Source organism: Podarcis raffonei, chromosome 6 (assembly GCF_027172205.1).
Source record: "Podarcis raffonei isolate rPodRaf1 chromosome 6, rPodRaf1.pri, whole genome shotgun sequence".
Classification (NCBI taxonomy): Eukaryota; Metazoa; Chordata; class Lepidosauria; order Squamata; family Lacertidae; genus Podarcis; species Podarcis raffonei.
In genome coordinates, this window is record NC_070607.1 from 95,290,036 (window position 1) to 95,415,271 (window position 125,236).

Sequence of the window (125,236 nt, forward strand, 5' to 3'; positions counted from 1 at the left end):
CAGAATGTGGTTCAATCACTGTTTGCTGCGCTACAGTCACATGGCAGTGGTGGAGAGCAGCCAGCTCACGGACAGCGCACTGCGATTAATGTAGACAAAGGGTTGGTTTTCCATGGTAGACAAAGGACATAGGAGGCACTGGGACAATATTCAGAAAGTGTTTTGATTTGGGGATCATTTAATTGAGTTTCCCCACTGAAATCTGCTGGAAGATTGAAACTAATGAAGCTTCGGCTTCAAGGCCCTTAATTTTTTTTTTGGGGGGGGGGCGGTTGATATATTTCAACAATCCCAAAGTTTGAGAATCACTAGCACATAAATGAGGTGAGTCATGTTAAGTTGGCTGCTCTGCTGTGACCAATGTAACCCCCCCCCTTTTAACAGACGTCAAGACCCTAGAAGAATAACACTGAGTTCACAAAAATACTTGCGGATACCAAAACTGCAAATTCATGGAAGATTTGTGGCAAACTGTCGTAAAACAAGCCCATTGAAGAAAATAACAGTGGTTACCCAGACCTTTCTGGGGTTGTGGCGCTCATCTCATTCTACAGGCCAAGGGAGCCGGTGTTTGTCCTTAGACAGTTTTTCTGGGTCATGTGGCCAGCATGACTAAGCCGCTTCTGGCGCAACGCAACACTGAAACCAGAGCAGCGCACAGAAACGCCGTTTACCTTCCTGCCGGAGCGGTACCTATTTATCTACTTGCACTTTTGGGGTATGCTTTTGAACTGCTAGGTTGGCAGGAGCAATAGGAGCTCACCCTATCGCTGAGATACGAACTGCTGAACTTCTGATTGGCTGTGGTCTAAACCCCTGAGCCTCTTGAGCTGCCGATCAGAAGGTCAGTGGTTCGAATCCCCGCAACAGGGTGAGCTCCCATCGCTCGGCCCCAGCCCCTACCAACTTAGCAGTTCGAAAGCACACCAGTGCAAGTAGATAAATAGGTACCGCTCTGGCGGGAAGGTAAATGGTGTTTCCGTGCACTGGTCTGGTTTCGGTATTCCGTTGCGCCAGAAGCGGCTTAGTCATGCTGGCTACATGACCCGGAAAACTGTCTGGAGACAAACGCCGGCTCCCTCGGCCTGTAAAGTGAGATGAGCGCCGCAACTCCAGAGCCGTCTGCTACTGGACTTACGGTAACTGTCAGGGGTCCTTTACCTTTACCTTTACTTTACCCAGATCTTGTTTCTGGTTGTCAAGGGGCCCCCATGAAGGTCCAAGCTTCAGGCCATCTTGATTCTGTCTTCTGCGGCATTAGCTACCCCTCCCTGTTTGCTGTCACCTGCAAATTTGATAAGCATCCCCCCAATTCCTTCATCCATGTTATTTATAACACCCCACTTGTTGCTTTTTCCCAGGACAATGAGGAACCATTACTGAGCCCTCTTTGGGTTTGGTCAGTCAATGTCCTGAAACCCAGTGTACACTGTCAACCTAAAGCACGCTGAGTCGCAACTTCCATTCCCTGTCCAACTTTCAGTGCTATTTGAATATCTATACTGGGTTCTGTCAATAAGCATCACATGAGCATATATCAGCAATATCTGGACCACAAGTTCCCCATCCCTGGAGGATAGGAGCCCAAAGGAAAGTTCATTTGCTAAGATTTAGGAGGAGGAACTAACAGCTTTGCCCTTACTTCTACAGAGGCAACATCTGACGGGAAAGGAGATGATGCCAGACACAGCACTGAAAGGGTTCTTTTCTGCCCTCCTGATGACTGCCTCAAGATCGTTCTCTGGGCCTCCTCGTTCATTTCTGCTGCTCCTTCTCCTGCAAATGCTGGGTGAGTGTTTAAAGGTAGATATTGAACTTGCAGGCTTGCTCAGGTTTTTAGCTACAGTAAAGTCCAGTATAACCCATAGCTTTCCAGAATCTGCCACTCTGGTGCCCCGAAGATATATGGGAATTGGCTATGGACGGCACCAGTTTGGTGAGCCTCAGTGTAGCAAGAAAATATAGGGAACCTGCGGCAGTCATCCAAGGTCCTTCACTGGAGTGCCAGTGACAGAATCGGCCTTTTCAGTGGTGGCTCCCCATTTGTGGAATGCTCTTCAATGTGACCTGGGCTTTTGGCCTTGAAGTTGTAAGGTTTCAAGTACTTGCAGACTTTTTTTTAGTGGAACAGGATCTGTAAGACCAACCTTGTATTTGTAGATATTTTTGATAGTTGTGCTTCTTGTAATTGATCTGAGTGTTTAGAGAATGTTTCTATGTAGCTTTGGGTCACATTTGTGACTTAATAATAATAATAAAGAATTTGTTGTTGTTAGTTGTTTAGTGGTGTCCAACTCTTCGTGACCCCGTGGACCAGAGCACGCCAGGCACTCCTGTCTTCCACTGCCTCCCGCAGTTTGGTCAGACTCATGCTGGTAGCTTCGAGAACACTGTCCCACCATCTCGTCCTCTGTCGTCCCCTTCTCCTTGTGCCCTCCATCTTTCCCAACATCAGGGTCTTTTCCAGGGAGTCTTCTCTTCTCATGAGGTGGCCAAAGTCTTGGAGCCTCAGCTTCAGGATCTGTCCTTCCAGTGAGCACTCAGGGCTGATTTCCTTCAGAATGGAGAAGTTTGATCTTCTTGCAGTCCATGGGACTCTCAAGAGTCTCCTCCAGCACCATAATTCAAAAGAATCCATTATTTGGTGATCAGCCTTCTTTATGGTCCAGCTCTCACTTCCATACATCACTACTGGGAAAACCATAGCTTTAGCTAGACGGACCTTTGTTGGCAAGGTGATGTCTCTGCTTTTTAAGATAATAAAGAATAGTGCGAGGCAAAGTAAGGGAAGCTGTTCAATCTCCTCACTCTTGCCCCTCCTTTCTTGATCTGAGAGGGCAAGAGGCCAAGCAAGGACAAAGCGCACAAGGATAAGGCTGATCTGGAGGCCGACAGCAGGTTCCTAACACTGCTGAGCCTGATGTGGGAGCCAGCATAAATAGACCTTGCATCCTTTAAAAGCCATGGTCCTTTATTATATGCTTGATCTAAATTCTCTTAGAGACATTAGAAACTGGCTTGTCCCAGATGAACAGCACCATCTCAGGCAGGGTGACTTTCCCGTGACCACCTACTCAATCTTCTGACATGGGTTCTGTCTTGCTTTGCACGAATGTGTTCCTCATATCCACAGTGCTATTTGTTTCTTCCTTGTTAAAGGGCCCTGCAGGCTACTGTTTTATTGTGTGTGGGAGGGTGTTTCTGCAACATGTTCTCGAAACATACTCCATCTATGTGCTGGAGAGAGGGGGCAGCTAAAGGCACTTGTGGTGGACACGCCCAAAGGTGGCAAATTTGGGGAAACCAGTGTTTAATGACGTAAGGGACGCGGGTGGCGCTGTGGGTTAAACCACAGAGCCTAGGACTTGCCGATCAGAAGGTCGGAGGTTCGAATCCCCGTGACAGGGTGAGCTCCCATTGCTCGGTCCCTGCTCCTGCCCACCTAGCAGTTCGAAAGCACGTCAAAGTGCAAGTAGATAAATAGGTACCACTTCGGCGGGAAGGTCAACAGCGTTTCCGTGTGCTGCCCTGGTTTGCCAGAAGCGGCTTAGTCATGCTGGCCACATGACCTGGAAGCTGTACGCCGGCTCCCTTGGCCAATAAAGCGAGATGAGCGCCGCAACCCCAGAGTCGGCCGCGACTGGACCTAATGGTCAGGGGTCCCTTTACCTTTACCTAAAGTTACTTTGCTTATTACAAAGTCTCCAGAGTTTGCATTATTGAATTTGCATTTCCATGAAAATCAGAACTTGGGGGCTCACAGGACATTGATTCTCTCTTCTGCCTCTTTTTGAAGAAGAATTGTAACACTTCCTGCATTTTGCAAGTCAGAATTTTTTATCTCCTACTGTGCCTGAAAAGCTCATTTAATTGGTTTGAATGCCCCATTTCCAAATGTTCCCCCCAGGTTCCCCATTACTGCTTTAAATGTAACAAATAATAAAACACAAGGCAGTATTGGGGAGAATTTATATCTTTGTCTTTGTTCTGTTGTTTTTTTATCACTGACTTCCAGCTTTTCAAACAAAATATCCACGCTAGAGGACTGTGATTAGAGCTGAAACCATTCCCTACCCCCCGATTCTCCCCAAAAATCAATTATCCTCTATGAACAGGTTTCATGTTGATTTATTATCTGAATATTCAATTATTTCCTGAACATTTCACATCAATATATTTGCAGTATTTATCACCTCACTCAATATAAGGAACACTATTTGGGAGAAAGAAGGGATGCAGTAGCAAGTAGTATTTGGCAGGACTTGGTAACAGCTGCTAAAATGAGAGAGATTTTAAAAAACAGAAAAAGGGGAGTAAAAAATTATTGTTACCAGCTAATCTGAAACAGGAGTGCCATGTGTATTGGAGATGAAATAATTGCATAAATCATGCATCTCTAGTGAAATGCTTTTGAGAAGAACTGAGGTGAGCAGAGCTGTGTTGTCCTTCATCTTGCCTCTGTTTCCCCATTTTCATTCCCTGGATTAAATGCATCATTGTGGGCTTCCGGTCCTGCCTGCCTTAATGCAGGCAGCCCCCACGATAGTGGGGGATCATCAGCAAACAAAAAACAAGGATAGCTGAGGATAAATCATCATTGCAAATTCTCCCCCAGGGAATTTGCTTCACTCACAGTTCTTCTTGGTACTTGGCTCCTGCTCCAGCATGGAATACGAGAGGCATTGAGTGCAAAAGCACTTCGCCTGGCGAAAACCCTCCTACGTCACCATTAAGAAGCAGAGGTTCTCCATTTAATTTGCCCTTCAATTGGCTTTAAAGTATCAATGCATGATGGGAAAGGGTTGCAACAACATACTGCAGAATATACCAGCTACATGGATCAAAGGTTTGAACTGAGATAAGATTTTCTTCGGCGTGAGAGTCGATTGGAGAGAGGGAAGCCCGTGATTTACTTATTTTATATATTTATGATTCGGCAACCCTCTCCAGAATATAAGATATAAGATAAAAAGATATTTACAAGTGAGGAAGGGGCGTTGGAGTAATATTGATATTGACAGGCAAAAATGGAAACTGCGCATGATCTGAAATGAAGAAAGAAGGGGGAAGGGAAGTTTAAGACTGTGTTGGAAAGACAGATTAATTCCTGCCTCACCTCCGTTCAAAAACAACTAACACTGTAAATGGACAGAAGGTATCTCCATGGACCTAACAGTTTCACATGCAGGGCAGAATAACGATAATAGTTTGAGTTCCGTGTATATTGCAACATCACGAACAGAAATAATTAATTATGTAGCTGTTGACTAAGGGATTATTATTATAACTGAAATGTAACTGAAATTAATTAAGATTATGGAACGCAGTGATATAAGATTGGAAATGCGCCCAAACCAACATGCAGGGGGCCACTTTAACTAAAATGTATTAATAGGAAGTTGATTGGAATTTGGATAATTGTATAGTTGGGAATTAATTGTTATTGTTTTGATTTGTCTGTTATTGGGGGTATATTGGAAAACAAACAAACAAATGTGAGAGGACGTCTGCTCATGCAGTGGCATTTTGCTTTCCTCTTCTTCCACTGCAGCCCCTCGTGGACCCTTAAATCCTGCTCTAACCCCCCAGAACAGATTTTGAGGGCACTCAGGGGCGGCAAGGAGAAGAGGAGAAAATGAACCACTGCTACATGGGTGGAAGTCAGTTCCACTCGCTCACAGTGTTGGATACAAGCCATTCATTTTGTTGCAGGTGCCCAAGGCCAAGATTTTGAAGTTCTTCAGGCCCCAGGACCCTTGTGTGTGTCAGTAGGAGAGACCCTCACTCTGACATGTACAGTAAGTGGAAATGGTCCACCAGGAGGTGTGAAATGGCACAAGGGCTTGGGCAGAAACCAGCCCACCATTTACAGTGGAAGAGGACAGTATCCTTCCCGCGTGACCAGGGTTGTTCCTGGATCAGAAACAGACTTCAGCATCCGCATCAGCAACATCCGACCTGAGGATGGCGGGACCTATTACTGTGTCAAGTACAGGGCAGGAGCCCAAGAAACAGAATTTAAATTGGGAGTGGGCACTGAGGTTTCCGTGATTGGTAAGTATCCCTCAAATTCTCTTTGCCCCGAAGGAGGGAAAAAATTCCCCCTCAGTACAAAAGTTCCATATTGTGAGCAAAGGTCTCTAATGAAGGGCAGACTTTAAAAAGGAAGAACAGTGGGTGGAGCCACAAAACATTCCTCTGGTTAATATTCTAACCCTTTTAAATTTTTATTTTGGCAGGGGGATGGTTATTATTTTGTCGCTTCTGATTTAACTATTTATTTGTCCTTTTATCTTGTATTTTAAACTTGGGATCCAACCTGAGATCTTTTGATGACGGGCGGTATATAAATCTAATAACTTAAAAAATGCAAATAAATAAAGTAATAATAAAAATAATAGAAATGTGAAATATACCAGGCCAGATTGTCACCCTGGATCAAGCTGGTTAGAGCTTGGGTAGGCAACCTAAGGCCTGGGGGCCGGATCCAGCCCAATCGCCTTCTAAATCCGGCCCACGGACGGTCTAGGAATCAGCATGTTTTTACATGAGTAGAATGTGTGCTTTTATTTAAAATGCATCTCTGGGTTATTTGTGGGGCATAGGAATTCATTCAGTATTATTTTTTTCCAAAGTATAGCCCAGCCCCCCACAAGGTCTGAGGGACAATGAACCGGCCCCCTGCTGAAAAAGTTTTCTGACCCCTGATCTAGGCCAACCCCAACCTCTCTCACCACCAAAGGAACACAAGTGAACAGCAGAGAACCTGCACAAGCAACGCTGACACCAAACCCTACATATATTAAGTAAAATAGAAACATCACCACCCAACCCCCCCATCTCCCCCCCACCTCTTTCCCCTTTTCTTCCAAATGTCTCAACAAATGAAACTGATTTGTAAAAATGTTACATGGGGGGAAAATACGAGAGAGAGACATTGCACACACTTTTGTAAATCAAGAAAACCTTTAATAAAAAAAATAAAAAATGCATCTCTGTGTTATTTGTGGGGCATAGGTATCCGTTCACCCCCCCAAAAAAAATATATAGTCGGGGCCCCCACCAAGGTCTGAGGGACAGTGGCTCCCTGCTGAAAATGTTTGCTGACCCCTGGTTAGAACATGGTGCTGATAATGCCAAGGTTGCAGGTTCAAGGTAGTTTTGGATTGGTCTGAAGCAGCGGGATCAATTCAAAGAAGTTCAGGCTAACCTCGGGCTCACAAAAAGCCAGCCTCCAAAGTGTTGCAGAAAAACACCATATAAGGAGGACACCAGGAAGGGAGGAGCTTCCAGTCACCCAACACTCTCCAATCACAGTGCACAATTTGTTGAGCTTTTTTTAAACGCTAAGATTTTCAGCTATTTTTAAGGAAATTCGCCAAAGAAATCTTCCCTTTTGACATGGGTTGCCCACTTCCCAGTTTTCCCAGACATTTTTCCAGAAATTCCTACCCCACTCAGCGCTATTTTAAAAGAATGAATCCCAGATATGACCAGGAAAACTCAGATGTATAGCAGCCCTATGAACGAGCAGCTTGCTCTTACTGCCTTTAACATTTTGTAAGTTCTCTGAATATTACATTTAAAAAAATGCACTGTTAATAGGAATAATGACACGCGGAGTATTTTTGAATTTTGAAATGAACAAGGCAGCTATGAATTTCTATGTGTAAACTCTTACAAGTTGATCTGTATATTCTCTGAATATTACCTTGCCAGAGTCTTCGGACAGAGGCTCCACTTGCTGTTGGGCCAAAGCTTTTCTTGGTGGTTAATCTCCTGTCTTTTCCCTTGCAGATCATTCTCTGCTGTCCTTCGATCTTTTTATCGGACTTATTCTGGCCAACAAGCTTATTGTTCTTGTCCCTTTCCTCTTATACCGTTTCCTCAAAAAATAACGTGGCAAGAGAAACCTGAGAAACAGAGGGACAGGAGCTGGTGGAGACCTTCCTAGAACTTGTCTACAAAGACCTATGCAGCTGGGGCCAGGATACCTTGGAATACACTCTGCACAATGTGGGAATGGTGCCGGCTACCTTTTGAAACTTCCTTCCATCATGTATCATAAAGATACCCTCCCTAGTGCCATTTCTGCGCCCGCTGAAGTCCTTTTCTCAACAAGTCTTTTCCCTGGAGATGTTCATCCTGTTGTGTATCTGCATTGGATTAGAAACTGTTTTCAGGGATATTTTTCATTCCCCACCCCATGTTCTTTATTGTGATTTCCCACCATTTCAGAAGCTGATGCCCCTTATACTGGAGCAACAGAAATTATTAACACCTAATCAACTCCTTCAGGGGGTTTTTCCTGGAGACACCACCATGCAAACCTTGTTATTCACTTGCAGTAGAAGCAAGTTGTATTATAAAGGTAAAGGTAAAGGTAAAGGAACCCCTGCCCGTACAGGCCAGTCGTGACCAACTCTGGGGTTGCGTGCTCATCTCGCTTAAGAGGCCGGGAGCCAGCGCTGTCCGAAGACACTTCCGGGTCATGTGGCCAGCGTGACAAAGCTGCTCTGGCGAGCCAGCACCAGCGCAGCACACGGAAATGCCGTTTACCTTCCCGCTATAAAGCGGTACCTATTTATCTACTTGCACTTTTGACGTGCTTTCGAACTGCTAGGTGGGCAGGAGCTGGGACCGAACGACGAGAGCTCACCCCGCCGCGGGGATTCGAACCGCTGATCATACGATCGGCAAGTCCTAGGCACTGAGGTTTTACCCACAGTGCCACCCGCGTCCCTAAGTTGTATTATAGCAAGAAGCAAATAAATATAGTTGTTTGTTACACTATCCCACAAACGGGCGTACGCCTTTCATCTTCCAGTGTGTTTGTGAATACAATGAAGTTCCACCATTCTCTGGTGAATGCTCCCTTTTGTTTTATTCCTCTGGATAGTTTATTTCTCCACGAGGGTTATTTGCCACGCTCTCTCGGAGCAGGGTGCTACGGGAGCTCCCTTGAGGTCTTTCCAGAACTTGGCCTTAGCCACACATGCTCCCAGCAACACAATTCCAGTTAAATGTTTGTTCACCAGCTCTTGGCTTTCATTTGTATGAAAATTCAATAAGGCTACCTCCAGAGTTTGCATCAGAAATGTTATCTATTTGACTCATCGCCTGGTCCCAAAATGTCACCATGCAGAAATTCGACAAATCTCATGATCATTAAGGCTATGCTTGTGTATGTTATGATTGCGGCCTGACCACTAAACCGGGGGGGTGGGGAGGGGGCCAGTTTAGAGGGAGCCTAACTGACTGCTTGGGTTGAATAAGTGTTTGAAAGGACTATGTTTGGGTGAAGTGATGGTGAGGTGTTGGGGTGGCAGAAAGGGCAGGAGATAGCTGGCTAGAGGATGAAACAGCCAAGATGATGGAATGCTCTCACAGACTCTTTTGAACTCTGTCCTGTAATACATTACTCAATAAAAGTCTGATAATCTGGTTTGAGCCTCTGTATTGATCCCTCAGAAATGAATTTTCTCCCACAGTTGCCACCTTTGGGCGGGTTGACCACATGTGCCTGTAGCTATCCCTGTTGCCTCTGTCGCGCCAGCACAACTGTATTATTATTACAGTGGTACCTCAGGTTACATACGCTTCAGGTTACATACGCTTCAGGTTACAGACTCCGCTAACCCAGAAATATTACCTCGGTTAAGAACTTTGCTTCAGGATGAGAACAGAAATCGCATGGCGGTGGCGTGGCGGCAGCAGCAGGAGGCCCCATTAGCTAAAGTGGTGCTTCAGGTTAAGAACAGTTTCAGGTTAAGAACAGACCTCCAGAACGAATTAAGTTCTTAACCCAAGGTACCACTGTATTTTCCATTTCCCTTATCAGTGCTTCAAACCCCCTATTGTTTATTCATTTATTTTAATTGTTAATTCTTTAAAATGTTTCATGCTAACAGTTCATAATGGATGGTTAGTGCTGACCTGGGAAAGGGCCTTTTCGGACTTGGTATCCATGTGCAGAAAGAACTCCTGGTAAGGTAAATCTCTCTTATTCAGGAGAAATTTAATAACGTTCCATTTTACCTGAACATTTGATGGCCAATAGATATGAGTCATGGCAAAAGCGATATTAATAATGTGAAGGTGTGTGGTTGCTTTTAGATGTTCTCAATTTCCCTCCAATGTTTTAAAGTTGATTTTACTTTTTTTTTAAAAAAAAATCTACTGTTTGCCACTCTGGGCTTAGTTGGGAAGAAGTGCAGGATAGAAATTTTAAATACAGTGGTACCTCAGGTTACATACGCTTCAGGTTACAGACTCCGCTAACCCAGAAATAGTACCTTGGGTTAAGAACTTTGCTTCAGGATGAGAACAGAAACTGTGCTCTGGTGGCGCGGTGGGAACAAGAGGCCCCATTAGCTAAAGTGGTGCTTCAGGTTAAGAACAGTTTCAGGTTAAGAATGGACCTCAGGAACGAATTAAGTACTTAACACGAGGTACCGCTGTACAAACAAACAATAAATGCCCTGCTGTCTTCGAGACCATGACTTGATTATGCCATCATAGATTTGTACAACGGCATGACAATATTGGCAGTTTTATTTTCCATCCCTAGCACAATGTCACCATAGATTTCCTGCAACGTCATTAAGATATTGGTACTGTTGTTTTCTATCCCTTTCCTAATGATCCCTAGCATGGCATTCACCTCTTTCGTTGAAGATCACCATCTTCACTGAGCTCTCAGATAGAGATGCTCAGCGGCTCTTAAATCCAAAGGTGCACAACACAATGACCAAGGGAAACCAAGCCTTATGAGGAACGGTTGAAGGAGTTGGGTATGTTTAACCTGTTGTCTTTGTCCATGGAGTTTTCTGGGCAAGGATACTGGAGTGGCTTGCCGGTTCCTCCTCCTCACTGGGCTGGTAAGATACTATCTAAGTCAAATCCCTTATGAATACACAGTGGAAGTGACGAACAGGTTTAAGGATTTAGATTTGGTGGACAGAGTGCCTGAAGAACTATGGATGGAGGCTCGTAACATTGTACAGGAGGCAGCAACGAAAACCATCCCAATGAAAAGGAAATGCAAGAAAGCAAAGTGGCTGTCCAACGAGGCCTTACAAATAGCGGAGGAGAGAAGGCAAGCAAAATGCGAGGGAGATAGTGAAAGATACAGGAAATTGAATGCAGATTTCCAAAGAATAGCAAGGAGAGACAAGAAGGCCTTCTTAAACGAGCAATGCAAACAAATAGAGGAAAACAACAGAATGGGAAGAACCAGAGATCTGTTGAAGAAAATTGGAGATATGAAAGGAACATTTCGTACAAAGATTACCATAATAAAGGACAAAAGTGGTAAGGACCTAACAGAAGCAGAAGACATCAAGAAGAGGTGGCAAGAATACACAGAGGAATTATACCAGAAAGATATGGATGTCTCATACACCCCAGGTAGTGTGGTTGCTGACCTTGAGCCAGACATCCTGGAAAGTGAAGTCAAATGGGCCTTAGAAAGCACTGCACATAACAAGGCCAGTGGAAGTGATGGTATTCCAGCTGAACTATTTAAAATTTTAAAAGATGATGCTGTTAAGGTGCTACACTCAATATGCCAGCAAATTTGGAAAACTCAGCAGTGGCCAGAAGATTGGAGAAGCTCAGTCTACATCCCAATCCCAAAGAAGGGCAGTGCCAAAGAATGTTCCAACTACCGCACAATTGCACTCATTTCACACGCTAGCAAGGTTATGCTTAAAATTCTACAAGGAAGGCTCAAGCAGTATGTGGATCGAGAACTCCCAGAAGTGCAAGCTGGATTTAGAAGAGGCAGAGGAACCAGAGACCAAATTGCAAACATGCGCTGGATTATGGAGAAAGCTAGAGAGTTCCAGAAAGACATCTACTTCTGCTTCATTGACTATGCAAAAGCCTTTGACTGTGTCGACCACAGCAAACTATGGCAAGTTCTTAAAGAAATGGGAGTGCCTGATCACCTCATCTGTCTCCTGAGAAATCTCTATGTGGGACAAGAAGCTACAGTTAGAACTGGATATGGAACAACTGATTGGTTCAAAATTGGGAAAGGAGTACGACAAGGCTGTATAATGTCTCCCTGCTTATTTAATTTATATGCAGAATACATCATGCGAAAGGCTGGGCTGGATGAATCCCAAGCTGGAATTAAGATTGCCGGAAGAAATATCAACAACCTCAGATATGCAGATGACACAACCTTGATGGCAGAAAGTGAGGAGGGATTAAAGAACCTTTTAATGAGGGTGAAAGAGGAGAGTGCAAAATATGGTCTGAAGCTCAACATCAAAAAAACGAAGATCATGGCCACTGGTCCCATCACCTCCTGGCAAATAGAAGGGGAAGAAATGGAGGCAGTGAGAGATTTTACTTTCTTGGGCTCCATGATCACTGCAGATGGTGACAGCAGCCACGAAATTAAAAGACGCCTGCTTCTTGGGAGAAGGGCAATGACAGGCCTAGACAGCATCTTGAGAAGTAGAGACGTCACCTTGCCAACAAAGGTCTGTATAGTTAAAGCCATGGTTTTCCCAGTAGTGATGTATGGAAGTGAGAGCTGGACCATCAAGAAGGCTGATCGCCGAAGAATTGATGCTTTTGAATTATGGTGCTGGAGAAGACTCTTGAGAGTCCCATGGACTGCAAGAAGATCAAACGCATCCATTCTTAAAGAAATCAGCCCTGAGCGCTCACTGGAAGGACAGATCGTGAAGCTGAGGCTCCAGTACTTTGGCCACCTCATGAGAAGAGAAGACTCCCTGGAGAAGACACTGATGCTGGGAAAGATGGAGGGCACAAGGAGAAGGGGGCGACAGAGGACGAGATGGTTGGATAGTGTTTTCGAGGTTACCAGCATGAGTTTGACCAAACTGCGGGAGGTAGTGGAGGACAGAGGTGCCTGGCGTGCTCTGGTCCAGGGGGTCATGAAGAGTCGGACACGACTAAACGACTAAACAACAACAACTTTTAGCCTGGAAAAGAGGAGACTGAGAGGAGATACGATTGAAGATAGCTATCATCTAAAGGGCTGTCACATGGAAGATGGCGCAAGCGGGTTTTGTCATTGAAATTCTACTCAATATTGATCAAGCGTAGATTCCAATGTATAGTTAGCAGAGTAACAACTTAAACACGTTGCAGGATTCCCCCCAAAATAAACCAGAAGCAATTAATATTTCGTCCTTTGCTGCTACAGAAGGCAAATGAGCATAATGGTCACAAATCCAATACATTCAGAACTGGCACTGTCCATAAGAAATCCACTTGCAGAAGACTTAACTTAAACTTATACAGTGGTACCTCGGATTGCATATGCTTCAGGTTACAGACGCTTCAGGTTACAGACTCCACTAACCCAGAAATATTACCTCGGGTTAAGAACTTTGCTTCAGGATGAGAACAGAAATTGTGCTCCAGCAGCACAGCAGCAGTGGGAGGCCCCATTAGCTAAAGTGGTGCTTCAGGTTAAGAATAGTTTCAGGTTAAGAACGGACCTCAAGAACGAATTAAGTTCTTAACCCGAGGTACCACTGTAATAAATTATAATAATACTAAAACTTAACACTATACAGTCATACTTCGGGTTGAAGTTGCTTCAGGTTGAGCGCTTTCGGGTTGCGCTCCGCAGTGACGGAATGCGTTACTTCCGGGTTTCACAGCTTGCACATGTGCAGACGGACAAAATGACGTTACGCGCATGCACGGAAGCGGCAAAACACGACCCACACACGCGCAGATGCGAGTTGCGTTCACTTCAGGATGCGAATGGGGCTCTGGAACAGATCCGGTTTGTATCCAGAGGTACCACTGTATACAGAATACCACACCAGGAGTAAAAGAGATAGAAAGAGAAAGTGAAACCTAGGCTCCTTCTGGCCTCTTATTATAGTCAGCATGACCTTGACAGAACAGATAACAGAATCAGTTTACACCAGCTATACTCAGCTTCTCCGAAGGAACAACCCAAACATCAGGAACCTTCTGCTTGTTCCTTTCACACAGAGAAGCTTCCAGAAGCTTCCAGAACCCTCTTGAATCAATTAGAATAGGAAAGATCTCTACACATCAGATCAATACTTTCTGCACTAAGAAATGCAAACTGACAGTTTTTTCTCCTGCTCTGGAGGGTAGGACTCGAACCAGTGGCTTCAATTTACAAAAGGAGATTCTGACTAAACACCAGGAAGACCTTACTGACAGCAAGAGTTATTTAACAGTGGATCAGTTTCCCTCGAGAAGTTGTGGACTCTCATTCTTTGGAGGTTTTTAAGCAGAGGTTGGATGGCCATCTGTCATGGATGCTTTAGCTGAGATTCCTGCATTGCTGGCAGTTGGACTAGATCAGGGTAGACAACCTAAGGCCCGGGGGCCGGATGCAGCCAAATCCAGCCCACAGACAGTCTGGGAATCAGCATGTTTTTGTTGGGATACTGCCGGGGAGACAGGGGCATCAGGCAGGCCCCCAGCTGGCTTCAGCCACCGGCCGGCAGCCAGACAATCACCGGTCTCCCTTGGAACAGCATCAATCAGTGACACGAGCCTCAGATACGTTTAGAGACCCGTTTACGCTCTATCAGCAGAGTGAATAAATCTTCTCACAGCAGACGTGGCGGACAGAGAAATGTGTAAGCATATTTACAGCATTTATTCAGCATAGTTCAGGAACAAAGGAAAAAATATGTCTGCTTCCCTTCGTGTCCAGCAAAACAGCAGCTAAAAGCAAAAGCAATATACAAGCGGAAGTTCCCAGCAAGTGCTGGAAGTAAACAAGCATGTGACACACAACAGTCATGCCTGTACCCTTTTAAGGTGGAACGGAACTATATCCTAACAGTTTTTACATGAGTAGAATGCATAGCTGTCAAGCGTCCCTTATTTGGAGGGACAGTCCCTTATCCCAGCACCATGTCCTGCTGCTGTCCCTTATTGATGGATGTCCCTTAAATTTCCCGGGTTTCAAAGGAAGCAGCTCCTCTCCCTCCCTCCCTGCCAATCAGGGAGGAGGGAGGCTCCAATTGTGTTGCTTGGCTGCCCGGCCTGCCCTCCTCTGGCCTCCTCTCACCAGCCTCGGCCCCCGGGAACCCCTCCCCGCCAGGACTGGCGGGAGCCTCGGGCCCTTCCGCCGCCTTCCTCCTCGTGGCCGCCGAACTGAATGTCTCTGCCTGGGGCCTCCCCTCTGCCCTACGCCGCCGCGCTCGCTAGGCTGTACTGCAGCTGCACCACCGAAGGACCTAAATGAGATGGGCAGCCTGGCATGGTCTATGAATTGATGAGGAGCCTTGAGAGGAGAGCGAGGGCAACCATAGAGAAAGCAGTTCAGAGAGAGGAGGAAGAGGAGGAGGCGGAGGCGCGGGCAGGTGTTCCAAGGGCTACCAGGGAAGGACCGCAAGCGCTTCTCCCATAGATTTGTAGTGGTAGACTAGCATAGATGGTCTGATCTGCTGGTTTACTTTGGGCGCTATTCCCCCCCCCCCCGCCCCACCTGATGGAATTGAGAGCTGCAGATGGAGCACGAGAGAAAAGATACAGAACTGCAGCAGCATCTTCGTAGCTTGGACTTTGTTTTGCGTGAAAAGTGGTTGCTGCTTGTAGTTATTTAATTGCAGTGTTTCATCGGCTGGTGTCTTGAGCAGCAACCTCTGGAAACGAAGGGCTAAAAACCGGCGCCGCTCTCCCAAATTATCTGGTCCCTTTTAACTGGTTGACTGAAATCCCTTATTTTAGCTGCTGGTTCCTTATTTTCAAGGCTGCTGGTCCCTTATTTTCAAATCTGTAATTGACAGCTATGGTAGAATGTGTCCTTTCATTTAAAATGCATCTCTGGGTTATTTATGGGGCCTGCCTGGTGTTTTTACATGAGTAGAATGGGTGATTTTATTTAAAATGCATCTCTGGGTTATTTGTGGGGCATAGTAATTCATTCATTCCCCCCCAAAAAAATATAGTCTGGCCCACCACATGGTCTGAGGGACAGTGGACCAGCCCCCTGCAGAAAAAGGTTGCTGTCCCCTGGACTAGATGAACCGCGGGGTCCCTTTCAACTCCGCAGTTCTGTGATTCTGTGACCTGCAACTTCCTCTCTTGTGCAATTTTGGGGGCTTTTAAATAATCTAAACAGGATTGCTGGGAACTAGATGAAGCAACCGTTTCCTCTTCCTTTCTGTGGAGGCAACATCTGATGTAAAAGGGTTGAGCTCAGACACAGCACAGAAGGGTTTCCTTTCTGTCACCCCGATGGCTGCTTTGCGCTCCTTCTCTGCATCTCCTCACTCATTTCTGCTGCTCCTCCTTCTCCTGCAAATGCTGGGTGAGTGTTGAAAGGTAGACATTGAACTTGCAGGCTTGCACAGATTTCTAGGTATGGTGAAGTCCAGTATGAGCTACAACTTTCCAGAAATTGCCACTCTGGTGCCCCCAATATATTTGGGAATTGGAGGGCACCAGGTTGGTGAGCCTCAGTGTAGCAAGAAAATATAGGGAACCTGCAGCAGTCATCCAAGGTCCTTCTCTGTGTGCCTCTATTACGGGAGTGCCTGTATTATAAGGGGCCTTTTCAGTGGTGGCTCCCCATTTGTAGAATGCTCTCCCTTTTTACCTGAGCTTTTTAGCCCTGAAGTAGAAGGTTTCAAGTACTTGTGGTCTTTTTTTTGGTGCTGCAGGATCTGTTAGACCCAACTTGCATTTGTAGAGATGTGTTTTCTAGATTTTTAATGCTTGTGTTTCTCACAATTGGTGTTAGTGTTTAGATAGTGCTTGTAAGTAGCTTTGGGTAACTTTTGTGAAGTAATAATAATATAGAATAATGCTATAGGCACTTGTGGTGGACATGACCAAAGGTGGCAAATTTGGAGGAACAAGTCCTTTCAGTTTTCATAAGCATATCTCAAAGTCTCCAGAGTTTGCATTATATTGAACTTGTATATTTCATTGAAAAGTCAGGTCTTAGCAAGTTCTCTCATAGGACATTGATTCTGTTGTTTCTGAAGATGAATTGCAATGCTTCCCCAATTTTGCAACAGTGAACGCCCCATTTGCAGATCTTCCCCATAGGTTCCCCATTCCTGCTTTCAATCTAATAAAGTAATAAAACACGAGGCAAGATTTGTCTTTGTTCTTCTTTTTTAAATCACGGCTTTGTAGCTTTTCAAACAAAATATTCAGGTTAGAGGACTGTGGTTAGAGTGGAAACCATTCCCCACCCTGATTATCCATCAATTATTCTCTGTGAACAGATTTCATGTTGACATAAGAAAAAACTGCTCCTTTCCCCTTATGGGGTATCCAAGAGCCTGTATAGAGTCCTTAAGTGGGACCCCTATCAGTAGGAGAAAATAACAGAGGCCAACTGAAGTATATTGAGAAGCAAGGCAGCTAGTAAGCCTGATCTTTATTAACTGTTGCAACAGGGTGCTCACTCACCACAAACAGGGGGGACCCAGAACAATGGTGCACAAGCCCTTATATAGACTTTTGAAATTGCCCTCTCTGTAGCTCAAGACCACCCCTCAAAACATCTTGCATACATCACTGAAAGAGGCGGTCTCCAACAGAAATCCTGTTTGTCAGGTTACCTGGCGCTGACAACATAATCTTGATGGGGGACATGAATGGAGTGGTATCAACTAATATGGACAAGGCCCAAAAACAGGTAGTTACCAAAGATGGTAGACTACCAAAAACTTTTTTTGAAATGACTGATAACATGGACTTGATCGATATTTGGAGAACTAAGAACCCCTTGGAGAGAGAAGGAACATTCTTCTCTGAAGCCAAGATGACATGGACCAGAATTGACCAAATTTGGATTACTAGAGGAATGGCTCCAAAGATAAAAAAAGTGGAAATCTGCCCCAAAACATGCTCCGACCATAACGCTGTAAAGATGGAGATGAAGTCAACAACAACCGGCACCTTTAGATGGAGGATGAATGACACCCTATTTAGAGATGAAGAAGTATACAACAAGGCCCAAAAGACTTTAAAAGACTATTTTGAATTAAACTTGCCAACAAATGTGGAGAAAAGAGTAATCTGGGATGCAAGTAAAGCCGTGATGAGAGGGTTTTTGATACAACAGAATGCATTAAAAAAGAGAAGGCAAAATGAGAAAAAAGATAAAATTTTGGAGAAAATTAAAGAAGGTGAGAAAAAATTGAGAGCCAAGCCGAAGTCACAAGAGATTTTGAGAGAAATAAAGATCTACCAAACACAATATATGGAACTGATGAACCAGGAAATAGAATGGAAAATTAAACAAATGAGACAGAAGACATTTGAATCGGCGGATAAATGTGGGAAATTACTGGCATGGCAACTGAAAAAAAGACAAAAACTAAATACAATCACAAATCTGGAAGTAGAGGGAAAAGACATAAACAACCCAAATGAGATAAGAAATTGTTTTCAGAAGTATTTTAAGCAATTATACGCACAAGGGCCACAGAATGAAAGGGTCATTGATGGATTTTTGAAAACAAATGGATTACAAAAAATCTCACAGGAAAGTAAAGCATTGTTGAACTGTAAAATAACAGATCAGGAGATAGAAGGTGCCATCTTAAATATGCAATTGGGCAAATCTCCGGGACCGGATGGACTGACTTCCAGATATTATAGATCCTTGAAGGATTGGATAGTACAACCTTTGAAGGAAGTCTGCAACGAGATTTTGGAAGGGAAAAAGGCACCAGAATCGTGGAAAGAGGCTTACATTACACTTATACCGAAAACAGAGACTGAAAAGACCCAACTTAAAAACTACCGTCCCATATCCTTATTAAATGTGGATTACAAAATTTTTGCTGACATTTTGGCTAAGAGATTGAAAAGAGTATTGATTGAAGAGATACATAAGGACCAGGCGGGCTTTCTGCCGGGAAGACACATATCTGACAATTTGAGGAACGTAATTGACATCTTGGAAAAGCTAGATGTGGATATAAATACTAAAGCTGTTCTGATATTTGTGGATGCGGAGAAAGCCTTTGATAACATTTCTTGGAGTTTTATGAAAAAGAACCTACAGGGTATGGGGGTAGGCCAAGGGTTTGAAAATGGTATAGGTGCAATATATTCTGAACAAAAGGCCAAATTAATTGTAAATAATGTGGTTACGGAACAATTTAAGATTGAAAAAGGGACACGACAAGGATGCCCAATTTCCCCTTTACTTTTCATATCGATCCTGGAGGTTTTGCTGAACATGATCAGAAGGGACCGGTTGGTTAAAGGTATACAGGTCGGAGCCAAACAATATAAATTGAGAGCATTTGCAGATGATCTAGTTTTGACATTACAGGAGCCAGAATCTAGTACAAAAAGAGTTTTAGAATTAATCCAAGAATTTGGTCAGGTGGCAGGATTTAAATTGAATAAGACCAAAACCAAGGTTTTAGAGAAAAATATGACTTTGTTTGAAAAAGAGAAATTCCAGAATGAAACAGGTCTGTCTGTGGTGAGGAAGGTGAAATATCTGGGGATTAACATGACATCTAAAAATGGGAACTTATTTAAAAACAATTATGAGAAATGCTGGTCAGAAGTGAGAAAAGATCTTGAAATATGGTCAAACTTGAAGCTTTCCTTGATGGGTCGAATAGCAGCTATAAAGATGAATGTATTGCCTAAAATATTGTTTTTGTTTCAAACATTACAAATTGTGGACAAGATGGAATGTTTTAAGAAGTGGCAGAAAGATATTTCCAAATTTGTCTGGCAGGGCAAGAAGCCTAGGATAAAATATAAGATTTTAACTGATGCAAAAGAAAGGGGTGGCTTCGCCCTGCCAGACTTTAGACTGTATTATGAGTCAGCAGCATTCTGCTGGTTGAAAGACTGGCTGCTTCTTGAAAACACAGACATTCTGGATTTAGAAGGTTTTAACAATGTCTTTGGATGGCATGCATATTTGTGGTATGACAAGGTTAAAGCTCACAAAGCGTTTAAAAATCATATCGTTAGGAGATCTTTGTTTAACGTTTGGATTAGATACAAGGATTTATTGGAAAATAAAACCCCAAGGTGGTTGTCACCAATGGAAGCGAAAGCTCAGAAAAAACTCAATATGGAGGCCAGTTGGCCAAAATATTGGGAAATTTTGGAGCAAGAAGGAGATAGACTGAAATTGCAGAGTTTTGAGAAATTAAAAAATAAAGTCCGAGACTGGCTACATTATTTTCAGATAAGGGAGGCATACAATTTGGACAGGAAAATTGGCTTCCAGGTGGATAAATCTAAACTAGAAACAGAAGTGTTAGAACCTAAAACTAAAATCATGGCAAAAATGTATAACTTGCTGCTGAAATGGAATACACAGGATGAAACGGTTAAGTCAGCTATGATTAAATGGGCACAAGATCTTGGACATAACATTATGTTTGCTGATTGGGAACAGTTATGGACCACAGGTATGAAATTCACGGCATGTAATGCCTTAAGAGAAAATATTATGAAAATGATATACAGGTGGTACATGACCCCAGTCAAGCTTGCAAAAATATATCACTTGCCCGATAATAAATGCTGGAAGTGTAAGGAGGTTGAAGGTACATTCTTTCACCTTTGGTGGACATGCCCAAAGATTAAGGCCTTCTGGGAAATGATTTATAATGAAATGAAAAAGATATTTAAGTATACTTTCCTGAAAAAACCAGAGGCTTTTCTCTTGGGCATAGTCGGCCATTTGGTGCCAAAGAAGGACAGAACGTTTTTTATGTATGCTACAACGGCAGCAAGAATACTCATAGCAAAGTACTGGAAGACTCAAGATTTACCCACTCTGGAAGAATGGCAGATGAAGCTGATTGACTATATGGGACTGGCAGAAATGACCGGCAGAATCCGCGACCAGGGAGAAAAGTCAGCGGAAGAAGATTGGAAGAAATTTAAGGAATATCTACAGAAATATTATAAAATTAATGAATTTTGAAAAGATGTTGGATTGAACTTTGATGGTCTCTAGCTGTTATGATAAAGATAATGGGGATTATAATTGTTTTTGTTATGAAACCTAAAAAAAGAAAAAGGTGAGCGGAAAATAAGGTGATATTCTAAAAGGAATGTTAAGAGAATAGGATTTGCTGAATAAACAAATTGAATTAGAGAACAAGAAGGGGAGGTATGAGGAAGTCAAAGAAACATGTGATTGAAAAAATGTTATTGAAACTGAATTGTTTTTAATATTTTTCTTTTTCTTTTTCTTTATGTGTTTATATAAAATTGGAAAATCTAATAAATATTCATTAAAAAAAAAAAAGATAATGGTCACTGGTTGCTTTACCTGGGCAGCCTGGCCATTCCTTCTGAGATGCTAAATACTTAGTTCCTGAATCCAGGTCGCAGGCTCACCCTATTCATACACAAATACGCCCTTAAGACAAGATTTGTAGGCAAAGAGGCAATGGGAAGGTTTTCCCCATTTCCTTCTTCCTTGCAGAGAAATATTTGAGGTCACTGGGAAAGTCAAAATGGCTTCAGGATTGCTCTCCTGTACTATTTCAGACACATGGTTTATATACTTATGTATGTGTTTGCCTTGTACATTTATGAACATTTAATTTATATATTTGAGACCGTAAATTCTTATAACATATACAACACTATTTCATAACAGAAATACAGTGAGAGATAGGAGGCATGCGGTAGCAGTTAGTATTTGGCAGTACTTGGTAACAGCTTTTGCGGTCCATTAATTTTTGCCTGCTAAAATGAGAGAGAATTAAGAAAAACAGAAAAAGCGAAGAAAAAATAAACATTGCCAGCTAGTCTGAAGTAGGAGTGCCATGACTATTGGAACTGGAATACTTGCATAAATTATGCACCTCTGGAGAAATGCTTTGGAGAAGAATTGAGGTGAGCAGGGCTTTGTTGTCCTTCATCTTATCTCTCCAGTAGCACCTTAAAGACCAACTAAGTTAGTTCTTGGTATGAGCTTTCGTGTGCATGCACACTTCTTCAGAAAGTGTGCATGCACACGAAAGCTCATACCAAGAACTAACTTAGTTGGTCTTTAAGGTGCTACTGGAAGGAAAAAAAAATTTTGTTTTGACTATGGCAGACCAACACGGCTACCTATCTGTAACTTCATCTTATCTCTGTTTCCCCATTTTCATTCCCTAGATTAAATGCATCCTTATATGTCTGAATGTCTGCACATGCAGTGAGATTTCACCTTCCTTTCCTTCTGCTGCCGCCCCTTTGTTGTTGTTGTTGTTTAGTCGTTTAGTCGTGTTCGCCTCTTCGTGACCCCCTGGACCAGAGCACGCCAGGCACTCCTGTCTTCCACTGCCTCTCGCAGTTTGGTCAAACTCATGCTGGTAGCTTCAAGAACACTGTCCAACCATCTCGTCCTCTGTCGTCCCCTTCTCCTTTTGCCCTCCATCTTTCCCAACATCAGGGTCTTTTCCAGGGAGTCTTCTCTTCTCATGAGGTGGCCAAAGTCTTGGAGCCTCAGCTTCAAGATCTGTCCTTCCACTGAGCACTCAGGGCTGATTTCCTTCAGAATGGATAGGTTTGATCTTCTCGCAGTCCATGGGACTCTCAAGAGTCTCCTCCAGCACCAGAATTCAAAAGCATCCATTCTTTGGCGATCAGCCTTCTTTATGGTCCAGCTCTCACTTCCATACATCACTACTGGGAAAACCATAGCTTTAACTATACGGACCTTTGTTGGCAAGGTGATGTCTCTGCTTTTTAAGATGCTGTCTAAGTTTGTCATTGCGTTTCTCCCAAGTAGCAGGCGTCTTTTAATTTCCTGGCTGCTGTCACCATCTGCAGTGATCATGGAGCCCAAGAAAGTAAAACTCTCACTGCCTCCATTTCTGCCGCCCCTTATGGACTCCCAAATTCTGCTCTAACCCTCTGAAGCAGATTTCAAGGTGCACTCAGGGGGGTACTAGGGGGAGAAGCAGAAAATGAATCTCTGCCCCATGGGTGAAAGACAGTTCAACTCCAAATAGCCAGGAACTGACCTATGGGCCCCACATCTTTTAGGGGCCCCATGACAAGGGATCAAACAATATTGATTTGATCTTGAAAGAAAATTACAATCAAGTATTATTAGGAGATAATTTCTGAGCCCCCCCCCCAAAAAAAATTTTTTTGACTGCCTAGGGGCCTCCACAGGGTTCAATCCGGTACTGTTTCACTCACACACAAACAATGTTTAATACAACCCAAAGTCTGGAGAAAAAGAAGAAGATGCTGTTATCAGACCCTCCAAGTGTCCCTGTTTCCCAAGGACAGTCCCGCATTTACAGAAGCCATCTTGGTTTCTAATTTGATCACAGAATGTCCCGCTTTTCCTTAAAGGTAAAGGGACCCCTGACCATTAGGTCCAGTCATGACCGACTCTGGGGTTGTGGCACTCATCTTGCTTTACTGGCCGAGGGAGCTGGCGTACAGCTCCCGGGTCATGTGGCCAGCATGACTAAGCCGCTTCTGGTGAACCAGAGCAGCACACGGAAACGCCGTTTACCTTCCTGCTGGAGCGGTACCTATTTATCTACTTGCACTTTGAAGTGCTTTCAAACTGCTAGGTTGGCAGGAGCTGGGACTGAGCAACAGGAGCTCACCCCGTCGCGGGGATTCGAACCACCAACCTTCTGATCTGCAAGTCCTAGGCTCTGTGGTTTAACCCACAGAGCCATCCGCTTCCCATCCGCTTTCCCTTAGGACGTCCCTATTTCCATTGGATAAATGTTGGAGGGGATGGAGTTCTCCAACCCCCGAGCTGTCTGAAGGCAGGCCTGTATGGGGAAGGTATTTTTTTATGTTTAATGTTTTATTATATTTTTATATATGTTGGAAGCTGCCCAGAGTGTCTGGGGCAACCCAGTCAGTTGGGCGGGGTATAAATAGTAAAATCATTACTAAGGAATAGGAAGTCCCTGTTTTCATCAGAGAAATGTTGGAGGTTACGTGCTACTCATTTTGCTGCAGGTGCCAAAGGCCAAGATTTGGAAGTTCTGCAGCCCCCAGGACCCTTGTCTGTGTCAGCAGGAGAGACCCTCACTCTGACGTGTACAGTGGGAGGAACTGGTCCACCAGGAGGCGTGAAATGGCACAAGGGCTTGGGCAGAAACCAGCCCACCATTTACAGTGGAAGAGGAGAGTATCCTTCCCGCGTGACCAGGGTTGTTCCTGTATCAGAAACAGACTTCAGCATCCGCATCAGCAACATCCAACCTAAGGATGCTGGGACCTATTACTGTGTCAAGTACAGGGCAGGATCCCAAGAAACAGAATTGAAATCGGGAGTGGGCACTGAGGTTTCCGTGATTGGTAAGTATCCCTCAATTTCTCTTTGTTTCCAAGGAGGACTATCTGCCCCCCTCGCCCCAGAAGCTCCACGTTATGTAGAAAAGCAAAGGCATCTAATGAGGCTCAGACCTTTTTAAAAAGTGAAAAATAGCCTTGGTGGGCAGCATGTTTGAGTGAAGCACTGATGAGAGGAGAAAGGGCACATCACTCCTTCCCTGCTGGGGGGTTTTCTGCACAAAAATCTATTTCCTTCCCCTTCCCCAAGGGTCCCAAAGCTGCTTTTCATTCTTTGAAAATCTACACTTATAACCATCTGCGTGCAATGTAAATTTAACCGGTACAGAACCGCAGCCCAATGGAGAGCCTGTTGTGGGGCGAGTGGGGGGGCGGGGAGATGACAACCTTTTTCATCCTAAGGACTCTATTCCCTACTGGTCAATTTCAAAGGGGCACATAATAATAATAATAATAATAATAATAATAATAATAATATATTTATACCCCGCCCTTCCCGGTTCAAAAACCGGGCTTGGGGCAGCTAACAACAAATTTAAAACAGTTTAAAACACTTAATTATAAAAGCAGCATAAAATACAGTATAAAAACATGAATAACAATAAAGTTCAAAAATCAATTAGATAATCCCCAGGGCTAGCTGGCTGAATTGGTCATGCCAGTGGATGGGATAGAGTCAAAAAGTGGGAGAGTTACCAATGTGAAATTTTACCAGGCCAGCAAATCAGGACCAATGAGGGCATGGCCTGGGAAGAAGGGGTGTGGCCTGAGGGAGTCCCAGGGGCCAGGTGGTCATGTTTCCCCTCTAGCAAGTCCTGCTCTCAGGACTCCTGCTCTCTGTGGGAATAAAGACTCCACCCCCCAGCCTGGTCTGATTTCCTAATTGATCCGTTAATAATTTGGGCATTTGAGGGAAGAGGGAGAGGGGCAAAGAGCATCTCTCTCTGATGAAGCACAGTGGTGGCCGATGAAAGGACCTTTTTTACTATTGATAGAACCATTGTCACCCTGGACAGCTCACTTGGTTAGAGCATGGTGCTGCTAATGTCAAGGTTGCAGGTTCACTTCCTATAGGGGACAGCTCATATTCCTGCATTGCAGGGGGTTGGATTAGATGACCCTCGGGGTCCCTTCCAACTCTATGCCCACATCATTTTGTGGTCTTCCCTCTTCTGCTTTTAGATGTGGCAGACATTCTGTGTTGTGCCTCCTTCCCTCCCCGCACCCAGGCAGCCATTTTGTGACTGGCACCCGCAGCACACTCTCAAAATTCCAAATGTGCCCACTGGCCCAGAAAAGGATTTCCCTTGGGATTGGTGATGGGTCCTATCCTGCAAGGGTCACCAGGTGATGTGTCGATGCTTCATCCCGCAGCCACGCCATCCCAGCCATCTATCGAGGGTCCCAAGAGCAGAGTGTTATCTGGGACCTTGGCGATTTTCATCTGCACGTCGGATGGATTCTCCCCCCGAGCCATCAAAGTCACTTGGCTGAAGGACAACACCAGGATCGTGTCCCCAGAGCCCACCGTTCTGCCAGAAGGAGACAGCATCTCCTACCAAGTGTTGAGCGTCACATGGGTGCCACTCACAAGAGACGATGTGAAGTCCCAGCTCATCTGCCAGATTGAACACGAGACCTTGCGGAGTCCCCTGCGGGAGTTTTTCAAACTTGGAGACATCCTACGAGGTACAGAGACTGGTGGGGGTCTGGCTGTGGGGTGGCGGATCATTGCAAGGAAGGGCAAGAAGCTGTGGGTCTTGGGTGCCAGGGAGAAAGAGAGATGAGCAGGTTGGTGCTCCAGGGTCCATTGGGAGGACAATATGCAATTCCATCTGGCTTGTCCAGATTGAAATGTGTTCTGATATTTTCCTGGTAAGACCCCTTGAATCTCTCCTAAAAGAATAAAGACACCACAGTCTTATTGATAAGCAATAAAAAGAAAGTTTACTCACAATCAGGCAGAGCACAGTGTGATCCCTGAAGGCAGGCTTAAGGCTTAAAGTTACAAACTTATACTAACAGGTTTACCCCATAAGGGAGATTTACCTAGTGACTGCAAACTAGCAGTCCAGCAGTTCATTCCAGGAAGTTCGCAGGACGAAAAGAAGATGGAAAAGAAGGAGAGTGGCAGCACGCCTTGGCCTTTTACCAGGTCTGGAAAGGTCACGCCCACCCACTAGTCACATGCAAGAGGAAGGATGCACCAGGCCAGGAGGAACAGGAAGTTTCAACTGGCTGGACCAAACATTCCCTTGCATGTCCACTCTAGGAAAACAAGGAATGTTGTACTTGACTGCTCCCAGTGGATTACATCCCACAAAGTCAAGTGGCAGGGCGAGGGGTCAGGTGCCCCTTCTGCTTCTACCATGCTGCTTCTTCACTCTCAATCGCTCCTCACAAAGGACTAAGAAAAAAGAGCCACTGTTATGTATGCAGCATCCACTTTGGTCCTTAGATATGTTCACTGAAGGGAAATGCAATTCCTGCTACTAAGACAGAGGCCAAGGCTCAGCCAAACACCAAATCTGAAGGAGATTGATGTTCGATTGATGCCTGCCCAGACTCCACTGTAGACATGGACAGTAGCATCCAACCAAGACCACCTGATATTGATATCTTAATGGGGCTCCATAGATCACCCATTTGCCAACCTGGTATCTTCCAGACATTTTGAACTATAATTCCCATCTGTCCCGGCCAGCACAGCTGTTGATGTTCGTTATGTACTGAGTTGAATAGGATCCAAAATGCAGCAGTCTGATTGGTCCTAGAAGAACAGGATTCAGAATGCAGCAGTCTGATTGGTCCTAGAACAATAGGGTCCAGAATGCAGCAGTCTGATTGGTCCACAGGAGCCACCCAATCCAGCTCCAGGTGGAAGTGAATCTGCAACCTGATTGGCCTACAGGAGAATCCCGGAATTAGCCAATCACGTGGGGCCCATTGTGTAAATAATGTCTATAAAGCAGACATTCTGGGGGAACTTCCATTCCTCCTCACCACTATGAGCTGAATAAAGAGCATGAAATCCACTCTTGACTCTGAGTATATTTCAATGTCCAAGACCTTTAGAGGCATGGGCATAGCCAAGGGGGGCAGGGAAGGACAGCTGCCCCCTAAATAAAAATCAATAAAAATATATACCGGTAGCTAACTGAGGTTCTGCCCCCCCCAACAAAAATCCTGGCTACACCCATGTCTAAGGGTCTTGATCTCAAGGAGGGGTGAGGCCACATTTGCTTAAGCTGTGTAGCAGGCATGAGAAGCCCAATCCTACATTTTCTCCACCCTGTGCATAATCTTATATACCTCTGTCAGGAGGAATGCAATTCCAGCACACTTGAGATTCCAGGAGCTATTCCCTCTCAGGAACAGCATGGCCCTGATGCAGATTTCTTTGCCTTTGTCCACACAGTTCCACCCAGAGTGAAGCTGGAAGCCAACCCAGCCAACCCCGTCCTGCTGAACGAATCGGTGACCTTCAGCTGCAGCGCGGAAGGGTTTTACCCAGAAGACATAACCTTGGCCTTGACTCAGCCGTTCCTGAGGGAAACAGGAACGGCTGAGCCCATGGCCCAGAACAGGGATGGGACATTCACCCTCAGGAGCTCCCTGAAGCTGAATGCCACGGAAGAAAGGAACCAGTCTGCATTTATTTGCCTGGTTACGCAAAACTCTCAGCCTGTAGCGAATGAAATGTCAGTGCTGAATATCAGGGTGCCGACTGAAGGAAGTGAAAGCGTCAGTATGGAGCCAGGTAAATGTGGGTCCTGACACCATATTTTCGTGGTTTTTGGCCCCCATCCCTCAATCCATGTTTGCTTTTTTGTCAACACGTATGTCTGTCTGTGTGCTGGTCTTCTTATCTTCAGACCACTAAAGGTGAGGATCTACAGCTCATCGGAAGAGCAGCCATGTTCCATGCAGTAAGGTAAAGGGACCCCTGACCATTAGGTCCAGTTGTGACCGACTCTGGGGTTGCGGCGCTCATCTCGCTTTATTGGCCGAGGGAGCCAGTGTACAGCTTCCGGGTCACGTGGCCAGCATGACTAAGCCGCTTCTGGCAAACCAGAGCAGCACACAGAAACGCTGTTTACCTTCCCGCTGGAGTGGTACCTATTTATCTACTTGCACTTTGACGCGCTTTCGAACTGCTAGGTTGGCAGGAGCAGGGACCGAGCAACGGGAGCTCACCCCGTCGCCAGTATTCGAACCACCAACCTTCTGATCGACAAGTCCTAGGCTCTGTGGTTTAAACCGCAGCGCCACCCATGTCCCTTTGTTCCATGCAGTAGTTCCCAGGAAAAAGGCTTCTGCCCGAGACCCTGGAGAGGCCCTGCTAGTTAGTGTAGACCAGATATGGGCGCTGGTTGGTCCTCCAGAGCTTCCTGAACTACAGCTCCCATCAGCCCCTGCGAACATGACTAATGGTGGGGGGTGATGGGAGTTGAAATTCAGCCATGTTTGGAGGGCCAAAGGTGCTTCCTGCTTGGTATAGATCAAAGGATCCCTACATAGTGCTTCATGGTATGCCCACCTTGATGCCCAATAAGACTCGCTTGCCTCTTCTCATTTTGGAGGGCAGTCCTGAGCACCACCAGTTTTTCTTTTGTGAAATGCGTTGAGGTTCTTTTGTTGCCTGCAGCACACATTCTTAGCTTTCCAAATCTGGCCTCGGATCCAAACATGTTTGGGGTGCCCTTGGTGGAATCGGTTTCCAGGAAACTTTATGAGGGCCACATGCCAGTGGAGGGAAGGGGCCTGAGGCAAATGTTTGTGGAGCAACAAATTAGCCTTTGTAAAATATAATACTTTCTCTACACATTCACATACCCAACTCTAACCCCCATCCAGGAAAGCAGGAGCCATTATCACAGTTCAAGGCGACATTTTGATGCTGGTCCCAGTTCAGTGCATTTCTGGATTGATCTGAAGCAGATGGGTCAATCCAGGGCAGTTCAGACCAATCTGGGGCTCAAAACACTCTCTAAGAAAGCCAGATAGCCTGCCACCAAAGTCTTGCAGAATGACACCATATAAGGAGAACACCAGGAAGCGGGGAGTGGATTGATAGCTCGGGCGTCCAATTCAGGACTAGCATCTCACCCAACACTCTCCAATCACAGTGAAGTGTTAAGATCAGCAGCTTGCTTTTTACTGCCTTTCTATTGTAAGTTCTCTGAAGATTACCTTGCCAGCGTCTTCGGACAGACTCTTGTGCTTGGTGTTAAATCTCCTGTCTTCTCCCTTGCAGGTCCTTTTCAGCTGTCCCCCTTCGGTCTCTGTATTGGACTTATTCTGGCCAGCAAACTCCTTGTTGTTGCTCCTTTCCTCTTATACCTCTTCCTCAAAAAAGAACATGGCAAGGGGAACCTGAGAAACACACCTGTGAACACCTAGGGACAGGAGCCGGTGGACAGACCAGCCTAGAAATTGTCTACCTTTCAAGTTGGTGGCCCTAAGCCAGGCTTCCTCAAAGTTGGCCCTCCAGATGTTTTGAGACTACAGTTCCCATCATCCCTGACCACTGGTCCTTCTAGCTAGGGATCATGGGAGTTGTAGGCCAAAAACATCTGGAAGGCCAACTTTGAGGAAGCCTGCCCTAAGCCCTAAGTGGCTGAGATACGTAGGAGATCATCTCACTGCTTATATCTCTTATATCCCAGTCTGTCATTTTCCTCTGCCAGAGAGCAATTCCTGCAGATACCATCTCATGAGGTCCATTTTGTACAACGTGGGAACAGTGGCATCTTCCTTTTGAAACTCCCTTCCTAGTGCCTTTCCCAGTCCTGTTGAATACATTCTTTTTTCAACAACCCTGGAGAGTTTTACCCTGCTCTGTATGTCCTTTGGGTTAGAAATCGTTTTCAAGTATATTTTTCATTATTATTATTTTTTAAACGTTCTTAACTGTTCTTTCCCAGCATTTCAGAACCTGGTGTCAGAGCAACAGAATTTCAGAACCTGTTGCTAGAGCAACATAAATTATTCATGCCTAATCAACTGTATTAACTTTGTTCCTGGAGAAACTACCATGTGAACCTAGCTATTCTCTTACAGCATTATACGATAGCAAGAAGCAAATAAAAAGAATTGTTTGTTATACAAATTGGCGTGAACGTTTGGGACAGATCTTTCATTTACTGGTGTGTTTGCAAACATCATGAAGTTCCACCATGTGAGTTCTTTGTCACACTCTCTTTGATCAGGATACTAGGCGAGAAACCAAGAGGATCAAGGGTCTGGAAACCAAGCCTGATGAGGAGCGGTTGAAGGAGTGGAGTATGTTCAGCCAGGAAAAGAAAAGACTGAGAGGAGATGGGATAGCCATCTTCAAATATCTGACTCCCAGCAGCTGGCTGGGGCTGATGGATGTCATACTTGGAGGGCACCAGGTTAGTGAGCCATGGCCTGGTGAGAGACTATAGGGACCCTGTGACTGCCATCTAAAGCCCTTCTCTGTGTGCTCCCCTCTGTGGGAGTGCCAGGAGGGGTAACAGGAGAACAGTCCTTTTCAGTGGTGCCTCAGAGATGCAAGGAGGCTCAGCTGGCACCCTCTTTATCTTTAGGCATCAGGAAGAGGAGGAAATGTCTGCATGTCTGCAGTGTTGCAGCTATTGGGACAGTAAGGTTAGAAAGGCAGCATGTGGGCAGACAAGGGCATCTTCTGCGTGGAGGCGAGCTGCTGATCCCAGCAGGCAAAAGAGACCACAGTTGTGTTGCTCTTCCCAGTTTCAAAAGTTGGCATGAAGTGTTAGGAACTGGCAGGCTTTCTTTTTTCTTTTCTTTTTCTTTTTCTTTTATTTTTATTAACACATAAAACACATACATATACATTAGCACAATACACGTACACAACACACTACCTAATTTTCATAACATAAAACATACCTACATTGTGTTGTTGTTGTTGTTTAGTCATAGAATCATAGAGTTGGAATAGACCACAAGGGCCATCGAGTCCAACCCCCTGCCAAGCAGGAAACACCATCAGAGCACTCCTGACATATGGTTGTCAAGCCTCTGCTTAAAGACCTCCAAAGAAGAAGACTCCACCACACTCCTTGGCAGCAAATTCCACTGTCGAACAGCTCTCGTGTCCGACTCTTCGTGACCCCCTGGACCAGAGCACGCCAGGCCCTCCTGTCTTCCACTGCCTCCCGCAGTTTGGTCAAACTCATGCTGGTAGCTTCGGGAACACTGTCCAACCATCTCATCCACTGTCGTCCCCTTCTCCTTGTGCCCTCCATCTTTCCCAACATCAGGGTCTTCTCCAGGGAGTCTTCTCTTCTCATGAGGTGGCCAAAGTCTTGGAGCCTCAGCTTCAGGATCTGTCCTTCCAGTGAGCACTCAGGGCTGATTTCCTTCAGAATGGAGAGGTTTGATCTTCTTGCAGTTCATGGGACTCTCAAGAGTCTCCTCCAGCACCAGAATTCAAAAGCATCAATTCTTCGGCGATCAGCCTTCTTTATGGTCCAGCTCTCACTTCCATACATCACTACTGGGAAAACCATAGCTTTTACTATACGGACCTTTGTTGGCAAGGTGATGTCTCTACAAGGTGATACCTACATTACTCTATATAATATCTACCTGTACTATACATATCAACATACCTACACACCTACCCCACACAGACACCCACCAAGTGACTTGACTTCCAGCTTGTTACGCTACTTTATTTTTCCAACTAGCTTAAACGCATTTCATTATTTCTTTAATCTCTTCTTTTCTCTTTACTCTCCTTTCACTCTAATCATTTTCTGGATTCACGCAGTATCTGTCATTAATTCTACTTTTTCCACATAAATTTTGATGTATTCCTTAAAAATAGCCCACTCCTTATTCACTTTTTGAATAAGGGGCTATGGTACAAAATGGTACAGGAACTGACAGGCTTTCTTATCCAATTTCTCCTCTGATTATCCTCTATCCACAGATTCTACTTACATGTGTTATTCTTAATTGCCATGCTAGCGCAGGGGTTGCCAGAGCGATATCTGTGGGTGCCAATGTGCCCACCAGTAAAATCACACAATTGTACAGTTGGAAGGGACCCCAAAGGTCATCTTGCACAACTCCCTGCAATACAGGAATCTCAGCTAAAGCATCCCTGACAGATGGCCACCCAACCTCTGCTTAGAAACCTCCAAGGAAGGAGAGTCCAACCACCTCCCAAGGGAGACTGCTCCACTGTCAATCATCTCTTACAATCAGAAAGAATATTCCTATTGTTTAGTCGGAATCGCCTTTCTTGTAACTTGAACCCTTTGGCTTGGTTTCCACGCTCTGGAGCAGCAGGAAAGAAGCTACCGGTATGTGACAACTCTTCAGATATTTGAAGATGGCTCACAGTCTCCTCTTCTCCAATTTGTTCCTTCAAATCACGACCCATATTTAGCCAAGATATCGAAGCTGTGACAATGTCAGTCACAGATATGAGTGTCTATATGCAGCGTGGAGAAACGAGCTTCATCAGCCCCAACCCCTCGGCGTGCTGGGTGCACACTGCTCATGCAATGCCCCTGAGCATAATAATAATACTATAATAATTCATTATTTATACCCCACCCATCTGGCTGGGTTTCCCCAGCCACTCTGGGTGGCTTCCAACAAAATATTAAAATACAGTAATGCATCAAACATTAAAAGCTTCCCTAAACAGGGCTGCCTTCAGATGTCTTCTAAAAGTCTGGTAGTTGTTGTTCTCTTTGACATCTGGTGGGAGGGCATTCCACAGGGTGGGCGCCACCACCGAGAAGGCCCTCTGCCTGGTTCCCTGTAACTTGGCTTCTCACAGTGAGGGAACCACCAGAAGGCACTCAGTGCTGGACCTCAGTGTCCAGGCAGAATGATGGGGGTGGAGACGCTCCTTCAGGTATACTGGACCGAGGCCGTATATACATTGTGTGTGTGTGTGTGTGTGTGTGTGTGTGTGTGTGTGTGTGTGTGAAATAAACTTGTGGATTATGGGTTGAATCAAATGCACTGCTGTGTAAATTGTGTTAGCGCAAGGATTCATGACTTGCATAATAATAATAATAATAATAATAATAATAATAATTTATTTATATTCCACCCTCCCCAGCCAAAGCCGAGCTCAGAGCAGCTAAGAACAAGTAAAAATAGCACAGTATACATAAAATCACACAGTCAATTAATTAAAATACATTCTAAAATCAATTCAGAATCAAATTAATGGCAACCGTTGGGTTAGAGTGCTATGAGGATTACTGAAGGAGAGAGGGGATCAGACTGTGCCTTGGCCAAAGGCCTGGTAGAACAGCTCCGTCTTGCAGGCCCTGTGGAAAGATGTCAAGTCCCGCAGGGCCCTAGTCTCTTGTGACAGAGCGTTCCACCAGATCGGGGCCACGGCTGAAAAGGCCCTGGCTCTGGTTGAGGCCAGCCGAACCTCCCTGTGGCCCGGGACCTCCAAGATGTTTTTGTTTGAAGACCGTAAGGTCCTCCCTGGGACATACCAGGAGAGGCGGTCCCGTAGGTACGAGGGTCCTCGCCATATAGGGCTTTAAACGTCAAAACCAGCACCTTAAACCTGATCCTGTACTCCACCGGGAGCCAGTGCAGCTGGTATAGCACCGGGTGAACGTGATCCTGCAGCGAAGACCCCGTAAGGAGTCTTGCCGGGGCATTCTGCAACCACTGGATGAAACACCCTTTTTGCTGCTGTGCACCATCTAGAGAAGATTTGGAGAGGGTGTGGGACACACATGGGGGGAGGAAGGAGAGAGGGGAGAAATCTGCTGCACAAGCATAAACCCTACTGCTAATGGAACGGGTGCATTTCATGAAATTCCTAAGCAGCCTACATCTCAACAAAAATCAACATTTATTACATAAAGACACCACACTGAATACAACCGCAGCTGCTAATAATAAGAGTCCATATTTTAAGTTGGATAATTAAGCAATACATCTCTCTGCACAAATGCACCCGAGTACTTAAGTAAAATAAACAAGAGAGAATGATATTAGAAAAATAAATACATCAAGTTAAGCATTGGAGTACAACGTTTTCTATATATACCTCATAAATATTGCAAAACAGCCTCACATGTAAAGATACAGTTCAGGAGCCCTGCTGTCTTCCCCAAACACACTTTGCACCAACCATATTGCTTTATCAACTTGAATAAAACACTTGAACACTCAGCAACTCAACTTTCTTCTTTGGTCTTCCATAAACACGATTTTAAAAGTGAGTCTGTAAGTGACTGTGGAGGCCAATTCTGGACCCACACGTCCTTCCACAGTGGGGACATTGGTTTCCGGGTGGGAGTTGAACACAGTGTGGATTTGCCAAGCATGCCTTCCTCTTAGCACGTTTCTCCCTTGCGTCCTGAGTTTGAGCATCTTCAAAACCCATGACACCTTTCGTAAAGGCTGTTCTCCAATTGGAGCACTCCCAGACCAGTGTTTCCCAGTTGTCGCTGTTTATACTACTTTTTTTCGATTTGCCTTGCGAGTGACAGCGCCCTTTGCATGGTCATGTGAAGCCCTTGAACCCTATGCGGCAACATTAGCACAGGCTTGGCTTCGCCTTCCCCCAGGTGGCATACTCTAAAACCAGCTCTGGGAGGGGCATACTCTAAAACCAGCTCTGGGAGGGGCAAAGGGAGGAGTTCGTTGGGAGTTGGGTGGTTGGTTGGAGTGAGAGTAAATTGGGATAGAGTCTGTGGGTAGGTTGAGTTAGTGTAGTGAAATAAGCTGAGTCAGGAACAGTTAGGAGCTAGGAAGATGAGTAAATATCTGAGAGGTGGTTTAGTGAGTGAGAGCAGGTAGCGGAAGTTATAGGTCTGGATAGGCACCCCATGATTGTAATTGACTGATACCGTTTATGAAACCACACGCTTGTTAAACTGCAATAAATAAACAGAAGTTTATGTTCCAATTTTACCCTGGCTGGATTCAGTATTTTACCAGGTAGGGCCTGGGTGGTGGCAGCGAGAAATAAATTGGTGGCACAGGGATCAATAGACGGTGAAACATCCGGGGACCCTGTGTGACCACCACAACGTCTTCCTCGCTTTGTGGTACCTCAGGTTACAGATGCTTCAGGTTACAGACCCGCTAACCCAGAACTCAGAACCCAGAACTTGTGGTCCTCCAGATATTGCTGATATATGCTCATGTGATGCTTATTGACAGAACCCAGTATAGATATTCAAAAAGTACTGAAAGTTGGATAGGGAATGGAAGTTGCGACTCAGCGTGCTTTAGGTTGACACTGGGTTTCAGGACATTGACTGACCAAACCCAAAGAGGTCTCACTAATGGTTCCTCATCATCCTGGGAAAAAGTGACAAGTGGGGTGTTGCAGGATTCTGTCCTGGGCCCATTGTTGTCCAGTGTCTTTATAAATACAGTGGTACCTCGGGTTACAGACATTTCAGGTTACAGACTCTTCAGGTTACAGACTCCACTAATAGTACCTCGGGTTAAGAACTTTGCTTCAAGATGAGAACAGAAATCGCGTGACGGCGGCGCGGCAGCAGCAGGAGGCCCCATTAGCTAAAGTGGTGCTTCAGGTTAAGAACGGACCTCCGGAACGAATTATGTTCTTAACCCGACGTACCACTGTAAAGTTTTACCGCTCTTATTGCTTTCAAAGTTATTTTCTTTGCTCACTCTTGTTTGTACAGTGGGACCTCAGTTTTTGAGTGTCTCAGAAGCCAAACAATTCGGTTTTCAAATGCCAAAAACCCAGAAGTATTGCTTCCATTTTTGAACGCGTCTTGGAAGTCGAACGCGTTTTGGAAGTCGAAACGGTTTCTCCATTTTCTCAATGGACTTTGCCAACCATCCATTGAGCCTTGGTTGTCAAACGTTTCGGAAGTCGAAGAGTCTTCTGGAACGGATTACGTTTGACAACTGAGGTTCCACTGTACTTATGGAAATCACAAGATCTCCAGTTACTGGTAATAGCTGGAAGCCCTGGATCAAGTTCATCCATGTTGTTGAATTAATGCAACTAAATAGTTTTAATTGGATTTTGAACAAATAGTTGCTGTTTTGAATTTTACTGTGTTATTATCTTCTTTTGTTGTTGTTTAGTCATTTAGTCATGTCTGACTCTTCGTGACCCCATGGACCAGAGCATGCCAGGCACTCCTGTCTTCCACTGCCTCCCGCAGTTTGGTCAAACTCATGCTGGTAGCTTCAAGAACACTGTCCAACCATCTTGTCCTCTGTCGTCCCCTTCTCCTTGTGCCCTCCATCTTTCCCAACATCAGGGTCTTTTCCAGGGAGTCTTCTCTTCTCATGAGGTGGCCAAAGTATTGTAGCCTCAGCTTCAGGATCTGTCCTTCCAGTGAGCACTCAGGGCTGATTTCTTTCAGAATGGATAGGTTTGATCTTCTTGCAGTCCATGGGACTCTCAAGAATCTCCTCCAGCACCAGAATTCAAAAGCATCCATTCTTTGGCGATCAGCCTTCTTTTGATCCAGCTCTCACTTCCATACATCACTACTGGGAAAACCATAGCGTTAACTATATGGACCTTTGTCGGCAAGGTGATGTCTCTGCTTTTTAAGAGGCTGTCTAGGTTTGTCATTGCTTTTCTCCCAAGAAGCAGGCGTCTTTTAATTTTGTAATTTCCAGTATCCCTGCCAAGAAAACTCCATTGTCTTCTTTAGTGGCTCATAGAATAATAGAATCGTAGAGTTGGGATGGACCCTGAGGATCATCTAGTCCAACCCCCTGCAATGCAGGAATATGCAACTGCCCCATACGGGGATCGAACCTACGACCTTGGCATTATCAGCACCAAGCTCTGACCAACTGAGCTATCCAGGTTGTGCAAACCACTCTTCTGAATAATGTTGTCTATAGGGTAGAGGGCACTGGGCATGAGGTTATGGAACCAAAGGGGTGTTGGCTTGAAAAGGTTTGGGAAACGCTGATATAAAAGGCCATCAATGCAACCTGTTGATATAACTGTACAGTATATTACAGCAATAGCTCATGAGAACACACCCAAAAGGAAATCATCACGTAACCTGTGTGAAACAGACTCACCCTGTAGCAAAACAACACTCAATGTTCAGCGGGCCTGTGCCACTTTCTAAATCTGGGTAATTGCTTTCTGCGTTGCAGCTTCCATTGAACAATAAACCCCACTTGGGGAAGTTCTCCTGGTTAAATAACTGCTTCTTAAGCAACTGTGCATGATTCACATCAGATAATACCCTTCTGGAAAAGGGCACAGCAGAGACCGCTGGTCATGTAATTTTTAGCAGCCGGTCACAACAAATTGCTCATTTTAAAACTCAGCTTTGACGAAGCAGCAATGCAAAATGTATGGTAATCTGGAGATTTTGGGGTCTTTCTAAAGAAAGCTCAACAACATTTGGGGTGTCCTGGTTTGTACTTTTAAAAAGATGACAACCCTAGCTGCTGGTTCCTTGGCTACTATGTTATGAGGCCATTTCAGGTGTGTCCTTAAGAGCTTTTGCCATAATGTTTATTTATTGATCTAACCAACTTGCATCCTGCTTTACATTTCAGCAGAACTCTCAAAGTGGTTTGCACATCTCAACAAAAACATACATTCCACATTCAATGTGACTGCTAATAACACTAATGTTTAAAAGGCCACATTTTAAGCAACATAACAAAACAAGGATATGTCAGAACATACATTAGCATATAAGACAAATAAATATCTGTAAACAAAATAAATGCAAAATGCAAATCATATAGAAAATGTCAAAACAGCAAGATACAACATCAGGAAACAACACAACGAAAATATATAGCTTTAAAAATTTCATAAATATTATTCCCCCCCCCCGAAAAGGGAGGGGAGGATAATTATTTGTACAATAACATTGTACAAAAAAATGTATATGTAGGGGACAATAGGGATCAAAATGCATTATTATTAGTAGTAGTGGTAGTGGTAGTATTTAATTTAAATACTGCTTGCTTTCCAGAATGGCTCCTAAGCACTTTACAAGTAAAAAAAAAACAGTTATGAAAATATAATTATAAAAATATAATGTTGGTGGAAAATGACAGAATAAAATGGATTACAGTGGTACCTCGGGTTAAGTGCTTAATTCGTTCCGTTCTTAACCTGAAACTGTTCTTAACCTGAAGCACCACTTTAGCTAATGGGGCCTCCTGCTGCTGCCTCACCGCTGGAGCACGATTTCTGTTCTTATCCTGAAGCAAAGTTCTTAACCCAAGGTACTATTTCTGGGTTAGTGGAGTCTGTAACCTGAAGCGTATGTAACCTGAAGCATATGTAACCCGAGGTACCACTGTATATTAAGGAAATTAGCAAAAATGTGCCTATTAGGCAAAACATGCCTACAAGGGGGTAACTGTTGGGGAAAATGTGCCCTAAGCAGCTGATTAATTGTCATCAATACAGTGGTAGCTCGGGTTAAGAACTTAGCTTGTTCTGGAGGTCCGTTCTTAACCTAAAACTGTTCTTAACCTGAAGCACCACTTTAGCCAATGATGCCTCCTGCTGCTGCTGTGCCGCCGATGAACGATTTCTGTTCTCCTCCTGAAGCAAAGTTCTTAACCTGAGGTACTATTTCTGGGTTAGCGGAGTCTGTAACCTGAAGCGTCTGTAACCTGAGGTACCACTGTACTTAAAAAAAAAAGAAACAAATCTGCTCGTGGACGAAGGAATTTGGTGGACTTTATTTAAGATTAGAAAAATGAGAAACCAAGAGAAATGGAGAGAAATACTATGAATGAACGCAGCGGTGGAGCAAGCCGATTGGGTGCCTGGGGAGGTGCGTGTGCCCACCAGCTGCTGGTGGGGGCATTGCCAGGATTGTGGTTGAATCCTGACAAGACAGAAGTACTGTTTTGGGGGGACAGGGGGTGGGCAGGTGTGGAGGACTCCCTTGTCCTGAATGGGGTAACTGTGCCCCTGAAGGAGCAGGTGCGCAGCCTGGGAGTCATTTTGGACTCACAGCTGTCCATGGAGGCGCAGGTCAATTTTGTGTCCAGTGCAGCTGTTTACCAGGTCCATCTGGTATGCAGGATGAGACCCTCCCTGCCCGCAGACTATCTCACCAGAGTGGTGCATGCTCTGGTTATCTCCCGCTTGGACTACTGCAATGCGCTCTACGTGGGGCTACCTTTGAAGGTGACCCAGAAACTGCAACTAATCCAGAATGTGGCAGCTAGACTAGTGACTGGGAGTGGGCACTGAGACCACATAACACCAGTCTTGAAAGACCGACATTGGCTCCCAGTACGTTTCCGAGCACAATTCAAAGTGCTGGTGCTGACCTTTAAAGTCCGAAACGGCCTTGGTCCATTATACCTGAAGGAGCATCTCCACCCCCATCGTTCAGCCCGGACACTGAGGTCCAGCTCCGAGGGCCTTCGGGCGGTTCCCTCCCTGTGGAATGCCCTCCCATCAGATATCAAAGAGATAAACAACTATCTGACGTTTAGAAGACAACTGATGGCAGCCCTGTTTAGGGAAGTTTTTAATGTCTGACATTTTAATATATTTTTAATCTTTTGTTGGAATGTGCCCAGAGTGGCTGGGAAAACCCAGCCAGATGGGCGGGGTACAAATAAATTATGATGATGATAATGATGATGATGTCTGCAGTGAGGATGAACGGAGGGGGAAGGCCGTTCGCTCAGCAGTTTAGCTGGGTGAAGCCCCTCCTCCCTTTTAAAATAGGTGGGATGGAGTGAGAGAGGGGAGGGGCTTTAGTTAAGAGGGAGGGGCTTGGGGCAAACTTTGGGGAGATAGGCGAGCGGGTGGGTGCAAAGGGAGAGGGGTTGGTCAAGTGTTGAGGCATCTGATCAAGACTTGCATTTTAAAATGAGCTTAAAAAATATATTTGCAAATGTTTGTATGCCAGGCAGAAGATATACTTTGGCAGATGTTATCCTCCTGGACAAAGGCCCCCTTGATTTATTTATAGCAGGAGCCAAAATTCTCAAAGTTGTAAAAAGGGAATTACAGGCTGAGAGCAAAGGTTACTAGGTTACTGACCCTACAGAATACAATCAAGCTGCAAAAGCACTAATTAAGAGTTGGTAAATAGTAGCATTCATTGTTTAACAAAATATAATACCATGTGTCTCCCATTAGAAACTTGAGCCACATTTTCATAAGGTTAAAGGGCAAGAGCTAATGGGAAAAGCAGCTGGCCAGGAAAGGGGGTTGTAAACTGAAGAAGTTTTTACTTTGAAAAGGCCTTTGCTTCTAAAAATCTATATATGTTATGTATTAAATATATTGGCTTAAATGTAATTATGCAAAGGATTTAGAAAGTAAGAAATGTTAGATTCTTATGTTAGATTCTTATTTCATAGAATCATAGAGTTGGAAGAGACCACAAGGGCCATCGAGTCCAAACCCCTGCCAAGCAGGAAACACCATCAGAGCACTCCTGACATATGGTTGTCAAGCCTCTGCTTAAAGACCTCCAAAGAAGGAGATCTTTCATTGATGGTGTGTGAGAATGTGAACCCAAGATCTCTGACCTCTGTTTAAGATAAAAATTTATAACCATTAGCCATCTGTTTTGGAGGGCAAAAGGGCAAGAAGGGCAAGAAGTGATCTGGTAATTAAGGTGCCTTGTCGAGGCAAATGTAAGATATATGGCTACTTGTCTGCCATTTATAGATAGAAGGAAATATAGCTCTTTGTCTCCCATAAAAGGTAATAGGAAATGGGTGTATCTTTTATGATTGGTTCTAGCAAACAGCCAATAGGAATTTCAACCAGGCTGATTGGACAGAGGCAGCCAAAGGGAGGAGAAAGGGGGCTGGGCTGAGGAAATATAAGTGCTGGTCATCAGGGCTGGAGGGGGCAGAGCTTTGGTAACCATATACCACTGTGTCTATCATTTATTTGTCTGACAAATAAATTATTATTTTAATTTCTCTATTGCTGCGTTGAATATTTCATTCCAGCTAAGCGTTAACCACAAGCAGGGTGCTACAGTGTGAGGACGGGCAAGGGGTTGTGATGGGAATATTATGGTCTTAGATATATGGTAATGTTCATAACCGCACGTACATAGATCAGCACAGGAAGACCGACCTGAAGCCATTTTGATTCCTAAACTGAGCAAATGTTTTCTCTGCAAGGTCAAAATGGAAAAGGCTCCCCATTGTCTTTTCCTTCACAAATCCTGTCTTAAGGGTATGTCTGTGTTTGAATAGGGTGTGAGCCTGTGACATGGCCCAGGAACTAAGTATTTATCATTTCAAAAGACTGGCCAGGCTCCCCAGGCAATCCAATCAAGTAACCTGCCAGACAGGAGATAAACAAGGACAAGAGAAAAACAACATGCAAATTTCTGTTTTAGACCGCCTTTTTCTGTGATGTAGGTGTGATGTATCTGAGGGGTGGTCTTAGGTTACACCCCTTCTGTGATGTATGTATGATGTTTCTGGGGGTGGTCTTGATCTACAGGGTGGCAATTTCAAAAGTCTTTATAAGGCCTTGCATGCCATTTTTCTGGGTTCCTCCTCCTCTCCTGCGCGTGGTGAAGGGAGCACCCTGTTGCAACAGATCAATAAAGATCAAGCTTACTAGCTGCTTTGCTTCTCAATATTCTCTGGTTGGCCTCTGTTATTTTCTCCTACCAATAGGGAACCTATGTAAGGACTCTATATGGGCTCTTGGATACCCCATAAGGGAAAGGGGCAATTTTTTATTTACAACAGGGTAAATTAATTATTATTGAGACTTTTTTTTTTTGTAAAATGACTTCATGTTGGTTGTTTTTGTTGTTTACAGTCAAACAGTGGAGTTGGCAAGTGAGGCAAGCAGGCGTTGCTGCCCCTAGTATGTGGGTGTGTGGATATCATTTTGTGCAGGGGAGCCTGAAAGCAAAATAGGCTTTCCAAATTCGGGGAAGTGAAACTGGCTTCTATTAATTGCAGAAGGAAGTGTCACAGCCAAAAGAAAAGAAAAGCCTTTCTCCTGCAACTGAAACAAGAGTTCCCAAGACACAACGCAGACAGGAATGTGGGTTTTCTGCCACTTTGATGGCTGCTTTCAACTCTTCGCTGTGGCTGATCCGTCTCTTCCTACAGCTCCACCTCTTCCTGCAAACCCCTGGTGAGTCTGGAACAAACAAACTCGTAAATGCCGTTAAATCGACTAAGACCTGCTTTCTGAGCTTAGTGAATCCCGGTGAAACATGCTCTCCAGGGAGGGAAGTGATTTGTGGCTTCACGCTACTTGCGTGCAGTAGAAACCCAGATGAAGAGGACCTTTCAAGTCTCTTCATTGCGGTCCATTTCAGATCCTTCCAGAGTTGGGTTCAACAGTTTATTCATAGGGTTGCCACCAGAAGATTAGGACCTGAGACTTAGAGGGTGGAAATTAGGTCCTCCATCGGGGTAGATGCCAGAAGGAGCAATTTCTCACGGGCTACTGGACATGTTGACTACATTAACACATAAGTGCATTGAGGTTAAATCCTGACAAGACAGAAGTACTGTTTTTGGGGGACAGGGAGCGGACAGGTGTGGGGGACTCCCTGGTCCTGGATGGGGCAACTGTGCCCCTGAAGGACCAGGTGCGCAGCCTAGGAGTCATTTTGGACGCACAGCTGTCCATGGAGGTGAAGGTCAATTCTGTGTCCAGGGCAGCTGTTTATCAGCTCCATCTGGTACACAGGATGAGACCCTACCTGCCTGCAGACTGTCTTGCCAGAGTGGTGCATGCTCTGGTTATCTCCCGCTTGGACTACTGCAATGCACTCTATGTGGGGCTACCTTTGAAGGTGACCCGTAAACTACAACTAATCCAGAATGCGGCAGTTAGACTGGTGACTGGGAGTGGCCACTGGGACCACATAACACTGGTCCTGAGAGATCTGCATTGGCTCCCAGTACGTTTCCGAGCACAATTCAAAGTGTAGGTGCTGACCTTTAAATCCCTAAATGGCCTTGGTCCAGTATATGTGAAGGAGCGTCTCCACCCCCATTGTTCAGCCCAGACACTGAGGTCCAGCTCTGAGGGCCTTCTGGCAGTTCCCTCCCTGCGAGAAGTGAGGTTACAGGGAACCAGGCAGGGGGTCTTCTCAGTGGTGGCGCCTGCCCTGTGGAACGCCCTCCCATCAGATGTCAAGGCAATAAACAACTATTTTACTTTTAAAAGACAACTGAAGGCGGCCCTGTTTAGGGAAGTTTTTAATGCCTGATGCTGTATTGTTTTTAACACTCGATTGGGAGCCGCCCAGAGTGGCTGGGGAAACTCAGCCAGATGGGCGGGGTATAAATAATAAATTATTATTATATTATTATTATAAAACAGCCTGTTGGATCAGACCAGTGACCCATCTAGTCCAGCACTGTGTTCTCACAGCAGCCGGCCAGATGCTTAGGGGAAAAGAGCCTGCAAGCAGAATTCGAACACAAGACCTTCTCCCCTCCTGCAGATTCCAGCAACTGGCATTCAGACACATGCTGCCTCCAAGAATGGAGAAAAGGACATCAGGGCTAGTAGCCATTGGTCATTCTTATCCTGCAAGAACGTGTCTAACCCTCTTTAAAAGCCTGCAAAGTTGGCGGCTGTCAACAAATAATTCTTTCAATACATTAGTTGCTGGTGACCGGTTAGGGACCTTCCCCCTGAATATCACTGGCATCTGTCTGTCTCGGGAGACAGTGGAGGAGTGTGCCTTTAAGGGCGAAGCCAAACTGTTGGAAGTTTGCAGCACCTGCTGTGGCCATAGAGACCGATAGGGGAGAGACATGTTTTGTTGCAGCTGGGGCAGATGAAGGCGCCCGGTTGTACTGACGCAGGTGCACCAGGGCATTTCTTCTCTGCGCTCCTCCCAGTGGTCATTTGTCCTCTGGTGATTGCTATGGATGTATCCCCACAGTTATATCTGCTGCATTAGCAGCACCCAAGTGACCTCCCCGGGGTGCAAGCCTGGGCAGTGTGTATAGAGGTCCTAGGCTGCCCAGACGACAAGACCCTCCCTCTTGGCCTCACTGATGTGGTCCAAAGGCAAGCAGAGCAAGGCGTTTGGCCCCAGCTTGGCTGCAGGAGTTGCTGGAAGGAGGCGGACAAGGTGCCATCCAGCCACCTTAGGGACTCAACTCTGGATTTTTGTAGGGTTTACTCCTTTTCTTCTCCCAAAAAGAGTGGGGTTGGGGGTTGTTCTTCCACGGTTTTGAACTGGAGGCCAAAGGCTGCCTCCAGAGTGATTAAAATGTTTTCAATCAAACAGGGGTGGTAGAAGCAGAATCTGGAGAGGAACCAGAACTCTATGATGTTCTTTCAGATGCCACCCTTGTGAAGGTCAAGCAGGAGCCCAAATTTCTATCTGCATCCCCTGGAGAGAGCATCACCCTGCACTGCCAACTGACCCGGGCAATTGTCCGCCCTACAGTGACATGGTACAAGGAGTCCCAAGCTCTTGACACAGGAACTGATTCCCGGGTGAGAAGACTCCATCCTGACTCGCAAACAGACTTCTCCATCCTCATCCCCAACATAGAACTCCAGGATGCTGGGACCTATTACTGTACGAAGGAAATCTTTGGAATGAAGCGCAAGGGGAAAGGCAGTGTGGTTTCTGTGGTTGGTAAGTGACTGACAAATTGTTCTTAACATGGGTGGGGAAGAACATTATCTCCAAGCAGTGAGAGCCTCAAGGGCTGCCTTCCTGCGTTTTTCCAGAATTTCATTTCCTTCGAATGAAGATCAGCAGGGACTGTTGGGTCTTTATTTACATATATAAAGGTAAAGGGACCCCTGACCATTAGGTCCAGTCGTGACCGACTCTGGGGTTGCGGTGCTCATCTCGCTTTATTGCCCGAGGGAGCCGGCGTACAGCTTCCGGGTCATGTGGCCAGCATGACTAAGCCGCTTCTGGCGAACCAGAGCAGCGCACGGAAATGCCGTTTACCTTCTCGCTGGAATGGTACCTATTTATCTACTTGCACTTTGATGTGCTTTCGAACTGCTAGGTGGGCAGGAGCTGGGACCGAGCAGCGGGAGCTCACCTCATCACGGAGATTCGAACCGCCGACCTTCTGATCGGCAAGCCCTAGGCTCTCTGGTTTAACCCACAGTGAATACATAAAATCATAGAATTGTAGTTTGGAAGGGACCGATTCTGCAATTCTCCCCCAGGAGGATACCTTAGGAAAGGTGGGGTCACCAGGCTATTTCTCAAGGGATCAGCAAGGCTTATTTTTACGACTATAAGCTGTCTGTTTCCATCCCCGTCAACACCCTGTCAGTCAAAAGGAGACCCTGGTGACGCAACTTTGGTTGATTTCTTCTTCCCTTCCCTTTTTCCATTTGTGTTGTAACATTTTAGATTGAAGTCATTGCTAGTTACTGCATTTTTTAAAAAAATTATATGAACATCGCTTTGGGAGTCTTTCTGGCTGAAGAGTAGGATATAAGTCCTATGAATTAATTAATTAATTAATATTGATCTTTCCTTAAAAGCTCAGAGCACAAAAAGTCCACATTTTAACAATTGGCTTTGTCTGCTCAGTTCCGCCCAAAGTGTGGCTGAAAATGGACCCTCCCTCACCTGTCCAGGTGAATGACACTGTGACAGTCACCTGCTACGTGGAAGGCTTTTATCCCAGATACATCATTTTTAACTGGCTGAAGGACCGGGAGGAAACCCCACTGGAGGCGCCAGTTTTCGAAATCCTGAATCAGGATGGGACCTTCTCCCTTCGGAGTTCCCTGGAAGTGACAGCAACTAAGCAGAACAGCTCTTCTGTGTTCACTTGCCGGGTTGTGCACACCTCCCAGCCCCCCATTAGCAAATCTGCAGTGCTAAAAGTCTTAAGCAGCACAGGTAAGCCTGAACCCCATTTCCCCCAGAAGTATCTGGATATATGTGAAGGCTGCTTTCTACTGAATCAAACCAATAGCTTGCTCAGCATTGCCTAGTGACGCTGAAGATCTCCATGGCTTCCCAGTTCTGCTACTGGACCTCCCACTAGCCAGAAATAAGGACATTAGTAAGAAGAGCCCTGCTTGTATTGTATCAAATGTTCATCTCCTCCATCCTTCACCTTCAAGGAAGGTGCTCTGGAGTGCAACTCCCATCAGCCACAGGCAGCCAAATTGTGCTGGCCAGGGCTGATGGGAGTTGTAGTCCAAAACATCTGGAGGGCACCACGTTGGCAAAGGCTGATTTAGTCCCATTCCCTTTTCCCCACAGTGCAGAACAGATGCTATTGAGACACATACTGGCAGAGCAAAGTGGCCAATAGTCGTCTCCTGTTGATGCTTCCTAGCTGCTGGTATTCTGTGGCGTGCTTCCTCTTGACATCATCATCATCATCAACATAATTTATTATTTATACCCCACCCATCTGGCTGGGCTTCCCCAGCCATTCTGGGCAGCTTTCAACAAAATACAGTGGTGCCTCGCAAGACGAAAAGAATCTGTTCCGCTAGTCTCTTCATCTTGCGGTTTTTTCGTCGTGCGAAGCAACCCTATTAGCGGCTTAGCGGATTAGCGCTATTAGCGGCTTAGCAGTCTTAGCGGATCAGCTGATAAGCGGCTTAGCGGATCAGCTGTAAAGCGGCTTAGCGGATCAGCTGATAAGTGGCTTAGCGATCAGCTGTTAAGCGGCTTAGCGGATCAGCTGATAAGCGGCTTAGCGGATCAGCTGTTAAGCGGCTTAGCGGATCAGCTGATAAGCGGCTTAGCGATCAGCTGTTAAGCGGCTTGGCGGATCAGCTGATAAGCGGCTTAGCGGCTTAGCGGATCAGCTGTTAAGCGGCTTAGCGGATCAGCTGATAAGCGGCTTAGCGATCAGCTGTTAAGCGGCTTGGCGGATCAGCTGATAAGCGGCTTAGCGGATCAGCTGTTAAGCGGCTTAGCGGATCAGCTGATAAGCGGCTTAGCGGCTTGGGAAAAAGGGGGGGAAGGAAAAAAACCCTGCAGGAACTCGCAAGACATTTTCGTCTTGCGAAGCAAGCCCATAGGAAATTCGTTTTGCGAAGCACCTCCAAAACGGAAAACCCTTTCGTCTAGCGGGTTTTCCTTCTTGCGAGGCATTCGTCTTGCGGGGCACCACTGTATTACAATACCATAATACACCAAACATTAAAAGCTTCCCTAAACATGGAGGACCCACGTAGCTATCTCCACTTCCATCAATTTGTCTTCTCCCCTTTTAAAATCATCTAAGCCAGTGGTCCTCACCACATCTTGGGGCTAATAATAATAATAATGTTTACAGTTATATCCAAATTAAAATAACCACCAACCCCAATCTACATTTAACCAACCCCAACCCAACAAAAACAAAACAGAGGAACCAAAATTAAAACCATTTAAAACCCCATATATACAACCTGGCACCATCTTAATGCAACACATGTACTCTTCCAGTGTGGTTTGGGGCCTTCCCCCAAATTGCAGATTGCTTTGGAATGAAGCTACTTTGTCTATCCAGGCCAGTATTGTCTCTCTGATGTCATGGACTGGTTGGGCACAGAGGAATGGTGGGAGGAACCAGCTGGGGAACCAACAAGGGAAGAAGACTCCGAGTCCAAGGATTGGTGGTGGGACAATGTTGAGTGGTCAAAGGGAGAAGACAGAGAAGGGGAAGTGTCAGAAGCTGAATAAGTAACAGGGTTTAATGAGCTGGGAGAGTCTGTGGCGGAGAGGAGGCCAGAATCAGAGGCAGAAGCAGGAGGGAATTGAAGCCAAGAGACAGAGATGAGTCCGGCTGTTGAAGAAGCAAGAGTGTCTCTTCCTTCTGCTGTGACAAGCTCCCCTCCTCACTTGTTCCCCAGAGCCAGAAGAGGCATGAAAAGGGTGGAGGTGAGGTTGCCTGCATGCTGGCGCAGTCTCTGATTGCTTGGGAAAAGCCCTGGAGACAACTTAGACAATTGTAGGGAAGCAGAGACTTTCAGTCTCAGCAACTAATTTTAAAGGAGAAAGGCCACTTGGAATACACTGCTCTGACACTCAGCCAGGTCTATGGAGGTCCTGTTTTAGCTAGTAAAAAGTCAACTCTAACTTTGAACTGGGTGATTACTGACCGGCCTGTGACATCTGACTTATGGGGACTTTCCAGGTTTTGGCTTTAAGCTGGCTACTAGAGATGCTCTTATGCTTGAACTGAGCCAGTGGAGACTGGTCTGTTAGGAAGAATGGGGCACTTTCAGACCACCCCTGAATCTGAGCTCAGCCAGCCACCATCTGTCTACCTTCTTCCTTACAACCAATGCAGGGTTTGGCCTTGTCTCTCAGCTTCCTCCTTCTTACGCTCAGCATTGCCCGTTGGTTGAACTCAGAGGGGAAGAGAATTAGGACAAAACTAGAATGAGTTGGCTCTGTCCATCATTGGCCCTGGTGCCCCTGCCTTCCGCGCCCCAATCCGAAAGGGCACCAGTCACCACTGCCGAACTTGTGACCTTCTGAAAGCAAAGCGTGTGGTGGCTCCTTCTCTGTGGAAACTCCCTGAAGGTTGCCCAATGCAAGTGACTCATGACGAACGCAAGGGTTCATGGAAAGTGTCTTCTGTTGCCAACACCAACACTTTCCAGCAAAGTAACATGTCACCAAGGCAACCGTCTCCATAGGCAACTTTTTTGGCACAATCCCAATTTCCGCGGAGTGTTGACGGAGAGCTCTGTGCAGTCCCATTGGCGAACGGCAACCACCTGCAGCAGCACACCAAGTCTCTCCAAGCACATGGCCAGCGCTTCAGCCCTTCTCCCGTCTTATATCTGAAGGAGAGGGAGATGGAAAGGTTTCAGCAAACCATCTTTCGTGCATTATGGATATTTACTGAGGACTTTTGCAGGTGCCATGAGAGTTGCTGCTGTTCTGGGCTGCATCAATAGAAGTATAGTGTCCAGACCAAGGAAAGTTGTTGCTGTTGTTGTTTAGTCGTTTAGTCGTGTTTGACTCTTCGTGACCCCCTGGACCAGAGCACGCCAGGCACTCCTGTCTTCCACTGCCTCCCGCAGTTTGGTCAAACTCATGCTGGTAGCTTCGAGAACACTGTCCAACCACCTCGTCCTCTGTCATCCCCTTCTCCTTGTGCCCTCCATCTTTCCCAACATCAGGGTCTTTTCCGGGCAGTCTTCTCTTCTCATGAGTTGGCCAAAGTCTTGGAGCCTCAGCTTCACGATCTGTCCTTCCAGTGAGCACTCAGGGCTGATTTCCTTCAGAATGGATCGGTTTGATCTTCTTGCAGTCCACGGGACTCTCAAGAGTCTCCTCCAGCACCATAATTCAAAAGCATCAATTCTTCAGCGATCAGCCTTCTTCATGGTCCAGCTCTCACTGCCATACATCATACTGGGAAAACCATGGCTTTAACTATACGGATCTTTGTTGGCAAGGTGATGTCTCTGCTTTTTAAGATGCTGTCTAGGTTTGTCATTGCTTTTCTCCCAAGAAGCAGGCGTCTTTTAATTTCGTGACTGCTGTCACCATCTGCAGTGATCATGGAGCCCAAGAAAGTAAAATCTCTCACTGCCTCCATTTCTTCCCCTTCTATTTGCCAGGAGGTGATGGGACCAGTGGCCATGATCTTCGTTTTTTTGATGTTGAGCTTCAGACCATATTTTGCACTCTCCTCTTTCACCCTCATTAAAAGGTTCTTTAATTCCTCCTCACTTTCTGCCATCAAGGTTGTGTCACCTGCATATCAGTAAAGTTGTAGTACCTCTCTATTCAGCCTTGATCAGACCACACCTGGAATACAGTGGTACATCCGGTTATGAACTTAATTCATTCTGGAGGTCCGTTCTTAACCCCAAACCGTTCTTAACCTGGGGCGCGGTTTTGCTAATGGGGCCTCCCGCTGCTGTGACGCCGCCGGTGCGCGACTTCTGCTCGCATCCCAGGGCAAAGTTTGCTACCAGGAGCACCTGCTTCCGGGTTACCGGAGCTCGTTACCCAAAGAGTTTGTAAGGAGGACGGTACGTAACCCAAGGTTCAACTGTACTGTGTCCAATTCTGGGAACCACAATTTAAAGATGTTGACAAGCTGGAAGGTATGCAGAGGAGGGCAACCAAGATGAACAAGGGTCTGGAAAACAAGCCTTATGAGGAACGGTTGAGGGAGCTGGGAATGTTTAGCCTGGGAAAGAGGAGACTGAGAGGAGATGCGATAGCCATCTTCAAAGATCTCAAAGGCTGTCACATGAAAGATGGAGCAAGCTTGTTCTCTCTTGCTCCGAAGAGTAGGACTCAAACCAATGGCTTCAAGTTACAAGAAAGATGATTCTGACTGAAATCAGGAAGAACTTTTCGACAGTAAGAGCTGTTTGAAAGTGGAAAAGTCTCCCTGGGGAGGTGGTGGACTCTCCTTCCTTGGAGGTTTCTAAGCAGAGGCTGCGTGGCCATCTGTCAGGGATGCTTTAGCTGAGATTCCTGCATTGCAGGGGGCTGGACTAGATTGACCTTGGGGCTCCCTTCCAACTCTGCAATTCTATGATTCTACTGGTGAGCACACTGGCTCCCACAGAGATCACGCTGGCGACCCTTACGCTAACATGGCAATTAAGAATAACACATGTAAGTAGAATCTTTCCATAGAGGACCATCAGGGGAGAAATCAGATAAGAAAGCCTGCCAGTTCCTAACACTTCATGCCAACTTTCCAAACTGAATATCAACACAGCCGCGGCCTCTTTTGCCTGCTAGAACCAGCAGTTTGCCTCCACGCAGAAGATGCCCTTGTCTGCCCACATACTGCTTTTCTTAGCTTATTGTCCTATAGCTGCAACAGTGCAGACTTTTCCTCCTCTTTCCCCCTTTGGCTTTGCTTGGATTTGGGGTTCAAATAAATGTATCAGCTCTCCCTGCCACCAGCCAGCCGTACCAGGGTGGACCTGATTGGGGGCCTCTAGACTGTCATGATTTTGCAGGAAGGATATGAGCACAGGCCATATCTTTAGGTGTGCACATTTAAAGCGAATTAACGACTGTCACGCTTCCCCAATAGGTCAGGACCCTCCCCTGGAGGGTAGTACAATTATCTAGGGGAGGGATGGCAAACCTTTTAGAGACCGAGTGCCGAAACTGCAACCCAAAGCCCACTTATTTATCGCAAAGTGCCAACTTCGCTCCATAAGACGCACCCACCTGGTTTTCAGAGCAGGAAAACAAGGAAAAAAAATCTGACTCAAATGTTGTACTAAACTATTTAAAACAACAAAGCGGGTGGCTCCTGTCCGCTTTGCTGCTTTAAAGGGAGCCACAGTATATAATGAAGAATGTTAATAGTCAGGGAGAGAAACCAGGGCTGTGCAAATGAGAAGTGCTGGGAGTATGGAAGAAGTCAGTATATAATGAAGAGAATGGAAAAAGGATAGACATTCCATTACAATGTAGCTGTTTTCATTATCACTGGGAAGTCAGTATGGGCAGCGGTCACTTGAACTAAAATTTGAGCATTTTACTGTTATTAATCAAGAATGGTAATAGTCAGGGAGAGAAACCAGGGCTGTGGAAATGAAAAGTGCTTGGAAGATGGAGGAACAGCAAAGAGATCAAATGATTGCACTCCAGTTCCTAAATCTGTGAAGTTTTCTCAAAACAGGCATGGTTGTTTTGAAAGGAAGATTCAAAGAGTGGGAAATGGAGTGATTGAACAAAGGACAGAGGAGGAAAAGAGGGCAGATAAATAGCTTCCATTCAATACCAAGAAAACACAATGTTTTTGGTTTGGTATAGGTGGACTGTACTTGTAAGAATTTGTATAATGAATTATAGATTTGGAGTGGAATATCAGTGCCTCTTTTCAGCAATAAAGATTAGCTCTGGCAGTCCCACCCTGAGTGGGGGAAGGCTGGGCCGGCAAGTAGGAGTGGAATTTGGCAGCGTTGCTGCTTGCACGGGAACAGGAGCTGGATCAAGGCTGCTCAGCTGGGGAGGTGCAGGCTCCATCACACTTTGAGGGGTTCGCGGCTGCACTCCCCTCAAGGGAGAAGCTTAAAGGAGCCCCTACCTCCGCATCAGATCTCCTGCAACCCCACGAAGGCAGCCAGGCTGAATAGTTGCTGGAGTTAGGACAGGGGGAGGCAGCCTGGAAGCTGCATCTGAGAGCCCCTGCACCAACTGAAGGCAGCCAGGCGCCCCTCAGCTGAGCTGCCCGCTCCCGCTCCTACTTGCGTGCAAGCAAGGGTGGAGGCGGGGATCTCAGCACGAAGCCTCCACTCCACTTCTGAGAGATCCCTGCCTTTACTCCTGCTTGCACGCGAGCCCCCCTCTCCTCCCCAAACCCACCATGGAAGCTACAGCCCTGCTTGGGCGACAGTGTGCGTACCCACAGAGAGGGCTCTGAGTGCCCTCTCTGCCACATGTGCCATAGGTTCACCACCACTGATCTAGGAGGCAAGAGGGTGGCAGAGGGTACTAGAAATGACTTTTGGACTGCTATTGCTGGATCAAGTTCTCTTTTGTGAATTAAACTAGTTTTGACTGGATTTTGAATAACCATGCAATTAATCATTACTCTTTTGAGAGCGGATTCTCAGCCCCACAATCCCATAAAAAAGGGGCTCCTTTCTCCAAAGTACTTTTTGTAGGGTTCCAATGAATAATGTTTTATTTCAGTTTTTGCATCCCAAGTGGTGTTGGTGCTGGGAGGGAGGGGGGTTTAAAATATTTCCTGGAAAAGAAACCTATAATTGTGAATAACAAACAGGAGCTGATCTGCTGTTCTTTCTTAACAGGCGAAGGACATCTATTCTCCAGTTCTGCTTTCTGGATTGGATTTATCCTAAATAAGGTCATAGCGGCTTTCTTGCTCCTATGTCTTTTCCTGAGAAAACAGCATCGCAAGATGAATCCCTAACAACATTATGGGAGTGAATGAAAACACCAGTCCTTTATTTGCTGCAACGGATGAGAAGGTTGTAACCAACACACAAGAAGCAGCTGAAATCAGTTTGCAAACTTTAAAAGAGATATGTTAGTGGGAAGCTATTGAATGCATTTCTGCTTGTGAAAATTTGTAAGCGTGATGTTATAGGGAGCTCAACAGCACATTATACATAAATGAAACTTGGGGAAGAGGGATTTGCAAGACAAGGCAAAAAAAAAAAAAATGGTTACAGGAAGACAAAATAGGATGTGAATATGCAGCTTTTCAACTTAACTTGACGGAATATTGTTGCATGCCACTCCTCTTTCAGAGCACTGCAAGATTCCAGTGGTTCTAGGCACTTACCTGGAGTTCGTGTTTTATTTTGGAAATGAGGCACAGTAGAGACTACGGTGCCTTTATTATAGGAGGTTTACTTACACATATATATGACTTGAGCCTATGTTGGAGGAGCTCACAGCATTAACATGCCAAGCTAATTCAGACAGGCACCAGCCAGATCTCTGAGCCTTTCTTCAGCTAGCCGCCTCTACCAGAGTGCAACTTTTTCCCTCCAGGTCACATTCCAGCCAACTCTAAACCCTGGCTTTGGTTCTTCTCACTATGAGCTGAGGGCCCTGTGGCAGTATTAATGGCTCATCACATTCCTTTTGTCCTCCTGATGGTCCATCACCTCAGGTGATTTCCTGGTCAGGAGAGTGGCCTGGCTTATATTTTAAGGTGTGGCTTGATTAAATTCTAACACTTACTAGACCCAGGAATTTAGGATGTCTAGCAGCCACAAACACATAACAATGTTGACTATTGCTCAAATAACGATGGAGAGTGCTGTTGAAAAGAATCAGATAGCCACAGACTGAGAACCAACAGACTCCTTGGAGGATGAATCAAACACTCCATAGGTCTAGGGGCTTAAGTTGTTGGCAGGATCCTCTGGAGCCAAGGCTGAGGATCTTCTTAAGAGGCTCAAAGAGGCTGGCCTAGAGATCCGCTGAAGAAACCCACCAGCTGTGGAGCAACCCATCTTCAGAAACACTGGTGCCAAAGGGTCTGGGTCCAGGCTGAAGCAAAACACGACATGCATCTATGGACCCATAGTCAATGTGTGACTTTTGTGAAAGGGGTCTCTGCTTAAGGAAGCCCCGAAACTCATCTACTTCTTGAGCCTTCCAGACGTTGGAAACAAAGATTTTTGGCTCCCGAGTCTAGCACCCTTCCCTGAACTCCCTGCAACATTGACCGTTGGACTTTTGCAGTTTGCCTCTGGATCACATTTTGAACCTGGACCGGTTCACTGTGTTTAGCCTTGGTTTGCTTGGACTGCACTGCACCTTCAACGCTGATGCACTTGGCAAGTATTTTGCAAAGAAGTTCATGCCTTGCCCTGCTCATAAAATCTTGGAGCAAATTTGAACGTCACCGAGACAGAGAGAGGGGTTTTTTCCTGCCCAGGCATCCCAGGAGCACCATACACACTGCCCAGCTTTGTGCCCTGATGCCACTTCAGTGCTGCAGTCAATTCACCACACTGCAGAGGTGGGCAAAGTCTAGCCACTGTCTGCAGAAACACTTAGATCTCATTATGGGGCAGCTGCTGTTCCAAAGACACAATTTGCCTTTTGAGTCAGGTTCCTGTTTTGCTGTTAGGAACATTTTTTATTCTTATGCATACCTCAATAAGTTATTCTATAAGGTGTGCTATATACAGCAGCTATCTGTTAGGAGTCATTCTGCAAAGAAACAGAAAAGATGATTGTAAGTTTAAGAATCTTTTCTGTGAGTTCTGGGTGTGGTTTTCTAAGCTGATTAGACACAGCTGATGATGTGTATAAAAGAAAAGAAGTCAGTTTGAATTTTGCCTGCAGAGAGAGAAAACTCACATGCTTTGTGTTTGTTGTTTTTGTATAGCTGTAATAAAACCTTTGTTTGAATTTTTACACTGGTCTCGTGGTCCTGTCGTCTGCCACCAAAGAAAAACTGCCTCTAACATTATCAGCCAATGAACTTCACAAGTGATCCAAATGTTTCTACTACTTCTGTCCCAACGTAGCTTCCATTGATGGAAGGGGCGCTCCTTTTGTTGCCTGAAGGCACCATGATTTAGCAGACGCTTCCACTTACAGAATGTGATGCTTCCCCCTCTTGAACTGCCCTCTGTGCTGCTCCAACCTCCCAAAGCAGATTTTCATAAGACTGCAGGGAGAAGGGAGCAGTGGCAAAAACACTTCTGACACAAAGCCCCCTCTGTGAACGGAACTCTTCTTTCAGGTGTTCGGAAAAGTCTGCAATCGCAGCCGAACGGTGGATCAAGTAGCACACTGCCTACTCTGATGAACCCCTCGCTAATAAACAATAAAATACGAAAACCCAGCAAAACGTCTGAAATAATTTTTATTTTTAAATTATCAACTTTAATGCATTAACAAATGTAAGCCTCAAATGTGTGTGTGCTTATTGATCTGCCTCTCTCCGTGTTATATCTATATCCGTTTGAAATACAGTGGTACCTCGGGTTACGAACTTAATTCGTTCTGGAAGTCCGTTCCTAACCAGAAGCGTTTTTAACCCGAGGCGTGCTTTCCCACAGGAAGTAACGGAAAATGGATAAATCCGTCCAGACAGTGAAAAACAACCCGTAAAATAGAAAGTTAACATGAGTTTTACTATCTAATGCAGGGGTCGGCAACCTGCGGGGGTCATTTAACCGGCCCATGGACCCCCGCCGCCCACTTGGTCGACTCCTGTGCACTGTGCTAAACCAGCACAGAGCAGAGCGGGGACCACCTTCCGCGATGTTGGCCGGCTTCCCATTGGCTGCAGGAAGCTCCTGCAGCCAATGGGAAGCTGCGCACGTCTCCTCCGTGCCAGAAGGAACACTGGAAATAGCGTTTGTGCATGCGTGCGTGAACTCCAGCCCACCAAGGCGTCTGCGGGACCGTGAACTGGCCCAAGCCACAAAAACTTTGCTGACCCCTGATCTAATGAGACCATTGATCCATCAAATGGAAGCAATAAAAACATACTGTACTGTAAAATCAATAAAACAGTACTGATGATTTTTTTAAAATGAAAACGTGGTTTTTTTCTTACCTACACTCATGATAGTCATTGCTTGGATAGGGGGGTTGGGGTCCTCTTCTAGATTCACAATCGGCGATTCCTCTCCTGACATTCCTCTTTTCTTTTCTTTTTTACACCACTGCCACCTACACCACTGCTACCTGGTTCAGACTCACTGGATCTCTTCCTTACCAAAACAGTTTCACTTGAGACTTTTGCCGAAGTTTTAAGATTTGTCTAAAGTGAGACATAGCGAAATCATTGAAAGTGTTTGTGGCATGACTCACAGCAGCTTTGTCAGGGTGGTATTTTTCAACAAAAGCTTGCATTTCAGCCCATTTTGCAAACATCTCCTTGATTTTTGCTGTAGGTACACTTTCTCTGCTCTCCTCCTCCTCCGAAGACATTTCCTCAGCTGCTGCCTTTTGCTGCTCCAGCAGAATGTTTTGAAGTTCTTCGGCGGTGAGCTCAGCGCCGTGCTCCTCCACCAACTCCTCCACATCAGCACCGCTCATCTCCAAGCCCATGGAATTTCCCAGAAACACAATATCCTCAACAAGAGGCACATCTTCTTCAACAGCCTCCGTTGCATGTTCTGGGACAACATCTGGCCACAATTTCTTCCATGCTGCCTGCAGAGTTTTCTGAGACACATCTTTCCATGCTTTGTCTATCATATGTAAGCAATGGAGGATATTAAAATGATTCTTCCAGAACTCTTTTAGGGTTAGCTCTGTGTCCGAGGTCACCTCAAAGCACCTTTGGAAGACTGCTTTGGTGTAAAGCTTCTTAAAATTAGATATGACCTGCTGGTCCATGGGCTGGATGAGAGAAGCTGTGTTGGGGGGCAAAAACTTTACACTGATGAACGCAAACTCTTCCATCAACTCGTCCTGCAAGCCTGGAGGGTCACTTAGAGCATCATCCATAAGAAGCAGGCACTTCATTGGAAGATTTTTGTCCTGGAGGTATTTTTTCACGCTCGGCCCAAACACTTCATGAACCCACTCGATAAAAAATTGCCTGGTTACCCGAGCTTTGCTGTTTGCCCTCCACATCACGTGCAATTTGCTTTTTATGACATTGTTCTTCTTAAATATCCTGGGGTTCTCAGAATGGTAGACTAGCAAAGGCTTCGACTTGAAATCTCCACTTGCATTCGCACATAATAAAAGGGTCAGCCTGTCTTTCATGGGCTTGTGTCCTGGCAACGCTTTCTCGTCCTTTGTGATGTACGTATTCCTTGGCATTCTCTTCCAAAAGAGGCCTGTCTCATGACAGTTGAAAACTTGCTGGGGAACGAAGCCCAGCGACACAACGTAATCTTTAAATTCCAAAACAAATTGGTCAGCACCTAGTTTGTTGGCGCTGGCAGCTTCCGCATGTTTACCATGGATCCCACTTCTCTTCTTAAATTTTTCGAACCACCCTCTGCTCGCCTTGAAACTCTCAATCTCAGCGCTTGCGCCAGGAGTGTTTGCGACGAGTTGGGCGTGCAAATGCAAAGCTTTTTCGCAAATTATGCTCTCAGTAATGCGGTCGCCCGCCAACTGCTTTTCGGTTATCCATATCAAAAGCAATTTTTCCATTTCCTCCATCGTCTGTGTTCGTTGCTTGAGTGTTTTAACACCCTTCGCAACGCTGGCCCCCTTGATGGCATCCTTGTTTTTCAACATGCTACAAATTGTCGATTTGGCCATGCCAAACTGCATTGCCAGATCACTTACACGGACCCCACTTTCATGCTTGGAAATGATTTGCTTCTTGACCTCAACCGTTATCACGGTTCTCTTGCCTTTGCTGCTTTTATCCATGCCTGCAGCCCCCCAGTCAATCAGTAAGAAGCTGAACTGGGTTCCACACAATCCCCAAAACTATGGAAGAAGGCAGAGTCCGCCAAAGGAAGGCGCAAGGCAGAGACAAAGGCACAAAGCAGACTCACATCAACAAATCCCAAAATCCCTTGCAGAATCCCAAAATTTTCGACTCCCCCCTCCTACAGGGTGAGTGGGCTTGCCTGGCCAGGTGCCACGCACCTTGCTACCAGCTTGGGGGGCGGGGCAAGGGCCAGTAAAGGGCTGATGTTTTCTGGCCCAGACTCACTAGGTTCACCGCTGGACTTCGCTCTTAGGTAGTGTTCCTTACCTAATGTTTGGGGCTGGGGTGCAACCTGCTGGGCCTCCTGCAGCCGGAACCTGGTAGCGGAGGCCTAGCTCTGGGCCGCAGCAAGGCCTCCTGAGACCTCCCGTGGGCAGAACCTGGTAATGGAGGCCTCGGTAGGTGCCAGGGCCTAGCTCCGGGCCACAGCTGGGCCTACCGAGGCCTCGTTCACACGCCGAAATAAATTCACAAGCAGGAACACTCAGTTCCGGGTTAAAAGTGTTCGTAACCCGAAAATTCGTAACCAGAGGTACCACTGTAATGAGATGGTGTTGAGGAAATATGAACAAGCCACACTCCCCAGTCTGACTGCCGAAATCCAATTAAAGCTGCCAGATGTGTTCTGACTTTGTTCTTCCTTGCAGGTAGTCTGACAAGAAAACGATTATTTGCCAGCAGGGTATATTCATAAGAGGCCGTGCATCGCTCACTCACACAACAGTTCTGTGCTTTCATGAAGCTTTGAAATACTGGGAATTCCAAATCTAAACATGAAATCTTCTGAACCTATTACAAAAAGAAAGAAATGTTAATGCTGTACATTCCGCATCCGTTTCAAAAGACTGGGATAGGCAAAGTAAAATAGTCCCTTGGGGAATTCCTAATCGAAATCTGCAGTGTTTAAAGGCCAAACGCTCAATGACATTTCAAAGTGTGGAATCAGTAAACATGTTTTAATTTGTTGGAATTTGCCCAGAGTGGCTGTGGCAACCCAATGAGATGGGTGACATATAAATACATATAAATACATAAATACATTGTTATTTATAGCTGGGGGTGGGTGGGTGCATGCCCTCAGATTCGGAGAGGCAGGAAAGTCTGGTACCGGTGTCTGCAGAAAAACTGTCCTCGGAGCCCACAAAGGGTTCTGAAGCCCATGGACGGCAGATTGTTGCTGTGGCAGCTGCTAGGACCACTCCCTGCCACAGGAAAGGCGGGCAATGAATTTGACACAGCTGCAAAGAGCTTCACGGGTTGAACCAGGAAGAAGAGAATTTGCGTAGGTCAAAAAAGCCCTGGTTACCCCAATGAGCAGAGCAAAAAACAGGACAAACTGGAAGGGGACATTAAAACAAGCATGATCTGCAACAGCAATCCCCCATGTAGATCAGTTTGAGCCTCCTATAAAATCCAGTTTAACTGCTGGACGCGGGTGGCGCTGTGGGTAAAACCTCAGCACCTAGGACTTGCGATCGTATGGTCGGCGGTTCAAATCCCCGTGGCAGGTTGCACTCCCATCGTTCGGTCCCAGCGCCTGCCAACGTAGCAGTTCGAAAGCACCCCCGGGTGCAAGTAGATAAATAGGGACCGCTTACTAGTGGGAAGGTGAACGGCGTTTCCGTGTGCTGCGCTGGGTCGCCAGATGCAGCTTGTCACGCTGGCCACGTGACCCGGAAGTGTCTCACTGCCTATAGAGTGAGATGAGCGCACAACCCTAGAGTCTGGCAAGACTGGCCCGTACGGGCAGGGGTACCTTTACCTTAACTGCTGGACTGTACCAGTTCTCACCTGGTTCTCACCTCAACTGCTGGAGAGAGACTCCTCTTTAGGCAGAAGCATCACCATGCATTTGGTATATATCCATGGTGCTGGCAGCTCTGTGTTTAGCCAGGGAAGGCCTAGTGGGAAGAAGCAAAATTGGGGTGATGACCTTGTCTTCTTTTTTTTCATGGCCTGCACGTCTCTAGGAAGCCCCTTGGAAGTCAAGTGCTCTACTCACCAGTACACCTCCTGCTCTGTTCTATTTGCCATCAAATTGTCAGCCTGGATAGCTCACTTGGTTAGAGCGTAGTGCTGATAATACCAAGGTTGCAGGTTCGATCCCTGTTATAGGACACCTGCATATTCCTGTACTGCAGGGGGTTGGACTGGATGATCATGAAGGTCCCTTCCAACTCTAGAATTCTTTGTGTCTAAATGAAGGTCCTTCAGAAGGTTAACCAAAGGGCAGCATTCCAAACTCGAGAAATCTGGGCACAAGGAGACAGGGAAATTTTAAAGAGACAGATAAAGAGATCTCAGTGCTCAGACAGATAAGGTTACTAATCACAAAGGTAAAAGAAAGGTTTATGCCAAAGAGGTAGGCCCTCTGATGAGATGGTACCTGTCGGATACCAACTCATCACCTCCCTTTGGGAAACCTTGTAAACCAGTTTAAACCTTCTTTAAATCCAGTTTGAATCAGTTTACATCTCTCAATGAAACTGTCCAACCTGAACTAAAGAACAGTGGCAAGAGAAGTTGATGAACTATGCAGAACTGGCAAAAATGACAGAAAGACTAAGAGAAAAAGACAACAGAGATTTTGAAAAAGATTGGGAACCATTCATATTATATTTGCAGAAACAAAGAAAGAGACTTGATGGCAGGATTTAAATAAACATCCGCATTATTAGCATCAGAAAATGTTTGAAAGGTAGTGAAATAAGATGATGCATTTAATTTTATTTTTATGTTTTTAAGGTTTGATGTTATGTTATTAATAACTTTTTCTGTTGAGAGATAGGAAAGCGGGTGAAAATAGAAACAAACCAGAAATGCAGGTTGGGGGAAGTCTTAGAGGGGAGGGAGGAATATATAGTAAACATTAAGAATTTGAGATGTATGTAATGAACGAAAATGAAAAATGAATTAATTTTTTTAAAAAAACAGAAACTGTCCAACCCGGAGGTAACAAGCAAATGGGTTACAGTGGTCAGGCTCTCCTGGCCCAAAAACTGACCTAGCTATCTTATCAACCAAAATAGATACAAGACAGTCTTAGCCAATGAGATAACCCAAGTCCAGAGATGGACCCAGCAGCATCCCTAGAGTAGGAGCCTGCGTGCTCCAAATCAACTGCACCAGAATCATTTGTGTGAATGAGCTAATGAGAGATCCAGACCGTCCCAAATCTCTCCAGTAACAGGGCTCCACTCAGGGGCTTTTTGGGGGAGGGGAGGGTCAGGGGAGGCAAACACTAAAGGGTTGGAGGGGCAGGAGAGTCTGGCACCAGTGTCTGCAGAAAAACTGTCCCCAAAGCCCACAAAGGGTTCTGAAGCCCATGGACTGCAGATTGTTGCTGTGGCAGCTGTTTGGACCACTCCCTGCCACAGAAAAGGCGGGCAATGAATTTGACACAGCTGCAGAGGGCAGAGTCAGACTCGCTAAGAGGAGTAGCTGTGTACTATTAGGCTTTAGTCACCACAAGCAAAAGAAAAATGGGACAAACTGGAAGCAGATCCTGAAATGAGCATGTTCTGAACTCTGGGACACTTTGTAGGCTTGTTTGATCCTCATTCAAATCCAGCTTGTGTTGGGTTGTATCAATTCTCACCTCGCTCTTCAAGATCATCCCACTTCAGGCATAAGGATCAAAACACATCTTTCTTATTCGCTGTGTCACTCAGGAGCTTGCTCTGGTCTCCCTTCATTGTGCACTCCAAGCCTGAGAAAGATGGAGACAGTTTAGTTTTTAAACATCTATACAGAGGATTACCACAGTGCTTAGAAAGACAGCTGAGGTTACTGAAAAGAAACCCTTTTAATTTCTTTTAAAAAGTTTATGCCAAAGAAATATACCTTATTCCCAATTCTGTGATAGAGATAATCAAGTTGCATGTGTGGAATTAAACAAATAATATAAGCAGAAGCATATTAACCTCATTGCACAACAGAACTGTGTTTGTAAGGTAATTAGCGCCTTTCTGTTTGTTTTTAAGTCACTGGTTTGCCCTGGGCAAGATAACTAGTTTGCCCTGGGCAAGAACAACTAGTCAAATGTAATAAAAAAATGTGAAATAAATAGCTTTTATCCTGCACTACCCCAACTTTAGCGCTGGAGGCTGCACTGAGGTCCCTGGTGGAGAGGAGAAGAGAGGCAGGAGCCGTATCAATTGCTGTAACCAACTGCTTCAAGTTACAAGAAAAGAGATTTTGACTAAACAAACAGAAGAACTTTCTGACGTGAAGAGCTGTTCAACAGTGGAACAGTCTCCCACAAGAGGTGGTGGGCCCTCCTTCCTTGGAGATTTTTAAGCAGAGGTTGGATGGCCTTCTCTCATGGATGCTTTAGTGGAGTTTCCTGCATGGCAGGCGGTTGGACAAGATGACCCTCAAAGTCCCTTCCAACTCTACGATTCCATAATTCACAAGCTGCCCTCCTCTGCAGGGGCCACGGGGCGGCAGGCAGCTGCTCTCCCACTCCACATCTGATCCTTTACACCAGGGGAGCCCAAACTTTTTTTAAAGAGGGCCAGATTTGATGAAGTGAGCATGCATGAGGGTCGACCAAGTTGACCTTTTTTTAGGATTGAGCTTGTTGATCTTTATTATTATTATTATTATTTTACCCCAAAGTTGTTGAACTTTTTTTAGGATTGAAGTTGTTGAGCAGGCATAGGCAAACTTGGCCTTCCTACAACTACAACTTCCATCATCCCTGACCACTGGTTCTGATAGCTAGGGATGATGGGAGTTGTAGTCCCCAAAACACAAGGAGGGCGGCTGAGTTTGCCTATGCCTGTTGTTGAACTTTGTTTAGGATTGAAGTTCTTGAGCTTTTTTAAGGATTTTACTGCAGGAGATAGAGCGCCACAAGGGCCGGATTAAACCGACCGGCGGGCCGGATTAGGCCCCGGAAACGGACTTTGGGCGTGCTTTACACAGAAATCCGAAAAGAGGTTTCTGGATCCTCCTCCCGGTGGCCCCTTTGGAGCAAGGCAAAAGAAGGGGTCGCGGGGGCTGGTGGTCTGGCCAGGCGGCCCCGCGCCAAGAACAATGCGGGGCGGCCCCAATCCCGCCCAGCTGCTTTTCCCTTCGCCCTTTCCCGGCCCTTCAGTTTCTACGAAATAAATTCAAAGTCAATAAATTGAAATCAACCTCCCCAAGATCCGGGAACCCGGACTAACCTCTTTCCGTCTTTCCCGGCGGCCCCTCATTCTTTCCCCGCTTCGCACACGTGCGCCTAAGGGCAAAAGGAGGAACCGGAAAGGGCCGTCGCGCGGGCTGATACGTCACTTCCCCTGCGACGGGAGAGCGCTCCCGCTTGCCCTCGACTGCCATTGGGAGGAAACCGCTGGCGCCATCTTTGTAGAGGGCATTTCTCCCTTTCTGCTCACCCCGCTGTCCCTCCCCAAAATAGAAATTCAGAATAAGGGCCGAGCTCCCCCTCTTCCCTACCTCCAGGTCTCTCCCCCGTTTTCCTGGCCTCGGTTACCTCAGAAATCGCCTCTCCGCAGGCTTACAGAGCGAGGCTGCGCGCGCAGCTCTTCCCTTTTTCTATCTCTAAGGCTCGAGCCTTTCTTGTCTTCGACCTGCGCCCCGATCAACCGGAAGCGGACGTTAGAGGGAGGGGGCGGAGCTTGGCGCTAGGCAACGCAGCCAAGGGGCGGGGGCTCCGGGGACCTTTGGCCCCGCACGTCGATGCTGGACTTCAATTCCCATCAGCCCCAGCAAGGAAGACTAATGGCAAGGGATGATGGGAAGTGTAGTTCAGCGACATCTGAGGGGATTAAGGTTCTTCACACTTGGCCCACGTGGCTGCTAAAGTCTCATTTCGGTCCAAGTATATACAATTTATTAAAATTGTTTGATAAATTAATGTATCAGCTTATTACATTTATTATATATATCTATATCCCTATAGATATATATAATTTATACTTCATCACAGGGCAGTTTGCAACATAAAATGGTAAAGTTCTGGCCAATTCTGCGCATCTTTTAAGTCCAGGAGCCTTATTCAGGCCGAGGGCCAAACTGCCTCCTGGGCAAGCTTTTGGGGGCCACATTGTCATTGGTGGGCAGGGCCAGAGGCAAAAATGGGCAGGGCAACCAAAGCAACATTTCCCTTTGGGTGCAGTAGCCTCAATCCTACAAAGGCTTGTGCAACCCTCTCTATCCTCCACCCATTGCCCAGCCAGACAAAAAGACTCAAGGAGGGAGCGCAAAATCCCCCTTTTCTGTCTGCTGCTCCTCCTGGGGCTACTGAGCAGAGAGGAAGGTGGGTGGGCAGTCCCAGGTGGGGCCACCACACAGCAGCCCCCCAACCAGGGCGATATCACCAGCAACTGGCATTCAGAAGCCTCTGCACGAAGGAAACAGAGCAAAGCCTGTGGTGGCTAGTAGCCATTGAAAGCCCTTTTCTTCCCTGTGAATTTGTCCCAATTCTCTCTTAAAGCCATCCATGTCTGCGGCCAACGCTACCTCCTGTGAGAGCAAATGCCAACTAGATGGAGACATGGGCAAGATCTCGGTTTTCAAGTTGATGTCTTACTTGAATTTTACCGTAAATAGCCTCGATAACCCCTTCAGGGATCGCTGCCTTGCAAAGGGGCTTGAATAACTCAGAGAAGCTATGAACTATGCCAAGCAGGGCATCCAAGATGGACAGGTCATAGTGGAGAGTTTTGACCAAACGTGATCCACCTGGAGGAGGAACCGGCAAGCCACTCCAGTATCCCTGCCAAGAAAACTCCATGGACAAAAATTGATGCTTTTGAATTCTGGTGCTGGAGGAGACTCTTGAGAGTCCCATGGACAGCAAGAAAATCAAACCTCTCCATTCTGAAGGAAATCAGCCCTGAGTGCTCACTGGAAGGACAGATCCTGAAGCTGAGGCTCCAATACTTTGGCCCCCTCATGAGAAGAGAAGACTCCCTGGAAAAGACCCTGATGTTGGGAAAGATGGAGGGCACAAGGAGAAGGGGACGACAGAGGACGAGGTGGTTGGACAGTGTTCTCGAAGCTACCAGCATGAGTCTGACCAAACTGCGGGAGGCAGTGGAAGACAGGAGTGCCTGGCATGCTCTGGTCCATGGGGTCACGAAGAATCAGACATGACTAAACAACAACCATGTTTCTATATATGTTGGAAGTTGTCCATTGTGGCTCGGGCAACCCAGTCAGATGGGTGGGGTAAAAATTAAATCATCATCATCATCATCATCATCATCCCTACGTAGGAACTCCCTGCCTATTGATATCAAGCAGAGGCCTTCTCTATACAGTTCTACCTTGGAAGTCGAACAGAATCCATTCCGGAAGTCCATTCGACTTCTGAAACGTTCAGAAAGAGTCGGACACAACTAAACAACAACCTCGAAAAGTTGCTTATAAGCGGAGGCCCTGTTACCCAAATGCTCATTGTATGAAAATTTACTTATCCAAACACAAGGAATCAGTACCAAAACCTCACTACACACGCAGCGGATTCAGATGTCCAATCTGCTGGACCTTTGTGTTGTGCTGTAAAAAAAATAAGCAGGCTTAAGTGAGCCTTATTTTTTGTTTTGCTGGTCTGCAGCAGTCATTTTGCCTGAAATTATGGTGGGGAGAGGTCGGACATGTAAGAGAGCATTTTTTTCCCTTCCATGTTTGCAAGGTTTCAGAGAGTTTCCCTGGTTTTCCCCCCATCATTTGGAGGTCAAAATTCTGTGATCAGGAACAGATTTGAGATTTCCCCACGGGAATTAATGGAAATCGTCAACTCATCATGCAAACGCTCACCAAACAATTCATTGAGAGCATATTATGTTTGGAAAGCGATAACTGGGTGTATCTTTGAAATAGCAGAAGAGTTCCAACCAAAATTAAAATGAAGGGAAGGCAGGAGTGACTGAACAATTAAAAAATAATTTCTATCCCATCCTCTTTTTGAAGATGGACAGGGTAGAAAAGTGAAGATAAACCACTCATATTGGGTCACATTAGTCATATAGGACCACCCAGGAAGGACTCTCTATAGCTCCAAACAGCTGAGACACCAAATAACTTTTACCTAAGTTACAGCAGTCACGAAATTAAAAGACGCCTGCTTCTTGGGAGAAGGGCAATGACAGGCCTAGACAGCATCTTGAGAAGTAGAGACGTCACCTTGCCAACAAAGGTTCGTATAGTTAAAGCTATGGCTTTCCCAGTAGTGATGTATGGAAGTGAGAGCTGGACCATAAAGAAGGCTGATCGCCGAAGAATTGATGCTTTTGAATTATGGTGCTGGAGGAGACTCTTGAGAGTCCCATGGACTGCAAGAAGATCAAACCTCTCCATTCTGAAGGAAATCAGCCCTGAGTGCTCACTGGAAGGACAGATCCTGAAGCTGAGGCTCCAGTACTTTGGCCACCTCATGAGAAGAGAAGACTCCCTGGAGAAGACCCTGATGTTGGGAAAGATGGAGGGCACAAGGAGAAGGGGGCGACAGAGGACGAGATGGCTGGACAGTGTTCTCGAATCTACCAGCATGAGTTTGACCAAACTGCAGGAGGCAGTGGAGGACAGAGGTGCCTGGCGTTCTCTGGTCCATGGGGTCACGAAGAGTCAGACACGACTAAACGACTAAACAACAACAAAGTTACAGCAAAAGAAAAAAAATCAGATGGAACTTCATCACCCTCTGCTGGCCAGCCTGGTCCAAAGAAAGAAGGCACAACATTGCCATTCCATTCTTTGATTAGCAGGACACAGAAAGAACACAATCAGTTGGCTGGTGACTTGGCCTGGTCAATACTGCTGCAAATCTTGGATGCAAGAGCTTTTTTTGTGTGGCGCCCATCTGTCTCGAGAGACAATGGAGGGCACCTCCAGAGGTATAGTCAAACCACTGGAGTATCAAGATCCTGCTGTGGCTGCAGAGACCGGTAACTCATAACTTCCTCCTGCATTGTTTTGGCTATGTTTGCAGCACCGAAAGGACCTTCCCCAGGGTGCAAGCCTGGGCAGTATGTATGGAGGTCCTGGGGCGCCCAGATGACAAGACCTCTCTCTCGGCCTCACTGATGGGATCCACAGGAAAGCAGGACAATGTGTTTGGCACCAGCTTGGCTGCAGGAGTTACCAGGATGAAGCATACAAGGTGCAATCCAACCACCTTAGGGACTCCACTCCAGATCTGTGTGAGGTTTACTCCTGAGCCTTTTCTTCTCCTGAGGATATCTTGCAAGGCTGCAGAGGTTTAGGGTCAGAGAGTTCCTTCTCCTAGATGGGCTTCGTTCCCAGGTGGACAACCTCAACCTGCCCCTCACTTCCCTCTACCACACGTGCGGAAATCACAAAATCCCTGAGTATTCCCCACTACCACCTGCTTTTAAAATGGAGCGACTACTGGGCTGGGGTGTAGTTTAGTTTCAATTATTTTATTTTAAAAAAATTAAAGACCTCCATGGCACAACTTCTTCCCAGCACAGTTAAGGGTTAGTTCTGAACAAGTACAATACAATTACAACCAATAAATTCAAAAGGAAAACAACAAAATAATAATAATAATCTAAATTTCAACAGATAAAAATAAAAAGGATCACTTCAAACAAGATTAAAAAAAACTTTTTCTTTTCTTCTTTTTAAAAAAAACCTTTTTTAAAGTTAAGTTGCCAACAAGACTATCTGTATTGGCAATTGATTTTCCTGCCATCTAACACAATGCGGGGGGGGGGGGGCGGGCGCGGTGAAACCAGGAAGTGCTGAGAAATCCTTTTAAAAAATGCGTTCTGATACAAGGTATACAGATGAGGTAATTTACAACACAGATGCTGTTAATAATCTGCAGTTTCCTCGCGCTCCTTTCAAGACTGCTGCTTGGGTGGGCAGCAAAACTGGCATTAAGCACGGAGAAGGAAATTTGTTTGCATCGCTCCCTGAATCAGAAACCTCTCCCCTCACCTTCTCATGATTTAAGGTTGGATGCTTACTGAAATTTGCACCCTGGTTGGGCTCTCCCCTCAACTGGTCTGCAACGTTAGGATACCCTTATCCCCATTTGCCAAGGAGGTGACAAGAGGGAAAATTATCGCCTGCTTGAAGAGTTTTTTTTGTAGATCTCTCCATGCTGTGCAAAGATGGACACAACATTTCTGAATGCTGAATCTTTCAGTCACCGACTGTTGCCAAGAAGAGGTTGTCTAGCATGGGCCTAGCTTCCACATCCGCAGGAGGCCATGAACCACCACAAATCCCCACCAGAGTTTCCAATAAGCTACTGCTGCGTGAATTTTTGAGTCCGAACTAACTTTCCAAGGCGGTGGTGGATAGGCAACGGAGAACGCAGCTCAGGGTCTCATGTTCTTCGCTACGCAATTCACTCATGCTTCGACCACACCCTCAAAAGTGTCACAACCCAGAAGAACAAAAACGGAGGGGAAAGCAAAGTTAATAAAAACAGGAAGAAATACGTGGTTACCTAACTCTGACCCCCAAAAGTTGCATATATTATTGAAAAATCAAGTGATCGGTGCTCCCCCGGAGGCAAACCGCCTCTTGAAGTGGTTGTCGAACGAGGAGGCAACTCTGGAGGAAACGGGAGGGGCTGCTGTGCCTCCAAGTCTCCCCCATCAGTGGTTTGAATCAGGCGCTGAGCAGCAGCACGCAGAGAGCCACCCCTCTCTCCATCCTAAACTCCAGCGCTGCCGAGGTGCAAAAGGAAAAACGTATGCCGAGGGTCCGGGCGATGCTTTGGCTTGTGAGATGCTTCTGGTAAGGCTTCTTAGCGCTGTTTGCTACTAGAACCAAATCTGTGCACGGTGCAAAATAGACAGTGAAGGAGAAGCGGCCTGACCCTGCCCACCCACCCACCTACCCCCAAGCCCCCCCCCCCCCCGCTTCGTGGATTGGAGGGCCGCAAGCTGAGTTTTAAGAAGCGTGGCGCTGGCTCAGGGAGAACCTCTGCACAGGAAACGTAAAACCTAACCTTTTGATAAATTAAAAAAAACAAACCCCAACAGTTTTATTTACATCAAGAAATTCCAACACTGGACCTTTCAGCACAGGAAGGACAAGAGTTATATACACACACGCTCACAGGGGGAAGCAGATGCTCGCCACGGCCAGGGTTTCTGACAGGTCTACCATCTTGTTCTTTGCTCTCTTTTCCTTTCTCTGTCAAAGTCTCGGGGCTGTTCATTCCCCACCCCCCACCCCTCCGCTTTCTATTTACAAGACCACGAGTTAGGTTGAAAATAAAACGAAAAGCAAAAAACAAAACCCCAGCACACAGCGGCATCTCTCGCCACATGGCACGTGAGAGGAAGGTGAGCAGGTGAACCGTCCCGCTGTCAGTTTGCATGGTCCAGTTTGGGTGGAACCAACCAGCCAACCAGAAGCTTGAGTTGCTTTTAAAGAGAGATACCCACTGACAAATGCATTTCCAAAATACCGAAACGAGAAGACATTGATGGATCTTGCCAGGGGGAAGCAGGGAAGAGAGAGCGACTTATGGGAAGACGCCAAGACTCCTTTCAAGGGGGGACAAGGCAGCTTCCTTCTGGCTTGGATCAGAAACCTGAAAACCTCCGAACGTGCAAGGTGCTGCCGGTGAACAAAGGGGGCTCACAGGAGAAGACCCCATTCCTACACGGAAGCTGCCGTCCCACAAACTTAAAATATTTATTTTTGGTAGCGGAAACTCCTCCCACTCTAGCTGTCAATCAGAAAGAGGCAAAAACGGCGCAACCACTGCTTAAAGACCTTCATCCGTCCCGGCTGCCTTTTAAGGAGCACAACGCAGGTATTCCCAAAAGGGGGAGAAAGCGAAAGGTCCTTGCAAGTCTCACCCCTCACCCCATCCCTGACGCGGCATCAGCCAGCAGAAAGGAACGGGGGAAGAAGGAGAGCTTTCCGGCAAGAACCGAGACCCTTGAGATACACAGTCGTATCGCCTTGGATCTTACAAATAATAAAATGAACAGGGAAAGTGTTGGGGGCGGGGAGAACTGTCCACGAAATACTCCATCTGCAGATTTTGCCAGGGAACCCCCTGAGATACGAAAAGTTCAAGTAAAAAAAGGGGGGAAATCGGCCTATATATTTTTCTTTTTTTTTTATGACTGAACTACTATAAATCCACAAGCAACTGTTCAGACATAACTCCTCCAAAGCATTCCGTCCCCTCCCTTCTCCCTCCCCACAACGCCGGCCACAAGCGGCTGCTGTTGTCCTGGGGAAGAGGGTGGAGGAAGGACCTCGGCCCCAACCCGGCTCCGGTCAGGCATCTGGGAGACGGGGTGTCCTCCTCTACTGCTGGGCTCCCGCGGCAGCTGGAACTGGCATACCTAGGGTGTTGGCAGCAGCTATCACAGGCGAGCCCGCTAGAGGCCCCAGGGGTGAAGACGTTGGCACTGAAGAAAGCCCTAGATGGGAAGGAGAAGAGTGTTAGGGGCAGTTTCGCGTCAGAGCGTGGAGCCAGTGGCCCTGTCAGAGCCCAGCACCTTCGGGCCACTGCAGAAACGCTTGCTAACTCACTGCTGAACACATAAGCCAGCCACACAGAGAAAGCATCAAGGTAAAGCTAAAGGGACCCCTAAACATTAGGTCCAGTCACGGACAACTCTGGGGTTGCAGCGCTCATCTCGCTCTATTGGCTGAGGGAGCCGGCGTACAGCTTCTGGGTCATGTGGCCAGCATGACTAAGCCGCTTCTGGTGAACCAGAGCAGCGCACGGAAACGCCGTTTACCTTCCCGCCGGAGCGGTACCTATTTATCTACTTGCACTTTTTTGGAGTGCTTTCGAACTGCAAGGTTGGCAGGAGCTGGGACCGAGCAACGGGAGCTCACCCGGTCACAGGGATTCGAACCGCCGACCTTCTGATCAGAGAGCCCAAGGCTCAGTGGTTTAAACCACAGGGCCACCCGCGTCCCATAGAAAGCATCAAAGCAATGCTTTAAAAAAATCAAAAATCAATCTGTGATGGTTCTTTCGCACGTATCACCACCTGACGATTAAGTTATCAAGTGATAAGCAAGCCATGTGCCAGCCAGCCCTTTTGGGAGTCCTGGCACTTTGAAAGCATGTGGGGGAAACGGCATTGACACTTGGGCTCTGTCTTTCATGTATCTGTGTTCCGAATGCTTTCTGGAAGCTGAATTGGCCACAGTTCATTGTGGGAATGCGGCAACTCAAATCAATCAACCAAACTCATGCAAACAGCTGGAACAGTGGGGTTTAAAGCATTTCCCAGACTGTACCACCTCTGGCTGCGGGATGAGGTTCGCCCAGCAGAGGCCCAGTAGCCCTTGCAGACACGAACGTGGCCAATTGTGGACCCACCTGACAACATACTGGCGCTGCTGACGGGGGTGCTGCTGCCCGGCATGTTGGTTGAGCTCATCCGAGCCTGGTCCTTCACTATGGGGTCTGCAAAACACGAACAAAACAGGCATCTTGATTAAAACAGGGGGTGGATGCACTCCTGTTATTTCTGCATCACACATACTGCATGCCATTCAGCTGATTAGATCTGGGTGATATATTGGTAAATTGTCTGAAACCAGTATGGCAATACCGGTTTCAGACACTATGAGCTGGAAATGCATTGCGGTGGCCGGGAAGCCGCGATGTATTCCCTGCCCAAATTGCCTGCAGGCGGCGAGGAGGAAGAAGCAGCCGAAAAACATGCCATACATCACGATATATCAGCACACTGTGGTATTTAGCTGCTGGTACAGTGGTGCCCCACAAGACGAATGCCTCGCAAGATGAAAAACTCGCTAGACGAAAGGGTTTTCTGTTTTTTGAGTCATTCCGCAAGACGAATTTCCCTATGGGCTTGCTTCGCAAGACGAAAAGTCTTGCGAGTTTGTTTCCTTTTTCTTAAAGCTGCTAAGCCGCTAATAGCCGTGCTTCGCAAGACGAAAAAACCGCAAGACGAAGAGACTCGCGGAACGGATTAATTTCGTCTTGCGAGGCACCACTGTATATCACGATGTTGAAAACCAGGTATCGCCCAGCCTTACAGCTGGTGATCACAGGTTTCATTTATTTAAGCAGGGAAGTCTCCAGCCACGGAGGCTGTGAAGAGAAGCTGGAATATGGATGGGAAGGCCTGGCAAGAATCCCACGTCACACATGTAGCCTTGCATATTGGGAAGACAATTATTGCTGGAGATGCAGCTTGGTGGTCAGGGTTTGGCATGACAACTGCTGAATTACTCTCTGTTTCCTAACAGGTATAGTTCACAGAAGTTGCAGAACCCAGGTTTTGTTGGTAGGTGTGGAAAGCCAGGGCTGCTGCAGCGCAGAGAAATCTCATCCCTGAGCTGGAGGGAAAGAAGGCAAGGCAAACTGTTTGCCTCCTCTTAAAAACATCCCTCATCAGGATGGCAACTCACTGGTAGATCAATTGCGGAGTGTGATTTGGGACTGGTGGGATCTAAGCAGGTTTCACTATACCCAAGAGAGCTTCCCTCTGGCGGGGAAGGGAAAGCGGGAAGCAAAATCTCCAAACACTTTTATTCCCACAAGCCCTTGTGACAACAGGACACATACAGGACGAGTTCTTTAAAAGAGTACACATGTTCCATGGGGCCTCTTTTAAAAGACTCACCCTGTAATATTGAGACACAAAGCAGCATCTTGCCTGACAGTCAAGAGGCAGATTCTTCATGAATGTGGAATATTTTCACAAGAACTGCAGGATTCAGCTGGGCTGTTTGGGAAACTCAGGGGTGGGAGGGAACGGACAGCTTATATTCTCCCACCTCCTTTTACTGCCCCAAATCAAGCTCGGCTCCGATGAGATTTTGCCATATGCAGCTCACAGATTTTGAAGTTATTTTGTGTGCCACCGCCAACATGGCTTTTCAAGGAAGGAGAAACAGGCTCAGGGTGCCCTTTCTGGTGCACCTCTCCCTCCTCCCTGACCTTTGCCCCTTTGAAAGTCTGAAAAGCTGAGCCAGACTCACAGAAGTAAGGGTGCTCCATGGCTTCTCTCGCCGTCAGACGGGATTGGTGGTCATATCGCAGCAACTTGTCCAAGAAATCCAGGGCCTCAGGGCTGACCAAATGCTGATTCTCGCTGTGGACGAAGCGCTCCCATCGCTTGCGGGAATGCCTATGAGCCAGGCGGGGGGGAGAACACAGAGTGAATGGATGAGTCCCCCTTGGACAGCCTCTGTTAACCTTACCAGCATACAAGTATTTCTGCATGTTGTCAGCGACTCTTAAGAATGGAAAGAGGAACGCACACAAGTAACTCGAAGTCAAGTTGCCTGCCATTTCTATAGCGCCTTACAAAGCAGTTTCAGCACTGCATCGTTTTGGAGATGCAAGTGGAAGGAAGCGAAAAGGAAATGTCCCTTCCAAACCACTAAATAGACAAAAAGAGAAGACATCTCAAGGCAGCCCTGTCTAGGGAAGTGTTTGATGCTTTATTGTGTTATTTTATGTGTTGGAAGCCGCCCAGAACGGCCGGAGCAACCTAGTCAGGTGGGCAGTGAACTATTATTATTATTATATTATTGGTTTATGGAACTGGGGAGGGGATGGCCTCAAAAAGTTTGGGAACCACTGTGTTAAATCAATCTCATCTTACCTGCCCAAGATGTCGTTGAAACGGGGGTCAAGCTCAATGTTGTATTTGTCAATGTAGTCGTACAGGTCTTCTGTCCCGAGCACCTTAGCTATTCTCACCAACTGTGAACAGAAGGCGTAAGCCAGCATGTGGAAGAGTAGCGGCTGGGAGACGGAGCAACGAATCGGGGAGGCCTGCTGTTCAAGTCTTGCCTCTGGCATCATCTCGCTTTGGGCAAAGCACTCTTCCCTCTCGGCCTCAGTCCACCCACCCACCCGCCAATATCGTGAACAACATTACTGAGTTCCCTTACAGGGTCACTGTAAGGATCACAGCTAGGTAATAAAGGCCAAGCACTCTAAACCCTTCAAAGCACTATATGAGTGTTAATTATAATGACAACTCGTCTTTATATTTTCAGATATTTATGTACTGCCTTGTGTACAAGCCACAGGATGGTTGACAACAAGCAAATGGGATTTTAAAAAAAATCCATAAAGCAACTAATGCTTTTTAAAAAAACAAGTAGCAAATCAATAAGGAACAGCTGCTAATAGCAGCAGCCATCAGGTTTCTCCTTCTCCAAATGACTGCTGAAAAAGATGTGCCTGAACTATAGAGAGACGGGGCAAAATGTACTTCATTAAAGAGCGAGTTCTCTAAATTCACACAAAGAGCCTCCCTGTGTCAGCCACAGAACAGGCCCATGTGACACCAAGTGCCATTAAAAAACCTTACATGGGAACACCAATCTTGACTTTGGTGAAATGTGATTTCCCCAAATAAGCAGCTTCAGCTGGAAGACGGTGATCACAGCCACTTTAGGCACCAGGAGGTTAACTTCCCCCATGGCAGAAACACGAGCTTCTCGGGGCAGTTGTGAGATATTAGAAAACATGATATGATCACTGTCATCCGCCCGACAATCCCTGGCAGCTGCTCTTCATTTCCCCGTTGAGAGTATTTGCAGGGCAAGTCAAGAGCAGTGGCGGCGCAAGGTAGGGCCGGTGTACCCTGGGTTCCACGTCTGGGAGGGTGACAAGAAGGCACCCAGTGGGGTGCTTGCCCAGGCGCGGAGGTGCGAGCAGCCATCGCGCCGCCACAGCCGCATGTGGAGGATCCTCCGTTTGCGGCTGCAGCAGCGAGCAGAGGATCCCACCACCGTCTGTACAGCTCTCGGGCAGCGCCGGTGGCAAACCGCTACGCACAATGCATGCGCGGTGTTGCATGCATGCGCTGTGTGTAGCGACGCTGCACGTGTGCTGTATGTAGCGGTTTGCCACCAGCGCCGTACGGACGGTGGTGGGATCCCTCCTCCCTGGCTCACTGTAAGCGGCTCCTGCTTTGCCACTTTGCAGCGAGCCAGGGAGGAGTGGATGGGAGCCATGGCTCCCGAGAAGACGAGCTGCGCAGCTTTGCCAGCGCCCCAGCAAAGCGGCATGGCTCTTCCCTCTTCCTCCGACGGCTCAGGGTCCTTGGGAGTTGCGGGCGTGGGGGAGCAGACACATAGGAAGGGGCGGCGGACCTTCAGCGCCTGCCCACAACTCCCAAGCCTACCCCGAGCTGTCGATGTGGGGGGAGGGTGTGACAAGAAATATTCCACACTGGGTACCACCTGGGCTTGCTACGCCTCTGGTCAAGAGATCTGTTAGGCAAGCGAGCCTTGGATGAACATGGGCTAGCATTAGACTGCCATACTCAGAGCACACCCAGTGACGTCTAAATCTTGAGTCTGGCTTAGCCGAATAGCACCCATGTACATTGCTTCATGTCAGCTTGCAGCCAATACGTGCTAGCTAAAATCTACTGGAAACCACAGAAACCAGATTGAAAGAGAAACTGAATTTTATATCTGTGACCCATGGTAGCACCATTCATACGTGCAGGTCCTAACTGGAGTTGGCGGCGATCAAATGAGAAACATACATGTGAGCCAATCCAGTGAATTCTTGATTTTTCCATCCCCTGGGAAGCTGAGAACATGCAGAGCGCAAAAGTCACAGAGGAAGAGAAAGCCCTGTGCCTGAACATCACCATCCTATCTCTTTCACTCTCTCTCTCACCTGATCATAGTTATCATGACCATGGAAGAAGGGCTCCTTTCGGAAGATCATGCTGGCAAGCATGCAACCCAAGCTCCACATGTCCAAACTGTAGTCGTACATCTGCAAAGGAAGCAAAAGCAGGCCCATCGGACTGGTGCACTTAGCAGGCGTGAAAGGGGCAAAAAGAACACTGCAAACCAAGCCCTGTTGCGTGTGAAAAATACATCCCCATGACAAGTTGACAGCAACCAGCTTGGCACAAAGAAAATACACACTACAGGGTGAGGAGTCCCGGTAGTTCTTCAGGGGTTACTCAAATCTGAATGTTCACTGGAAGGATTGGACTCTCCTTCATTGGAGGTTTTTATGGCTGGTTGGCCACCTGTCGTGGATGCTTTAGTTGAGATTCCTGCATTGCAGAGGGTTGAACCCTTCCAATTCTACGATTCCGTGTTAGTGGAACCAGGCAGAGGGCCTTCTCGTTAGTGGTGCCCACCCTGTGGAACGCCCTTCCATCAGATATCAAGGCAGTACAGTGGTACCTCAGGTTACAGATGCTTCAGGTTAGAGGCGCTTCAGGTTACAGACTCCGCTAACCCAGAAATAGTACCTCGAGTTAAGAACTTTGCTTCAGGATGAGAACAGAAATCGCGTGGCAGCAGCGCGAGGCCCCACTAGCTAAAGTGGTACCCCAGGTTAAGAACAGTTTCAGGTTAAGAACAGACCTCCAGAACGAATTAAGTTCTTAACCCAAGGTACCACTGTAAACAACTATCCGACTTTTAGAAGACATTATTGTATTTTAATATTTTGCTGGAAGCAGCTCAGAGCGGCTGGGGAAACCCAGCCAGATTGCGGGGTATACATTATTAATAATAATAATAATAATAATAATAATAATAATAATTATTATTATTATTATTATTATTATTATCTGAAAGGAGCCCTGTTTAGGGAAGTTTTTAATGTTTGATGCTTTAGCGTGTTTTTAATATTCTGCTGGGAGCTATCCAGAGTGGCTGGGGAAACCCAGCCAGATGGGTGGGGTATAAATAATAAAGTGTTGTTGTTCTTCTTTCAAGGAACAACACCCAAGAGAGAGAAGCAGATTCATCTGCTGAGACAGAGCTGCTGTGACCACTGCCATGTTACAAACAGGGACAATCCATTCAGGCCCAGAGACTGGTCCATTGGGAAGAATGGGACACTTCCCCACCAACGTCAATTTGCATCCAAGCCAGCCCCAACTTGCCTGCCTGCTTTCTGGCAACCAGAGGGAGGGCAATGGGCGTCACCTTCTTCCTCTTTAGTATCAGTGATGACCTTGCAGAACTCAACGAGGAGGTGAGCGGTGCAGGCAAAACCATAATTAGTTGGCTCTGGCTCCACCTGCTGGCAGCCTCCTGCCTTACACCCCTGCAAGCCCCAGATGGGCAGCAGCCAGCACTCTTTGGAGCAGAGTAAATGAAATAAACCCTCCATCGATTCCACACCCAAACTGAAAGCTAAATAGGTAAGGATGCAGTTAGCACCAGGGGTGTCTAAAATGAGAATGGAAGGAAATGCAGTTCTACCTGGAGGGGAAGGGGGAAAGAGAAACGTTCAACTAATTTTTCTAACCGTAGGGCTGGAGGCGCAAGTACTTGAGCCCGCTTGTGTTAATTGTTTGTGCTGCTTTTCCACAAACCTGATTATTTCTGTAGCTGGGACACAGTTACCTGATAATCTACGAGGAGCTCTGGGCCTTTGAAGTATCTAGAAGCCACTCGGACATTGTACTCTTGGCCAGGATGATAGAATTCAGCCAAACCCCAATCTATTAGCCGGAGCTAAAAAGGGAAAAGGGAAAGGAGATTGAGGAGGAGGAGAAACCTCTTTACCTTGGCCTGCATCTTCCAGTGACTGTGCAGATTGCTTGCTGCAGGAAATAACAGCATCAGAAATAAATGGAATGTTATGAAATGATGCGAAGATTTAATTGAGCGGAAGTGCAAAACGTAACTGACACCATCTGGCGTGGTCAGGGACAAAAATAGTGCAATCGAACTATTGAACTGTGAGTGAGAGGGAGGAGTAGGAGGGCAGAGGATAATTCTGCTCTGATGAGTAGCCAAGGCCTGGAAAATAGGAGTCAAACCACCAAAAAGCAGTGCTTCTCAGATGAAAGATCAATAATTACAGCAATGAATAGCTTCGGCTCAAAGTTCACACAAGGGTAAATTAGACGAGCAGGCTGGGGGGAAGAGAAAAATACAAAACGGAAGAAACGGGAAAAAATCAATTTGACCCTTGAAGAGTTGAAATGGGAGCTGCAGAAAACATCCCTCTTCCTTCTCGGCGCACCATGCACCAGTCTTTCCCCAACCTGGTGTCCTCCCCAATGTTATGGACTACAACTCCCATCAGTCTCAGCCAGGACAGCCAATTCTCAGGGGCTATGGGAGCTGTAGTCCAAAATGTCCAGGAGGGACCACGTTGGGGAATCCTGCTGTACAATATCTCTGCTCCTTGCCGATATATTGTGAACTGAGATCTACAGATGAATAGTGTGCCAATTTAATAAATAGCGAGAATAATAAAAATAACAGTATCTTTAACATTTTACACTGTACCTTGAAATGAGTGGTCATGTTTCCCCCCGAATGACAAACCAATCACCATCACCAGCCTCCCCTTGTGAGGTGTAGCCACAAGGAACATATCTTAGAACTTACTCTCAGTTCACAAAAAATGGTGGTGAAGTCCAATAGGCTTGACCAGTATCCTGTATGAACCAACTCTGTTCTGGGACATGCTCCAGAACGCTTGCAACACGACAGGGTTCTGCAGCACATACCCAGAGCAGCTTTGGTAGGTAAAGTACTCAATGAAGGTAAAACGTCTGAATGCCAACAGGAGTTTTGCAGAAGCTAAATGTGCAAGATTTCACTCCTACCTTCCATACTAATCTCTTTTTGGAAATCTCTTTTCCACTCCTGCTACTAACAGGCCACAAACACACACAACAGCAGCAGCAGCAGCAGCAGTGCACCAGAGGATTTTGCTTCCGCCACAATTAAATCCCAACTAGAAACAGAGAACAAAGACCCCCAAACCTTACCTTTCTGTGCTCATGGTCAATCATGACGTTGTGGGGTTTGACGTCTCTGTGCATTATCCCCATACTGTGGCAATAGTCCAGGGCCTGGGGAAGAGAGGCATGTTGATCACGAACAAGAGCCTAAGAACTTCAGAACAGGCCAGCGGCCCACCTAGTCCAGAATCCAGCTCTCACAGTGGCCAACCAGATGCCCGCGGGCACCAGAGATCAGATCCCCACCTCGCTCGCTTTAACTTTATCTGTATGAAAATCCACATGGTGCTTTGCAGCCCTAAACAGAACCTTCCCAAAGGTCGCAGGAACGGAATCAAACGGCAAGAGTGCCAGTTGAGTGGGGAGACACAGCCTTTTCACAAGGGAATGTCAGATGAAGAGTTCCCAATAGCTGGTTGAAAAGGAAGGGAGCTAATTAAACCTCCCTCAAGAGGGAGTTGCACAACTTACAACACAACAAAACAGAAAAGGTCTCAAGTTCCAACCAGAAATGCTTGTGATGCAGGTGGGATGCTAAACAAGGCTGCAGAGGCTGCCTGGAGCAGGCAGGCAGGATCCATTGAAAGTTAGCCCTCCTTCCTATTGAAAGCCTCTCAGATTGCCACGTTACCTGAAGCTACAGTAGATACCTGTGCTGTGAAGCAGGAGTGGGGAAGTGGGGAACATGTGGTCCTCCAAGCACTGTTAAATTACAACCGCTGGAAGCCCCAGGCACCATGCATGGGCAATGGTCAGGGATTATGGGATTATGTCAATGAGCACAGGTTCCCCACACCTGAGTAACTGGGAATGTTGGGAGAGGCCAAAAGCTTCAGCAGCATCTATTGCCAAGCCTGCCCCATTGCCCTATATGTAAGGCATCAACTTCCTAGCTCCAAGGCACTGGTCTTCAACTGCTGGGGATTGGGACCTGCTAGTGGGTCATGGGCTGATCCAAGGCAGGTTTTGCCTACAGGAGCAGCACCACCCTGCAAATATATGGTAGAAGGTTAAAAACTGGGTTCCCAAATGCATGCTTGAGTTAAAAGTGAGTCCTGGGCCTGAAAAAAGTGGAAGGGATTTCAATCAGCGTTAGAACCTCAGATATTTAAGTTCATCGCCAAATGGCACCTTAAACCCGGGTTATGTTCGCCACAACGGAATGTCTAGGCAGCATTATTTTACTGTACTGGGGTTTATTATCATCATCATCATCCATTTCATTTCTATACCGCTTTATATTTTGAAGAAAAATCTCAAAGTGGTTTACCACACATTAAAACATTGAGACAGTCCAGAATAAAACAAATTCAACCTTCAAGGATTATATTTCAGACCCATCTCTAAGTGGCACTTTGGCTTCCCCATATTGATCTGCCTACTTAATTTATATCGCTGCACCATAGCAGAAGTACTCTAGGAAGGCAGTGTGGTGTAGAGGTTAAGAGGGTCAGACTAGGACCTGGGAGATCAGGGTTCAAATCCCCACTCGGTCATGAAGCTCGCTGGATTGACCTTGGAGTCAGTCGCAGCCTCCTAGCCTACCTCACAGGGTCGTCGTAGGGATTAACTGAGGAGGAGGGGTAAACCTTGCACTCCTTGGAGGAAAATGTGGGAGGTCACTGCAATGAATAAGCTCTTCTGCTTACCTGCATAAGAAATCTGGAGGGGCCAGAGGCAGACGGAGATGTCCGCTGAACAAACTGGCATCCAGAGATCTCCACGTCGTTGCAAATGGACCCACGCCAGTTGCAAAACGCGCCTAGTTAATTTCGAACACTGATTTCAACCACGTGTATGTTAAGAGGATGCCATAGGCTGCACCAAAGACCTCAAAGGGCTCTTGGGCTTATGCTCTGCAGCCGTGCTCTAATAAATCACATGCACAGTCCGCATGGCACTTGGAGCGAAGTACTGACAGCCATCGAGAAGAGGCGCCAATATCCATGCTAAACATTACCAGTGCTAAATATTACAAGCACTTCTGGTAATCACGGTAATGGATCGATGGAACAAGTGACGGCTCCGAGGCAAGCAGGATCTGCCTGGGCAATGTTAGGTTACGTCTGGAACACAAAGATTCCTCAGAATAACCAATGGAAGAGAGAAATCCTTCAACTCCTCAGGGCGGCTGGTTGCCATTTCTCAGCCAACCTCATGCTTCACATCCCCCATCCCAAACAGGAAGGGAAAAGGCAAACTCACCTTCAAGATTTCATACATGTAGAACCGGATGTCGTAGTCTGTTAACGTTTGGTATAATTGCTGTAAGACATCAACGTTAAAAAATTAAGTTTTCAAGCAACAAATTAAGGGGGTTAGGGCTTTGCTTGTTTTTTTTGTCACCCATTACGGGATGTGCTGTGAGGAGGGTAATTCAGTATTTGGGGACATTATTGAGGCTCTGTCACACATTATGCAGAGACAAGTGCTTTTTCCCAAAGGGTATTCAAGGGTGCACAGTACCGGCACCTCTTTTTGTTGCTGTTAAAAAGTGTAGCACTTATTGTAACAATTTCATGGTGAATACCAGCACCTATCGTTCTAGAAAAAAGGCACTGGCAGAGACCAACCTGGATTGCCACCAAGTGTACACTCAGGACAAAGCTGCAGCCAATCGTGACTCCCTAATGAGTGGACCTGTAAGTAACACATGTGCACCTGCATGCATGCACATTAACTACCTGCTTGCTGTGTTCATGTGCTCTTGGTTCTAGATCAGGGACGGCCAACTCCTAAGAGACTGAGATCTACTCACAGAATAAAAAATTGGCAGTGATCTACCCCTTTGTGGGGGGATCAGGGCAAAACTGTTGAGCTTTTTTAAGGAGGAAAATCCCTCTCTTTTTTTAGAGGTTCAGGTGTCAAAGTTGTTGAGCTTTTTAGCTGGAGATTGACCAACAAGGGAGGGTGGGGTGAGGGGGCCGGATTCTATCTTACCAACACTAAGGAAAGGGAGCCAGCGATCTACCAAAACTTTGCAGGGATCTACCAGTAGATTGTGATCAACCTGTTACACATCCCTGCTCTAGATGAACAACAGAGTTCCTAACCTACCTCACAGGGTTGCTGGGAATATAAAAATGGAGGAAAGGAGGGGGAGAACTACCTGTGCTGCCATGAGAGGGAGAGACAGACACACAATAAATGAATGAAATGCCATGTACAAAGTGCCTTTTGTAGACTGAACATGGGGGTGTTACTGTTATCTGCTGGAATAAACAAACTTTTATCTGGTGGAAGTAATTGGCCTTGGGTAACTTGATGGCACTTTACCAAAAACGACTTACATTTTTAATTTCCTTTTCATTAAAATCAGAATTGGGAGGGGCCACAAAAGGTCATTTGGGATGACCCCTCTGCCGATATAGGAGGTTCACTATGGCAGCATCCCCCAACCCAGGCATGCATCCATCCTTAAATACTCTAAAACCCCAAAGGCTGAGTGACAAACCGTACCTTAAAGTCTGTGTTGTTTACATGTTCGAAAACCAAGGCTGGGGTCCGAGACTAGGAGAAGGAAACCAAAACAGTCAGTCATGTTGGGACCTTCCTTGCTTTATAGGCCTAATGCTTATCAACACAAACATGCCCTCACGTCTCCACCATCCTCTGTAGAAGGTTTCAAGCATCTGACTAGTTGTAGTTACACCAAATGCAATAGCCCACATTTCCACAAAATCTAGAAGGAACTGCAGGGAGGGGGAGCTTCCTCTGAGAGAAGCTAATCTGATTAAAAGGCCTGATCTGATTAAGCAATTCGAAAATAGGATTAGAGGAAAACCAGAGAGCAAACAGGGAGCGGAGCTGTGCGGAGGTAATGCTGAATCTTATGATCAATAGATGCCTGAAATGCCAGCATGTTTTATATTTAATAAAGTACTAGGAGTTCTCCTGCTGTGTCATTACTTGGGACGACAAAAGCAGCTCATACGTGTAGACAATTCTGTGCTCTTTTTAACCTGCCACCCCATTCCAGTGAAGCATTTGCTACCTCTTTCTCACAGTCAGATGGATAAACGGGGAGAGGGGGGGTTGTAATTCACAAGCTGGCCCACTCGGCAGGCTTTCTACTCACTAAAAGCACAGCCCCCCAGAGCTCTTTCACAGCCCACATTTTCTGTGAGTGCAGACAGATTATTCAAGCAGGGGCGCATTACCTCTCCTCCCTTCCACAAAAGGACCGCGTAACCAGAAATGCCGAGATAATACAGCTTGACTGCACACTTGCATTCCCAATGCTGAGCACCAGACACACACACACAGAAAGTCACCGGTGTCAGAGACACAAGCAAAGAAGCTGTTCTTTGACAACCTATCTGCCTTGTCCTACTGGCACCTGAAGACGAACACCTTTCTCGGCATCCCGCCGGAAAGGAGGCGAGGAGCTTGTGGCGCTTCTGCTGGCCCTCAAGTTCCATCATCCCTGTCTATTAGCCCAACTGGTTAGGACTCAACTATTGAGGTCCAATGGACCTCTGGAGGGCCAAAGGTTCACAACAAAGGGTATCAGGGCGGTTCACAACATAAAAATACAAGGTAAAAAAACACAAAATAAATAATAATAAAAATAAGAGCAAAAACAACCCAATAACCCCCTTCCTCCCTCAATTTTTTTTTAAAGGGCATAGGATGTAAGTTGGAACAACCAAATCCCTGGTTAAAGAGGAACGTTTTTGCCTGGCGCCTAAAGGTGTATAATGAAGGTGCCAGGCGAACTTCCCTGGGGAGAGCATTCCACAGATGGGGAGCCACTGCAGAAAAGGCCCCGTTCTCGTATTGCCACCCTCCACACCTCTCGAGGAGCAGGCACACAAAGGAGGGCCTCCGGTGATCATTGCAGGGTCTGGGCAGGTTCATATGATGAGAGGCAGTCCTTGAGGTACTGCGGTCCTGAGCCGCTTAAGGCTTTATAGCTCAAAAGCAGCACTTTGAATTTAGTACTCATCCAAAGGCCCAGTCCAGTCTAGCATTCAGTTTCCAGCAAATGGCACCTACCTCTTCTTCATCTCCAGCACCTGACACTCAAAGGCAGGCTCTCTCTGCAGAAGCAGGTCCCACTGGGCTGCTATGACGACTCCTAAACACTGATGGATCTCTCTCCCCGGAGTTTCTCCAGCCCTTTTACAAACCAACTGTTACAGCTTCCTCTCTCTCCTCCGCTTACCGCGCAGTCCTGGAGCTGCTCCAGAACCTCAGAGCTACTCACCACAGGGTCTTTCACTATATCTGCAAGGGTGATGATGTTGGGGCCGCCTCGCAAGTTCTCCAAGATTTTGATTTCACGCTTGATTTTCTTCTTTTTCACAGGCTGGTGAGAGAAATGCCCATTTACCCAAGGCAACGTTTCAAGCCCAAGTGAAGCCAGTGGGAGTGCGGGGAAAGAATCCCACTGCAGCTTTGAAAGTACTGCTGCACCTGGTTTTTATTATTATTATTAGATCTTTTTAATTTTACAAAGAACAATCTAGCTGTGAGTTCCTACCCAATTTTCATTTTAAACTGCTGACTGCAACTTGGAAGCCTGTGTCGCACCTGAAAATGTGGGTTAAAGTGTGTGTGTGTGTGTGTTTATCTTATGCACACACACCATGGATTCCTATACCAGGCCAGATGAATACTTCAATCAGCTCCTAGCATCTGATCCGAATGGAATGAATGAGGCAAGCCAGGAAGTTCACAAGCAGCATAAGATGACCATCTCATTCAACACCAGGAAGTTCAGTATTGAGATTACCGTCATTTCCACCTCCCACAGCTAGTAGCCCTAAATAACGGCTTTCAAGTATTTGCCCAACGCTTTCTGAATGGCCCAGCAGTCATTGCAACATCGCATGAACCCATATACTAAGCTGGGCAGCATGTGAAGAAGAAATGCCACCTTTAATTTCAATGGCTGGGCCACAAAGAACCACGTCTTAGGGGATCTGGGCTTGTTTCTCTCAAAACTGCAGAACACGCACACACACACACCTGTTGCATGACAAAACACTTCTTAAATAAAGGGGAAACTGAAAAACAGTTTGGAATATTGCGTGGAAGGCTGAGGTTATGAAGAAAAACATGCTAAGCCCCAAGCCCTTGAGAACATCTAAAGAGACACTCTGGATCTTGGTGAATAAAACTTAATTGCTATCCTCCAACTCGTAATTAACGAAGCGTGTAATAAATACTCAGGAGCCCAAATAGTTCAAGGCTTCCCCAGCCTGGTGCCCTCCAGATGTTTTGGACAGGAACTCCCATTAGCCCAAGCCAGCGCAGCCATTGGGTTTGGAGTCCCAAACATCTGGAAAGCTGGGAGTTCACTGAAAGCTTGCATGAAGCTCTCTGCATAAGAACATGGGATACTCACCTGCCTGCCCTGTTTCCTCATTTCTAGCTCTTCTCTGTCCTTCTCACTAAAACAGGCCATCTCAGCCACTTACAAGATATTGCATTTAAACCGTAAGTGCTTGTAGCGGCTTGGTCGACCAAGTGATGAACGTCGAACCTCTTGCCGAGGCAGCTGTCGTGTCTGGGGGGAAGCTAAGCCAGGCCACCTGTTTCACCATCTGCCTTAACCTTGGTCAGAGACACCCTTGTTACAGCAGTTAAAACAGTTTCCCACTGTGTGGTCGAAACGGAGATCTCTAATTCTGCCTTCTCTCCTGCCTCAGAGTGTACCAGAACACAGAGGAGCTGCAGGCACAGGTCACGGCCCAAATCATCTCTCCCTTCGAGGCGGCCAAAGAGAGGAGCGTGACCAAGGAGGAGCCCCGGCGTGAGCCTAAGCTTCATCAGAGATACACAAGGCGACTTTATTCCATTCTTGTGCTAACCCATCATTGCGGTTACTGGCTGCCTGCAATCAGGGCTGCCCAGGCTCAAGCACACACACCCCAAATTTGCTGCTTGAAATGTTTTGCGATTTTAGGCCTGTGTGCCTGTTTTGAATCAGCTTGCACTACCTACTCCAATTTTATTGATCAAGCTCACACAAATAGGGATCTAAATTGTCAGCAATCTAAAAGGAGATTTCCTGCTCTGCTTTATCCTAAAGTTTAACGTGCATCTCCTCAAGGTTTAAATCTGTTGCTTTTTATCCCATTCTCAGCACACAGTGAGTAGCATCTCCCCCTCCCCACTCCTTCGCAGTCATTTAGCGCACACACAAACACGCCATCTTCCAGGTGGAACCCTAGAAAGCACTTGGAACCTGCGAGCAGGGAGAGGAATTTTAGGATTCAGCTGCACCGCAGGCGATGTTGTGCCGCTTGCCAGATTATGTTTCAAGCAGCTTCCAGATCGTGTCTAAAACTTCTCTGAGAGGCTGGGAACCACCAACTGTAGGGAAATTCCAGTGTGAAGTTGCAAGCGAAGTTCTACTAGCCAAAGAGAACAATGGCTACAGAAAGCCAACATCTGCCGCTAAGAAAGCCACTCAAAACCAGATGGTGAGCATTTGCTGAGGACGAGTAAGGCCAGGGCATCATTAACATTCAGAAAGCTCATTACTTTAAGAGAAAGCTGGGCTTCATGCAAGCAGCTCTAAACGGCCATTTGGTGTCAACCTAAGGAGCGGAGACTTTAACAACTTGTTATTCTCCAAAGGGAGATAGAGGGGTTTTCAACTACTGTTGAAAATACTAGAGTGTTGTTGTATTTTCAGTCCAGTTGAAACATTTGCTTTGCCAGAAGCCCATCTGCTGCTTATGTTCTCTCAACTATTCTGAGCATTTTCGGAACATTTTCCAAATTAATTCCAACTTCCCCTTATTTCCCTTAAATCTCTCAAAACCACCCACTTAGTTTTGAAAGCTTGCACCCCTAAACACGGGAGTGTTTCATTCCTTTCCCCCATGCCTTCTCAAATTAGGCTATTCTAATTCTTGTTGGCTTGTATGTTGTAGTGTTTTATGCTCTATATTATGTGTATATTCTTAATTCTGTACACCTTTCATATATCCTGTAAATGTAGAGCAGCTTTAAAATCTTATCAACTGGGCAAGGGGTTTTTCACTTCACTTCAATTTATTTATTAAATTTATATACTGCCCTTCATTCATCTCAGGATCACAGGCTGGTTTACAGTTTAAAATCACATCAGTCATTCCACCATATACCCAGGGTACATCCATATGACAGTTGCAGAAAATGTTGAGGAATATGGGGCTGCTAATAGCGACCCACACTAATGTGTCAGAGGCCAGTCATTAAAGTGCCACCCCACCCATCACAGGACAACATTTAGAAACCTGCCCTCAACAGTCAAATGACTCAAGATCTTGCAAACTGGCTGTAACACGTCCCTCAAAATTATGAACTCTACGTCCTTTACAAGTGGCTACCCATTATCAAGTGGGACGTGGGTGGTGCTGTGGGTTAAACCACAGAGCCTAGGGCTTGCCGATCAGAAGGTCGGTGGTTCAAATCCTTGCAATGGGGTGAGCTCCCGTTGTTCAGTCCCTGCTCCTGCCAACCTAGCAGTTCGAAAGCACAAAGTGCAAGTAGATAAATAGGTACCACTCCAGCGGGAAGGTAAATGGTGTTTCCGTGCACTGCTCTGGTTCACCAGAAGCGGCTTAGTCATGCTGGCCACATGACCCGGAAGCTGTACGCCGGCTCCCTCGGCCAAGAAAGCGAGATGAGCGTCACAACCCCAGAGTCGTCCGTGACTGGACCTAATGGTCAGGGGTCCCCTTTACCCTTATCCATTATCAAGAACTAACTCGGACATACTGCACAAAAATATTTCTGCTTGCAGCAGCAGCCACCAAAACATTAGAAGCTCACCTTCAGGATTTTAACAACTACTTTTTCATTATTTGTGATGTTGATGGCTTCGAAGACTTCACTGTATTTGCCCCGGCCCAATTTCCGGACTAGTTGGTAGTCATCTTGATTACTGTAAAGACAAAGCCAACAAAATCCATTATGCACCACTCCAAAATCACTATTTCAAAACGTGTCGTCAGATTATTCACAAAGGTGGACACATTAGAGAATGTTTCTAGAGGTCCACCCCCCTCACTCCCTTGAAGATATTACTCTGCACTGCTCCATACAGATTGATGGTGCAAGAATAATAAAATGCTATTTTAGCAACAAAGCAACTTGGAACAGAGTCACAGCACTGGCCAGCCTAGACCAGTACCAGCTGCTCAACAATTCTCCAAAGTCTCAGGCAGATGTTCATCTCCAATTATCCTTTTAACAGAAATGCCAGGAACTTAATGTGATAAGTTTGTACCCCACCACTGAGCAACAGACTCTTCTTTGAAGAGCTAAGTAGCCCCTCTCTCTACAGATTTATTTTTTCCCCTAACAAGAGAATTCCCAGGTTCTCCTCCCCAGAACAAAATGTGGGGAATAGCACTAGGTTACATCTACTGAAACAAACAACACTTTGCAAATACGGAAGGATCCAGTGCCAATCCCCCAAACCCAACACGGGCAGCACCTGGCCAGTAAACTAAAGTGGGCACTTACCCCCATTCAACAACGTGCGACTCATAATCCCAGTATTCTCGTGGTCTGTGTGTATTTACATCTGTGTAGACTCTGGCCCTGCTTGGCACAGGTCCCGACATTGTGGACAGATTGGCAGGCCGAGCTAAGTTAAGGATCTGGTGTTCACGCCGCTTCCAATTTCAGTGCAAATCGTGGTGGTGGGCCTCAGGCAGAACTCAGAATTTTCCAACTGTGGACACAAAGCGAACTATTGTTAAAATGAGGCAACACATTGAGACGGTTAATAAGGTAGTTTGCACGGATCCCTGGGGTGGGGTGGAGAATGGCACGGCTGCTTCTCCCAGGCGTGAATTCGGTCCAAATCCCAAGTAACACTTTAACTGGTTAGCGGCAAACATCTCAACTGCTTCTTCTCTTTTTCAGGGTGAGATCAATGCTATCACTAGTGATTTGAGGTGAGAATATTCTCCGGAGAACATTCTCGAGAATGAGAATATTCTCTGCTAGAAAATTCTCCGGAGAATATTCTCCGCAAACTGTAAATTCTAATGTAAGAACCAGTTTTACAACCCACATTAAAAAATCGAGTAAACAATAAGTCAAGCTGTGATATTGCCACTGTAAGTAATAAATAATGTTGTTGGGGGTTTTTTTTTTATTCAGTTACATTACTGGGTATTGTGTCATTCACCATTGGCAGTTCTGAAATGTCAGCTACAGAAAACATTTTTTAAAAAAGTTTTTAAAATGCTATTCATTTAATTTGATGAATACTTGAATTCGTATGTATTTCAACTACCGTATTTTTTGCACCATAACACTCACTTTTTTCCTCCTAGAAAGTAAGGGGAAATGTCTGTGCGTGTTATGGAGGGAATGCGTACGGGTGGCATGCCTACGGATTTTCCTCCTCTAAAAACTATGTGCGTGTTATGGTCGGGTGCATGTTATAGAGCGAAAAATACGGTATATGTAATAGCCTTTTCCCCCTATTTTTGTGTGATCTTATTCTAAGCAATTCTGTACCCTTGACCATATAGTGTTGTTGTTTTTTACAGAAATTGCTTTAATGCTTTACACACTTACCTAGGCCTATACACTTATGTGTAACAGCACATGAGGTGCCCTTGATTTAAACAGTTGATGTTTCTATATTTTTATTTAGTGCCAATAACTGGTTTTTGCAGTACCATTCAATGGTACAAGATGCCATTTACCAGAGGTTGACATACTGAAATATAATATCATACAATGATGATATATTTAATGTTAATGGCTTCTCTTTTATATGTACACATATAGTTTTGTTTATCAAGCAGTGTTTTAGTCACCAAAACAGTTATTAAGTGTTAGAGCTATTAGAAGCACAAGATAGCCTATTACTGAATTTACTTGTATCAAACCTTAACATGCCAATTGTATTTTTTTACTTGTCCTATAACATGTACATGTTCTAATGGAAGAATAAAATATGATTTAACTACTGAGTTTCCTTATACCAAACCTTAACATGACAATTACTGGTGCCATCACCTTAGAATGGTTTAATTTTAACTATAAAACATGTTTTACTTTTTAACATGTTACTTGCAAGTGACAAGTAGGCTTGTGCTTATATATTTTCACTGTGGTTCCTTTACTAAACAGTAAGTTTCCCTATATGTCAACAGTGCTGACCTGCTAACCAATAAGAAAGAGTTTTCTAGACTCCTCCCACTCCCATGATCCCATCCACACTGTCAATCAACTTCAGCATTGCCCCATTTTTTGGCTGCCATCTGAACAGTTTTACCCATAAATAAACACATATATTAACAAATTTTATCATTTTCAATGCATTGAAATGAATACTCTCCTATTTTAAATGCAAATTTTCTAATATTCTCATTAATTGAGAATATTCTCCAGAATATTCTCCAGAATTTAACATCACTAGCTATCACACTGCCTATGGGGACCCATAACTGCAATAGACACCCTAGGTGAGCCTAATGCTAACTCTTCAAATTGTATCTGGATAGAAGCATGGTCTAGAGCAGGGGTCGGCAAGGTTTACCAGCCATGGACCAGATCACTCCCACAGAGATCGTCTGTGGGCCGGACTGGCACAGCGCGATGCCGAAAATTGCTTCTTTGCATGCCCAGACACCGAAAATTGCGTCTGTGCAGAAGCGACTTCCGGCGCCTGGACATGCACAGATGTAATTTTCGGCGCCACTCGTGGGCTGGTAAAACGGTCTTTGTGGGCCGCATCCAGCCCATGGTCTGCGCATTGCTGACCCCTGGTCTAGAGAGTCATACCTAAAAACAACACCCTAAAACAAGGGGATTATAATACATACGTTGCTCACAGACATGACACACTTCCATGGAAGCCTTGCAATAAGCATTTGCTGAATGTCCAAGTTTTCCTTCCACAACAACTATTTCTGGCATTCAAATCGCTTTTCTAGAGGTAGCGGATCATTCTACAGGGACATCGGTCTGCTGGCGATTTCCGTGTTCACTATGTCTGGGGCATTTCATACAAACACTGCTTTTCATGTTTCCCCAGACACACAAAGGTATCCCTCCCAAGAGAGGCAAAGGAGTTTCCGCATGTTCAGCATGCAGCAGCCCTGAATCTCTTACCATTCAGATTCACTGGATGGCCCTGGGATCCAGAAATACGTGTGAGAGAAAAGCTTCTCCCTTGTTCACATTCTGCACATCAAGCATTAATTGTATACAACTCTAGCACATCCCCCTTATCTGCTTCCTCCCCCCAACTATATAGCTCCAAACAGGAGTTGTTTCAGCCACGTGATCATTGGGCTGCCATTTTCTTAGTTCTACAATATCCTTCTAGCAGCAACCAGAACCGTACAGAGTATTCAAAGTGTGGTGCCCCACAGATTTGCATAAACCTGCTTCAATGCAATTTTATTTTCGATTCCTTTCCTGATGATTCCTAGCATGGAATTGCCTTTTTCAAAACTGGGTCAGCCTCTTAAACTGAATAATGTGCCATGACCTTAGCATCCCTCTTCTGGTGTGCCATCACCAATCCCTCCCCCCAGATATTAGCTATTGGGATGGGTACTCTACTAATGACCCACATCCTGGTGAAGGAGATTAGAAGCAGCAGAATGTGGTCTTCTCTTTCTATGGTACAGGTGAAATTACTTTGCTCGATTCTTCCCAAAGAGATGGGAGGCCACTTTGCACTGGGATCTGTAGACACTTAAAAGCAGCAAGAATTCGTATTGTGTCCTTCGCTTTTCAGCATCTCCAAAGCACAGCATGGCTCAAGCATGAATGTGCTCGAAAGTGAAAGGACGACTGCTGCTGCAACAGTGGTCGCGAATCCTGGTGCACAGAGAAAAGATGACCCCAATCCTGCCCAAAGACCTCTGGAACTCAGGAAAGCAGAAGGGCTGTTCACTCTCCCGTCTAGACAAAAGGAAGTTTCCCCTCTGAGATTGCTACAACACACAACAAACTCAGGAGAGGGGATCTCGCACATCATGCTTTCATCAGGCAGCAGGTTGTGGACACATAACTCATAGTCACCAAAGGAAGCTTGGAGGCTAGCTTTTCAAACCTATGCATTTGTTCCACTGGATTCAAAGGGCAGCCCTTGCCATTAAAAAAAATCTCCCCCCTTAGTTTCTTAGGGTAAAGATCCACTTCTGAAACAAACACACATGAGATTGCAGTGCACATCTTGTGAAAGTTTCAGGCAATTCCTAGACTCAAGGTCTTAACTCCAGAAATTGTCACATGAAATTATTGCGGTTTTTTATTATTATTTAACTTTATATACCATCCTTCATCCAGAAATCCCAGGGCAGTTTACAATATAAAAACTTAAAAAACCATACCATAATATCCAACAAAAACAATACCCAGATACACCTGACAGACTTGCTGGAAGGGGTGGGGAGAGAAGACATATTGATTCCTTTTTCAGCTATGAACACCCAAAAGATTTCACTATCAGAGAAGAATTCTAAAGCTCCATCCATATTGGCTCTATCTACAAAGAGGAAAGAATGTTGGTCTGTGGAAGAAAGTGGGTGAATCACGCTACTGAAAGAAACGAAAGCTCTAGCGTGGAATCTTTTTCGTCATGTCATGTGGCTGAAAGCAGACAGATGGTACACAAGCAAAGATGTTTGCTGAGCATTCCTTCCTTTGTATCTCCCAGCGATGGCAACCACCCAAGTATAACACTACCCCATGCGAGGATAAAGACACACATTTAACCACTAGCACAGGCATATGGAGACAGTGTGTAATTCTGCAAAGGTTTGACCCCACATGATCCCAGGGAACGTTCCCCTTTTAAGCTGAGGGGTGGTATCTTCTTCTTGCATGGTCCTTATGAGAGTTAATGTAGCATAATGGCAATGGGACTGAGAGCCAAACTACACATTATGTTAAATGAGCATTTACATGGTGTGGTTTTTTCTTCTTCAAAAAACTGCAATTGCAGCTTCCCTCCAGGGGAAAATAGCCACTTTAGAGAACAGGTGGTTTTAATTCCCCCCCACACACACACACACACCTGTGGTCCTTATTTGGGTTAGAGACCACTATGGCAATTTTTCAAAAGGCACATACATACAAATACACATTTAATGTATCATTTGGCTCTGAACTACAAATCTGAAGTATGGAACCCCTAACTGCCCTTCGAAGTTGTAAATATAGCATCACACTAGGTTTGCTACACGTGATCTGAACCTCCCACTTCTCCATTGTAATTACAATATTAAGAGCCACACTCCACACAAACAGCAACAACTTCTCTATTTGCTGATGCAATCTAAATCAAGAAATGCGTAATAGCAGCATTTATACGCTTTTCAGCATTCAGTCTGCCTCATGTGCATTATATTGTCATTCTGATAGCAACACAGCAAGTTGGGTCAGTTTTAGGGTGGTTGCGGATGGGATATTGCTGCCTGGAAGGATCTGAGCACCGTTCATCTCCAAAGTTCTCCCCTGGTTCAGATTGTAATTCATTCCGGCACTTTGAACTTGGCAAAAGCAGGAACATACAGTAATGCTGAGAAATGCATTCCCTGCCTCCCAATGGTGCCCTGTTTGTTAGTTTGGATAACAGACTCCCTGGACAGTACATGTCTCAGGGTTCCTTCGCAATGTTCAAGATGCCAAGGAGGGGGAGCAACCTCAGTAAGACGACTCCAGCGAGACTCCCTGCCAGTGTCAGGTTAACTGGTGTTCCCCTGGAGGTAATATGTTTGTTTTGATTTTCTGCCCTTTATCTCCTACTTTCTTTCTTTCTCCCTCTCTCTCTCAAAGGCTGAGGGCAATTTGATCCCAAACCAACCCTGCGGACAAACATCTGCTATTTACTCTAGCAACACAAACAGGCCAAACACGATTAAAAGTTTAACAAATTCCCAGCTTCAGAAGCAACATGGCCTGGGCGCCCAATTAAGGCCAATAAATTGGAAAATGTTTCTCCTTGCCAAAAGCGAGAGAGTCGCAGTCATCGTTTAAATCTGCAATGATGATAACAGAAAATAGCACCCTAAACTCATTCCTCGATATAATTTTGTAAGTTTTAAGCTGCATATGGATTTACAAACCGACACAAGTACCTTGAAGGATGCTTTTGATGGCTTGTTGGCAATGTTTTTCTTTCAGGACTGGTGTTACATACTTGTATGAGGCCACTCTTGACTACAGCCTAGCTACAGAGTTTTGCGCTAGCTGAGGTTTCCAAGCCAGTTTCACGGGCAGCTCCACTTAAAGCGCATTACAGCAATCCAATTCAAGGCAGTGTTAGAAACTCAGGTATATACTATAAGCTAGGCACCAAATGGCTCCTTAAACCAAGGTTACAGTCGCAAAAACAATATGCCTACTTGCCATTTTGGTGCCAGACGGCTCGAAGATCGTATTCTTCAACACAACTTTTTGCTTCCTGAAATTCATTCTGACGGTGCAGATAAAATACAACGGCTAGAATTCTACAGGATGTGTTGCTAATGTGTGAAAACAGTCAAGATCCAGGATCCCCAGGCACACACCTCCAAATGGTGGAGACGTTAGGTACCATTCTGGCACCTGGGCGTCTTCGCTTGGTCGCAAGTGGCCGATAAGTCAGGTGCAAAATGTGCCTGGCAAATTTTGAACGCTGATTCCAGGTTACCAGTGCTTGCACCACAGCGGCAAAGCTCTTATTACTCAGAAATATTCGTAGCCGATAAAAGAAATTTTTAGTAGCAGAAGCCTCTTAAGCCTCCAAGGTGAGTGCTGGTTTTAGGAGCACCACCAACTATACACCTGTTCTTTAATAGTGAGTGCAATCACCCCCACCCCAGAATAAGCAATTTACTTAGTTCTCAGCTGGGAACTACTCATGTATTTATTTGTTCCATAATAATTATCCACCGCTCTATTGCAAAATAAGCAAACAAACAAACCACCTCAAAGTGATTTACAAAAAAACACACACACAAGAAAACATGACAGCCATACTTTAAAACATACAAAAATTAAAATACTGAAACAGATAAATATTGCCTCTGCCTCAACTTTTTAAGCATCTGGGTAGGCTTTTCTAAACCAGAATGTTTCCAACAGGCACTGAAAAATGTACAGTGAAGGCCCCTGCCTGATATCAATAGGCAGGGAGTTCCAAAGTGCAGGCGCTGCCACACTGAACTGTCGAGTTCTTGCAAATGCAGAATGGTAGATCGGCCAATTCCGCCAATCAGTGTGGTCATCCAGAGGACCTGTATCTTATCAGAATTAATTCAACTTATTGGCCCTCATCCAGCCCACCACTATATCTGGGGAACAATGGCCTGTGAGCGCTCCAGTTGGAGAACAGCCTTTACCAAAGGTGTCATGCGCTTTGAAGAGACTCGAACTCAGGGCGCAAGGGAGAAACGTGCTAAGAGGAAGGCACACTTGACAAATCCACACCGTGATCAACTCCCACCCAGAAACCAATGTCCCCACTGTGGAAGGATGCGTGGATCCAGAATTGGCCTCCACAGTCACTTATGGACTCATTGTTAAAGCTGTGTTTATGGAAGACAATCTTACTCAGCTACGAGTGATCGCCGAAGAAGAAGATGATCCAGGCATCTGTCTAGGACTTGCAAAGTTTCAGCAAACACAGCTGGGTAAGGGCCCTGCCTCTATTTTTTGACTGGATATAGTCTAGAGTTGTAATTATTGTCCTCTACGCTCAATACAAGGGTAACCTAGATTGTTATGGAGCTGCATTTAGACCATCCTTCGAAGACAGCACAAGAGCTAAGAAACACCTGCAGAGCATCTCTTGCCAGCAAGGAAAACATCTGGATGACTCAGCAGCTCCACAGAACATGGAACCTTTGCTACCTCTCTGAATTAACTGCTCTACCAGCACAACTGTACTCATATATGTTAATTTCTGCTCTCCACCCCAATCCTTGCTAACAAGAGTGGAAAGGGAAGGGGGTGGTTGTATCATCAGAACAGGGCCTGGATCTTAGAACTGAGTTTGGGGGGGGGGGTGAGACCACTATGTAATTTCCCATCTAATATTTTGCCGAGCCCAATTCCAAGTCAGGCCAAATGGAGTTTGCAATCACTAATTATCACCGGCCTTGGGAGAGGCCACCACCTATTTCTCCAGAATCATTGAGCTCATCTGCAGTCACGCACTCTCTTTGTATTAGCAGCAGACTCTACCAAAAGCTTGGAAATTTGTTCAGCACTCAGATAATAAATATTTATGACCAAACATGAACATTTATTTCCCGTTTAATGGGGGAAACGCTGCTCTGCTTACTAACTACTTGTTTCTACAAGAACCTGGGCATTTCAGCCGGCCAGCAAATTGCCTTTCTCTGCTTCTGTAAATAGCCAGAGAGGGATGAATAGAAATCCATGTTTTGAAATAAAGGTACAATATACGTGTGTGTGCGCAGCCTGCTTGGAATGCCACATTAAACTGTAGCTTATTAACCCTGCTTTAATGTGAATGAGTAGCAGGTTGCTGCAACTAAAGGCTCTTCGTTCTTCCCCGTTCCTGCTTCAGGGAAACCAGGCACTGTCTGGCTTAAGCTGGGCTTATGGTTTGTTCATCACTGTTTAAAGCATGAGCAGAAGCAAAGTGTGTTCTTGGCTTATTGCCTGTTTGGAGGAAACAAACCATAAGCTCACACATGTGATGTGTGAACCAGGTCCCTCTCTCTTTTTGTGCAATTGACCTCTCTAGTTGGATTAGCGATGGGGAACCTCTTTCAGCTTGAAGGACAACATTCAGAGGCTGGGGCCAGAGGCAAAACTGGGAGGAGCAAAGAAGGCAAATTTTGCCTTTGTACACTGGACCAATTTTGACACATGTAACCTCTCTGCCCTCCATCCAAGGAAGCAAGAGGCAATGCCGCAGCTCAAGCACACATTGCAGGTAGATGAAAACACACCAAAAGGAGGCAAAACAAGGCCCAGAAGTGAGTGCGGCTGGGGAAGAGTCCAAAGGGCTTAGAGGGATTTCCCAAACTTAGGTCTCCAACTGTTGCTGGACTACAACTCCCATCATCCCTGGCCACTCTTGCAAGCTAGGGATGGTGGGAGTTGTAGTCCAAAAACAGCTGGAGACTCAAAGTTTGGGAAACAGTGGCTTAGGTCATTGCCCAAAGTTAGGCCCCTGCAAATCAGATACACTAAAACAGCTTGACATAAATCATGGGCAAGTGAATGTTATGTTTTGCAATAGTAAGCGTGCTGTGCACCGTTTATTAAATTAGTAAAAATATGGTGTGTTACTGAATGATATAGTTAATGCCCTTCTAGGTACGATAAGAATGTTTTAAGGATATCATGCAATAAATATGTCCTTTTCTTATTGAGCATCTGCAAGTACAAGCTTGACTTAAAACTGTCCTTTATTTAAATCAATCCATTATGTTTGTCAAAGGATGGCTTTGAACAGATGAAGCACAGAAACCTTTTCTGTAAAGAATATAATATGAATAATAATAATAATTTTATTATTTATACCCTGCCCATTTGGCTGGGTTTCACCAGCCACTCTGGGCGGCTTCCAGCATGTATCAAAGCATATTATAATATCAATTCAGAGCAAACCTTGAAAGGCTAATATATTTCAGTTTGGGGCCAATAAAAGCCACTACACATAAAACGAAAGACACAACCCAATCCATGTATTTTCAGATGCTAAAATTTAAATTGTAATACAACCTGGAAAGAAACTGTTCTGCACACCTTCTCTTAAAAGTTCCCGGGCTGCGTCAAGTTACAGTTGCAATCAAAACATTTCTAGATCATGACACTCTCCAATCCAGCCCAACTCCATCTGAACTTTGGACCCAATAGCTTCCACTTAAGCAGCTGAAATGAAATACTCACGTTCCGTAAATATTAAAATGGCTGAGAGACTGAAAAGGTTGTCAAAACCTTCCAGTGCTTGGGAACCCCAATTTTCTGACACCAACACCATTTGGATATAATTTACTCCAATTCCACTCGGCACTGCTTCTACATCTCTCTAAAACAATAATAATGACTTCTGAACCAAGATAAACCAAATTCTATAAGTTCAGCAATTTTGCAATTGTTTGATTATTTTGCAAAATATATCCTTATTGCATTATATCCCTCCCCCCGCCCCCGCTTTCCTCCAAGCTGCTCACGTCAGGGCACATCTATTACATCTTCCTCAATTCCCCCATTTCCTTCCATAAGGGATCAAAGGGCAGCTGACAACATAAAACAATTTTCATAAAAGCATTTAAAATGCTGACTCAATATTAAAAAAGCAGTAGCTAATAATGCCAGTCTGGAGCCGAAGCCCAATTAAGCCCCAAAGGCCCAGACATATAAATGAGTCAAAATTTTGCCTAAAATGGGGGTCAAAGCTGGTTCTTCCTCCCTTTTATCTTCCCAATAACCCTGTGAGGTAGGCTGGGTGGGAACAACAATGCAAGTGCTGAGCCCCTGGGGTCCCTTCTAACTCTACAATTCCCTGATTCTATAGAAATCCTGCCCAGAGGCTTTGCCCACACGCTGTCAAGGCCAGTTCCGAAACTATTAGACCTAGAACTTTTGTGATGTGCAGAACAGAAGACTAAAACGAGAGATCAGAATGCCAAAGTTCCCCTGCCGCCAAGGGTAAGTGTGCATCAGTTACACTGAAACGCAAACAATTGCCTCTTCCTTTGCTGTCATCGCCCTCAACCTGCCACTTGCTGGGCTTCCCCCTTTGTGAAAAGAAAACCCCTTCCCCATGTTTCTTCACATTCTTTGCTAAGATAGTTGACCTTGGGGGCTTAGCCATTTCCAAACCTCACGCAGCTTTCAGTATGGAGCACTCGTACTGGTCTTGCAAACTCAGAACAGTCATCACACAGAGAAGCATCCCTGAAGGAGCGTCTCCACGCCCATCGTTCAAGACGGACACTGAGGTCCAGCGCCGAGGGCCTTCTGGCGGTTCCCTCACTGTGAGAAGTGAAGCTACAGGGAACCAGGCAGAGGGCCTTATCAGTGGTGGCACCCGCCCTGTGGAATGCCCTCCCATCAAGGAAATAAACAACTATCTGACACTTAGAAGACAACTGAAGGCAGCCCTGTTTAGGGAAGTTTTTAATGACTGATGTTTTAATGCATTTTTAATCTTTTGTTGGAAGCTGCCCAGAGTGGCTGGGGAAACCCAGCCAGATGGGCAGGGTATAAGTAATAAATTATTATTATTTTATTATTATTATTATTATCCCATTGCCTCCTTTTTACTCTGGCCACAAATTTAGAAATTAAGTGTTTATTCCCTTTCTTGTCCATTGCTCCACCACCTTACTTTTTTTAATTTCAAGGGAGCAAAATCATAAAACTGAAGAGGAGGGAGGCATTCACAGCTCCCACTCCATATCTGAAGCACTCATGACAGAACAGCTACTGGCAAATCTTGAAATCCTCTGGACCAGGAGATATCACTGTGTTCTCCACCCTAACTACACCCTTCCCACTTGTTTGCAGATAACTCTAGCCAGGGCACATCAAGCGCCACAGCTTGCCTTAGCTTTTGAGGGGTATCTACATGGTGACAACAGTTAAGTGCTATGCCCCCTCCACCTGACCTCGGGACAGATCCATACTGAATATTTACACCCATGGAAACAGCAGGGGTCGGGGAGGGAGACTGTGGTCCTTCTCACACAGGACAAACTCTGCAGGAGGGAGATAGCTGGATTTAAGACTGTATAAATTGCACACTAAAGCATTCCCAGTGAAGAAACTCTTCTGGCCCCCCGTTAACAACCCTACTGACGACATCACAGCGCTTGAAGAGTTGTGCCTCGGAGCCAGTCTTTCACTCACTGACTGCTGTCAATGAGGCTTCTCTAGCTGAGCTAGGGGAGGAGGGAACATAAAAGCCTGCTGGATCAGGCCAATGGCCCATCCAGTCCAAGATCCTGTTCTCACAGTGGCCAAACCAGATGCCTGCAAGAAGCCTACAGGAAGAATTTGAGCACAAGAGCTCTCGGCCCTCCTGCAGGTTCCAGCAACTGGTATTCAGAAGTATTGCTGCGTCCAACTGTGGAGGCACAGCAGAGCCATAATGCCTAGCTGCCTTCAATAGCCCTCTCCTCCATGAATCTGTCCGCTCCTGTTGAAGCCAGAAAAGAATCTTCGCCTTTCAGCTTCTCCTCTTAGAACATACAGCTGTTAGGCTTGTTCTCTCCAGCCTAATATTTGTGGAGTCGGTGTTTTATGGGAGAGGTGCAGCACGATATCCAAGCACCCCCAAATCAAAACAAGGATTCTCCTAAGACAGAGCTTGGCAACCTAAGGCCCATGGGCTGGAAGTAGCCCATGAGGGTTAACTGGCCCATGAGCCACCCCTGAACCGAGCTGCCCGCTCGGCGAGTCCCCGTGCGCTGTGCTAAACCGGCGCAGTGTGGGGACTCTCTTCTGCAGTTCCAGAAATCGCTTCTGTGCATGCCCAAATGCCGAAAATCGCGTCTGCGCATGTCCGCAGTGCCGGAAATCACGTCTGCACATGCCCAGACGCCTAAAATCACTTTTGCGCAGGCATGATTTCCGGTGTCTTGGCATGTGCAGAAGCGATTTCCAGTGCCGCAGACATGAGCAGGGGCGATTTCCAGCGTCGTGCTGCACTGGTCCAGCCCACGAAGGATCTCCGTGGGAGTGATCCAGCCCATGCCTGCTAAGCCTTGCTGACCCCTGCCCTAAGAGATCACAGTGAATGACTATCCTGCTTTCCAGCTCTCTATTGACCAATCCTTCCCTTCCTTTATACACCATCACCAGTTCTCTTAAGTCCTTTTGTGTAGGATTTGCCTTTCAAGCCGAGCTCTTACTGAGACGGCTCCCAGCCCTGAGCAAGGCAGCCAACACTGCAGCCCAAGGCTTCACAGCTTCTCTTTCCTCAAACTCCGGCCTGAGCCACTGCTGTGCTGCTCCTCATCCCCATATCTTCCTCCTTCCAGTCAGACACCTGGTCTTTTCCTCCCCTCAGCCTTAACATGCAACTGCCAAAGCAGATTGGAAGGGCAGAAGAAGAAGAATTTCCCTGTCCCTCTGGCTCAGAGTGAACTCCAGGGGGTTCCTTTTAATGCTATGTTTGACCCTCTTGTCCCAACCCCAAGTTGGCTCGGGGAAAGGAAAAAAACAAGTCTCCTGGTAAATACTGTGCCAGCCTTGGTGGCCAGCGCCAGGGGCTTGGCTCTAACGCTACTAAGCTGGAAAATTCAGCTGATGAAATAACTCTCCCGTGATTTCCCAGCAATATAGCAATTTCTTCATTGAACCTTTTATTCTAAATCTTTTGGCATTACCCTGAGTGAGCCAATATCCTGAGCAGGAAACGAAGGCTGAAGAACTATTCAGAATTCCTAGGTAACAGCACCAAAGTTTTAGTCACCCAAACAAACAGGATTTTTCCAGTCCTTAAAAGCGAAACTGGTGCTCAATCAGCTCATTTTCAAAATTAAGCACAACCGCTTTAGCAGCCTGGCACTAGAAACAGAGTGAAATGTACAATCTGGAAACCTCCTCTCTCTGCCGTGCTAGTGCAAACAAGCCCAGGGCCATGAAACAAAGTCAGAGTATTAGCATATTGGCAAGTAGGATCCCTGGGAGGCCGCAATTGCCAGGAAGCCTGGGAGCTGGGTGGTGCTGATGAAACTGGATAACCTCTGGAGGGTGGGACATTGCCACATTTGAAAGCACCTGCTGACCCTGGAACATCCCAGAAAGGCTGTGCTCCCAAACAGAGAAGAGAGAAAAGTTGTTCCTTGGGAAGATATCCTAATATCGCTCCCTCACAGCTCCATCTAAAAGCACCCTTGTATTTTTTTAAAAAGTCCACAAAACTTACTAACCTGCCAGCATCTGTGCTAGCCTGCTGGGGGCTGGCAGAAGCAAAAACAGAGAGCTCTGATTCTCCTGCAACAACCTTCAGCATTCCTACACGGTTGCAAACAAGGGAGTTTCTCTCCTCTAATAGTTCACATGCTTCTAAGGGGAGAGACAGAGTACTTGATCCCTCCTTTTCCTTCACTCAACATGCATGCAATTCCTTGTTGCCCCTGGCTGTGAGACGAACGCTTAAACACAAGGCTTTGCCCTGACTTGAGGAAAGCTGCCTGCAGCACAGTTAAGCAGGGTTTCCTCTCCAAAATGGCCCGATGAATTGATTCTTGTGTCTGGTCTGGAGAGTCAAGCCCCAAGGTACACTGGCAGGAACTAGAAATGAGTGGACTGCATCGTGTAAGTTTTATGGAAAGGAAAAGGCATGACCCAGCTAAGGGGAGGATATCAGCAGGCGCATTTTGCACCTGGCTATTGGCCACCTGTGATCAAGTGAAGATGCCTGGGTTACAGGATGGCACCTAACATCTCTACCATCTGGAGGTGCATGCTTGGGGATCCTTGGATCTTGACTGTTTTCACACCCTATCAACACATCCTGTAGAATTCTGTTATACCATATTTACTCAAATCTAATGTGCACCTTTTTTGGCCAAATTACGTTGCGAAAATTAAGGTGTGCATTAGAATCAATGGCATATTGACATTCGCCATCAAATACTTTTTTTGGTTTCAAGGTTCTGAAGATTGAGGTGTGCATTCAATTTGATGGTGCATTAGACTCGAGTAAATGCAGTATTTTATCTGCAACATCAGAATGAATTTCAGGAACCAAATAGTCATATTGAAAAATACGACTATAAAGCTTTCTGGCCCCCAAATGGCAACTAGGCATTCCTTTTTGGCGACTGTAACCCTGGTTAAAGGAGCCATTTGGTGCCCAGTTTATATATCAGTTTCTAACACTGGTTGGTGGCCACTGCTACTTTTTGTGGATGCTAATTCCAGAGTTTATGCGCTACTTTATCTGTCTTTTATTTTGTCTGTCCAACATTCAGCTTCACTGGACGGCCCAGAGATCAAAGTATTATACGAGAAGGGGAAACAACTTCTCCCTTTCCATCAGTTGAGAAGCAGCCTGATCCATTGCCTTGGCTGGCATTGGAATCCTGCTGTCCATTCCTCTGAAAAACATATCTGCTTCTAACTAGCCCACCCACAACTTAAGCGGGATCAACTGGTCTGTCAAACTCTTCAATGGCTCATTGTAAAGGTGATTCACAGAGGTTCTAGTTCCTAAATACTACCGTACTCTAAAGTTCATTTTTTAAAGAACAATTTCCCCTACCTTATAATTTAAGGCATTTTCAGGATGGCTCACAAACAAAACCTAGGTGAACAAGAGAGAGCATTGTGAAAAACGGCAGCAAAATCGTTAATAAGATCTTAAAGCAACAGAACTGACTATGGAACATTAAAAGCCTTGGAGAATGGAGGGATGAACAGCCCTGGCCTTTAAACAGCAAGGCGCCAGGAGAAGGACCTGAAAAGACCACCTCAAACCAACAAGCAAATTTATGTTGGGCTGGGTGATCCTTCAAGACAACCAGGTCTCAAACCATGTATAAAGCAGTGATGTAGAAGGGAGTCGCGCAAACCCTGAGGATCACAGCTCAACAGGTTTTGGCATCAGAACCTCCTTTTCCCAAGGGGCAGGGTGCTATGTCTCAAGCACAGCATGGGATGGGATATGGCGGGGGGAGAGAGAGATATGCTCGTCTTTCTGTTTCCAAGCTTCGAGTTATGAAGAGGGGGAAGACAATACGCCCTCACTCCTCCCCCAGTAGCTTAGAGCTGGAGAGGGAAGGCAGAGAGTTGCTCTGCCCCTGCCAGGTGCAGTGTGCACTCATTTGACACACAACTAAACCACAACAGTTCAGACCTGAAGGGAACGCAAAGGCATGTCTGGGTCCCACAGGTGTTCCAAGCTTGAAAGCGCTTTGGGTGCAGGGAGAAGGCGACACCTCCCATGCACAACTGCATGCTGAAAGGGGGGGGGGAGGAACACACACATACACACTGTTAACTTATAAAATGCAGAACAATGTGGAAAAGTCAAATATGATATGCAACACAAATACATACCGTATTTTTCATCCCATAGGACGCACCTAGTTTTTTGGGGGGGAAATAAAGGAAAAAATGTTTTCCTTTACTTCTCCCCCAAAACCAGGTCAGGGAACAGCGGGATGGCGGCGCTGCGCCTCCCCGCTGTCCCCCGAGCTTGTGGGGCTGGCTGATGTCAGGGCGTCCTGCGCGCCGGGCGGCAGGCTGCTATCCGCAGCGTGAGGAGCCCTGCAGGAACTCCCGCAGGGCTGCCTAGGCTGCGGATGTGTTCCCGAAGCGCCAGGTACTCTGCTTTCAGCGCGCCCGGCGCTCCGGGAACCAGGCTGCTTTCTGCAGCCTAGACAGCCCTGCGGGAACTCCCCCAGGGCTGCCTAGGCTGCGGATGTCTTCCTGAAGCCTGGAGAGCGAGAGGGGTCGGTGCACACCGACCCCTCTCGCTCTCCAAGCTTCAGCGAAAGCCTGCATTCACCCCATAGGACGCACCCAGATTTCCCCTTCATTTTTGGAGGGGAAAAAGTGCATCCTATGGGGCGAAAAATACGGTAAGTAGATCACAACCTCCTAACAAAATATTCCAATTATTGAAAATTCAAATGCCAACACAAACATCTCACACTCTGAGGCTATTTTTACAAACCCATGTTCATGCTTACAATGTTTCCTGAAGACAAAACTGTGCAACCACTGCAATGCATTTGTCCAAATGCAATCTTCTGTCTCATTATCTGATTAATGCTTAATTTCTCGATTGCTCCAAGGTCTCATACTTTCTTTTTTTCTTCAACCACAGAATAATATCTGGGACAGCTGCCAATTTCCCTACTTTCAATGTACAAATCTTAGCTACTACTAAGAGAAATGTGCTCTGTACTTTCTTGACAAGACTCCAAATGCCAAAAATGCTTCTGCTTTTGACTATAACTAAATAGGCATTCTTGGATATTACTTACTATTTCATATTTTTAGGAATGTCAACCACATTTCCAGATATGTGTCCCTTGTACCATATGGTTGTGAGCCACCCCAATCTCCAAGTGAGATTCCAGAGGGTTGCATGTGCTTACCCAGGAATCGATTTCCTCAGAATGAGGGACAGCAGAGACTGTGGTATCTTTATGATAGATCACGGGTAGGCAAACTAAGGCCTAGGGCCCGGATCCAGGCCAATTGCCTTCTAAATCCGGCCCGCAGACGGTCTGGGAATCAGTGTGTTTTCACATGAGTAGAATGTGTCCTTTTATTTAAAATGCACCTCTGGGTTATTTGTGGGGCGTAGGAATTCATTCATTCCCCCCGCCCCTCACAAGGTCTGGCCCCCTTCACAAGGTCTGAGGGACAGTGGACCAGCCCCCTCCTGAAAAAGTTTGCTGATCCCTGTGATAGATTTACACACACACACACACACACACACACACAGTGGTACCTCAGGTTAAGTACTTAATTCGTTCCGGAGGACCGTACTTAACCTGAAACTGTTCTTAACCTGAAGCACTGCTTTAGCTAATGGGGCCTCCTGCTGCTGCCGCACCGCCAGAGCCCGATTTCTGTTCTCATCCCGAAGCGAAGTTCTTAACCTGAAGCACTATTTCTGGGTTAGCGGAGTCTGTAACCTGAAGCGTATGTAACCTGAGGTACCACTGTATACCTGAGGTACACACAACTTGAGTGTACCTGAGGTACACACAACTGTACCTCACAACTGTACCTCACAACTGTACCTGAGGTACACACAACTTGAGCCTACGATGGAGGGGCGCGCAGCACTAACATCCAAGAAAGTATTGCTTCTCCCATAGCCATAGCCTTGGATCCCAGCAGAAATCAAGCATGGTTCTGTCTCCCAGTTGCCCAGCCGGCAGCCTTGCTTCTAGCTCACATAACTCAACTCCCAACTCTGGCGTCCGTCTTTCTTACTGCCAGCCATTGAGGGAGCGAGCCCACCCATTTGGTATCCAGCACAGAGACACTTCCTTTGTTACTTTAATGGCCCATACATAGAGGGCCATTACCTCCCCAGGAAGCTACTTCAGCTATTCCAGGATCCGTGTTGGATCCATGCAGGAAGTAGAAGGGAGCTCAGGCATACAGCCTACCCCCACCCAGCTGATAAGGCTATCTTTCCCAGCTGCCACTATGGTTGAGAACCACTGTATTTCCTAAGCATCAAAGGGCAAGATACCAACTCAATCCAGTGCTCATGTCTTTCAGAATCAGAACACAGTCTTAACCCCCACATACTACAAAATAGGACTTACTTTCTAACTTACCACATATAACCTCGTTCTTAAGACCTAATATGACCAGATGAAAAGCAAGGAAGTGGTCCCTGCATCTTAACAGGCAAAGCTGAGAAGTCATAACAGATGAGTTTCTCTCTTTTTTGTAACTATTAACAGTGTTCATAGCTGAAGCAAGTCAGAGCAAAATGTGCAAAGGTGCATTCTGCTGCATCTTTTGATGTCTCCCCCCTTTCTCTTACAAAAGTTCTTTTATTAATGGTGGTAAGCATTGCTCATGTGGTCCACTCATTAGTCCTGACCCACTAGTGGAAGCTCAGAAAATAAGGATTACCTTAAAAGAAACCTCTCTTAAGATCACCCTCCTTCCTTACCAAGTTCCAACAACAGTATTCAAGTATTAAAATATCCGATTTGGCATTTGTCTGTAAAGCTATCTGCCTTTGGGATGGAAGAGGCGAGAACCCCAACTAAAAATAAAAACCTCAACCCACAATTTTTATTTAGAAAGTGCATCGCTTACCATAATAGCTTCAAGAATGGACTTCTGAATTTGTACCATAAGCAGATGCAAAGACGATGTGGTGTCATGTACCCACCTCCCCAGAGAGTGTGAACTGTATCTCTAAGAGGAATGCAAACTGTCCTGACAATGGGGCATTTTCTCACTCGCCCTATTTTTCACACTTTATGATCCACAGTGGCAAATAATTTAAACACACTTGCTGAGAGCCCAGCATGCCACTTCTGCAATTAAATGCAAGAACTAACATCACACGAACAGAACAAAACAGAAATGAGACACAAACAGCCGCCAGTCTCAAAGTCTAATGTGTGCTTTTCGCAAGGAGTCTTTGGTTTTGCAGCAGATTTGAGTTTGCAAATCTCAGCATATGAAGAAAATACAGAGCTCAGAAAGGACGGGCAATGGTTCCAGTCAGGGTTTGACTAACCTGGGCTTTAGCAAGCTGCAGAACCTCCATGAACCTTTCCAGCATCCTTCCGTCTCCACCCCATCCACAACACACGCCCCAGTCCTAACCTTCTCTCTCTAGAGCCTTCCAACATTCAACCACCTCTATTGCCATACCACCACTGCCTCAATGCTGAAATGCTAAATATTGACAGAAAGCACAGCTAAGTGAGCACAAAGATAATCTGCATGATTTATTGAGCAACATAATTCAGACTCATAAATTGCAAGATTGGAGTTTGAGAGCAGAGATCACATGGACCCAAGTAACCTTGCAGTTAGCTACTCGCCAGTAATGGATGACTAGCCATTCTTTCCAGGTGACTAACTCAAAAAGGTTAACTTTCGCAATAGGCCTTTTAACGCTTGCCTGGAGTTTTTATTCTTGCATTTAGTTACCATTTTAATTTATTTTTTTTATACTGTTTTTGTATGCTGCCCTGGAAAAAATCATTCTGAAGGGCAGCATAATAAAAAAGAAAAGAAAAATACCTGGGTTCTCTCTGTGGGGAAGAATGAATTTGTGTTTCTGCAAGGAAACCTGAAGAAAAGGGTGTAACTATGTAAAAGATGGGGAGCAAAGGCAGACCCTTATGCAAGGTCACTCTTCCATTGGGTAGGTAGGCAAGCATATTGAATTTCAAAGCATCAGCCGGGCTTTATCTGCACCACATCTCATCAAAAGGAGCAATTCTCATTTGGAATAATTTAAGAAAGGCACACCCACATTTTGATAACAAGCTCTAGCCAGTGTGCATGCCATGGTACCACACATTGATCCAAGCACTGAATGACAAAAAAATCTCCCAAGTCTGGAGGGTGGGTTTTTTGAGAAAAGTGGGTGGAGCAAAATATGGAGCTGGCAACATTTCCAAGCCCTGCTGGCTATATTCTGTGTACTTCTGCAACAGCCCAATGGCCACAGAAATGTTCACCCAAACACTGCTTTAGAGCGGGGTCAACATGAAAGCTTCCCATGTTTATTAGCAGGTCATCCATTACATTACACATACAGGGTGTAACGCACTGCAAGCTTTATGTGGAGCTCAAGCTTGATTTGGTCTGCACAGGAGGATTTTAAAAGCTGAGATTGTTTTGTGAAACTCCATTCTGGCGGCGACTAATGATTCTAATCAAGAATTTGAAAGCTAGCTTCCATCAGCAGCAAGAAAGAAAGTGTTCCTCGGGGCATAAACCTCTACTGTACAAACAGCTTAGGATACTTTCCCCAGGGCAATCAGCTTTTTCTTGCATGGTTGCACAGGCCAAAAGGTACATTCTTATCAAAATGGTAAAAAAAAAGAGAGATGAGGAACCCCTGACTGTACCACCTGCAGATCTCACTGCTTTGTGATTTGCAGTCAGTGTTCTGTTGTCCAAATTCTGTGAACCAAGTGCATTTGAATCAGCTTATTTTACATAATATTTCTGCTTCTCCTAACCATAGCTAGGGTGCTGAAGACTTACATGGAGATGTTTTCAAAGGATCTACATCTCAGGATTGTGTGTTTGAGCCCCACAAGTGGGCAAAAAAATCCCTGCATTGCAGGGGGTTGGACTAGATGACCCTCGTGGTCCCTTCCAACTCTACGATTCTATGAAAGGTATTCTCTGTGATGGTTCCCTGTTTGTGGGACAATCTCTCCAGGGAGGCTCACCTGGCACCATTATCATAGATCTTTAGGCATCAGGCAAAAATGTTTCTCTACAACCAGGCCTTTGCCTGATTAACATTCTATGGCCTTTTAAATGTGTTTGTGGGAGGGGAGTTGTTGGTTCGTTTTTTATGATGTATTTTGTGTTCTCTTTGTACTTTTATGTTGTGAACTGCCCTGCGATCTTCGGATAACAGGCAGTATAATTTTTTTTAAATTATGAATTTATTGATACCCTGCCTTTCCCACCACGGCAGTACACAATTTTAATAAATAAAATCGTAGCCACCAGCTTCAGGATGGAGATCCAGCCGAAGTATTGGGGATGAGCCTGTCATTGTATTGCTTATAATTTTAAATAAGTCTGTATGTCACTAAATCCTTAATTTAGGAAGCCTCATGAAATAACCATTCATTGATAACAAGGCCATCTTTATTTTTCTTGACATACAGCAACACAAACTCGAACTAGCCTAAAGACTTACACTAACAGGGATGCCCCTCAACCTCAAATTAAAATTTGCCTTTATCAGTTAAAAGTGTGTCTCCGCAATGAACCAGCGAAATTGTCAGTTGATTAACAATTAGCAGTGCAATCCTATACATGTCTACTGACCAGTAAGTTTCATTGAGTTCAATGCTATTCAACTACGAGGTAAGCATGTGCAGAGAATCCTGTAGCTCTAATAAGCCAACAACAGAGATCAACCTCTCACAAGGGGAAACACGGTAGAAGATAAGAGATCAGTCTTCAGCTACCACAGCTTATCCTGACCACCACCACCAAATTACAGGCAGACATTTGCATATGCTGCTGGTTGGGAAAGCATCCCTCATGCCCACTTAGCCAGGGCAGATGTACACTTGGTAGTGGGATCATACTCCTGCAAGGGCTGACAATAAAATCTGGGAAGGAATCTCTCCCTATTCTAGTGGTAAAGAAAGGAGAAGTCCTCCCTAAAGACCCAAGATTTAAAAGCTCCAGTATGTAGCATGCAACATTCTCAGGCTATCCCTCACTTCCCAACCCGCTATTCCTACAAGAATAAATGAAAGTGGCCCAATATATAGCCAAACTGAGATGATGCAACTTGTCAGGTAATGGGGAAAGAGTGTTTCTTACCTAGTAATATTACATTCTCATGGGGATAAGGAGGAAACCAATTCAGCTGAAGATGAACAGAACTAAAATGGGCACTTGCTAAATATATTCATACCCAACAATGGGGAAAATATGAGAAAGTCTGAACATTTTATGCCTGCATCTAATATTTTTTATTCATCCCCCCTCCCCAACTGCTATGAGGACTGGAATCTAGAACACTGTAAGAAGCTCTGAAACTTTCACTGGAAATGTTTCTTTGGCTCCTCACATTCTGTTATTTCTAACCCCATTAACTTGCCTATAGCTTCTTGACTTCCTAGTGTGGAGTTAATACCTTTTGTCTATCACTGTGGGAAAAGACATCCCTTTACACCAACTGCACATACCAAGGAAGGAACAGCTTTCTTGGGCATGATCCATGAAAAGAAGAGACAACAAATCGTTAAACAAAAAGCAAGGGCAGAAAGCACTTCAGACAGCAAGAAATCAAATTTGTAGGATCAAGAGTAAATTTTAATATATCACACTTTACTGTTTTCAGGTACACATATCTGTCCTATCCTATCTAGTCTGATCTTTGTATACAGATGGTTGCAGGATGGGGAGAAATCCCCACAGTATCAGCACCACAGTAACTGGGGAGAGCACTCTTCAACTGTGCAGAAAATGTTCCTACATTTAGCTGGAACAAGGCAATCAGAACCTCCCATCCCACCATAGTCCTAAGAAGACAGAGAGGCTTGTCTTGGGAATTACCGTATTTTTCGCTCTATAAGACGCACCAGACCATAAGACGCACCTAGTTTTTGGAGGAGGAAAACAATAAACAAAATATTCTGAATCTCGGAAGCCAGAACAACAAGAGGGATCACTGCGCAGCGAAAGCAGTGATCCCTCTTGCTGTTATGGCTTCTGGGATAGCTGTGCAGCCTGCATTCGCTCCATAAGACGCACACACATTTCCCCTTGCTTTTTAGGAGGGGAAAAGTGAGTCTTATAGAGCAAAAACTACGGTAGCTGGGAGAAGAGCACCTCAGTCAAGACTCTACAAGTTCCCTGGGGATGACTCTACTCAGTAGTGCCTAGAGGCTTCCAGTTGTCCACTGCTGGAAACAGGATGCTAAATTAGACAGACCTTGGTCTGATCCAACCAGGTAATTCTTATATCCCCATTAATGATAGGGCAAAGGAACCAGCAATTTTCACATATTTACCCTAGATTTTTAAACTCTCCTAACCACAATTACTCAAAGAGAAAACAATCCTGGGAAATGATAATACCTTTGTTTTTGAAATGCAGATTAGCATGCATTAACGACCCCACCCTAGGCTATCCTCAACCGTCCAACAAGCTCCCAGAACCACAAGCCCAACAGGCTCCCAGAACCACAAGTCCAACAGCCCTTGCTGAAAGATGCTCAGGCTCAAGCACTTGGGGTCATCACAAATAAAGAGATTTACAGGTACCCTTCAGCCTCTGACACAGAAAGAGATCTCCTATGCAGCCTGGAAAAAGGGCAAAATATCCTACACACACACACACATCCACCATGATCTACCCCTCCCTGCCCCCCTGGAGGGAGACACCCTCTCCGTTCTGCCCCCACCCCAAAAGAATCCCTGCAGACCCACAGCAGGACCCCTCCTTCCTCCCCACCCAACATCATATGCAAAAGAATATGCCAGAACACATATCTTTTGGGGGGGGGGGGCGAGAGAAGATAACCTTTTTTTTTTTTTTGCTAGAGTGCAAGAAGGGCCACATTGGAGGGGGGAGGATGCACCTTTCAAAGGACTGTCCTGCTTCGTTCCCAGACTCACATAATTGGGGATGGGGGGCTCTTTCTTTCCCCTCCCCCCCCAGCAAAACGAAACGTTCCAGTGGTCAACTGGTGCACGGGGGGGGGGGCTCTGTGGGCGGGGTCTGCTCCCTTCAGGCCAAGGGGCGTCTCCACTGGCAGCCTCACCCAGGATGGGGAGCCTCCCCTTCCCCCCCCATAGGCTGCCATACTATGCAGCTGCCTCATGAGGGGGGGGGCGAAGAAGCAAAACCCGCACTTCCAGAACCAGAGACCCCTCATTTTCTCATATTATATATATGCCCCCCCACTGCACCGCCCCCTCCCCTCCCTTGAGGCTCCAAATGGGGGGGAGGGGGAGTCGAGGAAGCCCCGCCCTCCCCCTTCTCCCGCCTCTCGGCCCTTTCCCCTCCCCCCACCGGGTCCATTCGGGACGGGGAAGGCGCCCCGCGCCCCTACGGCCACCCACCTGAGGAGGAGGCGGCAGCAGCCACCACCGCGCCTCCCTCGCCGGCCTCACACAGACAATATGGCGGAGGCACAAGGCTCGGCCGCCAGCCGCAGGGCCCAGAGCGAGGCTGGCCGGAAGCGGAAGTCGCTGCCGCGCCGCGCGCTCGGGCCTCTCTAGAACTCGGGAGGCTTCTCTGTGTGCTGCCTGCCGGGGACGCATGCGCAGGACGCTTTCCAGGCGTTGCCTTCTGGGAGGTGTAGTTCTCTGAAAGGCAGGATTGGGGACCGAGCTAGGGGAGTCTGACTAGCAACTGTTCAGAGGTGGGAGATGATGATGATGATGATGATGATGATGATGATGATGATGATGATGATGATTATCGTCGTCGTTATTATTATTATTATTATCCTCGTTTGTCAGCGTCTGACCTTTGGAACTCCCTGCCTCTTGAGATACAGCAGGCGCCTTCACTACACCTTTCCCGGCGCCTGCTAAAAACTTTCCCGTTTAGAAAAGCTGGGGGACACTAACTAGCAACTGTTCAGAGGTGGGAGAGTATTATTATTATCATTATTATCATTATTATCATTATTATTATTATCAGATCCACCACAGGGAGACTCCTGCACTGCACTGTAAGGTGTGTCACTTTTATAATTAAGTGTTTTAAAGTGTTTTAAATTTGTTGTTAGCTGCCCTGAGCCCAGTTTTTGAACCGGGAAGGGCGGGGTATAAATAAAATTTTATTATTGTTGTTGTTGTTGTTATTAATAATAAATAATAATAATAAATTTTATTTATATCCCGCCCTCCCCAGCCGAAGCCGGGCTCAGGGCGGCTAACAACAGTCAAATAATCAAACAATCAAATAATCCAACATTCTAAAAATATTTCATTATAAAAATTAATTAAAATCAAGTTGATGGCAACCATTAAGCAAAATTCTGTGCAGGTTGCCAGAGGAGGGAGTCAGGCTGCGCCCTGACCAAAGGCCTGGTGGAACAGCTCTGTCTTGCAGGCCCTGCGGAAAGATGTCAGGTCCCGCAAGGCCCCAGTCTCTTGTGACAGAGCGTTCCACCAGATTGGAGCCACAGCCGAGAAGGTCCTGGCTCTAGTTGAGGCCAGCCTAATGTCTCTGTGGCCTGGGACCTTCAGGATGTTTTTATTTGCAGACCGTAGGTTTCTCTGTGGGGCATACCAGGAGAGGCGGTCCCATAGGCACGAGGGTCCTAGTAAGAGGTTTATAATAATAATAATTATAAGGAATGTTGAATGATGCTGGATTGAAATTGAGTGGTTTCTAGCTGTAATGGTATAAAGGAACATGAAAAAATGGTTGGATAGAAAATAAGGTGTTTTTATAAGCTATAATGCTTTGAGTTAAGGATTTGCTGAACAAATAATTTGAAATAGAATACAAGAAGGGGAGGTATGAGGAGGTCAGAGAAATATGTTATTGAAAACTACGTATTATGAATTATATGTCTTTTTAATTTTTTTTGTTTGTTTTTTGTTTGCATAAAAAATTTGAAAACTTTAATAAATATCTTTATATATATATATATATATATATATATATATATATATATATATATATATATATATAATTATTATTATTATTATTATTTTACCCATTTAGCTGGAAACTTGCAATGCGTTGTGGTCCCTCTCACATTCCAAGGGCAGGAGAATTTGCTCAGGCCATTAAGAAAAACTCTCTGATTCCTTAATGACCTAAGGAATGTTAATCCTCTTTTGTCTGTTCCCTAACTACCCATTAGCCTGAGTGTTCCTGCTAATTAGTCACCAAAAAACTCAAAAGTGTTTTTCCTAGGTGCTCCAAGAGCAGCATTATTATTATTATTATTATTATTATTATTATTATTATTATTATTTTCCATCCTTCCTCCCAGAGGAGCCCAGGACAGCAAACAAAAAGTGATGAAAACATATTCAGAATATCTTAAAAATAAGTCCAGTACAGATGTAGACTGAGAGAGAAGTGGAAAGGCGTTTTGGAAGAGGAAGATCTTCAGTAGGCAGTGCAAAGACAACAGAGACAGTTCCCTCCCCTTGATTAGTAGATATGACTCCTGCATTTCAGAGGGTTGGACTAGATGACCCTTGGGGTCCCTTCCAAATCGTACAATTCTGTGATTCCTATACTTCATGAGACAGACCTCCTGGTATAAGATAGTATCTGCAGGACTCCCTCACTTGCAGAGCAGAGTGATAAATTGAGTATATAAAGTGCAGGGTGCTTGAGGACCAGGACATTCGCAGGGAAACCAAAATAATAATAATAATAATAATAATAATAATAATAATAATAATAATAATAATTTTTTATTTATACCCCGCCCTCCCCAGCCAAGGCCGATCTCAGAGCGGCTTACAAGCAATAATAAAAACAAGTTAAATGATTACAGCTTAAAAACAAAATTAAAAATACAACATAAAAATATTGAAACATTAAAATAGTAAAATGTAGCCTCATCGCAGGAGGAGAAGGAAAAGAAAAAAGAAAGAAAGGGAGGGAATCAAATTGGCTCCAAGCCAAAGGCCAGGCGGAACAACTCTGTCTTACAGGCCCTGCGGAAAGAAATCAGATCCTGCAGGGCCCTGGTCTCATGAGACAGAGCGTTCCACCAGGCCGGAGCCAGAGTTGAAAAGGCCCTGGCTCTGGTTGAAGCCAATCTAACTTCCTTAGGGCCCGGGACCACTAGGGTGTTGCTATTTATGGACCTTGAGGCTCTCCGTGGGGCAGACCAGGAGAGGCGGTCCCGTAGGTACGAGGGTCCTAGGCCATGAAGGGCTAGTTTACAAAGCTACTGTACTACCAACCTTACTGTATGCTTGTGAAACATGGACCACTTATAAACGCCATCTCCAACTCCTTGAAAAATTCCATCAATGGTGTCTCTGAAAATTTTTACACATCACTTGGGAAGACAGAAGAACTAGTGCCAGTGTGCTTCACGTTGCGGCTTTTCAAGTTGCAAATGCAGCAAACCCGGAAGTGTATACTTCTGGGTTTCACTGCGCGTGCACTTGCAGAAGCGTTCTGCACGCTTCGCACATGCGCAGAAGTGCCGCTCTAGTTGCAGACTTTTCGGGGTGCAAATAGCACCCCGGAACAGATCATGTCTGCAACTAGAGGTACCACTGTACTGGAAGAAGCAAAGATCACCAGCGTCGAAGCAATGATTCTTCAACATCAACTTTGTTGGACTGGTCATGTTGTACCTGATTATTGTCTTCCAAAGCAACTGCTCTATTCCAAACTTAAAAATGGAAAGCGTAATGCTGGTGGTCAACAAAATAATAATAATAATAATAATAATAATAATAATAATAATAATAACAACAACAACAACAACAACAACAACAACAACAACAACAACAACAACAACTTTTATTTATATCCCACCCTCCCCGGTCGAAGTCGGGCTCAGGGCGGCTAACATCAGATACATAATATTGGTATAAAATGAAACAATAATTAAATTACCTCCTAAAAACATGTCAAAATCAAATTAAAGTCTAATTAGACGGCCTTCCACAGGGTTAGGGTTGGGGACAGTAAGTGCTAAACATTAAGAGGTTTAAAGACTGTCTCAAGGCAAATTTTAAAAATATAGAATAAACACCAACAATTGGGAAACTCAGGACGCAAGGGAGAAACGTGCTAAGAGGAAGGCACGCTTGGCAAATCCACACCGTGATCAACTCCTGCCCAGAAACCTAGGTCTCCACTGTGGAAGGACGTGTGGATCCAGAATTGGCCTTCATGGCTACTTCCGGACTCATTGTTAAACCATGTTTATGGAAGACAATCTTACTCAGCTACGAGTGATCGCCAAAGAAGAAGAAGATAAGGGGTGAGATGATCTTTCAGGAATCCTGGTCCCAAGCTGTATATGGCTTTATGCATATAAGTCATAAATGTAATCACATCTGATTAAATTCCCTGTTTACTTTCAACTAGTCGTCATTTGGGCACCTCCTACCCCACAAAAAATGTCTGAACCACCTGACAAAAAGCTTACCAAAGCTTTAATGGTATGTTCCTAGAACATAGAACTCTTTAGTTGCAAGGGACACATGTGTAAAGGTTGTTGGCATACAACGAGAGACCATGGAGTGTGTCTCCGGGAGCGAACTCAAACTGCTGGAGAATCGCAGCGTCTGCTGTGGCTGCAGAGCCCGGAACTCGTAACTGCTGGCTCCCGTGTTGTTTCTGCTGCGTTAGTGGCACCTAAGTGACCTCCCTGGGCGCAAGCCTGGGCCGTGTGTCTGCCCAGATGACAAGACCTCCCCTCCCCGCCTTGGCCTCACTGCTGTGGTCCAAAGAAAAGCAGAGCAATATGTTTGGCTGCAACTCAGGTGCTGGTCCCATCAACACCTGGCAAATAGAAGGGGAAGAAATGGAGGCAGTGAGAGATTTTACTTTCTTGGGCTCCATGATCACTGCAGATGGTGACAGCAGTCATGAAATTAAAAGACGACTGCTCCTTGGAAGAAAAGCAATGGCAAACCTAGACAGCATCTTAAAAAGCAGAGACATCACCTTGCTAACAAAGGCCCATATAGTAAAAGCTATGGTTTTCCCAGTACAGTAGTGATGTATGGAAGTGAGAGTTGGACCATAAAGAAGGCTGATCGCCGAAGAATTGATGCTTTTGAATTATGGTGCTGGAGGAGACTCTTGAGAGTCCCATGGACTGCAAGAAGATCAAACCTCTCCATTCTGAAGGAAATCAGCCCTGAGTGCTCACTGGAAGGACAGATCATGAAGCTGAGGCTCCAATACTTTGGCCACCTCATGAGAAGAGAAGACTCCCTGGAAAAGACCCTGATGTTGGGAAAGATGGAGGGCACAAGGAGAAGGGGACGACGGAGGATGAGATAGTTGGACAGTGTTCTCGAAGCTACCAGCATGAGTTTGACCAAACTGTGGGAGGCAGTGGAAGACAGGAGTGCCTGGCGTGCTCTGGTCCAGGGGGTCACGAAGAGGCGGACACGACTAAACAACAACAACAACTCAGGTGCAGGAGTTGCAGGAAGGAGGCCTACGAGATACCATCCAACCATCTTAGAGACTCCATTCTGGATTTTTCTGGATTTGTGGAGCATATACTCCTTAGCATTTCTTCTCCCGAGGATGTCCTTCCTGCAAGGCAGCGGGTACAGACTTTTCTTTGGAATTTACTCCTGAAGTCTTTCTCACAAATGAGTAGAGCCTCAAGGAAGGTAGAGGAGGTTTAGGATCAGAGTTTTCCTGTTCCTGATGATGAGAGCACAGCAGAGGTTATATTTTCTGAGAATCCTCCAGAAAAACAATCTCTCAAAGGACCTGTTAATGGCATTTTCCCATTGTACTGTTGAGAGTGTATTAACTTATGGTCTGTGTGTGTGGTTTGGGAGCTGTTCAGTCAGGGGAAAAACAATGCTGTCCAGGGTTGTAAAGACTGCGGAGAGAATAATTGGGTGCACTCTTCCCACCTTGGACCAAATCTATGCTTCCAGGTGCCATAAGAAAACTGCAGAAACAGTGCAGGATAGTGCGCACCCCGGAAATGATCTCTTTCAGCTTCTGCCTTCTGGAAGAAGTTACAATGGTACCTCGGGTTACATGCGCTTCAGGTTACATACGCTTCAGGTTACAGACTCCGCTAGCCCAGAAATAGTGCTTCAGGTTAAGAACTTTGCTTCAGGATGAGAACAGAAATTGTTCTCTGGCAGCGTGGCAGCATTAGGAGGCCCCATTAGCTGAAGTGGTGCTTCAGGTTAAGAACAGTTTCAGGTTAACTACGGACCTCCGGAACGAATTAAGTACTTAACCCAAGGTACCACTAGCCGCCTGAGAAACAGTTTCTATCCAAATGTGATTCTGGTTTTAAATGCAGTATAAGGAGTCTCTATAGGAGTATATTGTATTTTAAAATGGGGTTTCAGAGTTTTTAGGGGCTAACCAGGCTGGGATAGTTGGGATAGCAGGCTTGTTGGTTTTTGAATGTCTGATGTAGATTTTTCAATTTCGTTGTTCTGTATGGGACAATGACAATAAAGATTATCGTATCATTCCTAGATGGGCCGCCTTCCCAGGCTGACGAGCCCCATCCGCTCCTACACATGTAAAAGGCGGTTCATAAATCTATAAACGATGAACAGAATTGTTTTGCCCAGTAAGCAGGCAACTTTCTCAGCCGTCGTAATTGATGGGATCCAATCGCCAAATGAGCATTCACCACTAGGGGGCCTGATAGCCCTGCCTGCTGTTTGCCAACCCAAATAGCGCATTCTCAACCAACATTCCCATACTGAGCCCAAAATAGATCTGCTCCTCAAACGTGTTACATTCCAAATTTTCCTGTTGAATAACAGTGATTGTTGTTGTTGTTTTTTACTGGTGAGGCTTCTGCTAATCCTTTCGCTTATGCACTGTTTTAAAACCAAACTGGGTGCAAGATTTATATCGCTGGGAAAAGTGACTTGGATTCTTGCAACAGAACAAGCAAGTCTGGTTTTTTAAAATAAAAAAAAACTAATGTTAAAGTGTGCAGAAACAGAGAGAGCAGATTATTCATCCTGATATGGTGGCAGGGAGATTTTAAAGGAATGTTTAAGGACCAACCAAGGAAGATGACAGACTCTCCCTCACTGAAGGTTTTCTAAACAGAGGTTGAATGGCCATCTGTCAGGGATTCTTCACTTGTGATTCCTGCCTTCCAGGGGGTTAGACTAGATGATCCTTGAAGGACCCTTTCCTATCCCACAATTCTATGATTCATTCATTTTGATATACAGTGGTACCTCGGGTCAAGTACTTAATTCGTTCCGGAAGTCCGTTATTAACCTGAAACTGTTCTTAACCTGAAGCACCACTTTAGCTAATGGGGCCTCCTGCTGCCGCCGTGCCGCCGGAGCCCGATTTCTGTACTAATCCTGATGCAAAGTTCTTAACCTGAAGCACTATTTCTGGGTTAGCGGAGTGTGTAACCTGAAGCGTATGTAACCTGAAGCGTATGTAACCTGAGGTACCACTGTAGTTGTAGGAAGGGTGGACGATGCTATGTCAAAAGCCAGCGTTAACCCACACTTTCCAGTGAGTTTTCTTTCCTCCTTGCAAGAAGCCCAGTCTTTTATAGAATCATAGAACGGTAGAGTTACAGGGGACCCTGCGGGTCATCTATTCCAACCCCATGCAATGCAACTAAATCAGGGTGGTTGCACCACCCTCCGGATCAACTATAGCTGTGTGATCTGAATTTGTCAGCATTTGACTGAATCCCACCTGAAAATAGTGACTGTGTTGAAGTGCACAGCTGACTTGACAGTAATAATAATAATAAATAAATAAAAATAAAAATTTATTTTTACCCTGCTCTTCCCGGTTCAAAAACTGGGCTCAGGGCGGCTAACAACAAATTTAAAACACTTTAAAACACTTAATTATAAAAGCAGCATAAAATACAGTATAAAAACATGAATAACAATAAAAATCAAAAATCAATTAGATAATCCCCAGGGCTAGCTGGCTGAATTGGTCCTAATTGGGCCAGCGAGGAGGCCAGGGGAGAATTAGCTGTGGGGTCTCAGAGCGGGTGATCTTCATAAAAGGGTAGGGGGAAGGAAGAGAAGGGAAATAAAAGATCAGGCTGAATTAAAATTAAAGGCCAGGTGGAATAGCTCTGTCTTACAAGCCTATTACAAAGTGCAAGGACTGTCTCCGCAAGGAATTGTTTATTGACCTGTGCTTTGAAAGTACTTTCAGGTTAAAGAGTTTTGTCTATATTCAAAGAATGGGAGTTTGGACTGCATATGAACGGGTTCCACCTATTCCTGAAAAGGATAAGTGTACCAATATAGACAGGACAGGTGAATCCTAGCCATCTCAGTCTGCTACAGCAACAACAGTAACCTTTCTGACATCCATCCATGTCATTGTGTGAATTATGTGGTTGTGTGAATCACTGCAAAAGATGCAGGGGACAGGTGTGCGTCAAGTTTGCATGGGCTAATTTATATGCACGGATGCAAATTTAGAAGCCATGTGGCTGCAATGGAAACAGAAGAAACATCTCACCATAGCAGGCCTATGTGCCTGCTTAGTCTGCTGTCCAGATGTTAACAGCTGACTTTGAGGCCCTCCCTGCCACCCGACCACCCTAGTGTGATTAGACCACTTCCAAGCATTCCCAGGTCATGTTCCACTCGTGTTGCAGGGTCATGGCCAGGTTTCAAGGGCTCCTGACTTTTTCCTCCTGGCAGTTGCTGCTGCCCATTTCCTTGTCCTGTCCCTCAAGGTCAAGACAGCACCCAGAGGGAGAGAGCAGAGGGTTGCCAATGCTCACTCACAAAGTGGGGCCAAACGATGGCAAGTGAGCAGTCCGTGAGGGCAAGGAGGAGGAGAGCAGGCTGAGGCGAGGCCCTGGTGCTTGGCAGTGGGTCTTCTGTTGGGGATCTGGGCCTTGAAAGATGCCCGTCTTTGCCATCCCCTGACGCTGGCCTTGTTTGTTTGATAACATTTATACACTGCTTGATTGTAAAAAAAATGAATCCTCAAAGCGGTTGACAGAAAAAGGTAAAACATAAAAGTTATCAGTAGGAAAAGTTAGCAATAACTTAAAACTTTTGACAAGTGAAGATAACAATAGACTAAAAACAGATTAAAACGCATCGACTTTCTAAGCATCTGAGTAGGCATATTTTTAGCAGATGCTGAAAGGAGCACATTTGTACCTCGGCTCCCGAACACCTTGGGAGTCGAACGTTCCAGCTCCCAAATGTTTGAAAACTGGAAGTGAGTGTTCCGGTTTTCAAACTTTTTTTGGAATCTGAACTTCCGGCGCAGCTTCCGCTATTGTTTCCGGCACACCTGCGCAATCGGAAACCCATCAGAAGCCTTGGTTTCTGAACATTTCAGAAGTCGAATGGACTTCCGGAATGGATTCTGTTCAACTTCCAAGGTAGAACTGTACAGAGAAGGCCTCTGCTTGATATTAATAGGCAGGGAGTTCCTACGTAGGGATGATGATGATGATGATTTAATTTTTACCCCACCCATCTGACTGGGTTGCCCGAGCCACAATGGACAACTTCCAACATATATAGAAACATGGTTGTTGTTTAGTCATGTCTGATTCTTCGTGACCCCATGGACCAGAGCATGCCAGGCACTCCTGTCTTCCACTGCCTCCCGCAGTTTGGTCAGACTCATGCTGGTAGCTTCGAGAACACTGTCCAACCATCTCGTCCTCTGTCATCCCCTTCTTCTTGTGCCCTCCATCTTTCCCAACATCAGGGTCTTTTCCAGGGAGTCTTCTCTTCTCATGAGGTGGCCAAAGTATTGGAGCCTCAGCTTCAGGATCTGTCCTTCCAGTGAGCACTCAGGGCTGATTTCCTTCCGAATGGAGAGGTTTGATCTTCTTGCAGTCCATGGGACTCTCCAGAGTCTCTCCTCCAGCACCAGAATTCAAAGCATCAATTCTTCGGCGATCAGCCTTCTTTACATAATAAAACATTAAAAAACCTTCTCTGTACAGGGCTGCCTTCCGATGTCTTCTAAAGGTTGTATAGTTAGTTATCTCCTTGGCTCGGGGGTCACATAGCTCCTTACCCTCCCATGAAAATAGGGATGTCCTAAGGAAAAGCGGGACATTCCGGGATCATATCAGTAACTGGGACAGCTTCTGTAAATCAAGGACTGTCCCTGCAAAATAGGGACACTTGGAGGGTCTGCAAAAGTTCTTATAAAAGCGGAACAGGTATGATGTGGCACTTGTAGCAGTGCCAGTTCTGCCAAAGGAAAAAGTGGGTTGGGGTAAGGTGACCTCGTAGGTAAACTGGTCCCAAGTTGCTAAGAGCTTTATATACCGAGTGTAACACCTTGAACTTGGTGCAGGAGCAAATCAGAAACCGGTGCGGATCTCTGAGCACAGGTGCTATATCACTCTGGTCAGTCACCCTCCTATAGGTGTCTCTTCAATGCTGGGCCACTGCAATGAGGTCTTAAGTAGAAGACGAAGAAGAGGAGGAGGAGTTTGGATTTGATATCCCACTTTATCACTACCCAAAGGAGTCTCAAAGCGGCTAACATTCTCCTTTCCCTTCCTTCCCCACAACAAACACTCTGTGAGGTGAGTGAGGCTGAGAGACTTCAGAGAAGTGTGACTGGCCCAAGGTCACCCAGCAGCTGCATGTGGAGGAGCAGGGAATTGAACCCGGTTCCCCAGATTATGAGTCTACTGCTCTTAACCACTACACCACGCTGGCTCTTGTCCCCATGATGCGAGCCAAGTACCCCGGCCTTTAATTGAAAAGAGCCACTGGCTGTACCAAAGAAGAAGCAGCCCACACAACAAAACTGGTGGGGCAGGTAGATGGGTTTCCCACGGAAAGGCATCACTAGGGATTGGGAGTAGCACAGAATTTGTCCTGGAAGGGTTTTGGTGTTTTTTTGGCAAATTTCCCTAGCGACTACAATAGGATGGGCTGGATGGAAAGGACTGAATGCAAGCATGCTGGCCATGTTGTATTATCCCTTGACCCGTGCACTTCCTGGCTTAGTCCTGGGTGGACAAAGGTGTCTTTGGGATAATGGAACAACAGAGAATCGTTTAAGGCTGTGGCCGGGCCAAAGAGGAGTCCGTCCAGCATTCCTCCCGGTCTTGGAGAAGCCCAGTGGAAAACCTGAGGCCCCGGCCACGTTTCACCTTGTTTTCCCGTTTCAGCAGGAGCCTTGCCCACCCCCTGACGGCAGCTTTCCTGCCCTCTCCCAGGGTCACTGGCATTGGGTAAAGGAGCAGATAATCTCTGGCTTGCAGTGTCTGTCTCTCTCTCTCTCTCAGCTCCATTTTCCTTGCATTGTACACCTCCAAGCCATCGAGGAAATCTTTCGGGCCTTTTTGCAGCCGAGTGGTCACTGGGGGGGAAACCCAGCCCCCTTCCCCCCATTGTCAGAGTCCTGGCTGTATCCTCACTCTAAAAATAGGCCTTGTTATCAAGTGATTGTTCTGACACCTCAGCTTGAAGCCTTTGACGTGGGTCTCGGCCAGAAGGGCAGGTGGGGTCCAATGGAGAAAGGCCCGTTGGGAACAACCTCTTAAAAATAATAAAAATTAGTCAATACTGAGAATTCTTCCCATACACTTCATGCTCCCGAGCCTGGGAGAAGCTGAAACACATTCCTGTATCCCCCCAAAAAAGGTCCTTATAAGCACCTCAATTGGACAGGAGTGGGGAGAGATTTCTTGTTGCTGGCTTTCGTTAGGCAGTTGGGTGTGCAAAACTCTTGCCAATATCCTGCAAATTGCTTAGAGATCTACCAGTACCACTTTCTGTCCCCCCTTGTTGCAATTGGGTGTGCAAAACTCTTGCCAATATTCTGCAAATTGCATAGAGATCTACCAGTACCACTTTCTGTCCCCCCTTGTTGCAATTGGGTGTGCAAAACTCTTGCCAATATCCTGCAAATTGCATAGAGATCTACCAGTACCACTTTCTGCCCACCCTTCCCTTACAATGCTGAACTTTCAGTAATGCAGCCACCAGCAACAAGAACTTCTAGCATTTTATTGTATTTTTCTAACTCTAAAAATACTCTTTATTATACCCCAATCTACACAAAGCTTAAGCAGAACAATACGTACAATACCTACATACATACCCAACATAGACACACCATGAACATTAGACTTCCAGCTATTCTCATTGTGCTGTTTTATAATTTGTTAATCGGTACGCATTTCATTTTTATTATTCTGCTTTCCTATTTTTTATCTAAACAAGTTTTGCTATACATTTTCTCTGTTTTCAAGATTCATTCTGAATCTGTCAGGAGATTTACATTGTCCGTATAATTTTTTAGGTATTCTTTAAATATTATCCATTCCCTATACTTTTTGTATTGCATTCCCTCTTATTCCCCCTCTCAATTTTGCAAGGTGTAAACATTCAATCATTTTCGCTAACCAGTCTGTTTTTGTGGGAATATTGTTACTTTTCCCGTTCTTGGCTATTAAAATCCTCGTCGCTGTGGTTGCATACATGAATAGAGGTCTGAAAGTTTTCTTAATTTCCATGGACATGATACCAAGCAGGAAGGCTTCATGTTTTTTTGTAAAAGAGAATTTGAACATTGTTTTGAGTTTGTTATAAATAAGAAGTTAAGAGAATTTTGGGACATTATTTATAAAGAACTAGCGTTTTTCATTTGACAGCCACCCAGCCATACATGTGTGTTCGGTGACCATCCACTGTGAACCTGATGGATTGCTAAAAGTCAGAGGGTGGGATGGGTGGGAGATTGAGTGCTTGACGTTTCTCCAACAGGAGTTAATAACTGCCTTCCTTAATGATCTGGAATCTCTCTCCAGCCTTTGGAATGTAACACCCTTCGGAGTTTGTGGGGAAGGACAGGGGCACATCTGGAGAGAATTTTGGCGGTTAAAATCTGGACATAGAGGGAGCAGAGTGGTATGAATTTCAGCTGCACTGGAGGCATGCTGGGGAACCGTGAAGGTTTAAGTTGTTGGTCTCAGAACCTGATGCAGGACAAGCGGTTTTGCTGTCTGTCTATTGATTCCGCTCGTATATAAACTCAAGTTTGTAGTGCTTCCTCTAGGGCTTCCCACAGCTCGGTACAAACTATTCCTTGCAGCTCTCTGCCGTTAGAACAAATGGGTCTGCCATCATAATCTCTCTCTAGCCCTGCCCAACCCACAGTCAACCTACCCAGCCTGAACATCTGGGGAAAGCTATAAATCAATGGGTTGTTGGCACCTATCTGTCTTGAGAGACAACGGAGTGTGCCTCCGGGGTGATGTCAAATGGCTGCACTAGCAGCACCAAAGTGACCTCCCGGGTGGAATCTACACACTTATAAAAAACACTGTGAAAATGCTTTTTTAAAAAAAGTTTTGAAAAATACATTGAATTTGGCATAGCTCACTGTCACCATCTAGTGTCATATTTGTATATTGCACTTTGCAACACATTTAAATCATTTTATTAGCAGCTGTGTAGCTGAGACCCCGGGTGAAAGAGGAGAGCACCCCGGGTGAAAGAGGAGAGCTTCAAACCATAAGCTCAACATCAAAAAAAACGAAGATCATGGCCACTGGTCCCATCATCTCCTGGCAAACAGAAGGGGAAGAAATGGAGGCAGTGAGAGATTTTACTTTCTTGGGCTCCATGATTACTGCAGATGGTGACAGTAGCCACAAAATTAAAAGACACCTGTTTCTTGGGAGAAAAGCAATGACAAACCTAGACAGCATCTTTAAAAGCAGAGACATCACCTTGCCGACAAAGGTCCGTATAGTTAAAGCTATGGTTTTCCCAGTGGTGATGTGTGGAAGTGAGAGCTGGACCATAAAGAAGGCTGATCGCCGAAGAAT

The 125,236-nt window shown here is 45.8% G+C and overlaps 4 protein-coding genes, 2 long non-coding RNA genes and 2 other non-coding genes across 10 annotated transcripts in view; 1 reads left to right on the forward strand and 7 right to left on the reverse strand.

Moving 5' to 3' along the window:
* Positions 1–63, reverse strand: part of LOC128415484 (signal-regulatory protein beta-1-like) — a 12,223-nt gene extending 12,160 nt beyond the window's left edge. The window contains exon 1 of the mRNA XM_053391724.1: positions 1–63. This exon is cut by the window's left edge and continues 264 nt beyond it. The gene's annotated coding sequence lies outside the window, so the exon portion shown is untranslated.
* Positions 64–16,185: 16,122 nt separating this feature from the next.
* Positions 16,186–53,636, forward strand: LOC128415485 (signal-regulatory protein beta-1-like). Its single transcript, XM_053391725.1, has 9 exons — positions 16,186–16,297; positions 23,929–24,270; positions 25,639–25,953; positions 27,683–28,024; positions 29,522–29,655; positions 42,163–42,346; positions 44,472–44,828; positions 45,753–46,067; positions 52,928–53,636. The coding sequence occupies exons 1-9, from the start codon at positions 16,225–16,227 to the stop codon at positions 53,047–53,049; spliced, it is 2,184 nt and encodes a 727-aa protein (XP_053247700.1). The 5' UTR covers positions 16,186–16,224; the 3' UTR covers positions 53,050–53,636.
* Positions 53,637–56,327: 2,691 nt separating this feature from the next.
* On the reverse strand, positions 56,328–57,953 carry LOC128415486 (tigger transposable element-derived protein 1-like). Its single transcript, XM_053391726.1, has one exon. The coding sequence runs from the start codon at positions 57,951–57,953 to the stop codon at positions 56,328–56,330; it is 1,626 nt and encodes a 541-aa protein (XP_053247701.1).
* A 311-nt stretch (positions 57,954–58,264) lies between these two features.
* LOC128416623 (uncharacterized) lies at positions 58,265–60,576 on the reverse strand. 2 transcript variants are annotated; one of them, XR_008331260.1, is made up of 3 exons: positions 60,020–60,576; positions 59,809–59,918; positions 58,265–58,806 (listed from the first exon to the last, which is right to left on the reverse strand). It is a non-coding gene; the product is annotated as an uncharacterized LOC128416623 (long non-coding RNA). The 2 variants fall into 2 exon arrangements; XR_008331261.1 differs by having other exon boundaries at positions 59,820–59,918; positions 60,020–60,573.
* LOC128416809 (small nucleolar RNA SNORA5) lies at positions 59,126–59,260 on the reverse strand. The gene has a single exon (XR_008331323.1). It is a non-coding gene; the product is annotated as a small nucleolar RNA SNORA5 (small nucleolar RNA).
* Positions 60,577–61,291: 715 nt separating the features above from the next.
* On the reverse strand, positions 61,292–61,426 carry LOC128416808 (small nucleolar RNA SNORA5). The gene has a single exon (XR_008331322.1). It is a non-coding gene; the product is annotated as a small nucleolar RNA SNORA5 (small nucleolar RNA).
* A 248-nt stretch (positions 61,427–61,674) lies between these two features.
* On the reverse strand, positions 61,675–63,451 carry LOC128416624 (uncharacterized). The gene is made up of 2 exons (XR_008331262.1): positions 63,189–63,451; positions 61,675–61,726 (listed from the first exon to the last, which is right to left on the reverse strand). It is a non-coding gene; the product is annotated as an uncharacterized LOC128416624 (long non-coding RNA).
* A 3,937-nt stretch (positions 63,452–67,388) lies between these two features.
* Positions 67,389–111,976, reverse strand: CSNK2A1 (casein kinase 2 alpha 1). 2 transcript variants are annotated; one of them, XM_053394607.1, is made up of 14 exons: positions 111,852–111,962; positions 102,835–102,876; positions 88,140–88,350; positions 87,444–87,555; positions 83,881–83,982; positions 82,131–82,181; positions 80,877–80,936; positions 78,699–78,782; positions 77,317–77,427; positions 75,617–75,718; positions 73,575–73,675; positions 72,946–73,094; positions 71,312–71,398; positions 67,389–70,394 (listed from the first exon to the last, which is right to left on the reverse strand). In XM_053394607.1, the coding sequence occupies exons 3-14, from the start codon at positions 88,238–88,240 to the stop codon at positions 70,279–70,281; spliced, it is 1,176 nt and encodes a 391-aa protein (XP_053250582.1). In that variant the 5' UTR covers positions 88,241–88,350; positions 102,835–102,876; positions 111,852–111,962; the 3' UTR covers positions 67,389–70,278. The 2 variants fall into 2 exon arrangements, with proteins under 2 accessions (XP_053250582.1, XP_053250581.1); XM_053394606.1 differs by lacking the exon at positions 102,835–102,876 and having other exon boundaries at positions 111,852–111,976.
* Between the last annotated feature and the right edge of the window lie 13,260 nt (positions 111,977–125,236).

Bases quoted from the DNA above. Each gene is read 5' to 3' on its own strand.
- LOC128415485 (XM_053391725.1), top strand. From the start codon at position 16,225: ATGGCTGCTTTGCGCTCCTTCTCTGCATCTCCTCACTCATTTCTGCTG. The intron at 29,656-42,162 runs GTGAACACCTAG...GGCTTCTATTAA, and splicing joins GGAACCTGAGAAACACACCT to TTGCAGAAGGAAGTGTCACA. The intron at 44,829-45,752 runs GTAAGTGACTGA...TTGTCTGCTCAG, and splicing joins CAGTGTGGTTTCTGTGGTTG to TTCCGCCCAAAGTGTGGCTG.
- LOC128415486 (XM_053391726.1), bottom strand. From the start codon at position 57,953: ATGGATAAAAGCAGCAAAGGCAAGAGAACCGTGATAACGGTTGAGGTC.
- CSNK2A1 (XM_053394606.1), bottom strand. From the start codon at position 88,240: ATGTCGGGACCTGTGCCAAGCAGGGCCAGAGTCTACACAGATGTAAAT. The intron at 87,556-88,139 runs GTAAGTGCCCAC...TTGTCTTTACAG, and splicing joins TCGCACGTTGTTGAATGGGG to TAATCAAGATGACTACCAAC. The intron at 83,983-87,443 runs GTGAGCTTCTAA...TTCTCTCACCAG, and splicing joins TAGTTGTTAAAATCCTGAAG to CCTGTGAAAAAGAAGAAAAT.